General features: G+C 45.5%; 3 protein-coding genes across 7 annotated transcripts; 2 read left to right on the forward strand and 1 right to left on the reverse strand.

The window, feature by feature from the left end:
* The first annotated feature begins 13686 nt into the window (after positions 1-13686).
* On the forward strand, positions 13687-32512 carry LOC130297251 (zinc finger protein 37-like). Its single transcript, XM_056549506.1, has 3 exons — positions 13687-13809; positions 13893-14267; positions 27843-32512. The coding sequence occupies exons 1-3, from the start codon at positions 13722-13724 to the stop codon at positions 28616-28618; spliced, it is 1239 nt and encodes a 412-aa protein (XP_056405481.1). The 5' UTR covers positions 13687-13721; the 3' UTR covers positions 28619-32512.
* Positions 32513-41493: 8981 nt separating this feature from the next.
* On the forward strand, positions 41494-101708 carry LOC130296811 (zinc finger protein OZF-like). Of its 5 annotated transcripts, XM_056548790.1 has the most exons (9): positions 41494-41669; positions 44490-44568; positions 55168-55220; positions 55314-55471; positions 84261-84408; positions 84611-84790; positions 86613-86739; positions 86823-87191; positions 100541-101708. In XM_056548790.1, exons 5-9 carry the CDS (start codon positions 84331-84333, stop codon positions 101665-101667), a joined length of 1881 nt encoding a protein of 626 aa, XP_056404765.1. In that variant the 5' UTR covers positions 41494-41669; positions 44490-44568; positions 55168-55220; positions 55314-55471; positions 84261-84330; the 3' UTR covers positions 101668-101708. The 5 variants fall into 5 exon arrangements, with proteins under 5 accessions (XP_056404765.1, XP_056404776.1, XP_056404792.1 ...); XM_056548801.1 differs by lacking the exon at positions 55168-55220; XM_056548817.1 differs by lacking the exons at positions 55168-55220; positions 55314-55471.
* On the reverse strand, positions 96824-100502 carry LOC130297356 (transcription elongation factor 1 homolog). Its single transcript, XM_056549748.1, has one exon. The coding sequence runs from the start codon at positions 99757-99759 to the stop codon at positions 99508-99510; it is 252 nt and encodes an 83-aa protein (XP_056405723.1). The 5' UTR covers positions 99760-100502; the 3' UTR covers positions 96824-99507.
* Positions 101709-123580: the final 21872 nt, after the last annotated feature.

Below are 123580 nucleotides of genomic sequence, written 5' to 3' on the forward strand. Positions count from 1 at the left end.
TTCTTTCACTATTATTCTATCATTATATTGCCCTTTCATCCACCATTGTCCCAGTTCCCCTCTAATAATGCTCACTCGTATCTATTTATTCCCTCCTGCATTTATATTCATATCGATATTCTCTTTATACTTATCTCTTGATCTATATGTTGCTTATCACGTGTCACCATCACCCTTTATTCATAATCCATGTCTAAAGCACATATATTTTTCTCCATTTTATAATTTCATACACATTGTAACAAACTTCTACTGTTTTTGGATTCTGTTTCCAGGTTTTCCTTTTACAAGCATAAGACAGCTACTGAGGAAAGGAGGAGCCTCCTGAAACGTGTCTAGCAGTTTATTACAAACCTTATCCTACCAAGTGACTTTTTCCCTACAGAGTTCAACATCTACAAGTGCACTATCACTTTATGTTTGACCATCATTCAAACTCAGCGTTTTGTCAACCACCTGAGCACGCTCAGCACCATCAGGAAACAACAGACAGCACATAGTATAAACGAGGACGCCGCTTTCGAGCCCGACACGAGGACACTGCCTCTGCTCATCAAGACGCCGCTCCTGCTCTGAAGCGCTCGCTGAGCAGGGCCGTTTGCCTTCCCAGCGACTGCCCCGCACAGCTTGAGTCACCTGGAGCAGTAGGAGTAGAGGGGACAGCATACCAGTCCAGTGTCTAGCAGGAACGGGTGAGCGGGACACAGTCCCAACATCTTTCATCTTTTTGCAACAAGAACGTTAGCTGCATAGCAGCCAATACTGCATATATAGTGAACTTCTGTTAAGACTATGCCATTCTGATTATAGTTTTCTTCATCCAGCACAAAGGATCAGCGCATTTACTTATCACTATAACATATTGGTATACTTCTCTCTATAGGATTGTTTGATTTACAGGAGTGGACATATTTTTTACCACTGTTTTTCCTTATAGGAACAGACGTCATTGTGCAGATATATATCTGAAGGACTTTTGCAAAATTTTCACAATAGGGGATTGTAATACTTTCTATTATTTATTGTTTTTTACTGCCTATATACTGTATTTTTCGCCCCTATAGGACGCACCGGCGTATAAGACGCACCCAATTTATGGGTGCAAAATCTAAAAAAATAAAGATTTTGAACCCAATAGTGGTCTTCAACCTGCGGACCTCCAGATGTTGCAAAACTACAACTCCCAGCATGCCCGGACAGCCGTTGGCTGTCCGGGCATGCTGGGAGTTGTAGTTTTGCAACATATAGAGGTCCGCAGATTGAAGACCACTGCATAGGAGGTAATACTCACGTGTCCCCGCCTCTCCGGACCCGTCACCGCTGCCCTGGATGTCGCTCCATCGCTGTCGCCGTGTCCCCGTCGCTCCGGAACGTCTCTGCTGCCAGCCGGGTATCCTCGCTCTCCGTCGCCGCCATCACGTCGTTACGCACGCCAACGCACGTACGCGACGACGTGATGACGAGGAAGGAGAGCACCAGCCATACAGGGGATCCCTGAACGGAGAAGACACCGAGGAGGCAGGTAAGGTCCCTCCCGGTGTCCTGTAAGCACTAACCCGGCTATTCAGTCGGGCTGTTCGGGACCGCCGCGGTGAAATCGCGGCGGTCCCGAACAGCCCGACTGAACAGCCGGGTTAGTGTCACTTTCCCTTCAGACGCGGCGGTCAGCTTTGATCGCCTTGTCTGAAGGGTTAATACAGGGCATCACCGCGATCGGTGATGTCCTGTATTAGCCGCGGGTCCCGGCCGTTGATGGCCGCAGGGACCGCCGCGATAGGGGTGTATTCACCGTATAAGACACACCAACTTTTTCCCCCCAGTTTTGGGGAAGAAAAAGTGAGTCTTATACGGCGAAAAATACGGTACCTTTTTTACCATTTTATTGTTTTATGTAGAAGGGAATCGCAAGGGCCCTACAATATCCCTATACATTATAAATATAAATAAATTGTATATTCTACCAATCACATGTAGTAGTGGTCAGATCATTCTTTTTTCACCACTTCATATCTTTATTCACTATTCACTCTCTTTACCTCTATATCTATATTTTTAGTTTGTTTATCACTGCACTATCATCACCATTACTGCAACACCATTGTTCCGTATCACTACTCTCGTTGTGTCTTAGCATATTCCTATAGGGAGCACTGAGGACTGTTCTTTCTTCACAGTTCTAGTTTGTCCCAATTATAGAACCTTGGGTATTGCGTGCTTACAGTTAACCTCTACTCCCTATCCCATAGTCTGTCGAGCGGCATAAACTTCTGTACATAGGTATACCTCAACTATGAGAGACAGAATGAGAAAAAAATATCCATAGAATCACATTGTCTTATTTTTAAAGAATTTATTTGCAAATTATGGGGAAAAATAAGTATTTGGTCACCAACAAACAAGCAACATTTCTGGCTCTCACAGATCTGTAAGTTCTTTTTTAAGAGTCTCCTCTGTCCTCCACTCGTTGCCTGTATTAATGCCACCTGTTTGAACTTATCAGTATAAAAGTATTTATGATCACAAGAACAGTGAGCAAAAATCCCAGAGCCACATGGGGGGACCTAGTGAATGACCTGCAGAGAGCTGGGACCAAAGTAACAAAGGCTACCATCAGTAACACACTACGCTGCCAGGGACTCAAATCATGCAGCGCCAGATGTGTGCCCCTGCTTAAGCCAGTACATGTCCGGGCCCATCTGAAGTTTGCTAGAGAGCATTTGGATGATCCAGAAGAGGATTGGGAGAATGCCATATGGTCAGATGAAACCAAAGTAGAACTTTTGGTAAAAACTCAACTTGTTGTGTTTGGAGGAGAAAGAATGCTGAGTTGCATCCAAACTGTGAAGCATGTGGGGTGGAAATATCATGCTTTGGGGCTGTTTTTCAGCAAAGGGACCAGGATGACTGATCCGTGTAAAGGAAAGAATGAATGGGGCCATGTATAGTGAGATTTTGAGTGAAAACCTCCTTCCATCAGCAAGGAAATTGAAGATGAAACGTGACTGGGTCTTTCAGCATGACAATGATCCCAAACACACCGTCCGGGCAACGAAGTAGTGACTTCGTAAGAAGCATTTCAAGGTCCTGTACTGGCCTAGCCAGTCTCCAGATCTCAACCCCTTAGAAAACCTTTGGAGGGAGTTGAAAGTCCGTGTTGCCCAGCGACAGCCCCAAAACATCACTGCTCTAGAGGAGATCTGCATGGAATGGGCCAAAATACCAGCAGCAGTGTGTGAAAACCTTGTGAAGACTTACAGAAAATGTTTGACCTCTGTCATTACCAACAAAGGATATATAACAAAGTATTGAGATGAACTTTTGTTATTGACCAAATACTTATTTTCCACCATAATTTGCAAATAAATTCTTTAAAAACCAGACAGTGATATTTTTTTTTTACATTTTTTTTTTAATTACAATAGTTACAAATTCTTCATAAATTTACTCCTTTATTATCTTCACATATTGTCAGAAAATTATCAAAAAATACAAATCTGGTTTATATTCTTGTTACTTGTATCAATAATCCCTCTCCTTTCTTCCCCCTCCCAAACCTTATCCCTAAGGATTGGGGAGAAAAAGAAAACCACATTATATGAAGAAGAAAAAAAAAAGGGAAACCAAAATTAACCTCTCCCTTTTTCCTCCCCCCCATCTTTCCATCCTCCAATTTTCAACTTTCAATTTGGGTTCTGCCACATAACTCAATTTGCCTCCTTTCATTTTCACAACCTCCTCCTCCACGCAACCTTCCTTCCTGACTTTCCCATGATCTACTGATGGTGTGTATATTACACACCCTCCAGGATCAACAAGCTCGAGGAGCAACCGCTACTCCTTTTTCTTCAATCCATGACGCTCGACCGCTGCTTCTTAGGCACCACTGCCATCTTAGATTGGTGACTCATCGCTCCCATGAGTCACTGTGGGCTCTGCCGGCCTCCCAGTCCCGAGTCGGCCACTCCCCATCTCAGTAATATATTCATATATTCGCAGAGCTGAGCTGCCATGGGCTCAGCTCTGCAAACGCCTATCTCTGCGCTGCCTTCCAATCAGCGCTTACGTCCTATGCATGCACAATCCTCCCTTTAGGCAGGAGCTGGCCGGATGTCAGGAGCGGGCTTGCTGGGAGATGTCGTTTTTAGCAGAAACTTCGGGTGGCCATAAGAGGAGAACGGCTGGGCCATTTAAGATGATTGAGGGGTCGTTGAAAAGGTAATTAATGGGCTACATTGTGGCATTTTTTTTTTTTTTTTTTGGTGGTGCATCGGAGTACTCCTTTAAAGGAGGCGATTCTTCATTTATTCCTTCAACATCCTGCAACATCTGTTCCACTATGGGGGGGAGAATGGACAGAGGGAGGAGAGAAGAAGAAAAAAAAATGGGGGGGGGGGGGAGATAGTAATTTTCCCCTCCTCCCTCTTACAAATTCCCATCTTACACTTTCTGCATTTAGAGGTTCTATCTAGTTGGTTCGGACAGAGGACTTCCCCTTACAGAGCCATATTCCCCTACCACCCCCCCCCCCCCCCAACCCCATAGCAGAAGGAGGAGGAAAAAAAATAATTGAAGAAAATAAAAACCTAACTAAGATTCTCTGCTAAACATAATCTTTCTCTCTGTCATACCTTTAATCCATTTATCCCAGATTGCATGAAATTTTGACAAACATCCGTCCTTAACTGCCCATCCAAACTTAAAGTTTATCATCTTACGTACTGGAACATTAAATTCATCAATATTTGGGACTTCCTTGGACATCCATTTTCTCGCCATCTGGATACAAATTGCACTTTTCCTTTTAAAACCTTATCCATCCTTCTTCCTTCCGTTCTCCCTCCACTAAATAACCAGGTTGTCAATTTATCTCCCTCCTCCAACTCTAACCTTCTCTCTGTCATCCTTATCACCTTCAACAAGATTTCGGACAATCAAAATACTAATGGAAGAACCCCATTACTTCACTGTGGCGTATAATATAGCCTATGAGTTATAAAAAATTGTGTAATCCTATGTGAACCATTTTTAATAGTGTTTGAACTCTCTTCCCAAATTTCCCTCCATTCCTTACTTGTCCTATATCCCTGATTTTTAACATCCATCATTATTTTATACATTTTAGAAATTATTCTTTTATCCGTGCCTTACCTTTAAACCTTCATTATCAAACACTCGTGAATTCTCAATTCCTCTTTCTTATCTATTTTTTTATCTGCCCCCCTTAATTGTGCATATCTAAATAACGACATTCTATTGTTTAGGAATTTTATATTGTGCTCTCAGTTCCTCAAATGATCTGAGTTTCCCACCTTCAAAAAATTGTGCAACATATTTTAAATTGTATTTACCCCAAAATCGCCACTCCTGTTCCTCAAGTTTTTAAAATTTCATATTATTAAATAATCTGGAACAGCTAATCCTCCTGTCCTCAGTTCCTTACATAAATATCCTAGTTTCATTCTTGGCTTTTTCCTTTTCAGACCAATTCTCTTTCCATAGCTTTGATTTCTTTGAAGATTCCTTCTCCCAACCATACCGGACTATGAGTAAAAAAAAAGCAAAATCTGGGGCAGGACTATCATCTTTAACCCCTTAATGACAAAGCCCATTTTCACCTCAAGGACCAGGCCAATTTTATTTTAGCGTTTTTGTTTTTTCCTCCTCGTCTTCTAAAATCCATAACTCCTTTATATTTCCATCTACAGACCCATATAAGAGCTTGTTTTTTGCGTGACCAATTGTACTTTGTAATCAAACCTCTCATTTTACCATAAAATGTACGGCGAACCCCAAAAAAAAATTTTTTAGGGAGGTAATTTAAATGAAAACCAAAATTTTGCACATTTTGGAGGGTTTTGTTTTCACACTGTACACTTTACGGTAAAAATTACATCTGTTCTTTATTCTGTGGGTCAATACGATTAAAATGATACCCCTGGCTAGATACTTTGATATTTTTGTACAGCTTAAAAAAAAATCTAAAACTTTTTGGACAAAATCAGTAATCTAAAATCGCCCTATTTTGACCACCTATAACTTTTTCATTTTTCCGTATATAGAGCGGTATGAGGGCTCATTTTTGCGCCGCCATCTGTACTTTTTTTAGATACCACATTTGCATATATAAAACTTTTAGATCATTTTTTTATATAAAATGTGACCAAAAAAGCAGCATTTGTGGACTTTTAAAATTTTTTTACGTTTACGCCATTCACCGTACGGGATCATTAACATATTTTGATGGTTCGGACATTTACGCACGCGGCGATACCAAATATGTTTTTTTTTTTTTTTATTACGCTTTTTGGGGGTAAAATGGGTAAAATGGATAATTTTCATTTTTATTGGGGGAGGGGATTTTTCACTTTTTTTTACTTTTTATTTTTAAAATTTTCAACTTATTTTTACACTTTTTATGTCCCCATAGGGGACTATCTATAGCAATCGTTTGATTGCTAATACTGTGCAGTGCTGTGCATAGGACACAGCACTGCTCAGTATTATCGGTGATCTTCTGCTCTGGTTTGCTCGATCACAGACCAGAGCAGAAGACCCCGGGAGACGGCCGGAGCTAGGTAAGGGGACCGCCGGCTGTCATGCTGGATGATCGGATCCCTGCGGCAGCGCTGCGGGCGATCCGATCATCCAATCAAAGTGCCGCAATGCCGCAGATGCCGTGATCTGTATTTATCACGGCATCGGAGGGGTTAATGGCGGACATCCATGCGATCGCGGATGTCTGCCATTACGGGCGGGTCCCCGGCTGCTGCTAGCAGCCGGAACCTGCCGTGTATTACACGAGCACCCTTCCGATGCTCGCGGTCATACACAGGACGTAAATGTACGTTCTGGTGCGGGAAGTCCCGCCAAACCAGGACGTACATTTACGTCCGTGGTCGTTAGGGGGTTAATAAACTGATCCGATCTGCCATACTAAGTGGCAAACCTATCCAAATTTTTATTTTTGTTTTTATCTTTCTCCTAATAGGCCGCACATTTAATTCCGGATATTTATAACTTCCCTTCCAAAAGTTATCCCCAAATACTTAAATGTTTCTCCCTCTCCTATTATCTTGAGTCTTTTGTGAGATATTTGTTTATCTAATGGCAACAGAGTTTTATTCCAATTTATACTCAATCCCGATTTTTGCCCAAACTCCTCTATTTCCTCTATAATACCCTCCAACACCTGTTGCGTGTTCCGAATACCAATATGGATGAATAAAAATGTTAAGGGGGCAATAAAAGACAAAAATAAAGCATTTAAATTACTAAAACAGGACGGCAGTGAAGAAGCATTAAAAAGCTATAGAGATCAATTTAAAATCTGTAAAAAACTGATAAAAAGACCCATTGCCAAAGAGAGTAAAACTAACCCCAAAATGTTCTTTAACTATATGAATAGCAAAAAGGTCAAAAATGAAAGTGTAGGCCCTTTAAAAAATGATGAGGAAGAAATTATAAATGGGGATCAGGAAAAAGCAAATATATTAAACACATTTTTCTCCACTGTATTCACTGAGGAAAATGAAATGGCAGGTGAAATACAGCGAGATAAGGTAAACTCCCCAGTACAGGTCACCTGTCTAACCAGGAAGAAGTACAGAGCCGCCTACAAAAAATCAAAATAGACAAATCACCAGGTCCAGATGGCATTCACCCCCGTGTTCTAAAGGAATTAAGTAATGTTATAGACAGACCTCTATTTTTAATATTCAGGGACTCTATAGTGACAGGGACTGTTCCCCAGGACTGGGACATGGCAAATGTGGTGCTTATATTTAAAAAGGGGTCAAAAGGTGACCCTGGGAATTATAGACCTGTTTAACCTTGGTTGTATGTAAATTTTTTGAGGGTTTTCTAAGAGATGCTATTTTGGAGCATCTTGATAAAAATAAATGTATGACTCCATATCAGCATGGATATATGAGGGATCGGTCCTGTCAAACTAACCTGATCAGCTTTTATGAGGAGGTGAGCTCTAGACTGGACCAGGGGCAATCGCTGGATGTCATATATCTGGATTTTTCCAAAGCATTTGATATGGTGCCACATAAACGGTTGGTGCATAAAATGAGAAGTATGGGGCTGGGGGAAAATGTGTGTAAGTGGGTGAGTAACTGGGTCAGTGATAGGAAACAGAGGGTGGTTATTAATGGTACTCATTCTGATTGGGTGACTGTTACTAGTGGCGTACCACAAGGGTCAGTCTTGGGTCCTGTCCTATTTAATATATTCATTAATGACCAGGAAGAGGGGTTGAATATTAAAGTATCAATATTTGCAGATGAGACTAAACTCTGTAAAGCGGTAAACACAATAGAGGACAGTGCACTTTTACAAATGGATCTGGATAGGTTGGAGGTTTGGGCTGGGAAGTGGCAGATGAGGTTCAACACTGATAAATGTAAGGTAATGCACATGGGGAAAAAAAATCCTGGCTGGGATTATGTATTAAATGGTAGAACACTTGGGACGACTGACATGGAAAAGGACTTGGGAGCAGTGGCAGCTGCTGCCAAGGCTAATAAAATAATGGGGTGCATCAATAGGGGCATAGATGCCCATGACAAGGAAATAATTCTACCACTGTACAAACCGCTAGTCAGACCACACATAGAATACTGTGTACTGTACACCAGTGTACAAGAAAGATATAGTGGAGCTAGAGAGGGTTCAAAGACGGGCAACCAGAGTAATACAGGGAATGGGAGGACTACAGTACCCAGAAAGATTATCAGAATTAGGGTTATTAAGTTTAGAAAAAAGAAGGCTTAGGGGCAACCTAATAACTATGTATAAATATATCAGGCGACCGTACAGAGATCTCTCCCATGATCTATTTATACCCAGGACTGTATCTATAACAATGGGGCATCCTCTACGTCTAGAGTAAAGAAGGTTTCTACACCAGCACAAACGGGGGTTCTTTACTGTAAGAGCAGTGAGACTATGGACTTCTCTGCCTGAGGAGGTGGTCATGGTGAACCCTGTAAATTAGTTTAAAAAGGGTCTGGATGCATTTTTGGAGAATAATAACATCGCTGGTTATGTATACTAGATTTATAGGGACAGAAGGTTGATCCAGGGATTTATTCTAACAGCAATATTTGGAGTCGGGAAGGAATTTTTACCTCTAGTATGAGGTTTTGTTTTGCCTTCCTCTGGATCAACTAAACTCAATAGGGACTTGTTAGGGTTATAGGTTGAATTTGATGGACTCTGGTCTTTTTTCAACCGTATGAACTATGTTACTATGTATATAACAAGAGGTCATCTGCGAAGAGTGATATTCTGTCCTCTGTCCCTCGAAATCCAAGCCCCTCCACCGTTTCTATATTTTTTATTCTTATTGCCAATGGTTCAATATATAGAGGGCAAAGACGTGGAGGACAAAGGGCAGCCCTATCTAGCTCCCCTGGTTAACTGGAATCCTTCTGACTGGACCCTATTTACCATAACCGCTGCCCTGGGAGAGTCATACAAAATTCCCATCATTACAGTCCAGAGGTAAGACCACTCCACCCTGTCTTAACTGCGTCCAATGACAGGATAGAGCGCTCCCCCTCCTCCCCTTCCATCTGCAGATGTCCAAACAATCTTCTCACATTATCCGACATTGTTCTATCACTCATAAATCCACATTGGTCTTTCGATATTAACATAGGCATTACCCTCGCCAATCTCACTGCTAAGATCTTTGCCAATATCTTCATGTCTGTATTTAGCAGCGAGATTGGCCTATAAGTATCGGGTTCATGGTCATCTTTCCCAGACTTAAAAATAAGCGTTACCACTGCCTCTTTCATTAAGGTGGGGACCAATCTGGGGACAAGAACACTCCCATATTTTTTATACACTTCGAATGGTATGCCATCTGGGCCTGGGGCTTTTAGTCTGGGTGCTTCTTTTACCACTTTCCATACCTCACTTTCTAGAATCTCACCCTCCAACATCAACAGCTTCCTTTGTTAGTCTTGGTAATTCACATTCGTCAACATATCTTTGTATATCATCTTGTTCTTCTTTTAATTGTGAGGTATATAACTCTTTATAGAATTCCAGAAAAACCTTAGTAATTTCTTCCTGTTCTCTTACAATCCATGCCCCTTTATCTCGGACCGCTGCTATCAATGTTTTATCTTTTTCTTCTTTTGTAAGCTTGGCCAACCATCTTCCCGGCTTTCCCCCTTCTAAATATCTCTTCTGCTTGGAATATAACTTTTTTGGCTTTTGCTGTTATTAGCTCTTTATACCTCCCTATTGCCTCCTCCCACTCTCTTCTATCCTTTTCTAATCCTGTTTCTACAAAGTGCTGTTCTGCCTCATCTACTTCCCTTCTCATCTCTTCTAGCTTTGCTTTTTTTCCTCATCCTCACAATTTTTTCCTTACAGATGCCTCGCAGTACCGCCTTAATGGCATCCCAGACGATCCCCTCTGAGGCTGTTCCATCATTAATCTCAAAATAAGCTTGTATTTTATCACCTATTTCACTATCTTCTCCCCATACTTCTATCCAGATTGGGTCTATTCTCATATTTATTTGCTGTATCCTTTTATTTGCCATTTGAAGCATTAGCGGTGCATGATCGGATATACTCTGGGGTTCATATTTTATTTCCTCTATCCATGGCATGATCTCATATCTATATGTGATGTTTTCTTGGATTTATTGTAGCATGAATATACTCTTGAATCTGGCTTTCTCTCTCCCCAGTAGTCCACCCATCCTAATTCCTCCACAATTTTTATTAGTCCTGTTGTTCCACTAGTCAGACTGAGGCTTAATGAGACAAAAAAATCCATAAAATCACTCATAGTTGAGGCATACCTATGATGAAAATTACAGGCCTCTCTCATCTTTATAAGTGGGAGAACTTGCACAATTGGTGGCTGACTAAATACTTTTTTTTTATCCACTCTATATGGCCTATGAGTAGTAGTGTCTATGACATAGTAGTGCCTAACCCATTGACCATTATCTTGTTCTGGCCATTGCAGCGGGATGTTATCCATACATTACAGCTGCCATCATCTACTGATACCATGAACTCATCTCCTGCCACATAACTGTATGTCCTTGTATGGGAAGATAGTCCGAACTACAGTGTATAGTTACATCATGGTGCGGGAAGGGGTTAAGCTCATTACTATTATCTATCTGATCCCTAACCTGATCGTCCCTTACATCCTCCCCTCACCTCTTTACCTCCCCCCCCCCCCAAACTGGCCTTCACTGTTTATCCAGAAACTCCTCCCCCTCCACTGCTGAGACCCCTCACCCCACCAAACACCTCCCTGTATGGAGATACTGACCATGTGGTGTCCGATATCTTATCTCGTCTCTGACCTCAGTCCTAAGATCGTGTTTTTATATGGGATTTTATACTGGATCCTCTTCTTCCCTTCAGGTTCCTCCAACCCAGGATCCTCTGCTGATATCTTCTATATAAGAGAATTCTCCTAGATGACCCATCAACCATGGTGAGAGACAGGAACAGGATGATAAACCTCACCCTAGAGATGCTCTTCCGGCTTACTGGAGAGGTGAGGGATTCTGGGAGTGATGTCACGTGACCTCATTCTTATCTATGTAATAACAGATGGATATGACTGGAGAGGTGAGGGATTCTGGGAGTGATGTCACATGACCTCATTCTTATCTATGTAATAACAGATGGATATGACTGGAGAGGTGAGGGATTCTGGGAGTGATGTCACATGACATAATTCTTATCTATGTAATAAAGATGGATATGACTGGAGAGGTGAGGGATTCTGGGAATGTATGTAGTGATATTAAATGTGTCTCTTCATACACAGGATTACACAGTAGTGAAGAAGTCCTCTAGTGGGCACTGTCGGCTCCCTGTGTGTGGAGAATGGGGAAGTACCCTGAGCCCAATTCCGGGGCCTCCACCTCACTCCCTGATACGTGAGGAAATGGATGAACAGAATATCCTAGAACTGATCAACAAGATGATGGAGCTGCTGACTGGAGAGGTGACACTGCTGGGAATGCTGGGACATTATACAGTAATGGAGGGGGTCTGGTGATGACTGGAGAGGTGACACTGCTGGGAATGCTGGTACATTATACAGTAATGGAGGGGGTCTGGTGATGACTGGAGAGGTGACCCTGCTGGGAATGCTGGGACATTATACAGTAATGGAGGGGGTCTGGTGATGACTGGAGAGGTGACACTGCTGGGAATGCTGGGACATTATACAGTAATGGAGGGGGTCTGGTGATGACTGGAGAGGTGACACTGCTGGGAATGCTGGGACATTATACAGTAATGGAGGGGTCTGGTGATGACTGGAGAGGTGACACTGCTGGGAATGCTGGGACATTATACAGTAATGGAGGGGTCTGGTGATGACTGGAGAGGTGACACTGCTGGGAATGCTGGGACATTATACAGTAACACCACTGGAGGGGTCGGGGTGATGACTGGAGAGGTGACACTGCTGGGACATTATACAGTAATGGAGGTGTCTGGTGATGACTGGAGAGGTGACACTCCTGGGACATTATACAGTAACACCACTGGAGGGGTCGGGGTGATGACTGTATCATTGTGTGTCAGGTTCCTATAAGGTGTCAGGACGTGGCGGTCTATTTCTCCATGGAGGAGTGGGAGTATGTAGAAGGACACAAGGATCAGTACAAGGATCAGGTGATGATGGAGGATCAGCAGCCCCTCACACTGGGACATTATACAGTAATGGAGGGGTCTGGTGATGACTGGAGAGGTGACACTGCTGGGACATTACACAGTAATGGAGGGGTCTGGTGATGACTGGAGAGGTGACACTGCTGGGAATGCTGGGACATTATACAGTAATGGAGGGATCTGGTGATGACTGGAGAGGTGACACTGCTGGGAATGCTGGAACATTATACAGTAATGGAGGGGTCTGGGGATGACTAGAGAGGTGACAATGCTGGTACATTATACAGTAATGGAGGGGTCTGGTGATGACTGGAGAGGTGACAGTGCTGGGACATTATACAGTAATGGAGGGGTCTGGTGATGACTGGAGAGGTGACACTGCTGGGAATGCTGGGACATTATACAGTAACACCACTGGAGGGGTCGGGGTGATGACTGTATCATTGTGTGTCAGGTTCCTATAAGGTGTCAGGACGTGGCGGTCTATTTCTCCATGGAGGAGTGGGAGTATGTAGAAGAACACAAGGATCAGTACAAGGATCAGGTGATGATGGAGGATCAGCAGCCCCTCACACTGGGACATTATACAGTAATGGAGGGGTCTGGTGATGACTGGAGAGGTGACACTGCTGGGACATTATACAGTAATGGAGGGGTCTGGTGATGACTGGAGAGGTGACACTGCTGGGACATTATACAGTAATGGAGGGGTCTGGTGATGACTGGAGAGGTGACACTGCTGGGAATGCTGGGACATTATACAGTAATGGAGGGGTCTGGTGATGACTGGAGAGGTGACACTGCTGGGAATGCTGGGACATTATACAGTAATAGAGGGGTCTGGTGATGACTGGAGAGGTGACAGTGCTGGGAATGCTGGGACATTATACAGTAATGGAGGGGTCTGGTGATGACTGGAGAGGTGACAGTGCTGGGAATGCTGGGACATTATACAGTAACACCACTGGAGGGGTCGGGGTGATGACTGTATCATTGTGTGTCAGGTTCCTATAAGGTGTCAGGACGTGGCGGTCTATTTCTCCATGGAGGAGTGGGAGTATGTAGAAGGACACAAGGATCAGTACAAGGATCAGGTGATGATGGAGGATCAGCAGCCCCTCGCATCAGCAGGTAATAGACATGACTATATACACATGTCCTCTCATTATTTGTATGTAAAGAATGAATTCAGTCTCTGTATGTGTTCCCTACAGTCAGATCCAGTAACAGAACAGCACCAGAGAGGTGTGTTATATATCAAGGTAAAAATCTGAAGGACATTCCTACAGGGAAAGATCAGAGCTATATTAATGCTACAGACATAAAGAAAGAAGAGGAAACAGATGTGAGCGGTGATGAGCAGTATAAGGAGGACATTCCTACAGGGAAAGATCTGCGCTATTTGAATACTACAGGCATAAAGGAAGGAGAGGAGAAAGATGTGAGCCATGATGAGCAGTATAAGGAGGACATTCCTACAGGGAGAGATCTGAGCTATATGAATACTACAGACATAAAGGAAGAAGAGGAGACAGAAGTGAGAGGTGATGAGCAGTATAAGGAGGACATTCCTACAGGTAACCGCCCAGGTGAGTAGTCACCACTAAATGTTGAGATGAGTCACAGATTCTCAGTCACTGACTACAACAATAGTGTGTGGAATATTTAACGTTCTGTGTCCTTTCTGTATTTGACTGAATATAGGAATATACAGCAGGATATCCTAAATATGCTGGAATACAATGCATTTGGAAAGTCTTTAAATCCTTTGACTTCTTTTCACATTTGTTATGTTGAGGCAATATTCCATAATGCCAATAAGTGAAAATAGAATTTATTAAAAAGTATTTGGCAATACGTAAGTATTCATACCCTTTGCTATGATACCTGGTTTATAGCTCTGGGGCCTCCCATTTCTCTTGATCATCTCTGAGATGTTTGTACAGCTTGGTCAGAGTCACCTGTGGTAAATTCAGATGATTGGACAGGAGTTGCGAAGACACAGCCCTGTTTATAAAAAAGTAAAAAGTATTATGTAAGTTCCTACCGGGGACAGAGCTTGTGGCAGACCTAGGCAGCTGTGCCTTCTTCTTTCAGCGCCTGCTGCAGACCTGTGTTTCTGAGGAATTTTCTGTGGCAAACATCAGAAAAAGGTCTGGATTTTGACACCAGCAGATTCCATAGCTTTCGTGGAACATTTTGGTACCTTCAGTAACTACCTGAGTAGGTAGGTGACACCTGAAGGTATGTCCCTGAAGATAGTTACTCCCTGTAGGCAGTTGCAGCCCCTATAAGTAGCGGTTACTCCCTGTAGGTAGGTTCTCCTGTAGATAGTAGCCCCCTGTATATAGTAGCAGCTCCCTTTAGGTAGTTGCCACTCACTTGGGGGGGGCACGAGTTAGGTGGCTGTGAGGCTCTCTTAAGAGCGAGGAGTTAGGTGACCACCTAATTCGCCTAATGGTAGAGCCGCCTACGCTTTGCAGGGACTGTTAATCTGCTAATCTTTACAAGACTGTCTCTGCATAATCCGTTACTCTGCTAATCTACACCAACAGTCTCTGCATAATTTAGGATTTTCCTAGTTTGACGACGGAAAATATAGATTTTATAAAGACAGGAGGCGAGTATCAAAAGCATTATCCTTCTTTATTCAGCCCAATAGCAGAAAGAAATGCAATGTAATAACAAAAGAAAAAAGGGGTAGTGCTGGTCACAAAGCAACCATCTATACCCCCTTTACATTCCAACCAATCCTATTCCGACTTGCTCCATATTAACCGAATCCAGCTCCACCTCCTCCTCTTTCTTTATGCAGCTATTCCACCGGAACCAAACTGCAGTCTAGGAGAAGGCCAAAACCGTCCAAAACAGCAAACACGAATCCCACGGCAGATCCAACCAGCAACGAATTCAGGAACTTGTCCCCACTCAGGAACCACTGGAACGCGAACTATCCACTGACCTCCCACGAACAGAGAGGTCTGAAAACTGGATCAACAGATAAACTCATCCACTGGTACTTGATCGGGTGCAACGTTCAATACCCTAGAAAAGAAAACAGAACCATGACAGGGACGGGAAATAGGGAGGGTTGATGCTCATCTCCTGTCTTTATAAAATCTATATTTTCCGTCGTCAAACTAGGAAAATCCTAAATTTTATGGCAGACAGGAGGCTCGTATCAAATTTATGTTCAAAGCAAATAACAGCAATATCACACAACAAAATTACAACACTGACATAGAAACATGACTCTCTGGTCGAAAGTAAAACGAGCGAAACGTGTTTTCCGAAGACCAGTCTGCTGCCTTCATAATGTCCGACAGAGAGCCTCCCGCCTGAGCCACCTTGGTAGCCATGGCTCCTCTAGAAGAATGAGCTTTAAAGATCGAGACATCAATCCCAGCCAGGACCATCGTTTGGCGAACCCAACGTGACAAGGTTGGAGAAGACACCGGAAGGTGTGGAGCACAGAAAGATATGAGAAGTTGAGAAAAAGAGTCTGAACGTAATTGTGATGTCATAAGCTCATAGGCCTTAAGACACCACACCACACACAACTTAGGGTGTCCCGGAAAACTCGGATAGAAAACCGTTCTCAGATCGGTTTTCGTCCGACGTGAAATGGAAAAGAGCACACCCAGGGGCGTAAACTGCCTCCTCGATATATCCAATGCCCGAACATCCGACACAAACACAACAACATGGTCAGCTTAAACGATAGAAGCTTAAGAGGTAATTCTTCATTATCCTCCCAAGAAGAAAACGTACGAAAAATCAAGGAGACATCCCAAGTAGGTTGATACCTAGGTGCAGGAGGACGCTTAAAGCGAATGCCTCGCAAAAGACGGCACACCAACGGGTGTCTACCCAACGTCCCTCCCTCTATTTGGGCATGACGAGAAGAAATTGTGGACCTATAAACATTAATAGTCCGATAAGCCTTCCCGGTGTCAAAGGCCTCCGACAAAAAATTCAAGACTCCGGACACAGGGGCATGAATGGGATCCATCTTCCGTTGCCGAGCACCAATGAACCCATAATCCCCAGGCAGATCTGTAAGCCGATCTGGTACCTGGAGCCCATGCATCTAGCTGACTGTGAAATTTTGACACCAAGTTCCGGCATCCCGATATCAGCCAAGCCACCAGCCGCAATTGACCTGACAAGACTAACGGATGTGCTTCCTCCATCGGGTTCTTCAGAAGTGATGGGAAGACGGGGCAGATCCGTGGACGATCTATGGACATCCCCAGAATCTGGGGAAACCAAGATTGGGTCGGCCACCAGGGGTTGATCAGCACCAGAGTGGATGCCTGGGACTCCGCCTGCCACAAGACCTTGGGAATCACGGCAAACGGGGGAAACGCGTACAACGTTCCCGGAGGCCACGTTTGCAGAATCGCATCCGTGGCCAGCGCCTCCGGATCCGTATTTCCTTGCGAAGCAGCGTAAGCTTCTTTTCTGGAAGACTCAATATGGCCATAGGGGTATTCACCATGAAACCCAGAAATTCTATGTCTTGCGTGGGAACGAATATGGACTTCTTGTGGTTGATCAAGAACCCCAGATCTGTGAGAAGGGAACTTGTCCATTCCACGTGTAGTATCACCTGTTGAGGAGATTGAGCCATGATCAATATATCGTCGAGATATATGATAAGTCTCACTCCCCGACTTCTAAGAAGAGCCATAACCGGCCTTAGAAGTTTGGTGAAACACCACGGAGTGGACGAGAGTCCGAATGGGAGACATGTGAACTCCCACTTTTCATCGTCCCAGAGGAACTGCAGATACTGCTGGGAAGAAGCGTGAATCGGTACGGTAAGGTACGCGTCTTTTAAATCGATCTTCGCCAGCCAGTCGTCGGGAAGAAGAGAATCCCTGAGTAGATGTATGCCATCATCTTGAAGTGGCGATACGACACATACTCGTTGAGATCTCTTAGATTTATGATTGGCCTGTGGCCTCCGTCCTTTTTCTTCACCAAAAAAGGTTGCTGAGGAAACCCGGCTTGTCCATAGGCACCCGGGCGATGGCGTTTTTGTTTTGCAGGTCCGCGACCTCCTTGCAGATCAGAGCCCTGTCTGCTACTGAGAAGCAAATTTGTGTCGGCCATCTGGACTGCACTGGTGCGGACACGAAGTCTATCATGTATCCCGAGACCACCTGCAGCACCCATGGGTCTGAAGAAATTATGGACCAATGGTGGATAAAATACCTCAGTCTGCCCCCCACAGGGGTCGAACAAGAACTCTGAACAGTCCAACCCACCTGTGTTCCTGCCTCTGGAGAAACCTCTGGAACTGCCACGTGCCCTCCAGGGCCTTCCTCGAGTCGGATAAAAGGGGTTGGTGGCCACGGGTGCAGGAACCACCTGAGGTTGATGTCTGTCCTGCACATACTGAACGAAGGGTCTAGCATAGGGTTGAAAATAGGCACCCCTGCCGGAAAGTCGACCCTTTCCCCTTCCGGCCCTGCCGAAAACCTTAGCAGATTTCTTTAGCGAGGACTGAGCCTTATCTAGGCAGGAGAATAACCCTATGAACTTATTAATGTTCTTGATTAGGGAATCCCCAAACAGAAGGCCCTCAGCGGACGGGCCCAGCTCCTCAGTAGCCAGATGAGTCAGCTGAGGATCAAGACGCATCAGTATAGAGCGACGTCTTTCAGCTGACATCGCTGAATTTGCGTTGCCCAACAGGCACGTGGCCCTCAAGGCCCAGTTCCTGAGGACTCCAGCGTCCACCAATCCGCCTGTCGCCACAGCCTGTTCAGCCAAGTTCAAAATCTTGATAAGGGGTCCCAAGACGTCCAACAACTTGTCCTGCACGGACATGAAGGACCTGTCCAGACCCTTCTTCGGGTTCTTACCCGATTTAATTAAGTACTTTATAAGTATCGGGTCCAATTCAGGAGTAACTGCAACCCTGTTGGCCACCGACGGCCGAGGACATTCCGATCTTAGTTTGCTACGGTTGCCTCGATCTAAAGGCTTCCGCAGCCACGCCTCCACATATTTAGCCACCTGCGGTAGCCGGGACCATTCTCCCGACCTCTGGTGTTTGATGTCATCAGGGTCGAAAAATGGCACCCCTAGGGAGTCCAATATGGCGTGCAGATTGTCCGTAGTAGCAGAAGACCCCGAAGGGTCGCACTCCACCTAATCGCCTACCTCCCCTTCTTCGCTGGCTCCAGAAGAGGGTATCGATATTTCATAATCCGCCTCAGACTCCACCTCCGATTCGTCCCCATACAAATCGGGTTTCGTCCGCTTAGCAGAGTGGGTTGCCCGGATATCATGCTCTTCCTCCTGGGTGGAGGGTCTTAAACCCGATTTCGGGTTGGCGCCCAAATGTGAAGGGCCGTCTGTTGTGGTGTGGGAGAGGTCATTCGATCTGAACAATAGTGGCGTTTCCTGTCAGATTTGCCGGATTTCTGAGGCTCAGAAACCAGAATAGGTACGGATGCCATGGATGGCAGATCCGTGCAGGCCAATATAGCCTCCTGGTGGGATTGAGACACCGCCAGAGAAATAGACTTCATTCATAACCGCCATGGCAGACGTAAGAGCAGAATGAATGGACTGGTTCACTAGCTGATGAATCTCAGCAGCGGACATAGAGTCGGGTGTATGTGCAGGACTGGGGCCATCCCCCAAGGTCACCTCCAACTTTTTGTCAGTCATAGTGCCACTGAGATATGAAACTACAGTACGGGTCTGTAAAAGAGGAAAAAGGGGGACAGGACCATAAATAACTGTTTTACTATAATAACAGCAATACACAGTATTCACAGTAGAGTGTAGAAGGAAATGGCACTGTCCAGATGTATTAGATGAATTATGGCTGTAGTAGTACTTCCAGGAGATCGGGTAGGCAGACATATGTTGGGGGTGCAGGTTTAAACAGAAAAAGTCCAATAATAGGTGCAAGTGAAGAAGGAAAAAAACCACACTCACCCACTCTAAATGTACTGCGGACAAGGAGGTTTTTATTCAGCCGGGGGTCGAGGTCCGGGACAGGTGGACGACGTGGAGGAGAGAAATGCAACTAGTTTCGCTCACTACGGAGCTTTATCCAGCTAATATGCCACCATTGGGGGAAGAGGAAGTGGAATTCTTATACCACCCAGGGAGGCTGACGTAACATATTCAATCTAAGGTGATAGAACACACATGAGCATATGTTGCTATGTAGCGGACAAGGAACAATGAAGAAAAAGACAAAAAGTTAATAGAAAAAAAGTGGACTATTGTTAATAAGTTAGTAATTTATTGTTAATAGTTAATAAGTTAATAGAAAAAAAGTGGACTATTGGACCACTGACTCTGACTCCAGCAATTCGGATGAACACTCTAATTCTGCCAAGCCAAATTCGAAAAAAACATCACCCAAAACTAAACCACAAGCATCTGAAAATTCAGAAGAAACTGCAACCACTCTTCAAACATGCGACCCTTTAGGAAACGCACCCGAAGAGGAAGGAGAGCCAACAAATACTCAAAGCCGCAGAAAACGCAAGCAGGTCAAATGGTACCCCCAGGACTAGAAACACTCACAGTCCTTAACCTCACGAGTGAACCACTTGACGCACCAATAGAACAGGTTCTGAGTAAAGGCCTGAATTTTTGCATTCCAACCGCTTTTGATCCAGTTAGTTTTGAAATCGATCTGTACAAAAATATCAGAAAAATGAATTTATTTCGCTTTTTCAATAAAAATAAAGATGATAATCCACAAAAGAAGAATAAAACGTCTCGAGATACTAAAATTGGCAATTTGGGCTTTTTTGCACCAGACACCCCACCCAGTACAGACTGGGAAACAGTTGCACTTCTTATGAGCTTGATGGATGAGGATTCTATTCCTGAAGAAGGGGAAGAGTCTGAAAACCCCCCAAAAAATGTCTTCTCTGGAGGGGTGAAATCTTCTTTTAACCCTCCCCTACAGCATGGGAGTAGTCTAGATATATTCTCCAAACAAGTGTTAAAACAAACAAGAGCCCTGATCTATCCACAGGTTACTTCTAACCTTACAAAAGATGAAGAAAAGGCCCTAAAAATCTTGCAAAATCGCAAAGATTGGGTGATCAAAAAGGCAGATAAGGGCCAAAATGTGGTCATCATGAAAAAGGAGTATTACATAAATGAAGCCAATAGGCAGTTACAAGATACTACTACCTACTTACCTCTTACAACTGACCCGACACCAAAAATTTCCAACAAAATAAAAACATTGTTGAGAAAATACACAGAAAACGGTTTTCTGAAAAAAAAAACACAGCAGAGAAATTACTTAACCCACATCCAGTTAACCCTCGCTGGTACTTCTTACCAAAAACATATAAAAATATTGAAGCACCCCCCGGCAGCCCCATCGTGGCAGGCATTGGAGCTATAACCGAAGCACTATCACAAGATTTAGAGTGGCTTCTACATCCTTTCCTACCTAAAATACCATCCTATGTTAAGGACACTGACGACCTTCTTTTATCCCTGGAATCCTGGCAGGAATCCTATATCTTGACATCTATTGATGTTGAAGGGTTGTATACTAGAATTCCCCAGAAGATGGGAGTACAAGCGGTACAACAATTTTTAGTGGATACTGGACAAGAAGAGATTTTTGTGTCCTTTATAGGTGAAGCGCTCCATCTAATTCTTGAGAACAATTTTTACCTTTCAGAACAAATGGTACGCTCAATGCACGGGGACTGCGATGGGGACACCTGTGGCATCTTCCTTCACCACAATATTTTTGGCTATATTCGAAAAGTTATATATTCTCTGCAAAGAAAACCCATTTTCATCCTATATAGTGAAGTATTTTCGTTATGTAGATGACATTTTGATTGTTTGGAATGGAACTTCAGATCAGTTTTCAGAATTCACCAATTACATCAGCAACAATAACATGAATATGAAATTCACTAGTAAAATCAGCACCAACCAATTGGAATTTCTGGACGTACTCCTGGTGATTGAAAACAACCAACTTCAAACAAAAGGATACAGAAAACCCACGGCTTCAAAAAACCTCCCCCATCATAACAGCTTTCATCCTCACCACACAAAAACTGCATTACCATACAGCCAGTTTTTACGGTTAAGAAAAATAAATAAAACAGAAATAGATTTCGAGATACAAGCTCAAGAACTATATCAGCGTTTTTTATCTCGTGGCTACCCTGAACATGATCTAACAAAGGCATTCAAAAAAGCGAAAAAAAATTCCTAGAATCGAGTTGGTCACTAAACAATACAAAAAAAAAGTAAAAAGGATTCACATAGATTTGTTTTTTCCTTTCAGTATAACATTATGGCTGATACCATTCGTCAAGTTATTAAAAACAACTGGTTCATAATCGAAAATGATCCCTTCTTCCGTGAAATGTCCTGTGAAAAACCTTTAATTTCATTCAGACGAAGTAAAAGTCTAAGTAATATTCTTGTTCGAAGTACCTTACCTGCTGACAACAAAAACAAAGACTGTCTTTCATCTTCTACCCCTATCGGCAACTTCAAATGTGGGCATTGTTCACACTGCAAATACTTCCTAACTGAAAATAATTTTTCCCTGGGAGGCACCGAGGTGCGACTCAAAGACTTCATCAGTTGTCGCACCGATTATGTAGTATACACAGTGATATGCCCGTGTAGACGTTTCTATATCGGTTCTACTATCCGTCCTTTGAAAATCAGATTTCGTGAACATCTCCGGTCAGTTCACACTGGACATGGATGTATGCGGTTAATCGAACATGTACGGACTGCTCATGAAGGCAATGCAGAAGTTCTGAGATTCACTGGATTACAAAGAGTTAAAGAAAATCAACCGGGAATCGACAAGCACAAGACTTTGCTCCGTGCTGAAGAAAGGTGGATTATGCGCACGCGAGCCCTAGAAGGACTGGGTCTGAATGATCGTCAAGATCTTAGCATTTTTTGGTGACTTTGTTACTTTTTTCAATCAATTTTTTATTAAGTAATATAGTTTTTTCTTTTTTACTCTTATTTTTTTCGTGGCCCTCCCCCTTTTTAGTATAAAGATATGTTCTTTTTTTGTTACCTATTCCTTCCAGCTATGCCTAGATACATATATTTTTTTGCAGTTGTTAACATATAATTATACATTATTTTTTGTTCCCCCCCCCCTTTTTTTTCTTTTGTTTATGTTTTCACATATTTAGACCACCTCTCTTTCCCCCCCCCTTTTTTTTACCTTGCGGTTTTTTATGTTGCATCTTTTTTTCTATTAACCTTTTGTCTTTTTCTTCATTGTTCCTTGTCCGCTACATAGCAAGATATGCTCATGTGTGTTCTATCACCTTAGATTGCATATGTCACGTCAGCCTCCCTGGGCGGTATAAGAATTCCACTTCCTCTTCCCCCAGTGGTGGCATATTAGCTGGATAAAGCTCCGTAGTGAACAAAACTAGTTGCATTTCTCTCCTCCACCTGTCCTGGACCTCGACCCCCGGCTGAATAAAAACCTCCTTGTCCGCAGTACATTTAGAGTTGGTGAGTGCGTTTTTTTTCCTTCTACACTTGCACATAGTAATCACAGGCTTGCAGTTCAGACAGCTGCAGCACAAGCCCAACACAACAGGGGTTAATAAAAGACTGCCCCCAGAACCTGAGGAACAGCCGACACAGCTATACAGATAGACAGCTGTAAATCGGTGAACCAGCAGGGACACAGCCCTGTCAGCGCTTGGAGAAGCACAGACAGCGGCTGCTGAGACACACGCGCAGCTGTGTGGAGGTCCGGCCATAATCAGTGATACAAACACTGGGGAACGGCCGTGCTGCGCGATCTCGCTATACCCTGCGTGCTCACATGACTCAGCGGGTACGAGAAGCGTGCAGGGAGCGAGAGGGGGGGGCGGAGATGACCGGCGAAGAAGAAACGCCAATGTCACCGCAATGGCGCAGGCAAAGAACAGGTATGTTGAAGTAACTAAGTGGGAAGCCGCCCGAACACTGGCAAGGGGACGGGAAGGGGGGGAAACACGGGAGAAATACAGCGCTAGCGCCAGGGAGGGAGAAAGCATAAGATGGAAATAAACAGGAGAGATTACAGAATGAAAACAGAATCCGGTGTATGAAGTATCTACACCGGAATAACTAAAATAGGAAGACTAGAAAGATTGTAGAGTGGCAGAAGAATATAGGACACTTCTAACCGCCACAAAACCTAAGAAAATTGGAGCATATACTTATCTGATGTTGCCTCTGCTACTGAGCAGAAAGAGGAGGAGTCGGAATAGGATTGGTTCGAATGTAAAGGGGGGGGGTAGATGGTTGCTTGGTGACCAGCACTACCCCTTTTTTCTTTTGTTATTACATTACAATGCATTTCTTTCTGCTATTGGGCTGAATAAAGAAGGATAATGCTTTTGATACGAGCCTCCTGTCTGCCATAAAATCCGCTGATATGCTAATCTGTACAAGACTGTCTCTGCAGGGCCTTACATAATTTACAGTGCCTTACATCATTTACAGAGCCTCAAGTTAGCTGGGATTAAATATCCTGAAAATTAAATATGGCTCCAAAACCTAAGAAATCCAATAGCCCATCTAAAGATAAATTCACAGCATCCTTAAAGGGTAGCTCCCACCATCACTTTTTTTTTTCTGTCCCTGCCTATTACCCATCTATCCCTAACCCCCTCCCTGCCTTTAATTTTTTTTTTTACTATCCTAGAAATGCCTTTTTGTCTGGCTGGTAGTGTGCTCACTACCAGGCAGACTTCGCCAGCAGGCACCACGTCACTGATGCCTGCTGGGGCCGACACTTCCGCCCGTAGTTCACCTATACAGGGTGCCTCCAGCTGTTTCTCCACTGCAAGTCCCAGCTTGCCCTGACATCTATTGGCTGTTAGGGCATGCTGGGAGTTGTAGTGGGGAAACAACTGGAGGCACCCTGTATAGGTGAACACCGGATCTGTGATGGCCGCACATACTGCTCCCCGCCACGCAGCCCGCAACCCCCCCCCCCTGGCCCCGTCGCGCCGTTCATCTCACTCCCCCTCCCCCTTAGTTCACCCATTCAGAGTACCCCTTCCCCGCCGCGCAGCCCGCAACCCCCCCGGCTCCGCTCAACCCACTCCCCCTCCCCACCCCCCTTAGTTCACCTATTCAGTGTCCCTCCAGCTGTTTCCCCACTACAACTCCCAGCTTTCCCTGACATCTATTGGCTGTCAGGGCATGCTGGGAGTTGTAGTGGGGAAACTGGAGGCATACTGTATAGGTGAACACGCAACCCCCCCCCCCCCCCCCCCCGGCATAATCCTTTACCTTGTCCCCGGGAGCCTGCGTGCATCCACTTCCTTCAAAGCGCTCGCTCCCGCCTGTCTGATTGACAGGCGGGAGCGAGCACCGCAGCGAGCACCGCAGTGACTGAATTTCGACTCATTGCCAGGCTTAAATGAGTCAAAATTCTGTAGTGACGTCACTGCCGAATGCATTCGGCCACTAGGAGGGCGACCCCTAGTGGCCGAATTTAAAAGTGATTTTAAACTGGTTTAAAATCACTTTTTTTTATTAAAGTATATTAGAGATATGTTGTAGTACTTAAATACTACAACATATCAATTTTTAGTTTTCATGACAGTGCCCATTTAAGCATAATTCTAGGGTTCAGTCCTGCAGGACTCGAGCCCTGAATAATCGTGGTCATGCGGAAGAGGAGCATAGCAGTGTATATGATGTGACAGGGTTGCACCCCTGATGGCCAGCAGCCAGATAGAGGGGTGCAGCGCCACCTGTGTTGTACTTAAAGGGGTACTCCGGTGGAAAACTTTTTTTTTTCTTTAATAAACTGGTGCCAGAAAGTTAAAAATAATTGTAAATTACTTCTATTAAAAAATCTTTACCCTTCCTGTACTTTTTAGCAGCTGTATGCTACAGAGGAAATTCTGTTCTTTTTCAATTTTTTTGTCTTGTCCACAGTGCTCTCTGCTGACACCTGATGTCGTATCAGGAACTGTCCAGAGCAGGAGAAAATCCCCATAGCAAACCTATGCTGCTCTGGACAGTTCCTGATATGGACAGAGGTGTCAGCAGAGAGCACTGTGGACAAGACAAAAAAGAAATTAAAGAACAGAATTTCCTCAGTACAAGCCACAGGCAGCATCCTCATGAAGGGGCGCTCTGGTCAACGGCCTACTCTGCCTATGGGTAGAGCCGAAGCTTTTATAGGCAGTATAGGGATATTATTTTACCACATTTGTTAGGAATAATTAATTCATCTTTTGACAGTGGAATCCTCTCAGACTCCCAGCCAAAAATTTTTAATTTTGAAAAGAAATGAGGACCCCTGTAAAATTGGGTCATATAGACTGATTTCACTCTAAATTAGTTTATAAAGATCAGAATGGGTTTATCCAAGAACGTATTGGAAGTTATGAGGTCATTTGGAATTGGGGAGGGATTTATAGGTATGGTCAGGGACTTATATAATATAAAGGGCAAGAGCTGTGGTACAGGGGAATGCTTCCATGACAAAAATCTTTAGTTTGTACAGGGGGACAGTGCAGGGGTGTCCCCGATACCCCCTTTTTGCTCTCTCAATAACACCTTTACCAATCCAAATTATGTCTGATCCAAATATAATTGGGTTCGGAGCCCAGGGTAGGGAAGGTAAAATATCGTTGTGTATTTGTTGGATCTTAATTCTTCCTTCCCTAGGGTTCTGGATATAATCAAAGAGTTTGGCTCATACTGAGGGTTGTCCATTAACTGGGAAAAAATCTATTCTGATGCCACTAGGAGATGGGGTAGAGGATTTTAAAGAAAGAGGAGAGTTTTAAATACCTGGGGATCTAAATCTCTTTGGGGGGTTGGAGATTTTCATAAAATTAACACTTATTTCTTGGTCTCCGAATAAAAAAAAAAAGTCAAGATTTAGAAAAAATCTCCCAAATTTACAAAACGGATATTAGTCCTAATTAGAACCATTCTTCTTCCAAAGTTGGTGTTGGAGTCGCCTATTTGGTTAAATGATAAAATACTTTATAGGATTATAGCTATTTTTTTTTAAACATGACACCCTGTCCATCCACACTATCCCCAGTATGGGTTATAGCTTTACAAAGAGGGGTTACTTACTTAAAGCGTACCCGTCAGATCCAACTAAATTTTTTTATATATATATATATATATATATATATATATATATATATATATATATATATATATATCACTCAGTACCTAATTCTGACCATGTACATAATTTTATGTGTCTAGCACCTTTATTTTTTTTTTATTACACTTTTAGCTTACTAGTCTGAATTCCTCTCAAAGGAAGGGGGCGTGGCCTCACTGTTCAGGTCTCCACCCCTTTCCTCAGTATGCTGTCTGCTCACATTTCCCCTATCATTAGCAAAACTACAACTCCCAGCTTGTCCTCACTGACAGTAGCGGGACACAAGCTGACAGTGGGAGGACTTTTGTACCTGACAGTGCCCATTTAAATCCGTTGAGTATTTCCTGAGTTATGGCACTGTAATCTTCAGCTGCATTGCGCTCCAGCGCCCAATGGAGGCAGGGAGCCGTTTTACTCAGCTCTCCTCCTTAATAATTCCCCGATATTAGGAATTATTTGTCATCTCAGGTCGCCTGGTTTAAAGATTGGTGGGAAGGTGGGTTTTTTCCCATTTGGTTGGTAGGTTTGATGGGAAATTTCTTAGTATATTTGAACTTTGGTAGTCATCACAACTAGAGTGTATGGAGGAAGATGCCCAGAGTAGATTCCTGGATGGGACTAAACAAGGTGGAGGGGAAGTTTAATATGTTGGCAATTGCTCTAGTATGGTATAATAGGAACTTGGGGAAAATTAATGAATTGGGAACACATATCTTGGAGGCAGGCATTAGAAAGGTAGGGGACTTAGTTTCAGCATGATTTCAGCATGAATTCAGCGCAAAACTCATTATTCAATGTACTTGGGAGAATCTTAAATTTAAAAGTAGGAAAGGTACAATTTGTATTTATACCTGAACATCTATCCAACTGTGTTTGCAGTTCTGAGCATCAAATACACCTGACATATTCCCTGTAGAAAGGTCCTACAGGGACCTAAAATACTAACTTTATTTATATGAAAAATTCTTAAGGTTATATTTCTCAAAAATAATAAATTCTGTTTTGTACTTGACAGATGACTGTACCAGGAGATCAGAGGAGAATCTTATATCTTCATATTATGAAGCAGATGATGATATCACACAAGATACATATGAAGAACATTACATTATCCCAGATACACCCTCAGCCCTTCACAGCCAAGGTCTGTCATCTCATCCCGTTATACCAGTCCTGTTCTCTGATCCATCACCGGCTGTTAAACAAAATAAAAGCCACAGAAGGGTTGTTAGACAAAGAAAAGCTTATACAGAGAAGGAGCCATTTTCTTGTTTAGAATGTGGGAAATGTTTTACTCATAAATCAAGACTTTTTTATCATCAAAGAACTCATACAGGAGAAAAGCCATTTCCATGTCCAGAATGTGGGAAATGTTTTCGTTACAAATCAAATCTTGTTGAACATCTAAAAACTCACACAGGAGATAAGCCATTTCCATGTCCAGAATGTGGAAAATGTTTTAGTCATCAATCGAATGTTGCTAAACATCTAAAAACTCACACAGGGGAGAAGCCATTTTCCTGTCCAGATTGTGGCAATTTTTTTACTCAGAAAACATCTCTAAAGGAACATCAAAGAATTCACACAGGAGAGAAGCCATTTTCATGTTTAGAATGTGGGAAATGTTTTAATCGTAAATCAAGTCTTGTTGAACATCAAAAAACTCACACAAGGGAAATGGCATTTTCATGTTCAGAATGTGGGAAATGTTTTACTCGGAAATCAGATCTTGTTAAACATCAGAAAACTCACTTACGGCTGCTTTTAATAGCTGAGGGACACCGCATATAGCCGACATGGAACTAATTAGTTAAAAATCATAATTAAAAGATATTTAAAAAATCCCTTTTTCCATAAAAAAGTAATCATGTAAGTTCCTACCGGGGGTTGAGCTTGTGGCAGACCTGGATCTCTAAGGAATTCTCTGTGGCAAACATCAGAAAAGTGGCTGACACCAGCAGATTCCTTATCTTTCCTGTCACATTTTGGTACCTTCAGCGACCATTTTGAGCTATGGACAAGCCATGTGGCTGAGGAGAGCCTAGTAAGAGCCAGCACCATTGTGGACACCTTGCAGCTGGGCTGGATAAGGACCTGCAGTGCCTCTCTGTCTGGTCAGTGACTCTCCTGGGTATGGTCTTTTACTTTTGGCCCAGTATATTCTTATCCTCAGTGCCTTATCTCCTTTCTGAACTGTCCCCTGTACTCAGCCTGCACTGAGCTGCCTCCTCTATTCTCCCTCCCTGGACTAATCACTTGCCTCCTATCTGTGTGCCTGCTATAAGTGAGGTCTCTGGAGCCTCTGGTTTCACAGCACAAGGGGTTAAAGTGTACAGTTGAATGGCTCAGTGCCTTATCTCTTCCCTCACACTAGTTATAGCTGAACTGATTTCAGCCTGAGCTGCCTGGGGGGTCTCCTCCATACTCCAACCCCCCACCCCCCTCTGTCCCAGGGACTCCTCCATACTCACTCACACCTCTGTCCCGGGGACTCCTCCATACTCCCTCCTTCCCACCTCTATCCCGAGGACTCCTCCATACTCCCTCCCTCACACCTATGTCCCGGGGAATCCTCTATACTTCCTCCCTCACTTCTGTCCTGGGGACTCCTCCATACTTCCTCCTTCCCACCTCTGTCCCGACGACTCCTCCATACTCCCTCCTTTCCACCTCTGTCCCGAGGACTCCTCCATACTCCCTCCCTCACACCTATGTCCCGGGGACACCTCTATACTCCCTCCCTCACACCTATGTCCCGGGGACTCCTCCATACTCACTCACACCTCTGTCCCGGGGACTTCTCCATACTGCCTCCTTCACACCTCTGTACCGGGGACTCCTCCATACTCACTCCCTCCCACCTCTGTCCTGGGTACTCCTCCATACTTCCTCCCTCACACCTCTGTCCCGGGGACTCCTCCATACTCCCTCCTTCCCACCTATGTCCTGGGGACTCCTCTATACTCCCTCCCTCACCTCTGTCCTGGGGACTCCTCCATACTCCCTCCTTCCCACCTATGTCCTGGGGACTCCTCTATACTCCCTCCCTCACCTCTGTCCTGGGGACTCCTCCATACTCCCTCCCTCACTTGCTTACTATCTGAGCCTGATACAAGTGAGCTCTCTGGATTCCCAGCACATGGGGTTAGAGTGCACCATTGTATGACTACTGTATTACACCTTTTGCAGTCATCCCACCCCCCTGGCATGCTGGTGGCCAATGACCAGCGTAATAAAACTCAGATCTTCCACCTCTGTGCTACAACCCAGCTGACTCTACAACCCTGGGAGGATTCACACAGGGAAAAGCCACATCCATAACTATACCCTATAGTATCCTGGAAAAAGTGATATCCAGAGAAATGATTCTTGTTCTATATATGAAAATTCCATACTCCATTTCTGGATATCTAATTCACCTCCCTCTACCCGTCTTCTCCTTGAAAACCTTGTATTTCTTTCGTGTACGGACTGGATAGAGTTTTCACCGCTCAGGGAGAAGAGGGTTAAAAGATTCTTCCTCACCTGGACTAGATTCCCATTTCTATTTACCCCTTCGCTCATGACAGCCCCCCTGGAGAGGACCTCCGACCACAGGATCGGAAACCTCAGGATAAAATAGGACGCACCTCAGGTCAGGTCTCCTGTCCTCCGGTTCCACCTTCGAACCCTCAGACGTTCTCCCTATTAAAATCCTTATGATAAAAATGTGTTTCCTCATAGCTATAACCACAGATCGAATAGGGAAGCTCCAAGCTCTTTCAGCTTTTCCTCCTTTTACTAATATCCTGGATGATAGAGTAGTAATGAAGACTTTGCCAACCATCTTTTTGTTTAAACCCAAAAAACGATAAAGAAGCCATTAACCCCTTAAGGACCAGGCCATTTTACACCTTAAGGACCAGAGCATTATTTGCAATTCTGACCACTGTCACTTTAAACATTAATAACTCTGGAATGCTTTTACTTATCATTCTGATTCTGAGATTGTTTTTTCGTGACATTCTACTTTAACATAGTTGTAAATTTTCGTGGTACCTTGCATCCTTTCTTGGTGAAAAATCCCCAAATTTGATGAAAAAAATTAAAATTTTGCATTTTTCTAACTTTGAAGCACTATGCTTGTAAGGAAAATGGATATTCAAAATAATTATTTTTTTTGGTTCACATATACAATATGTCTACTTAATGTTTGCATCATAAAATTGATGAGGTTTTTACTTTTGGAAGACACCAGAGGTCTTCAAAGTTCAGCAGCAATTTTGAAAATTTTCACAAAATTTTCAAACTCACTATTTTTCAGTGACCAGTTCAGTTTTGAAGTGGATTTGAAGGGTCATCATCTTAGAAATACCCCACAAATGACCCCATTATAAAAACTGCACCCCCAAAGTATTCAAAATGACATTCAGTCAGCGTTTTAACCCTTTAGGCGTTTCACAGGAATAGCAGCAAAGTGAAGGAGAAAATTCCAAATCTTAATTTTTTACACTCGCATGTTCTTGTAGACCCAATTTTTGAATTTTTACAAGGGGTAAAAAGGAGAAAATTTTTACTTGTATTTGAAACCCAATTTCTCTCGAGTAAGGACATACCTCATATGTCTATTTAAATTGTTCGGCGGGCGCAGTAGAGGGCTCAGAAGGGAAGGAGCGACAAATGGCTTTTGGGGGGCATGTCACATTTAGGAAGCCCCTATGGTGCCAGAGCAGCAAAAAAAAAAACACATGGCATACCATTTTGGAAACTAGACCCCTCGGGGAACATAAGAAGAGGTAAAGTGAACCTTAATACCCCACAGGTGATTCACGACTTTTGCATATGTAAAAAAAAAAAAAAAAATTTTTTTACCTAAAATGCTTGGTTTCCCAAAAATTTTACATTTTAAAAAAAGGGTAATAGCAGAAAATACCCCCCAAAATTTGAAGCCCAATTTCTCCCGATTCAGAAAACCCCCCATATGGGGGTGAAAAGTGCTCTGTTGGCGCACTACAGGTCTCAGAAGAGAAGAAGTCACCTTTAGCTTTTTTAAAGCAAATTTTGCTCTGGGGGCATGCCGCATTTAGGAAGCCCCTATGGTGCCAGAACAGCAAAAAGAAAAACCACATGGCATACAATTTTGGAAACTAGACCCCTTAGGGAACGTAACAAGGGGTAATGTGAACCTTTATACCCCACAGGTGTTTCACGACTTTTGCATATGTAAAAAAAAAAACATTTTTTTACCTAAAATGCTTGGTTTCCCAAAACTTTTACATTTTAAAAAAAGGGTAAAAGCAGAAAATACCCCCCAAAATTTGTAACACAATTTCTCCCTAGTACGGCGATACCCCATATGTGACCCTTAACTGTTGCCTTGAAATACGACAGGGCTCCAAAGTGAGAGCGCCATGCGCATTTGAGGCATAAATTAGGGACTTACATAGGGGCATTCTACGCCAGTGATTCCCAAACAGGGTGCCTCCAGCTGTTGTAAAACTCCCAGCATGCCTGGACTGTCAGTGGCTATCTGGCAATACTGGGAGTAGTTGTTTTGCAACAGCTGGAGGCTCTGTTTTGGAAACATTGGCGTACCAGACGTTTGTCATTTTTATTGGGGAGGGGGGCTGTGTAGGGGTATGTGTATATGTAGTGTTTTTTACTTTTTATTTTATTGTGTGTTAGTGTAGTGTTTTTAGGGTACAGTCGCACAGTAGTTTCTCACTGGCAGTTTGAGCTGCGGCAGAAAATTTGCCGCAGCTCAAACTTGCAGCCGGATACTTACTGTAAACCTCCGCCCATGTGAGTGTACCCTGTACATTCACATTGGGGGGGGGGGGGGGGAAAAGAAACATCCAGCTGCAAAACTACAACTCCCAGCATGTACAGTCTATCAGTGCATGCTGGGAGTTGTAGTTTTGCAACAGCTGGAGGCACACTGGTTGTGAAACACAGAGTTTGGTAACAAACTCAGTGTTTTGCAACCAGTGTCCCTTCAGCTGTTGCAAAAGCTACAACCCCCAGCATGTACAGACAGTGGAAGGGCATGCTGGGACTTGTAGTTATGCAACAGCTGGAGGCATACTACTTTGGCTGGGGATTGTAGTTATGCAACAGCTGGAGACACACTGGTTTGCTACTTAACTCAGTGTTTCACAACCAGTGTGCCTTCAGCTGTTGCAAAACTACAACTCTCAGCAGTCACCGACAGCCAACGGGCATGCTGGGAGTTGTAGTTATGCAACCAGCAGATGCAGAACTACAACTCCCAGCATGTACTTTAGCTGATTGTGCAAGCTGGGAGTTGTAGTTATACAACAGCTGAAGGTACACTTTTCCATAGAAAAAATGTGCCTCCAGCTGTTGCAAAACTATGTCCCAGCATGCCCATAAGGGAATGCTGGGAGTTGTGGTGGTCTGTCTCCTGCTGTTGCATAACTACAGCTCCCACTATGCCCTTTTTGCATGCTGGGAGCTGTTGCTAAGCAACAGCAGGAGGCTGTCACTCGCCCAACTGCTGATCCACGCTGCAGGTCAGTCCCTCGCCGCCGCCGCTCGTGGGGCCCCGATCCCAACAGGGACGCCAGCTGCCGGGGTCCTCTTCCCTCACCCGATTACGTCCTCCGGAAGAGGGGTGGATCGGGTTGCGGGAGTGACACCCGCAGCAGGTGCCCTGATTGGTCGGCCAGTAAACCGGCCGACAAATCAGGGAGATCGTGAGGTGGCAGCAGTGCCACCTCACCCCTGCTGGCTATGGCTGTTCGGGGCCGTCAGAGACCCCTGGAGACCCGTCACTGGAGACCCGATTGACCCGGAATCGCCGAAGATCGCTGGGCTGAATTGTCCAGCGATCTGCGGCCATCGCCAACATGGGGGGGGTCATCATGACCCCCCTGGGCGATATGCCGCGACGCCTGCTGATCGATATCAGCAGGCATCGGGCATCGGCTCCCCTCCACCTAGCGGCGGGGGGCCGGGAATGGGCAGGACGTACTCCTACGTCCTCGGTCCTTAAGGACTCTGAAACGGGGGCGTGGGAGTACGTCCATTGTCCTTAAGGGGTTAAAGGACCAAGCCCATTTTGACCTTAAAGGGGTTATCCAGGAAAAAAAACCTTTTTTTTTTATATATCAACTGGCTCCAGAAAGTTAAACAGATTTGTAAATTACTTCTATTAAAAAATCTGAATCCTTTCAATACTTATGAGCTTCTAAAGTTAAGGTTGTTCTTTTCTGTCTAAGTGCTCTCTGATGACACGTGTCTCAGGAACCGCCCAGTTTAGAAGAGGTTTGCTATGGGGATTTGCTTCTAAACTGGGCGGTTCCCGAGACACGTGTCATCAGAGAGGACTTAGACAGAAAAGAACAACCTTAACTTCAGAAGCTCATAAGTACTAAAAGGATTAAGATTTTTTAATAGAAGTAATTTACAAATCTGTTTAACTTTCTGGTTTTTCCTGGATAGCCCCTTTAAGGACCAGGCCAATTTTATTTTTGCATTTTCGTTTTTTCCTCCTCGTCTTCTAAAAATCGTAACTCTTTTATATTTTCATCCACAGACTAGTATGAGGGCTTGTTTTTTGCGTGACCAGTTGTCCTGCATAATGAAATCACTAATTTTACTATAAAATGTATGGCACAACTATAAAAATACTATTTGTGTGGGGAAATTAAAAAAGAAAACCGCAATTTTGCAAATTCTGGAAGGTTTCATTTTCACGCCGTACAATTTACAGTAAAAATGACATGTGTTCTTTATTCTGTGGGTCAATATGATTAAAATGATACCCATGGTTACATACTTTTCTATTATTGTTGCACTTAAAAAAAAATCGCAAATTAGTATGTTTAAAATCCTTCTATTTTGACTACCTATAACTTTCATTTTTCCGTATATGCGGCGGTATGAGGGCTCAGTTTTTTGCGCCATGATCTGTACTTTTTATTGATACCACATTTGTGGTTATAAAACGTTAATTAAATTTTTTTTAAATAAAATGTGACAAAAAAGTAGCAATTTAGCGTTTTTTTTATTTTTACGTTCACGCCGTTCACCGTACAGGATCAATAACATTATATTTTAATAGTTCGGACATTTATGCACGTGGTGATACTAAATATGTATTTTATGGGGGTAAAATGGGAAAAAAGGACATTTTCCATTTTTATTGGGGGAGGGGATTTTTCTAATTTTTTTTTTCCTTTTTTTATATTCATTTTTACACTTTAATAGTCATCATAGGGGACTATCTATAGCAATCGTTTGATTGCTAATACTGTTCAGTGCCATGTATAGGACATAGCACTTATCAGTAATCTTCTGCTCTGGTCTGCTCGATCTCAGACCAGAGCAGAAGACCCCAGGAGACGGCCGGAGCAAGGTGAGGGGACCTCCGGCCGCCATGCTGGATGATCAGATCGCCGCCGCAGATGCCGAAGTACCGCACTGCTGCAGATGCCGTGATCTGTATTGATCACGGCATCTGAGGGGTTAATGGCGGACATCCACGCCTTTGCGGGTATCCTCCATTACCAGCGGGTCCCTGGCTGCTGATAGCTTCCGGGACCTGCCGCGCATGAGGCGTGCACCCGCCCAGTGCTCGCAGTCATGGCGCCGCGTAAATGTACGTCATGGTGCGTTAAGTACCACGTCATCCTGACGTACATTTACGTCCATTGTCGTTAAGGGGTTAATACCCTTGATGTCAGACGTTGCCTTTTACAATAGCTGGACTCTACCAAGGAGTTTCGCCTGTGAGAAAATAATCTTATACAGTTTTCAGGTCTGAACAAGGGTAGAACTGTTCCAAAACAGTTTATTAGTAAATGAATTAAAGCTTCCATCTCTATGACCTATGTCTGTAAGAATCAGACTCCTCCATTGTACTTTTCCGCTCACTCGACTAGAGCAGTAACAGCATCATGGGCAGAGAAAGAGGAAGCTTCCCAAATTTATAAGGCCTCCACATGGTCTTCTTGCGATACCTTCGTAAGACATTACAGATGACAATTAAATCCCACTTCAGACATGTCTTTTGGTCGCAAAGTTTAGCAGGCTTTAGTCCCGCCCTAACTTAGCCCCTTAAGGACTCAGGGTTTTTCCGTTTTTGCATTTTCATTTTTTTCCTCATCACTTTCTAAAAATCATAACACTTTCACCAATTGTTCTTTGCAGGGACATTAGTCATTTTACCAAAATATCCACGGCGAAACGGCGAAAAAATTCATTGTGCGACAAAATTGAAGAAAAAAATGCCATTTTCTAACTTTTGGTGGCAGTGCATTTTTCGGTAAAAATTACACCTTATCTTTAATCTGTAGGTCCATACGGTTAAAATGATTCCCTACTTATTTAGGTTTGATTTTGTATTACTTCTAAAAAAAATTCATAACTACATGCAGGAAAATTTATAAGTTTAAAAATGTCATCTTCTGACGCCTGTCACTTTATTTTTCCGCCTACTGGACGGTATGAGGGCTCATTTTTAGCAGCGTGATCTGAAGTTTTTATCGGTACCATTTTTATATTGATTGGACTTTTTGATCGCCTTTTATTAATTTTTCATGATATAAAAAGTGACCAAAAATACGCTATTTTGGACTTTGGAATTTATTTGCGCGTACGCCATTGACCATACAGTTTAATTAACAATATATTTTTATAGTTCTGACATTTCCACACGCGGCGATACCACATATGTTTATTTTTATTCACACAGTTTTTTTTTCTAAATGGGAACCTTTTAGGGGGGGGGGTGTGATTCTTACTTTTATTAGGGAAGGGGTTAAATGATCTTTAACTTTTTTTTCACACTTTTTTTTTGCAGTGTTATAGCCCCCCATCCAGTGGCTATTAAACTGCACACACTGATCTGCTACACGGATCATTGCCATGCAAGATCGGTGTTATCGGCGGTCAATTGCTCAAGCCTGGGTTTCAGGCTTTGAGCAATCAATCGTCGATCGGACGTGACAGAGGCAGGTAAGGGGACCTCCGCTCGCGTTCTAGCTGATCGGGACATCACGATTTTACTGTGATGGTCCCGATCAGCCCGACTGAGCTGTTGGGAAGCTTTCACTTTCATTTTAGACGCAGCCATTGACTTTGAACGCTGTGTCTAAAGGGTTAATAGAGTGCGGCACAACGGTCTGTGCCGCACGCTATTAGCCCAGGATGCCGGCTTTCATTAGCCACCGGGACCTATCCGGTGCGTTATATACCGGGACCAGGGCGTACAGGTACGCCCTGCGTACTTAAGAGGTTAAAGGGGTATTCTGGCCCTATGCATCTTATCCCCTATCCAAAATATAGGGGATAAGATGTCTGAATGCAGGGGTCCCACCACTGGGACCTCCCCGATCTTGGTGCAGCCCCTGGCATTGTGTGCTGGGCACTGTATCCGAGACGTGACGGCCACGCCCACTCCATTCATGCAATAAATTATTCATGTTATGGCTCCCTGTCGGAGTACGTTCCTATGAACTGAGGTGTGGAGAGGTGCGTCCTATTTTTATATCCTCAGGTTTCCTCTCCAGGGGAGCTGTCATAAGCCACTGCAAAACAGATTATCTGTAAGTAATCCACCTTTCCTGCACATATTATATAATAAGTTGAGGAATGCTTTGGGCTCACTACGTGGTGCTTGGAGCAATCCATAGGCTGGGGAGATCCACTAGGCTCTGACTGACAGCACTTACCCCTTATCTTCATGGTGTACTACTAGGTTCATGCTTCTCCTGGTGACCACCCCATCCTCCACCCTTCCCTGATTTATCCCCTTTAATCTGAGTTCACCTTTTTTTTATGTATATTTTTTTTTTTTTTTTTTATAGGAATGGAATAAATTGGAAAAAAATTAAAATACCAAATGTCAGATTTGTGGTTATTTTGGTCCCATCACATCCCACAAAAAATTTAATATGTGAATTAAAAAAATCTGTTGTATGGATCAAAATAGTTTTTTTTTCTTTGAAAAAATGTTTAACATTTTTTTAACGTAGTAACAAAAAAACAAAACAAAAAAAAAATATTATATATATATATATATATATATATATATATATATATATATATATATAGGGGAATATGCAAAGCAGCTCATTACACAACCTTTTCAGGTAGTGTTCCCTGGTATCAGCTTAGCTCCTGTTAAGGAATATAAAAAGCTGAATGGGATATATGCCAAGCCAGACTATATCCCGTTCATCTTTTTATATTCCTTAACAGGAGCTAAGCTGATACCAGGGAACACTACCTGAAAAGGTTGTGTAATGAGCTGCTTTGCATATTCCCCTACCCAGAATGCCTGCGGAGTGCTAAATGGCCTAACCTGAATCTCCGTTACACCTGAAGAGGTGTCCTCTCCCTGAGGAAAGTACTGACCCCCTATATATATATATATATATATATATATATACACACATACATACATACATATATATACAGTCCCAAAATAATGCAGCACTACTTATCTAGTCCAGCAAACAATGGTGGTGCCAGCGCCCAAAAAAAAGGACTCGATCAAAGTCCTCCATAGACAGAAACCAAAAACAGGCGCAGCACTCCAAAAAACAGTGTGATTTAATATCTCATGTCAGCATTACATGAGATATTGCTGACATGAGATATTAAATCACACTGTTTTTTGGAGTGCTGCGCCTGTTTTTGGTTTCTATATATATATACACACACACACACACATACATAGATACAAACTGTGTATTGCTGTAATCGTACTGACCTGAAGAACAGGAATAACATACCGTATTTATCGGGGTATACCACGCACCGGCCTATAACACGCACCCTCATTTTACCAAGGATATTTGGGTAAAAAAAGTTTTTTACCCAAATATCCATGATAAAATGAGGGTGCGTGTGTGCACGTGTATACCCCGATATACCCCCAGGAAAGGCAGGGGGAGAGAGGCCGTCGCTGCCCGCTTCTCTCCCCCTGCCTTTCCTGGGGTCTAGAGCGCTGCTGTCGGCCCTTTTCACCCCCTGGTTATCGGCGCCGCTGCCCGTTCTGTCCCCCTGACTATCGGTGCCGGCGCCGATAGCCAGGGGGAGAGAAGGGGCAGCGGCACCCATTGCCGGCGCCGCTGCCTCCCCCCATCCCCGGTGGCATAATTACCTGAGTCGGGTCCGCGCTGCTCCAGGCCTCAATCGTGCGTCCCCAGCGTCGTTGCTATGCACGGCGCGGCGCTCTGACATCATGCGCCGCGCCGTTCAGCGCATAGCAACGACGCCGGGGACGCACGACGGAGGCCTGGAGCAGTGTGGACCCGACTCAGGTAATTATGCCACCGGGGATGGGGGGAGGCAACGGGGCAGTGGCGCCGGCAATGGGTGCCGCTGCCCCTTCTCTCCCCCTGGCTGTCGGCGCCGCTTCTCTCTCCCTGGCTATCGGCGCCAGCACCGATAGTCAGGGGGACAGAACGGGCAGCGGCGCCGATAACCAGGGGGTGAAAAGGGCCGACAGCAGCGCTCTAGACCCAAGGAAAGGCAGGGGGAGAGAAGCGGGCAGCGACGGCCTCTCTCTCCCTGCCTTTCCTGGGGGTGTATCGGCGTATAACACGCACACAGACTTTAGGCTAAAAATTTTAGCCTAAAAAGTGCGTGTTATACGCCGATAAATACGGTAATTTTAACCCCCACGGTAAATGGCAAATAAGTGTCAGAAAAAAAGTAGATTTTTGGACTTACCGTAAAATCTCTCTCGGAGCTTCTATTGGGGGACACAGGACCATGGGTATATACTGCTTGCCGCTAGGAGGCTGACACTAGGCAAAAAAACTAAAGAAAGTTGGCTCCTCCTGGGAGGATATACCCGCCTCCTGACTCTAAGCAACTCAGTTTAGTCCCAAAGCAGATGGAAAACCGATCAAGAGAGAACAGTCGGAACACCGAAGTGGAAGTGACCGACAAATAGGTCCAAACCGCCCGGACCATGTTCAGCTTGTGAAGCTAACGCTCCCGAGGATGAAAAGGTGATGGGCAAAACGAAGGCAATGCGATCTCCTCGTTCAAGTGAAAAGAAGTCACAACCTTGGGCAGAAAAGAAGGCACCGGCCGAAGAATTACCTTGTCTTGGTGGATCACCAGGAAAGGGGAATGTCTCTTGCCAATTCCGACACCCGGCGAATGGACGTGATTGCAAAAAGGAAGGCCACCTTCCAAGTAAGGAAACGAAGGGAGACCTGACCCAGAGGCTCAAATGGAGCGCCCTGAAGGGCATCTAAAACAAGGTTAAGGTCCCAAGGCCCAGTAGGGGACGAGAACGGAGGGACCTTGTGAGCCACACCCTGCAAAGAAAAGTGTGAACATGAAGGTCGGATGCAAGAGGGTGTTGGAAAAGGACAGAATGTTCCAAAATCTGCCCCTTGATGGAACTGAGGGCATGGAGGCACAAAATGGGTCTGGTCACAGGCAGTTCTGAAGTAAAAAATATGCTGCAGATCCGTTACGTGTGACCCTACCCTAAAGAGGCTGAAGGGGGAGGGGAATGAGCAACTCTCTTACTCTTATGCTTACTCTTACCTGGTCTCTCCTCCTGCTGCTTCTCTGAATGACCCGAATCCAATGGCAGCTCAGCTGTTTTGTCCCTTTCCTGTCTGGGTGGAAGGACAGATAACCCGAGTGAAAGGGCCTGCCACATCGCCTTCCTGGCTGGGTAGCTGAAGGCAGTGCCGCAGCCATGCTTCACTCTCAGATCCTTCAGCACAGCTTATCAGCTCACTAAGCAATTCCTCTATTAGGGTGCATTCACACCACGTTTGTGCAATACAGTTCCTGTATCAAGTTTTTGATGAAAAACAGATTCCTCAAAACCTGACTAAACTGTATAAAAACGTGTGTACAAATTTCAACCTGTATACAGTTAAAAACGTATACGGTTTGAAAAATGATGTCCGGTTGCATCCGTTTTGTAAGAAAAAAACGTATACGTTTTTAACTTTTCACTCAATTTTGAATAAAGTTCCACTTGTTTGATTTAAATTCCAAGCAAAAAAACTGTGCAAAGTCAAAAACCGTATGGTGAAAACCGGATGGAATACGGTTCTGTACGGTTCCCATTGACTCCCAGGTTTAAAAAAAAAAAAAAAAAAGGGAAACTATTTAATACAGTTTTTCACCCGGACCAAAAAATGTGGTAGGCTACGGTTTTGGGTACGGGAGAAAAAAACTGACAAAACCGTACAGGATGCAGAATGGACACAACCGGATGCATCTTTTGGCATACGTTTTTCAATGGAGAGTCAATGCATACAGTGCAATACGGTTCCTTATGGTTTTCACATTGAAAACGTATATGGGAACTGTATTGCAAAAACGTGGTGTGAATGCACCCTTAGGCCGGACGGCAGGCAGGCAGGCCAGCTAGCAGATCATAGATAATGCCCATGGCAACAAGGTCCTGTGTCAGCAAGATGAAGTGAAGATCACAGAGAGGACGCACTGACAGAAGAAAACCGCATGAAGAGACCCTCACAGACAGAGATCACTCAGAACAAGATCTTGGCTTCCTCAGTCTCCACACCCTGCTGCCTGACTGACAGCAGAACCTCTCCTGAGGCACAATATATAGACCACTGGATTCCCGCTCTAACTGTTTATCCAATAAGCACACACCACTGGATCTTCTGCCCGGCAACAGAACCTCTGCCTGATGAATCTGCCCAGCAACACTAGGGTCAGACCACCTGTGAACAGAAAAAAGGAGGGGGAGAAGACTGGACCAAACCAATACATGTTAAAGACAACCATGCCCAAAATAAGGGAGGAGGGTCCAATTCCTTGTGTCCCCCCTATTATAAGGGGGCCCCTGTCATACACGCAGGTCATGTGAGGACTCATTTTGAAGGTATTGTGATGATTTATCAAAACCTATGCAAAGGAAAAGTTGCCCATAGCAACCAGATTGCTTCTTTCATTTTGCAGAGGCCTTGCTATGGGCAACTTTTCCTCTGGACATGTTTTGATTTTTGAATAGTTGTTAGATATGGTATTATTAGAGGGGCAGCCCCCTTGAGTCCTCCCATCTATAAACAAGATTACTCTGGTCCTTTTTGGCTGGAGATGGTGTTATATTGTGTAGTACAGCTGTGTCATTGACCCCCGACCATAACAATTCCCACCTATATAGCGGTTCTTAGACTTGGGGTCTCCACATACTTCTGGATCAAAAGAGAACAAATTCCTTAGAGATGATGATACTGAATTAAACCAATGCATTATAGACATTTCATCCATTATATGTGACACCGATCAGCTAAGAAGAAGGTCGGAGGGTCCATACCTGTCTCCGAGTCATCGGATCAGCGCTCTGAGAATACAGGCAGGATATATAAGCAGAGTGCAGATAACGCTCCGCAGCACCCACCCCCCTCCCCAGCTACACCGACACCCCCCATCTGTGCCCGACCGGCCGCCCATCCGTTAGCATCCCACCCCCTCCCCCCTGCGCTGTGTGCGCGGTGCGCCCGTCCGTCAGAAACCCCCCCCTTTCACCTGCACTGTGCGCCCGTCCGTCATCACACCCCCCCCCCTCACCTTCACCAGCACTGTGCCCAGCCTCCGCTCCCACGTCTGCGCCGCGCAGGAGGACATCAGTTACGTCACTCGCAGAGTGCCCGGTGAGAAGGAGCGCTGCGCTGGATGGGTGAGTGTGTGTGTCTTTCTCTCTGTCTGTCTCTATCTATGTTTGTGTGTGTGAGACTCTGTGTGTGTGTATGTGACTCTGTGTGTGTGTGACTGTGTGTGTTTGTGTGACTCTCTGAGTGTGTGTGTGACTCTGTGTGTGTGTTTGTGCGACTGTGTTTGTGTGACTGTGTGTGTGTGACTGTGTGACTCTGTGTGTGTCTGTGAGTGTGTGTCTCTCTGACTGTGTGTGTGTTTGTGTGTGTGTCTCTCTTTGTTGTATGTGTTTTTTTTGTGTGTGTGTGTGGGGGGGGGGGGGGGGCGGTTGAACCAGCAATCTATTGTGGGGAGACTTTGACCGATTGTGGGGAACCTGCAAGGAAACTACTAAAAAATGTGCGGAGTCTATGCTTCCTAATGTGGGGAGTCTATGCTACCTAATGTGGGGAATCTGTGCTACCAAATGTGGGGAGTCTATGCTACCTTATGTGGGGAGTCTATTCTACCTAACGTGGGGAATCTGTGCTACCAAATGTGGGGAGTCTATGCTACCTTATGTGGGGAATCTATGCTACCTAATGTGGGGAAACTGCTACCTAATGTGGGGAAATTGCTACTTAATGTGGGGAATCTGTGCTACCTAATGTGGGGAAATTGCTACCTAATGTGGGGTAACTGGTACCTACCTAATGTGGGGGAACTGGTACCAAATGTGGGGAATCTATGCTGCCTAATGTGGGGAAAAGATGCTACCTAATGTGGGGAAACTGCTACCTACCTAATGTGAGGGAACTGCTGCCTACCTAATGCTCCCCCCCCCTGGCAGTAGCACCCTCATCATCCACCAGCAACACCCCCCCCCCCCCAGCAGCACCACCATCAGCAGATCCTGATGGTGGATTATGGCGGTGCTCCTGCCAGGAGGACGATCCTGCCGATGGATGATGGGGGTGATACTGCCAGGGGGGGATGGCCAGTAGCACCCTCATCATCCTCCAGCAACACCCCCCCCCCAGTAGTAGCACCCCCATCATCCACTAGCAACACCACCAATACCCCCCTCCCGTGGTAATAGCATCAGCTAACGGATGTTGAGGGGTGTTACTGCGTTTGTGGTATTATATTCAGAGGGTGCACTGTATGGCAACGTTATATTCAGAGGGCGCAGTTTGTGGTAGTATAATATTCAGAGGGCGCAGTTTGTGGTAGTATAATATTCAGAGGGCACAGTTTGTGGTAGTATTATATTCAGAGGGCGCAGTTTGTGGTAGTATTATATTCAGAGGGCGCAGTTTGTGGTAGTATTATTAGAGATGAGCGAACTTACAGTAAATTCGATTCATCACGAACTTCTCGGCTCGGCAGTTGATGACTTTTCCTGCATAAATTAGTTCAGCCTTTAGGTGCTCCGGTGGGCTAAAAAAGGTGAATACATTCCTAGGAAGGAGTCTCCTAGGACTGTATCCACCTTTTCCAGCCCACGGGAGCACCTGAAAGCTGAACTAATTTATGCAGAAAAGACATCAACTGCCGAGCCGAGAAGTTTGTGACGAGTTGAATTTACTGTAGTTTGTTCATCTCTAAGTATTATATTCAGAGGGCGCAGTGGGTGGTAGTATTATATTCAGAGGGTACAGTATGTGGCGGTATTATATTCAGGGGTACAGTATGTGGCGGTATTATATTCAGGGGTACAGTATGTGGCAGATTTATATTCAGAGGGTACAGTATGTGGAAGATTTATATTCAGAGGGCGCAGTTTGTGGTAGTATTATATTCAGAGGGCGCAGTTTGTGGTAGTATTATATTCAGAGGGTACAGTATGTGGTAGTATTATATTCAGTGGGTACAGTGTGTGGCGGTATTATATTCAGGGGTACAGTATGTGTTGGTATTATATTCAGAATGTACAGTGTGTGGTAGTATTATATTCAGTGGGTATGGTATATGGAAGGTTCATAATCAAAGAGTATAGTGTATAGTAGTATTATATTTAGAGGATACAATGTCTGTCAGGTTTATAATAATACTTGTTTTCATATAGAGGATGAAAATGCGCTGACATAGTGAGGAGACGTCTGGGCGTCACATTCTGCAGAGAGAAGATTTAGCTGGACCAGGCGGTATGTACCATCTGAATTAGATAAGGGAAGACTATAGAGAAGATGTCACCTGTAGTCACTGATATCATTGTACATTCTCCTCTCTATAGAGAAGACGTCACCTGTAGTCACTGATATCATTGTGTATTCTCCTCACTATAGAGTAGACGTCACCTGTAATCACTGATATCATTGTTTATTCTCCTCACTATAGAGAAGACATCACCTGTAGTCACTGATATCATTGTACATTCTCCTCACTATAGAGAAGACGTCACCTGTAGTCACTGATATCATTGTTTATTCTCCTCACTATAGAGAAGACATCACCTGTAGTCACTGATATCATTGTGTATTCTCCTCACTATAGAGATGTCACCTGTAGTCACTGATATCATTGTGTATTCTCCTCACTATAGAAAAGACGTCACCTGTAATCACTGATATCATTCTGTATCCTCCTCACTATAGAGAAGACGTCACCTGTAGTCACTGATATCATTGTGTATTCTCCTCACTATAGAGATGTCACCTGTAGTCACTGATATCATTGTACATTCTCCTCTCTATGTCCTATCAGAGCTGTAGTCGCTTGTCAGTTCTACAGTTATGGTGAGAAACTACAACTCCCAGCATAACCTCACCACTGCTCAAAGGAGTACTCTACTGGAAAACATTTTTTTTTTATCAACTGGTGCTACAAAGTTAAACAGATTTGTAAATTACTTCTATTTAAAAATCTTAATCCTTCCAGTACTTATTAGCTGCTGTATAAGTGATTCACAGGAAGTTATTTTCTTTTTTAATTTATTTTCTGTCTGACCACAGTGCTCTGTGCTGACACCTCTGTCCATGTCAAGAACTGTCCATAGTAGGAGCAAATCCCCATAGCAAACCTATCCGGCTCTGTACAGTTCCTGACATGGACAGAGGTGTCAGCAAAGAGCACATCCTGTGGTTTCAGTGTGTGCAGCTGTCGGGTGTGGCTCCATTTGCTCTCCAGACTTCCAGGCAGAGAAGCAGGTTTTTACATCGGGCTTTCCCAGGAGCGTGGCAGGCTCCTTGGGAGGGCTTTCCTGCATGGAGCCTCGGGCTTCAACCTCTCATTCCCGGCTGGCGAGAGGGGGGAAGAAAGTGTCTACAGCCGGATTCAAGGTCGGGGTGAGACGTTCCAGCAGGGCCCGCAGAAATGTGGAGCCCACTCCCCTGACCGGATCAGAGGGACACAAGGCATCAGCAAAGACCAGCGTTCCTTCTGTTACCCCGGAACCCCAGCAATGGGGGGCACGGGGACCAAGGGAGTCATTGGCGACATATGGCTCAAGGATACAAGCAAAGATGGCGGAGTACGAAGAGCTGGGCAGGAAGCTGAGGAGTCTGAGAGAGGACCTGAGATTTGCCCGCTACCAGGCTGACCAGGGTCCTACAGGTAAGAGGCAGAAGTTCACTGCCCAGGTGCGGGCTCTGAAGATAGAGGTGGCGGAGGTGGAGGAGGCCAAAAGAAAAATCTCTGAGGGAGCAGGATTCCTAAAAGAAAAACTGGTTAATGAGGAGAGATTCAAGGAAAGGAAGTATGGTGCATGCTGCCCTCAGGAGAGCAGTGAGGAGGAGGAGGAAGGAGGGGAGGAAGATGGCGGAGAGTCGGCTGTGGGAAGTGAAATGGATGCCACCCCTAGTGTGTGTGAGCCCCAGCCCCCCCAAGATAGCTACCCTGAGCCCGCCCAGGTGGCGCTACCCTCCAGTGATGGGGAGACGGAGGAGAGCGGTGAGGAGGAGCTGGCCAGTGGGGGTTTGCTGCAAGCCATTATACAGCAGGAGTCCCCTACCCGTATGGAGGATTTTACCTTTGGTGAGGATCTCGGTAAAGATGATCTAGTAAAGAAAAGGAAGAAAAGGCAGAAGGTTCAGGAGACTGTGACTTATGTGTTTCGTCCTTTCCAGCAGTCCGGGCCAGCTGTAAAGTTGGTTCAGACTGCTGGGCCCCCCAAACTGCCAGTCCCCGTTTCTGTGGTGAAGCAGGGCCAGAAAGGGGGGTACAGCATGGCGTCCAAGACGGCAGAGGACGCTATAGAGCCAGCAAGTCCTATTGGGCTTAAGGTGAGCAGCCCTGGTGCTGCGGGAGCGCCCCAGGGTGGTGGGGGGCGTGTCCAGGCACCAGGGGCAAGCTATGCTACTGTTACGCCTAGCGCTCCGGGTCCCCGCTCCTCCCCGGAGCGCTCACGGCGTCTTTCTCCCTGCAGCTCCCCGGTCAGTCCCGCTGACCGGGAGCGCTGCACTGTCATGGCCGTTGGGGATGCGATTCGCACAGCGGGACGCGCCCGCTCGCGAATCGCATCCCAGGTCACTTACCCGTTCCCGTCCCCTGCTGTCATGTGCTGGCGCGCGCGGCTCCGCTCTCTAGGGCGCGCGCGCGCCAGCTCCCTGAGACTTAAAGGGCCAGTGCACCAATGATTGGTGCCTGGCCCAATTAGCTTAATTGGCTTCCACCTGGTCCCTGACTATATCTAACTTCCTCCCATGCACTCCCTTGCCGGATCTTGTTGCCCTTGTGCCTAGTGAAAGCGTTTTGTGTGTCTAAAGCCTGTGTACCAGAACTTCTGCTATCCACCCTGACTACGAACCTTGCCGCCTGCCCCCGACCTTCTGCTACGTCCGACCTTGCTTCTGTCTACTCCCTTGTACCTCGCCTATCATCAGCAGTCAGAGAGGTGAGCCGTTGCTAGTGGATACGACCTGGTCACTACCGCCGCAGCAAGACCATCCCGCTTTGCGGCGGGCTCTGGTGAAAACCAGTAGTGACTTAGAACCGGTCCACTAGCGCGGTCCTCGCCAATCCCTCTCTGGCACAGAGGATCCACTACCTGCCAGCCGGCATCGTGACAGCTACTGTTTGCTCTGGGAGCGGTTCCCCAGGTGTTGCTGGCACTGAGGGGCACTTCCCTGTGAGGGGGGGGAGTGTCCAGATAAGTGATATGTCTGTGTGCTTGGGGGGCGGTCCCCCGAGTGCCGTGGACATTACCGGCGCTGCAGGGCACTCCTCTGTGAGGGGGGGGGAGTGTCCGGGCATCGGGAGTGGAAAACGGTCGGTCTGTGTGTGCTGTGGGTGCTGCGGGGCACTCTCCTGTGAGGGGGGAGAGTGTCCAAGTGCCAGTGCCAGCCTCAGAGCCCGTGCAGTCGGGAAGACATGGTGATGGCGTTGTGGGAGGAGCTGGGGTGCGCTCGGAGGGGCAGCCCCAGGCTCAGGCAGTAACATCGCCCATAGAGGAGGAGCCATCCGAGTCGACCCCAGCAACAGCAAAGCCAGCAAAAAAGACTCTGTTAAAACCGGCAGTACTACAAGTCCCAGCCAGCCCAGGATATGTTAGGCACGACGCGAGTGTAGGGGGTGAGGATGATGGGTGTGGTAGTGTTGTGAATGAGAAGAGTGCATGTGGGAGTGTTAGTGGAGTGAATAATGGTGGGAGTAGTGGTGGTATGAATACAAAGTCTGGTATGGATGATGAGAATTGTGGTGTGAATGTTGGTGGGTGTAGTGGTGTGAATGGTGGTCCTGGGTCTGAGTCTGGGTCTGGTTCGGCTGCCCCCCCGGTAGTGACTGCTCCTAGGAGCTATGCTCATGTCGCTGCCGGGGGGTCCCCCTCTCCATCCGGCCCCGGGGGTCACTTGCAGCAGCGCCTCCTGGAGGCTCTACGTAGGGGCGACAGGTCAATCGAGGTAGAGGGAAGGGGTGAGGTCGACCTGTCTTTCTGGATAGAGAGGCACGGTTTGGGGGCATTCCGAGAGCAGAATGGGGAGGTGGTCTGGTCCTTCCCGACACCCGGGCAGGACAATAACCGTAGGAACGTGGTCCGTCTGATTTAGAGGGGCAAGGATGTGTGCCCGCCTCGCGCTAAAGTGGTTGAGCTCCTCCTCCAGATGGAATTCAGGGCGAGTGACATCTTTGCCCTGATTCACCCCTATGGTTCGTCCGAATTTGACGTCAGTTTTGTTCGACCAGAGGGTCTCGAACTCTTCTGGTCGAACTACGAAGTGGCGAAGAATGAGCCCGGCTGGCAGGATTTTGCTGTAAAGGCTATTTCCCGTCAGAACTCAGTCAAGAAAGTGACCGTTTTGACTCGTAACGAGTCACTCTCCTGCTATGACATCATGACCTGGCTGGGACGGTATGGGGATGTGACGGACATGCCCAAAAAAAATCTAGATGAGCACGGGATCTGGTCTGGGGCCTGGACGTTTTCCGTCAAACTCAAGCGTTCAGGTAGTACAGTTGCCCACATTCCGTCAGCTGCCTTCCTTGGACGTGACAGAATCCAGGTCTTTTACCAGGGGCAGCCTAAGGTCTGTCACAGGTGCGGTAGCCCCACCCATTTTAGTGCAGCCTGTACTGTACAGGTTTGTGCTTTGTGTGGTGGGGTGGGTCATCTGGCTGCATCCTGCAGACAGATCCGGTGCCACCTGTGTGGTGTCCTCGGGCACCCTTTCAGCCGTTGTCCAAGCGCCTTCGCCCGTGCTGGGGCCGCTCCGGCCAGGGAGAGCTGTGAAGTTGCCCCGGCTGGGGAGGGTACGAGCAGGGATGGGGGCATAACAGGGCTAGTGACGAGGAAAAAGGGCCCCGCCAAACTAAGGCGGGAGGAAAATCGTAGGAGGAGTAGGGAGCTGGAGAGTGCCCAGGTGACTGGGGTAGCTCCGGCCCCTGCTCCTGAAGCTGGCCCTGTAACCACTGAAGCCCTGGGGGAGAATGTGCTGGATGAGGAGATCAGGAGGCTGCGCAGAGAGGAAGGCAAAATGGCCGACCCTTCTGATTCCTCCCACTATGAAAGTGTGGATGAGGAGAGTGGGGAAAGGCCAAAAAAGAAAGACAAGGGCAAAAGGAAAGGGAGAAAGAAGAGGTCGGAGCCCTCTGTTAAGCCTTGTACTACGGACCAGGTCCAAAACGGAAGCCTGACTGCCCCCCCTCTGATTGACCTGTCAGACCGGTACCTCGTCCTCGATACCATCTCCACCCCCTCCTTGGAGGGGGAAGGTGAGGGCGGGGTGCCTAGTATGAGAGAGCCTCTGGGGGGAACTGGGCCCTGTCCTGCGGAGGCATCTTCCTCGGAGGGCAAGGCTAGACTGGGGCCGGATGGAGACGGGGACTACATGGACCAATCAGAATCTAAGAAAAGGTCCAAAAGTGGTCCTGCCCTTTCCTCTTCTTCAGGGGATGAGGGGGCGAAAAAGAAGGGGAAGCAGAAGTAAAGGTGTGGCCATCTAACTCAATCACCCATGATGGCGGCACTCACCCCACTGACGCTGGCATCTATTAATTGTGCCAGTATAAAGTCTGATACGGCTAGATTCGCAGCCTTCGATTTTCTTGGCCGTGTTGAAGCCGATATTTTCTTTTTACAGGAGACCAGGTTGTCAGATCTAGCCTCTCTGGTGAAAGCCAGAAGAGAGTGGAGGCGCGGGCCCTCCCACTGGTCTCTTGCGGCTGAGCCGTATAGTGGGGTGGCGGTCCTTTTTACCGCTCCGGTTGAATGCAGACGGGTTATTGAGTTAGAAATGGGGAGGTGCCTGATCTTAGATGTCCTCATGAAGGGACAAGAGCTCCGGCTCATAAACATCTATGCCCCACAAACTAAGCTGGGCCGTAAAAATCTTTTTATGAGGATTAAGCCCTTCCTTTTTACAAGCCGGCAGGTGATCTTTGGAGGGGACTTCAATAATGTCACGAGGTCCCAAGATAGGAGAGGCTCCAATGGTCCGCTGGATTGCAATAGTGTGGTCCTTAATAATATAGTTAGGGAAGCTCGCCTAGAGGACGCCCACATCCGGAGCCCCTCAGGCCACGCGGGTTTCACCTATCATCAAGGTAGTCGCAGGTCTAGGATAGATAGGTTTTATTTGAAGGAGGAAGCCGTCTCTTCCGCATTGTCCGTGGTTGAGGTGGAGTTCTCTGATCACTGTATGATTTTGTTTTCCTTGAATGTTTCAGAGACCCCCCGGATGGGTAAAGGTTATTGGAAGCTGAATTCGTCCCTCCTGGAGGAAGCAGAGATAAGACAGTCCTTTGAGGATTTTCTTCAGAGTCAGGTACCTTTACTGGGCCTTTGTAGTAGTAAGTCAGAGTGGTGGGAGATATTCAAGAAGCGGGTTGCGGGGTTCTTCCGCCAGCTCTCGAGCCTCAGGTCCCTGAACAGGTATCGCTTGTATCAGGGTCTGAGGAGGAAACTCGAGCTCCTTGTCTCGACTGGAGGTAGTCGGGAGGATATCTCCAGAGTGAAGTCCTTGCTGATGAGGTGTCAGTACGATAGGCACGCATCTTTGGTTTTTGAGAGGGATTTCGGGAAGTACCGCTCGCCCGACCCTTACAGGAACTGCAAGATGTCAGTGAGTAGTAAAGTAGTCTCAGGACTGGTTGATAGTACGGGATCCCTGAATCGGTCCAGATCAGGGATCCTGGAGGTCGTCAGATCTTTCTACTTGCACCTCTTGGGGAGGAAGGATCTAGATCGAGACAGGATGTCGGCTTTCCTGGCTGAAACCATTCCTGAGCCAGGGGTAGACCCCTCTCTTGATGTTTTGGCAGAAGATATCAGGGAAGAGGAAGTGAGACTGGCGATTGAGGGGCTCGCCCCCAAGAAGTCGCCAGGTCCGGATGGCTTAACATCCGAGTGGTATAAGACCTTTAAGGAGTCTTTAGCTCCCCTCTTGACCAAGGTATTCAATGAGTGTCTCTCCTCGGGCACTCTGCCGAAGTCAATGAGGAGGTCGGCCCTGATTCTTCTCTCAAAAGGTAAAGATCCCAGCCGTATTGAGAATTGGAGGCCCATAGCTCTTCTCAATATGGACAGGAAGCTTCTGGCCAAGATACTGTTTAATCGGCTGGTGAAGTTTGCACCCCGGCTCCTTTCGGGGGCTCAGCACTGCTCTGTTCCAGGCCGAAGCACCTTAAGTGCTGTCCTCAGTGTCAGGGAGGCAGTGGAGCGGAGTAGTGCGGGTCTCTGGAAGGGGTACTTACTGTCCTTGGATCAGGCCAAAGCATTTGATCGGGTGAACCACGAGTACCTCTGGTCCGTCCTCCTGAGGTATGGCTTACCGAGTACTTTCGTGAATTGGCTTAAAATCTTGTATGCCGGGGCAGAGAGTTTCCCACTGGTGAACGGGTGGTCTGGCCGCTCTTTTGAGGTGGGGTCCGGAGTCCGTCAGGGTTGTCCTTTGAGCCCGCTTTTATACGTGTTCGCGATTGATCCCTTCGTCCGGAGGGTGGATCGTGGGCCGTTGGCGGGAGTCGGGATGAGTCTGGTGGAGCTGGATGTCACCCAGAGAGTGGTGGCGTACGCTGATGATGTCACTATTTTCGTCTCCTCGAGGGAGGAGGTCGATGTGGTGATGTCAGAGGTGGAGCGCTACTCGGAGGCATCCGGGTCCAAGATCAACCGAGAAAAGTGTGAAAGTCTCTGGCTGGGAGGGGGGGATCCCACGTTTGATCTCCCGCACACCCTCCCAGGGCCCCAAGACTCAGCAAAAATTCTGGGCATCACATTCGGCCAGGATGATTATTCCACCAAAACTGGGACGGTAAGCTCCATGATGCCACTCAGAGGGTGAACCAGTGGAAGGGTTGGTCTATGACCCTCAGGGAAAGGGTGCACCTGATCAAATCATACCTGCTCCCCTTGTTTATCTATCTGGGCAGTGTATGTATCTTGCCAGATGCTTACTACACTAGGGTCTACAGCCTTTTTTTCCAACTGTTATGGGGGAACAGGTTGAACCTAGTCAAGAGGGAGGTTACGTACCGTACGAGGAGACTAGGGGGTTTATCTATGGTAAACCCTGTGGTGTTCTTAACCAACACCTTCTTGAAAGCTAACATCTCGAACCTCTGGAAAGAGAGGGCTTCTCCGTGGGTACTCTCCTGCAGGGAATGGTTTCGGCCTTTCTTCCAGGAATGGGAGAGAGGAGGGCAAGTGAAGGACCTCCGTACACCACATGGATATCTTCCGGCTTACGCTACCCCGACTCTGAAGGCGATACGTCGGTGGGGTCTGGGAGTGTGGGAGATCAGGACCCAGTCAAGGCAGTTCCTTGACAAACGGGTTCTGTTGACCCACTTCCAGAAGCCTCTGGCGCTCAGGGACTGCCCAGGTCGGGATCTGAGGGTGGGGTTGTATCTTTTAAACTTGAAAAGGATCCCCCAGAAGTTTTGGGACTTGGCCTGGCGCTGCTTTCAGGGGAAGCTAGGTGTAAGGGATAACCTGAAGTACAGGAACTCTGATGACCGGGGGTGTCCCCGAGAAGAGTGCGGGGACACGCTGGAAAGCATGGACCACTTCCTGCTTCATTGTCCCTTTAACGTAGGGGTCTACAACCGGGTGGGCGCTTCCATCGGCTGGAGTCAACTTGTCGGCCTTACCTATCCGGAGTGGGCTTATGGGGCATTCAGGACCCTCGGTGGCAGAGATCGGGGCACTTTATTTTTAGTTAGCTTAGTGGTTAAGTATCACACGTGGAATGCACGGTGTTTAGTGTCCACCCAGCAGAAAGTCCTCTCCGAGGTGGAGGTCTGTAGGAACATCACCGGTGACCTTGGGAAGATCAGGTCTTTGGAGTATGGCAGTCTTGGTACCAGTAGGGCTTCTCTCCTATGGAGAGGGTTTTCTTTTCATGTGCCCTAGGTACTAGACCTTTTTGGTAGAGTACCTTTATTTTGGTTAGGGACAGGCATACAGGGATAGAGATAGGGTGATAGTAGGGTCAGTTTTAATGAAGGGATAGAATTAGGGAGAATAGTAGGGGGAGTTAGGGAAAGAGTTAAAATTTCTTCAGTGTATCAGATCTGCCATCCTTCTCCTTGGTGGTGGGCTGTTGCATGTGCACCATAGCTTTTTGTTTTGTTTACAGCTGATATGGTATGAAGGGCTTACAGGCACTGAACTTGGGCCTAAATTGGGTTGTGGTCTTGTATATAAGGTTGTATTTAGTTGGTTGGTTGGAGTGCTAGGTGGGGAGGGGGTATTTGTGTTTATTTTTTTTTATTTTTATTTTTTTTTTAAAAATTTTTTCTCCTTAGGGGATCTGGCATGGACTGGACTTAAGAACTGTACGAACGGTTATGGACTGACCCATGTACAGGAGGGGTGGTGTGGGAGAGGGCACAGTTTTAGTGTAGGATTTATTTTAGGGTTTTTGTAGGTATTTTTGTGAGGCACATTTATTATATTTGTATGTTTACTGTGCTATGTATATTGTTTTATATTATTTATTTGTTGGTATATTGTGTTATGTATTTTGTTTTATATTGTTGCATTAGCCATAAGAAAAGGGCAGTCGGACCAGTTGTAGTTATGTATTATTATTATTATTATTATATGTAGGTGTTTTTGTCTGTGTATATATAACTTATTTAAAAAACGTATTTAAAAAAAAAAAAAAAAATTCTTTTTTTTTTTTTCCTTTTTTTTAATGAATTTATTATTATAATAATTTTTATTTTTATTTTTTTTTTTTTTTTTTTGATAAGCCAAGTTGTGCTGTTGTTATGTTCATTCTCAATATGTGTGTGTTTGTTAGTTTTGGAGATAATGCGTGTGTTATGTTTTCTGTTGCTTGATTTATTTATTTATTTTCCCAAGTATGGATGATTTTGAGTTATAGCCAGGTGGTGCTGAATTTTATGTTGGTTTATTAATTTCATTTAATTAGCCAAGTTGAGCTAATTTAATTGTTTAATTTTTTTTTTTTTTTTTTTTATTTATATATATATATATATATATATATTATTATTATTTTTTTTTTTATGTTATGTGTGTGAGTGTGAATTTCATAGTTTGCTTTGGTGTATACGTATAGTATAGTTGTAGTTTGGTATATTTTAGAATTTATTAAAGCTGGGCTGGCCGGTTAGGCAGGGTTTTATTTTATTTTACATTTCTGTTGTAGCTGGTTAAGCTTGTTTTGTGTTTTTGTTTTTTGGAATTGTTTTGTATTTTTATAATAAAAAAGAGTGTCAGCAAATAGCACTGTGGTCAGACTGGAAAGAACCACACAACTTCCTGTGGAGCATACACCAGTTTATAAGTACTGTAAGTATTAAGATTTTAAATAGAAGTAATTTAAAAATCTGTTTAACTTTCTGGCACCAGTTGATATAAAAGTAAATGTTTTCCAGTGGAGTACCCCTTTAAGTAATTCTGGGAGCTGTATATTTAAATGGTGAAAACTTTTTTAACACTTTCCTATTCTGTGGCAACTGGTATATCTGATTATTATACTGGAATTTCTCACAATGCGCTACAACAGTGGTGTCTGTCACAACAGGCTAAAAACTTACTGGGGGGAGGGGGTAGGTATGGGGGTGACACCATTTTCTACCGCACCGGGTGACACCAACCCTAGCAACGCCACTGCTCTGCTGCAGACATATATAACACACACATACACAGCTCTGCACCACGCACATCACACACACACAGCTCTGCTGCATACACATAACTTCAGCTCATCCAGCAGCGATCACAACCAGCACAGCAGAGTCCTGCATACACTGAGCAGATGAGCCTAGAGCAGCAGCCCCTGATCATGTGACTCCTCCTCCTCCATGTGACTGATCACATGACGGTGACATCATCGCAGGTCCTGTAACAACAAGGAAACCGCACGGGTGCTCTACAGATCTTCTGGTGGAGGTATGTGTGTGTGTATATATATCTATATATCTATATATATATATATATTATTTATTTTAATATGCAAAGCAGCTCCTCACTTCCCCTTCTCAGGTCGCATTCCCTGAAGCTTTAGCTCCAGTTCAATCTCACAAACTGATCGGGATTTTATGACAGAATTCTCCCCAGAAGGAAGAGGACTCATCTGCAGACATCACTGTTCGGGGTGATCGCCCCTCGTTACTACAGAGCAGAGTGTTCTGGTTTATCTGGTGAGAGGCCTGGAGACTATGTATATGTGTGTGGTTTGTTCCCCTCTTACTGGTTATTGTGGTTCTGGTTAGGGCTGGGCAGTATATACTGGTTCATACCGAATACCGAATTTTTTGGGCTGCACGATATGAATTTTCCCCCATACCGCAATACCGGTTGGGCCCCTCCCCCACGGGAATGTATTATCAGCCTAGCGCTGCGCTGTCCCCACATCGGGGAACTAATCCTATGTGACCCGCCAGCACTGTTCTGCTCTCCCCCCCCCAATTAATGATCAGCCCAGCGGGGCACTACTCATAGATGTCACCTTGAAGCATTGCCCTCCTCCTCTTTGTTGGGGGCCGCCGGCGATGGAACTCTATACTGTACGCCAGTGGTCTCCAACCTGCAGACCTCCAGATGTTGCAAAACTGTGACAGTGATAGGCTGAGCCGGCCAGAGCTCCTTACATGACAGTGGGCTCAGCCTATCACTGGCCGGGGGGGGTGGGGGGACATCGCTGCGGCCGGTGATAGGCTGACGGCTGTCCGACGTTCCAGTCCCCAGTGTGTGGCCGACGTAGGTGAGTTACAGTTTCTTTTCTTTATCTTTTGCAGCCCGGGCATAGGGATACAGCGTACAGCAGTGGTCTCCAACCTGCGGACCTCCAGCTGTTGCAAAACTACAACTCCCAGCATGCCCGGACAGCCGTTGGCTGTCCGGGCATGCTGGGAGTTGTGGTTTTGCAACAGCTGGAGGTCTGCAGGTTGGAGACCACTGGCGTACAGTATAGAGTTCCATCGCCGGCGGCCCCCAACAAAGAGGAGGAGGGCAGTGCTTGCGGGTGACATATGTGAGTAGTGCTTCGCTGGGCTGATCATTAATTGGGGGGGAGCAGAACAGTGCAGGCAGGTCACATGATGGGGGGGTGTTGCCGAACACCGCGCGCTGGTCACATGATTGGGGCAGGCAGCAGGGTGGGGGGGTTGAAAATACTGTTATATACCGTGGAACCGCTGTAGGTTAAAAAAAAATACCGTGATACACATATTTGGTCATACCGTCCAGCCCTAGTTCTGGTCTCCGTAGTTACTGGTTATTGTGGTTCTGGTCTCTGTAGTTACTGGTTATTGTGGTTCCGCTCTCTGTAGTTACTGGTTATTGTGGTTTCGGTTTCTGTAGTTACTGGTTATTGTGGTTCCGCCCTCTGTAGTTACTGGTTATTGTGGTTCCGGTCTCTGTAGTTACTGGTTATTGTGGTTCTGGTCTCTGTAGTTACTGGTTATTGTGGTTCCGCTCTCTGTAGTTACTGGTTATTGTGGTTCCGCTCTCTGTAGTTACTGGTTGTGGTTCCGGTCTCTGTAGTTACTGGTTATTGCGGTTACGCTCTCTGTAGTTACTGGTTATTGTGGTTTCGGTTTCTGTAGTTACTGGTTATTGTGGTTCCGCTCTCTGTAGTTACTGGTTATTGTGGTTCCGGTCTCTGTAGTTACTGGTTATTGTGGTTTCAGTTTCTGTAGTTACTGGTTATTGTGGTTTCGGTTTCTGTAGTTACTGGTTATTGTGGTTCCGGTCTCTGTAGTTACTGGTTATTGTGGTTCTGGTCTCTGTAGTTACTGGTTATTGTGGTTCCGCTCTCTGTAGTTACTGGTTATTGTGGTTTCGGTTTCTGTAGTTACTGGTTATTGCGGTTACGCTCTCTGTAGTTACTGGTTATTGTGGTTTCGGTTTCTGTAGTTACTGGTTATTGTGGTTCCGCTCTCTGTAGTTACTGGTTATTGTGGTTCCGCTCTCTGTAGTTACTGGTTATTGTGGTTCTGGTCTCTGTAGTTACTGGTTATTGTGGTTCCGGTCTCTGTAGTTACTGGTTATTGTGGTTCCGATCTCTGTAGTTACTGGTTATTGTGGTTCCGCTCTCTGTAGTTACTGGTTATTGTGGTTCCGGTCTCTGTAGTTACTGGTTATTGTGGTTTCGGTTTCTGTAGTTACTGGTTATTGTGGTTCCGCTCTCTGTAGTTACTGGTTATTGTGGTTCCTGTAGTTACTGGTTATTGTGGTTCTGGTCTCTGTAGTTACTGGTTATTGTGGTTCCTGTAGTTTCTGGTTATTGTGGTTCTGGTCTCTGTAGTTACTGGTTATTGTGGTTCCGCTCTCTGTAGTTACTGGTTATTGTGGTTCTGATCTCTGTAGTTACTGGTTATTGTGGTTCCGGTCTCTGTAGTTACCGGTTATTGTGGTTCCGGTCTCTGTAGTTACTGGTTATTGTGGTTCCGGTCTCTGTAGTTACTGGTTATTGTGGTTCCGGTCTCTGTAGTTACTGGTTATTGTGGTTCCGGTCTCTGTAGTTACTGGTTATTGTGGTTCCGGTCTCTGTAGTTACTGGTTATTGTGGTTCTGGTCTCTGTAGTTACTGGTTATTGTGGTTCCGGTCTCTGTAGTTACTGGTTATTGTGGTTCTGGTCTCTGTAGTTACTGGTTATTGTGGTTCTGGTCTCTGTAGTTACTGGTTATTGTGGTTCCGGTCTCTGTAGTTACTGGTTATTGTGGTTCCGCTCTCTGTAGTTACTGGTTATTGTCCGACGTTCCAGTCCCCAGTGTGTGGCCGACGTAGGTGAGTTACAGTTTCTTTTCTTTATCTTTTGCAGCCCGGGCATAGGGATACAGCGTACAGCAGTGGTCTCCAACCTGCGGACCTCCAGCTGTTGCAAAACTACAACTCCCAGCATGCCCGGACAGCCGTTGGCTGTCCGGGCATGCTGGGAGTTGTGGTTTTGCAACAGCTGGAGGTCTGCAGGTTGGAGACCACTGGCGTACAGTATAGAGTTCCATCGCCGGCGGCCCCCAACAAAGAGGAGGAGGGCAGTGCTTGCGGGTGACATATGTGAGTAGTGCTTCGCTGGGCTGATCATTAATTGGGGGGGAGCAGAACAGTGCAGGCAGGTCACATGATGGGGGGGGTGTTGCCGAACACCGCGCGCTGGTCACATGATTGGGGCAGGCAGCAGGGTGGGGGGGTTGAAAATACTGTTATATACCGTGGAACCGCTGTAGGTTAAAAAAAAATACCGTGATACACATATTTGGTCATACCGTCCAGCCCTAGTTCTGGTCTCTGTAGTTACTGGTTATTGTGGTTCTGGTCTCTGTAGTTACTGGTTATTGTGGTTCCGCTCTCTGTAGTTACTGGTTATTGTGGTTTCGGTTTCTGTAGTTACTGGTTATTGTGGTTCCGCCCTCTGTAGTTACTGGTTATTGTGGTTCCGCTCTCTGTAGTTACTGGTTATTGTGGTTCCGCTCTCTGTAGTTACTGGTTATTGTGGTTCCGGTCTCTGTAGTTACTGGTTATTGTGGTTCTGGTCTCTGTAGTTACTGGTTATTGTGGTTCCGCTCTCTGTAGTTACTGGTTATTGTGGTTCCGCTCTCTGTAGTTACTGGTTGTGGTTCCGGTCTCTGTAGTTACTGGTTATTGCGGTTACGCTCTCTGTAGTTACTGGTTATTGTGGTTTCGGTTTCTGTAGTTACTGGTTATTGTGGTTCCGCTCTCTGTAGTTACTGGTTATTGTGGTTCCGGTCTCTGTAGTTACTGGTTATTGTGGTTCTGGTCTCTGTAGTTACTGGTTATTGTGGTTCCGCTCTCTGTAGTTACTGGTTATTGTGGTTTCGGTTTCTGTAGTTACTGGTTATTGCGGTTACGCTCTCTGTAGTTACTGGTTATTGTGGTTTCGGTTTCTGTAGTTACTGGTTATTGTGGTTCCGCTCTCTGTAGTTACTGGTTATTGTGGTTCCGCTCTCTGTAGTTACTGGTTATTGTGGTTCTGGTCTCTGTAGTTACTGGTTATTGTGGTTCCGGTCTCTGTAGTTACTGGTTATTGTGGTTCCGATCTCTGTAGTTACTGGTTATTGTGGTTCCGCTCTCTGTAGTTACTGGTTATTGTGGTTCCGGTCTCTGTAGTTACTGGTTATTGTGGTTTCGGTTTCTGTAGTTACTGGTTATTGTGGTTCCGCTCTCTGTAGTTACTGGTTATTGTGGTTCCTGTAGTTACTGGTTATTGTGGTTCTGGTCTCTGTAGTTACTGGTTATTGTGGTTCCTGTAGTTTCTGGTTATTGTGGTTCTGGTCTCTGTAGTTACTGGTTATTGTGGTTCCGCTCTCTGTAGTTACTGGTTATTGTGGTTCTGATCTCTGTAGTTACTGGTTATTGTGGTTCCGGTCTCTGTAGTTACCGGTTATTGTGGTTCCGGTCTCTGTAGTTACTGGTTATTGTGGTTCCGGTCTCTGTAGTTACTGGTTATTGTGGTTCCGGTCTCTGTAGTTACTGGTTATTGTGGTTCCGGTCTCTGTAGTTACTGGTTATTGTGGTTCCGGTCTCTGTAGTTACTGGTTATTGTGGTTCTGGTCTCTGTAGTTACTGGTTATTGTGGTTCCGGTCTCTGTAGTTACTGGTTATTGTGGTTCTGGTCTCTGTAGTTACTGGTTATTGTGGTTCTGGTCTCTGTAGTTACTGGTTATTGTGGTTCCGGTCTCTGTAGTTACTGGTTATTGTGGTTCCGCTCTCTGTAGTTACTGGTTATTGTGGTTCTGGTCTCTGTAGTTACTGGTTATTGTGGTTCCGGTCTCTGTAGTTACTGGTTATTGTGGGTCTGGTCTCTATAGTTACTGGTTATTGTGGTTCTGGTCTCTGTAGTTACTGGTTATTGTGGTTCCGCTCTCTGTAGTTACTGGTTATTGTGGTTCTGGTCTCTGTAGTTACTGGTTATTGTGGTTCCGCTCTCTGTAGTTACTGGTTATTGTGGTTCCGCTCTCTGTAGTTACTGGTTATTGTGGTTCCGGTCTCTGTAGTTACTGGTTATTGTGGTTCTGGTCTCTGTAGTTACTGGTTTTTGTGGTTCCGGTCTCTGTAGTTACTGGTTATTGTGGTTCTGGTCTCTGTAGTTACTGGTTATTGTGGTTCTGCTCTCTGTAGTTACTGGTTATTGTGGTTCTGCTCTCTGTAGTTACTGGTTATTGTGGTTCCGCTCTCTGTAGTTACTGGTTATTGTGGTTCCGCTCTCTGTAGTTACTGGTTATTGTGGTTCTGCTCTCTGTAGTTACTGGTTATTGTGGTTCTGGTCTCTGTAGTTACTGGTTATTGTGGTTCCGCTCTCTGTAGTTACTGGTTATTGTGGTTCCGCTCTCTGTAGTTACTGGTTATTGTGGTTCCGGTCTCTGTAGTTACTGGTTATTATGGTTCCGGTCTCTGTAGTTACTGGTTATTGTGGTTCTGCTATCTGTAGTTACTGGTTATTGTGGTTCTGCTCTCTGTAGTTACTGGTTATTGTGGTTCCGCTCTCTGTAGTTACTGGTTATTGTGGTTCCGCTCTCTGTAGTTACTGGTTATTGTGGTTCCGCTCTCTGTAGTTACTGGTTATTGTGGTTCTGGTCTCTGTAGTTACTGGTTATTGTGGTTCCGCTCTCTGTAGTTACTGGTTATTGTGGTTCCGCTCTCTGTAGTTACTGGTTATTGTGGTTCCGCTCCCTGTAGTTACTGGTTATTGTGGTTCCGCTCTCTGTAGTTACTGGTTATTGTGGTTCCGCTCTCTGTAGTTACTGGTTATTGTGGTTCCGGTCTCTGTAGTTACTGGTTTTTGTGGTTCCGGTCTCTGTAGTTACTGTTTTTTGTGGTTCTGCTCTCTGTAGTTACTGGTTATTGTGGTTCCGCTCTCTGTAGTTACTGGTTATTGTGGTTCTGCTCTCTGTAGTTACTGGTTATTGTGGTTCTGCTCTCTGTAGTTACTGGTTATTGTGGTTCCGGTCTCTGTAGTTACTGGTTATTGTGGTTCCGGTCTCTGTAGTTACTGGTTATTGTGGTTCCGGTCTCTGTAGTTACTGGTTATTGTGGTTCCGGTCTCTGTAGTTACTGGTTATTGTGGTTCCGGTCTCTGTAGTTACTGGTTATTGTGGTTCCAGTCTCTGTAGTTACTGGTTATTGTGGGTCCGGTCTCTGTAGTTACTGGTTATTGTGGGTCCGGTCTCTGTAGTTACTGGTTATCGTGGTTCTGGTCTCTGTAGTTACTGGTTATTGTGGTTCCGGTCTCTGTAGTTACTGGTTATTGTATTTCCGGTCTCTGTAGTTACTGGTTATTGTATTTCCGGTCTCTGTAGTTACTGGTTATTGTATTTCCGGTCTCTGTAGTTACTGGTTATTGTGGTTCCGCTCTATGTAGTTACTGGTTATTGTGGAAAAAAACATTCTTATAAATAAAATCCTTATATTATGTTTTAAGATGTATGTAAATGTATCCATGAAATGTTTTGTGATTGTTATTTATGGCATATATTTGTAATTCTGCCTATGATCTGTGTGGTGCCCATTTTTATATGTTTATGTGTATATATGTATATATAAAAACAAGCAAAAAGAAAAATAGCCAGCACAACTACCTAGTACACGGGTGCACGCTGCTGTGGCAATTACAGAGAATACAAAAAAAAAAAAGGTTGCAGCACACTTGGTCAAAAAATGGAGGCTCTTAGCGCACTTTTTGATCAAAACGTGTCCTCCCATCGACCACGCGGAGGTGGCCTCATTTCGGATGGGACCCTAATCATTTATATGTATTTTTTTGTGTGTGTGCGCGCTCAGGGCTCAAAACTTGATAAATTACCTGAAACATCTTACACAACACATAGGGGGAGATTTATCAAAACCTATGGAAAGGAAAAGTTGCCCATAGCAACCAATCAGATTGCTTCTTTCATGTTTAACAAGGCCTCTGCAAAATGAAAGAAGCGATCTGATTGGTTGCTATGGGCAACTTTTCCTCTGGACAGGTTTTGATAAATCTTCCCCATAAATACCATATACACATAACAAATGGTTTGAGGTGTACCATGACAACGAACGGGGGCACGCCTGTAGGGGGCATACCCTTTGGTAGAAAGTAAAGAGGTTGGGTGGGTTATGCAAATGCAACACATGCCCCCACATTGTGGTCATTATATAGGCCCACCCCCTCCACAAATAAGGCCCTGCGGGCTTTAACATTTGTGCTCAGGGCTTAAAACGTGTGAACTTACCTGAAACATCTTACACAACACATAAGTACCATATACACATAACAAGCGTTTTTTTGAGGTGTGCCATGACCGCGAATGGGGGCACGCCTGTAGAGGGCGAAAAGCAAGACAAGTAGGTATGAACATTTATTTTATACCAACATTATATAGCCAAGGCTTTGAACACTTGTGACATTGCACAATTCTAAACGAATGCCCAGAAAGAGAGGCAGGATTATGACCCAGGGTTTTTGCTACACTCCAAATATCTTGATAAACTTACTGGTTGTTAAAGCAGCATTGTTGGGGGGGGGGGGCGTGGCTTAGCGCGGCATGTGAGCAGACGCGCGGTCTGGAGCTCCCCTGAGCATCCTTCATTTATCCTGGACATCTGGCCAGAATTCAGCTTTTGTAATATCGCCTACCTGTGGGGGAAGGTGCCTGGAGCATTTGGATACCGGTATGGCTGGGCGGAGACGCAATAGGAAGACACAGGGAGCGACGGAAGATAGGGAGGCTGAGAGACGGGGAGTTGGCGCCATCTTGCGCAGAGGTGTCGGGAGTTGCGGAGAGGCTGCAGCGCTTCGCACGTGTCACTGAACCACCGATGCGGGCTCCCGTGGATGACTGGAGCGAAGAGGAGCAGGATGGGACTGACTGGCTGGCCGGGGTCTACTCTGCAGCTGCGGACCCCTCCACTGTGCTGAGCGGCCTGAACGGCATGCTTCCTCAGGTCATTTTACATTTAACTCTCTCTCATCTGAAGTGCCATATGCCTACCAAGGGGACTCCTCTAACATCGCTTCTCTACCCCCTGATGACGCTGCTGAGCCTCTGTGTTATCTCCTCCACTGAGACTCTCCCTTCTGTAGCTGCACAGCTCTCTGCAAATGTTGTCCCCTTCAGTGCTGGTGTGGTGCCTGCAACATTAAAGGGGTACTCCGGCGCTAAGCCTGTCACGCCCCCTCCCATAGGCTTGCATTGAGGGGGCGGAGCCGTGACGTCACAATACTCCGACCCCCTGATCGACAGTCATCAGATCCGGAGCGAACATGCTCCGGGAACTGATGGTAACAGGGTGCTGCGTGAAAGATCACGGGGGTCCCCAGCGGCGGGACCCCCGCGATCAGGCATCTTATCCCCTATCCTTTTGGATAGGGGATAAGATGTCTTAGCGCTGGAGTACCCCTTTAAGCACCCCGTCATCTATATCTGCTCCTGCTGAGGCCACTTTGAAAAGAGACTTTGATGCCTTTATTTGCTGTTGAGCACGCCCACAGGGTGCCCACTCGTCCCCACCCGTCTGGAGCCTCACCTCGAGCTGTCCTCATGCGCATTTTGCACTATAAAGATAGAGATATCATTCTCCGTAAAGCCAGGGACATGGACTCGCTCACTATCAATGGCAGCCGTATCTCTATTTTCCCAGATTTTTCGGCTGAAGTTCAGAAGAAGAGAGCTGAATATACGGATGTTAAGTGACGCCTGCGTGCACTAAATGTGATGTACTCTATGCTATATATATATATACCCTGCACGCCTCCGTGTAGCTGCTCTAGGAACTACTCATATGTTTGACTTCTCTGTGGCGGCTGCGGAATGGCTGGATATACATGAGGCGCCATGTATTGATGTTGGTCCTGCCTGGGACTTCCTGTGCCTTTATGCATATTTAGGCCATATAGTTTTGAATGTTCCTCTGTACCTATGCTGTGCCTTTATTGATACTTATATGACTGGTTCTCTGGGTACTTGTCTATGTTGCCAGATGTCCTCATTTCTGTTTTATTCTCAGTTGCTCGGATTAGAGCACGGCGTGTTGGTGAAGTATCTTCTATCTATATGTCACCTGCTCACTCTACCTGGGCTATTTGTTTGCCCCTTGTGTTGCAAGTTGCGACTGTTTGGTTTTTGTTGTTTGTCTGGGGTGTCCTTGTTGTTCAGTGTCCTTTCTTCTGCTCATTGCAGTGCTCTGTCTTTTATGTTTCTTCCCAGTTTCATGTGTTTGTGGCTCCTGCGTCCTCCCCCTTACACTGTCACTTCTGCTTTTTTAATTGTCTTATGGCTACTGATTTGCATGTGGTGGCGTGGAACATAAGGGGCCTCAATGATCCCACCAAGCGTCTTGCTGTTTTTCAGGTGCTCAAACCCCATCAACCTGCTGTTTTGTGCCTATCTGAGACATAAGTGACAAAACAAAACATGTGCTGAATAAACCATGGTTTGGTCATACCTTCCACGCCACTATTAATAAGTGTGCTCATTAATAGAAGCATTTTATTTTCATGTGTTTCTCTAGTCTTATTGATCCGGAGGGTAGATTTGTTAGCCTTTATGGCACTTTTAACCGTACCTTGTGTGTGCTGGTTGCTCTCTATATTCCCCCCCCCCCCCCCCCCCCAGTGGTGCCTTGCGCGGGGTGGTGTCTTTTCTATCCTCTCTGTCTGACTCACCGCTCCTGGTGGTCGGGGATTTCAGTAATTTATTACACCCGATGCTTGATAGGTTTAATAACAGAGGGCCTTCTGGGACTCCTGGATCTACGGGTCTAGCTAGATTTGAAGCGGGGTGGGCAGATTTATGGAGAAGACGTAATCCTACTAAGATGCAATACTCCTGCTATTCTAGTTCTCATGGTACGCTCTCACGTATTGATCTCGCTCTGGGCAATTAGCTAATCTTCCCCCCCGGTTATGTCGGTGGAGTACCTCCCCCATAGTCTTTCTGATCATTCCCCTGTATTTCTGCATCTTGCTTTCAATTCTCATCCTAGATTGCGGGGTTCTCTGTAGGGCGTACGTTTAAGTCTGATGTGGAAGTCTTTCTCGAGATCAATGCGGGGACGGCTTCGGTGGGTACCTTATAGGATTCATTGAAGGTGTATGTAGGGGGCATTTTATCAAGGATATTACCACCTGTAAATCTAAGAATAGGGCGATTCAAACCTCCTTGCAGCAACAAGTGCTCCTGGCGGAACAACAGTTTCTCAATGACCCTTCTGGTCTGAATAGAGATAGTTGGCAATCTTTGCAGACTCTGTTAGACTCACATTTGTTGCAGATGGCAGATAACAAGCGCAGCACTATTTTGAGAGTGGCGAGAGTACGGGTCGACTGCTGGCTCGTACTATTAGAGCTCAGCAGGGGTCCACCTCTATGCCTTGCCTCTGTGATAGTGCCGGGACTGTTGTCCAGGATGATGTGGACATTTTGAATGTCCTGGTCTACTTTTATGAGGAGACATATTCCTCTAAACTGACATATGATCTTGATGCTATTGACCAGTTTGTTTCTGTCATTTCGCTCCCGACCCAATCGCCGACCCAGAGGGATCTTTTAAATGAGCCTGTTACTCTTGAAGAATTATAGAGTGCATTGGGGGCCTTGCCTTCTGAGAAGTTACCAGGTGTTGATGGACTCCCCAATGAGTATCTTAAATAATAACAGGATATTTTGTTGCCCCGGTTGCTGGGGGTTTTGCAGTCTGTAGCGGAAGGGCAGGGCTTGCCTGGGTCTATGTTAGAGGCAATTATAGTATTGTTATTGAATCGCGGTAAAGACCTGCTTTCAGCGGGCTCCTACAGACCAATATCTCTGCTGTGCTCCAATGTCAAGTTAATAGCAAAGGTCTTGGCCAACCGTCTCTTAACCCCTTAAGGACTCAGGGTTTTTCTGTTTTTGCACTTTCGTTTTTTTCCTCCTTACCTTTTAAAAATCATAACTCTTTCAATTTTCCACCTAAAAATCCATATTATGGCTTATTTTTTGCGTCGCCAATTCTACTTTGCAGTGACATTAGTCATTTTACCCAAAAATGCACGGCGAAAAGGAAATAAAATCATTGTGCGACAAAATCGAAGAAAAAATGCCATTTTGTAACTTTTGGGGGCTTCCGTTTCTACGCAGTGCATATTTCGGTAAAAATTACACCTTATCATTATTCTGTAGGTCCATTCGGTTAAATTGATACCCTACTTATATAGGTTTGATTTTGTCGCACTTCTGGAAAAAATAACTACATGCAGGAAAATTTCTACATATAAAAATGTCATCTTCTGACCCCTATAACTTTTTTTATTTTTCCACGTTCTGGGCGGTATGAGGACTCATTTTTTGGGCCGTGATCTGAAGTTTTTATCGTTATGATATTTGTTTTGATCGGACTTTTTGATCACTTTTTATTCATTTTTTAATGGTATAAAAAGTGACCAAAAATGCGCTTTTTTTGACTTTGGAATTTTTTTGCGCGTACGCCATTGACCGTACGGTTTAATTAATGATATATTTTTATAGTTCGGACATTTACGCACGCGGCGATACCACATATGTTTATTTTTTTTTTTTTTACACTGTTTTATTTTTTTTATGGGAAAAGGGGGGTGATTCAAACTTTTATTAGGGAAGGGGTTAAATGACCTTTATTAACACTTATTTTTGAATTTTCTTTTGCAGTGTTATAGGTCCCATAGGGACCTATAACACTGCACACACTGATCTCTTATACTGATCATTGTTATCCCATAGGGACCTATAACACTGCACACACTGATCTTTTACACAGATCACAGGCGTGTATTAACACAGTTAATCGGCGTTAACATCAGTGTTATCGGCGCTTGACTGCTCCTGCCTGGATCTCAGGCACGGAGCAGTCATTCGCTGATCGGACACCGAGGAGGCAGGTAAGGGCCCTCCCGGTGTCCTGTCAGTTGTTCGGGATGCAGCGTTTTCACCGCGGCGGTCCCGAACAGCCCGACTGAGCAGCCGGGTCACTTTCACTTTCGCTTTAGAAGCGGCAGTCAGCTTTGACCGCCGCTTCTAAAGGGTTAATACCGCACATCGCCACGATCGGCGATGTGTGGTATTAGCCGCGCGTCCCGGCCGTTGATGAGCGCCGGGACCGACGTGATATGATGCGGGATCGCGGCGCAATCCCGCTTCATATCGCGGGTGCCAGCGCAGGACGTAAATATACGTTCTGCGTCGTTAAGGGTCATTACTACTTTGGTGCATGGGGATCAGACAGGGTTTATGCCCAGGAAATCGACGGTCGATAATATCAGGAGGCTCTTTCTGAATCTCCAGCTGAAGTCGGAGGATGTTTGTAGGGCTGTGCTTTCACTCAACGTTGCCAAAGCTTTTGACAGCGTTGAGTGGAACTTCCTGTGGAGTGTTATGCGCCACATGGGATTTAGGCCTAAGTTTTTGATGTGGGTACAATTGTATGCTGCCCCACGTGATAGAATTTGGGCTAACGGACTGCTTTCTCACTCTTTTCCCCTGGGTCGTGGTACACGCCAGGGGTGCCCCCTGTCCCCATTTCGATTTGCCATAGCAATAGAGCCTCTGGCGTTACTAATTAGGGCATTTACGGAATTTAAAGGCTTCCGTTATGGGGACATGGAAGAACGTATTGCCCTTTATGCAGAGGGCATGCTTCTCTTTCTAGGAGATGTAAGGCATTCCTTGCCCCCTTTGATGGCCCTTATAGAATTATATGGTAGTTACTCCGGCCCAACTATCAATTCGGACAAATCCACAATCCTTCCTCTTGACCCCTCCCTTCTATATCGGTTATTGCTAGAGTTGGCCTTCCCTTAGCTGCAGAATTTTAACATCTGGGAGTGTATGTTACTGCCCTCCCCTCAGAATACGTTGCTCTCAATCTTGTTCCGCTGTAGTTACTTGGCATAAACTTTCTAGCTGTTAAGCCGAGCGCTCCGGGTCCCCGCTCCTCCCCGGAGCGCTCGCAGCATCCTCTCATTCGCAGCGCCCCGGTCAGACCTGCTGACCGGGTGCGCTGCAATATCACTCCCAGCCGGGATGCGATGCGGAAGGCGCCCGCTCGCGATGCGCATCCCGGCTCCCGTACCTGACCTGTTCCCCGTCTGTCTTGTCCCGGCGCGCGGCCCCGCTCCTTAGGGCGCGCGCGCGCCGGGTCTCTGCAATTTAAAGGGCCACTGCACCACTGATTGGCGCAGCAGGCTTAATCAGTATGTTCACCTGTGCACTCCCTACTTATACCTCACTTCCCCTGCACTCCCTCGCCGGATCTTGTTGCCATTGTGCCAGTGAAAGTGTTTCCTTGTATGTTCCTAGCCTGTGTTCCAGACCTCCTGCCGTTGCCCCTGACTACGATCCTTGCTGCCTGCCCTGACCTTCTGCTACGTCCGACCTTGCTCTTGTCTACTCCCTTGTACCGCGCTTATCTTCAGCAGTCAGAGAGGTTGAGCCGTTGCTGGTGGATACGACCTGGTTGCTAGCGCCGCTGCAAGACCATCCCGCTTTGCGGCGGGCTCTGGTGAATACCAGTAGCAACTTAGAACCGGTCCACCAACACGGTCCACGCCAATCCCTCTCTGGCACAGAGGATCCACCTCCAGCCATCCGAATCGTGACACTAGCTCTCCATGATCAGTAGATCTAACATTAAAATGATTCTTCTTAAGGGGTGGATGAAATTTAGGACTCTTATGCAGTATTCTGTTTTTGTTACATATTCTTCCCTTTGCATAATCCTGGGATTTATTTTTATTTTTTTACTTTTTTGGGGGTTGTATGTATGTTTTTTGTTTTATACAAAAATTGTTTAATAAAACTTTCTGATAAAAAAAAAAGCAGCATTGTTAAAGGGAAGCAGCAGTGCATTACAAGGCCATGGCAATGAGTAAGGTATTGAAAATGTGTACAGGACACCACTGATAATCTGTTTGGAAATACCTTACCTGTACTTCTGCACTAGAAGTCTAACACAAACACATTGTTCTTTAAGGCTAATTGAAACTTGGTCAGGGATGTGGACTTGAGGTTGGCACTGGAGAACTCCCCTGGCCTTAAGAACCCATAGAAGGCTAAAGATATTGCTGCTTTGATTACTAAGCCATCCAAAGGGAGAGTTGGCTAATACATCGGACATATTTCTAAACAACTCCCCTGAAACTGGCAACCGAGATGGGAGTTTTCTGACTGTCTTATTTCGAATGCCTTTCAGTATGGCCCTGACTGGATGAGCGGTGAACAATGATGGTCTGCTCAGTAACTGCATAGACAAATTATGCTACACCCCCGCTAGGTATATTTTAATGGTACTATGGGATCATTTCTAATTATAATGGCAAAAAGCAACAAAGCACACTAGGAGTTCAATTTGATCAGAATCAGCTGCCTTGTGTGTCTTGACAAAATTTTGATAGCTATTCCATCCTACATCATAGGCCCTCTTAGTGTTAGTGGCCAGAGAATTTCTGATGAGGCCATCTGCCAGTTTTTTGTACAATACTAGTCCATCATTAGAGCCCGGACTGAGGGAACTGGCATGCCCACCCGATCTGCTTCTGGTATGGTCTGAAAGAAAATGTAAGAATTCAGCTCCAATGTTCCTAGACCCCTGAATGTGTGCTGCCATGAAATGAAACTTATGACTAAGAGCAACCCAACCCAACCTTCTCAAAAATGTTCTAACCAGTTCCGACTTTGACCAGCCTCCACCATGGCTTGGTTGTCAGATATAAACATTACAGTTTGATTTACCAAAGTATGACAACATACCACAGCAGTTGCCACTACCGGGAAAATCTCAAATGCAGCCGAAGATTGACTGACTGAAGCCAGGCATACTCTTAACCTGGTCTGGCCATGCGTATGCTAACCATTGGTCATTACAAATTGCTGCGAAACCTATGATGGCTGAAGCATTGGAGAATACTTTTGGAGAGGAATGGGATACTGACGATAGAAAAAATGAAATGCCATTCCAGTTAGAGAGAAAAATCAGCCACATTGCTAAATCTGCCCTTGCAGCTGCACCTAGGGAAACTACACTATTCTGATTGGGTGCTGAGGACATTACCTCCAGTAACCTTGAAATAAACGACCATCCCTGTGATATAATCCTCATAGCAAAGGCTAACATCCCTAAAAGACTCTGCAACTGGGCCTTGTTCCTTAACTGCGATCTATTAAAAAACAAGAAATGGTCTCTCTGATCCGAACAAGTTTGTCTTCTGGTGACCTCCATCTTCTCTGAATCTAAAACTATGCCTAGAAAAGTCAACACATGGGAAGGGCCTTCTATCTTGGTAGGGGAGACCAGGACTGCTAACTTCTGGAACAAAGTGAGTAAATCTGTGAGTTGGTGAGGGATTGACTGCGGACCATCTGATAACAAAAAACCATCTAAATAATGAAGGACATGTTGGCATCCCACTATGTTCTCTAAGATCCATTGAAGGGCTATGGCCAATTGATCAAACAACCATGGGCTGCTTTTCGGCCAGAAAATGTAAATTTGACCGTAAAATGGAACAACTCTTTCCACTTAACCCTGTACCATTGCCACAGCTCTCCTTTCACAGGCAACAATTTAAAAGCAGCAGCGATGTCTCTTTGATAACCAGGCCCCTTGACCCAGCTCAGCAATGATCTGTATTGCCTCATCAATTGACACATATTTCATGCTAAACTCCTCTGACGGGATTAGTGAATTCAGGCTGGGAACAACAGAGGAATAAAGCGCTGACAAATCGTACATCGATCTCTTCTTTTCATTGAACTTGCTGGACACTATACCTACTATACCTATGGGGCTGACTCTCCAACAGGAGAAGGGTGAAGAAACAAATTGACTGATCATGAAACCTTGGTCCACCTCATTTTTTATTAACATAGACACTGTGCCCGAGTCATTGCCAGCAGACAGGAGACTTCTACATTCATGCGTGCTCTGTGGCAGAGCTACCAGGCCGGTATTAAAGCCAGTGGTGAAACCTTCCACAAGCCACCTGACCCACATAGGCTCAGGATGAGTGCACAACAGGCACCCTAGGACATTGACATCCACCACGCCTAGTCAGGACTGAGCATTCTTTTGTGTGCAGGCTTACCGTGGATGAACTCTGTAACAATTAAAGCAAATGTGCAGCAGTCTGCACTGCGGGAAGGTACAAGTGGATAAATTAAAGTTATTGCAGATCTGATTGCGGCTTAGGAACCTGACTGGCCTGCCCAGCTTATCCACCGAGCTGACTGCTCTCTGGCCTGAAGTACCCGCAACTGCTGGACCTCTGGCACCAACTACATCCTCCTTTGCTAATTGACACCAAGCAGTGCAATGAGAAATCGACTGGCAGTATGTGCAAGCCGGTGCTCTCAACCCGGCAAAATGCCTGCAGAATAGTTCAGTGTCAATTCTTGCCCAGTTAGTTTCCTTGTTGTGCTGAATCAAAGCTGACACTGCTTTGAATGAAAGAGTCTTGTGATAGTCATAGAATGTTGAGCCGCCATACTTTCTGCTCAAATCTGCAACATTAAATAGGTATGTGTCCAACTCCGGGTGTCTGTCTGGCCTGACAGAACACACCACGTCCCAGTACATGCTGAATGCCAGAGATGCTCCGCTTCCTACAGAGTCTGACATACTTGCTCTTAAACCTCACAGCCACCTCCCTGCAAGTAACTGTTTTAGTATCAGAAAGGTCATGGGATGCTATCAGTAAAGCTGCTAAATTAATATCCTTACCCTCTATAATGTCCATCTGTATACTGGAAGACACATAGAAAGCAGGTGCCATGCTTAGATTCTCCAAGACCATATCTGTAATAGGGGCACTTGATGTGGATGCTACTGGCACCGAGGGTGGGCTTGCAACCTTCTGGACTGATGGCACCGGGACTACCGCAGGCACAGACGGGACCACCTGGGGGTTACCCCTGTCATTTTCTAAACACCCAAGTCTGTTCTGAAAACCAGCTGTAGAAGACAGCATGGAGCTCATCATCTGGTGAAGCTGCCCAAACTGAGAGCTGTCTCTAGTCCCAGGTTCTGAAACCCCACTGGGGTCTGCAGAAGGTTGCTTCATCAGCAGATTGTACAGCTCAGCCTTCCTAGCTGTTGCCCAAAAAGGCACTCCCCTTCTGTGCAACTCCTCCATGATTCTAGGAATGGTCCATACTCGATATGAAGGGACACTGCTTCTCTCCGAAGCCCTAGATGGAGCCTCCGGAAGGTCTCCTCGATATCAGAAGCATTATATATGCTGACCAACGACAACCTGTCCGGTTCAATAACGGGTGCCGGTGGACAAACAAAAACATCATGAATCAATAAACAACAACCATCTCTAAGAACTTGTGTAACATACATTCTCAACATTTTTTTATTTTATTTTTTTTTTTTAAACACACCTGCAATTGACTTCCAAACCTCAAAAGCAACGTCCACAAGAGCTATTCCCTGAAACAACAATTAACAATTATCACTAAAAGTGGGCCATAAAAAATGAAGTGTTATAATACGAGCAACTGAAAGTAGCAAGAGATTTAAGCTGAAATGACTGAAATGAAAAGTGTAATTCTGTGACCGAAAGCTTAAAGAATGTGATGGTTGCGCAAGACCAGTATATATTTATAGGCCGAAGACTCCCTATATGAAGGCTTAGGCCCCAAGAAGTCCTGTACATTTAATTTGCATAAAAGTATTAAAGGGTAACTCTCATTAAAACAAATGTTTGCTATTGCACTCCTTATGGTAAATAAAAAATATTTCTAATATACTTTGTTAAAAAAAATTAAAAAAAAGAAGTTTTCTATGTTTTTATTTGTACTTAAAAAAGCTCAAGAACACATTTTCCCCCATCTCATACACATACTTAGGACTGAGGTCCATACACAGAAAGTGCAGCCTGGAGTGCTGAGGGGGGCGTGTCCAGCCTCATCCAATCAAAGCTTCTCTCACACTTAACTGCCATATGCTGTTTGTTGGACACCCCCCCCCCCTCAGCACTCCAGGCTGCTCTTCCTGTGTTTGGACTTCGGTCCTAAGTCTGTGTATAAGATGGGGGAAAATGTGCTCTTGAGCTTTTTTAACCACAAATAAAACATAAAAAACTTCATTTTTTTAACAAAGTATATTAGAAATATTTTCTATTTACCATAAGGAGTGCAATAGCAAAAATTAGTTTTAAAGGGGTACTCACGTGGAAAACTTTTTTTTTTAAATCAACTGGTGCCAGAAAGTTAAATAGATTTGTAAATCACTTCCATTAAAAAATCTTAATCCTTCCAGTACTTTTTAGGGGCTGTATACTAAAGAGAAATCCAAAAAAGAAATGCATTTCCTCTGATGTCATGACCACAGTGCTCTCTGCTGACTTCTGCTGTCCATTTTAGGAACTGTCAGAGCAGCATATGTTTGCTATGGGGATTTTCTTCTGCTCTGGACTGTTCCTAAAATGGACAGCAGAGGTCAGCAGAGAGCACTGTGGTCATGACATCAGAGAAAATGCATTTCTTTTTTGGATTTCTCTTTATTATACAGCCCCTAAAAAGTACTGGAAGGATTAAGATTCTTTAATGGAAGTGATTTACAAATCTGTTTAACTTTCTGGCACCAGTTTATTTATTAAAAAAATTTTCACGGGAGTACCCCTTTAATGTGAGTTACCATTTAAAGGGGTATTCCAGGAAAAAACTTTTTTTTATATATCAACTGGCTCCGGATAGTTAAACAGATTTGTAAATTACTTCTATTAAAAAATCTTAATCCTTCCAATAGTTTTAGCTTCTGAAGTTGAGTTGCTGTTTTCTGTCTAACTGCTTTCTGATGACTCACGTCCCGGGAGCTGTTCAGTTCCTATGGGGATATTCTCCCATCATGCACAGCTCCCGGGATGTGACATCATCATTGAGCAGTTAGACAGAAAACTTCAGAAGCTAATAACTATTGGAAGGATTAAGATTTTTTAATAGAAGTAATTTACAAATCTGTTTAACTTTCTGGAGCCAGTTGATATATATAAAAAAAGTTTTTGCCTGGAATACCCCTTTAAGCAAATAATTGATATGGAATCGGAAAATCCTGAGAAGAAATCTTTTTTTCCTAAACTCCTTAAAAGGAAGTACCCCTTTGAGGAGTCAGTAACAAAGTCATGGGATAGAGCCCCGTTAATTGATGCCCCGGTGGCTAAATTGAAATCTGCCTTGCCTTTTGAGGATCTATGAACTTTGTCTTATCCAATGGACAAAAAAGCTGAGTTCTTTAACAAAAAAAACCTGGGAGGCGGCCACAGCTTCTGTCAGAACTGCTACATGTGACGCTCGCTCCCTGAGAGTCTGGGTTTCACAATTACAATCCCATCCTGTTAACCAGACCCCTAGAGAAGAGATCTTAGAATCCTTACCATAATTTACAAGGCGGTCGATTTTTTTTTGGCAGACTCCTTCTGTAGATTCTGTAAGATTGGGTGTCAGAGCAGCCCCCTTGTCTAATTCTTCTAGGAGAGCCACATGGCTTAGGCAGTGGAAGGGTGATGTGGGTTCAAAAAGGCAAACTATGTTCCATCCCTTGCATTGGAGATCGCTTTTTTGGTCCCGTCTTAGTACGAAATACTTGAGAAGGCTTCTGATAGGAAGAAAGGATTTCCCAAAGAAACAATCCAGAAAGCCTAATCAGAAGTTTCAGGACAATAGAAAATTTTAAGTCTCTAGTAAAGGAGTAAAGATAGAGGTTCCTCTTCAATCCCAACAAAGAGTCTAGTTCCAAAGATCCCAAACTATGATGGCTTTCTCCCAGTAGGGAAGGGTTCTGTCCAGGTTTGTGGGGGCCTTGGAGAAAATTTCTTCCAGCCCCTGGGTTCTATCCACCCTGAGATGGGGTCTCCTTCTGGAGTTTCGGTCTTTTCCTGTGGACAGATTCTTTCCCACTGGGATAGTGAAAGATTCCCTGAAACAAAAGTCCATGATAACAGAAATAAAATCTCTTTTGTTCAAAAAAGGAGGAGGGGAAGGGTTACTATCCCCCCCCCCCCCCCCCTTCTTAGTAAAAAAACCCAAAACGGTTCTTTCAGCGTTATAATCTGAAAAAGTTAAACAACTTTCTCTCATACAAAAAATTCAGGGTGGAGTCCCTAAAATTCACAATCCCTCTGCTATTTCCAAATTTCATGACGCCCTCTGCAGCCTACTACCATATTCCCATCCACAACTCTCATCAAAAGTTTCTAAGAGTGGCGGTGTTTATGGAGATAGCATGGGTCCATTTACAGTACCAAGCCCTTCCCTTTGGGGTCTCTAAAGCCCCACGGGTATTCACCAAAGTGATGGCGGAGGTGGCAGCTTTCATAAGAACCCAAAACATCCTGTTAGTTCCATATCTGGATGATTTACTGATTGTATCAGACTCCTCAGAAACCCTTCATTTACACATTCAAGTAGTTTGCTCCATACTGAAATGTCTAGGGTGGTATCTAAATCTAAAAAAGTCAAACTTAACCCCTTCCAGGCAGTGCGTTTTCTTAGGTATCCTGGATTCAATGTCTCAGCTTTGTCTCCTGCCCTGGGCCGGTGCAAGGATTTCTGCCAACACAAGCGAAACTCCATTTTGGCGCCCCCCCCAAGTCGACCCCCCACCCCCCGGCCACCAGAACTCCCACACGCGAGTACAGATAATGTAGCAGATGTTACCTGCAGTCCTATGTAACGCCACAGATAACACAGTGATAACTCTCTAAGTACAGATAATGTAGTAATGTGACCTGCAGTCCTATGTAACGCCACAGATAACACAGTGATAACTCTCTGACTACAGATAATGTAGTAATGTGATGTAGTAATGTGACCTGCAGTCCTATGTAACACCACAGATAACACATTGATAACTCTCTGACTACAGATAATGTAGTAGATGTGTCCTGCAGTCCTATGTAACACCACAGATAACACAGTGATAACTCTCTGAGTACAGATAATGTAGTAAATGTCACCTGCAGTCCTATGTAACACTGCAGATAACACAGTGATAACTCTGTAACAACCCTCAGCGTCCCCCCCCTTATCAATCATACATATACAACCCCTCCCCCTCCTCAGACTCCTCACCCTCGCCCCCCAACCTTCCGATAGCTTCCCCCCCTGCACCCCATCTTTGTATTTTTCCTCTTCCTTTTCCTGCAGATACCACAAATCCCTGGAAATAATTGAGAACGCCATTGTAATGGCGAAACATGTAGGGGCTGGCAATACGGTGTAATTGTTTTAATGATTTTGGGATTTGTGGTATCTGCAGGACCTATACAATTCACAAGTGAGGGGTGAACTCCCACTATTATTTCATATTACTATAACCTATCTGGCATCAGTTTTAACTCACTTATTTCTGGGTATTTATTTTAATAGTCACCAATAAAAGTAAATTTTTAGGGGTTATTCATTAGTGGTGTTTGTCCCCATGTGTGTGCGTGGGGTGGGGTGTCAGTGTGTGTGTGTGTGTGTGGGGGGGTCAGTTTGTGTGTCTGACACACACACACTGACACCCCCCACACACACACACTGACCACCCCCACACTGACCCCCCACCCACACACTGCCCCCCCCCCACACACACACACTGGCACACACAGACACACACAGACTCACACACACACACACTGACCACCCCCCACCCCACACACACACTGGCACACACACTGCGCCACAACACCCCCCCCCCCCCCCCCCCCCACACACACACACACACACATAGACACATGCCAACACTTACCTGGCATAGGCTTCGCTTCTCCTCTCCGGCGGTGGCCCACGAGTCCTCTCTGACGGCGTCCTCCATCGCGGGTCTGCGGAGTGACGTCACTAGCACGATGTCTCTCAGCAGGCCCGGGCTGCCGCCGCAACTGTGGGGAGGTAATGGAGCGCTATTGGAGCGGGCGCATCAGATGGGGAGGGGGGAGTGTTACAGTGGTGCTACGGGACAGGAGCGGGAACATTGGACGACAGGGGGTTTGGGGGTGCTACGGGATAGGGGCGGGTGGCAGCTGAAGGAGGGGGGGGGTGCTTTTGGACACATGGCACGAATAACAGCGGGCGGCACAACAAAGCATTAATAAAAAAAATAAAAAAACTTTATTTTTCCGAGTAGAAGTTCTTTTCCGGTCTCTTATGCACCTTCAGGGAAGCAATGTCAGTACTAGGTCTCATGACTTCTTGTATTGTAGCAGTGAAATGAGCTCAGTACAGATCCAGGATGTTACAGACAGATATTCTTCAATAGTGGGATGGCAATCCCTCATCACTAAACCAAAAATGTTCCCTTTTGTCAAAAGCAAGGGTTTCCTTGATATGGTGGATGAACCCCCAGCAACCTATCTCAAGGGATACCTTGATCTCCCTCGTCGGTAGTGAGTGTAACTACAGTTGTCAGTCCTTGCAGTTTGGGTGCCTCCTGCGGCCAGCATCTCCTTCAAGGCAGATGTCTCCTCAGATGCATCAATCTACATCATATTACAAAGAGCTCTATGCAGTGTTCCAGGCAATATCTTTGCTTATTCCTCAAATCCAAGGGAAGGATGTGCTGATATATTCAGACAACACCACCGCTGTAGCTTACTTAATCACTTAAGGACTCAGGGTGTACCTGTACACCCTGGGTCCACTCCCTTACTATAGTGGCCCCACGTTATAGCGGGTTGGACCCGGGCGGGACCCTTGGCTGATAGATCTTGGCATAGATCGCCGTGCCCTGCGCTATTAACCCTTTAGACACAGCGTTCAAAGTTGATCGCAGCGTCTAAAGTGAAAGTAAACTAATGCTGGTTAGCTCAGTTGGCTGTTCAGGACTGCCACGGCGAAATCGCGGTGTCCCAAACATCTGGGAAACACAAGGAGGGTCCTTACGTGCCTCCTGCGTCGCCAATCGCTGAATGACTGCTCAGTGCCTGAGATCCAGGCACGAGCAGTCAAGCGGCAGAATCCTCGATCAATGTTATCCTATAAGATATCATTGATCAATGTAAAAGATCAGTTAGTGCAGTATTATAGCCACTAGAGGGGGCTTTATCACTGCAAAAAAAAGTGAAAGAAAAAGTTAATAAAGGTTGTTTAACCCCCTTCCCTAATAAAAGTTTGAATCACCCCCCTTTTCTCATTAAAAAAAAGTGTAAATAAAAATAAACATATGTGGTATCGCTGCGTGCGGAAATGTCCGAATTATAAAAAATATATTGTTAATTAAACCGCACGGTCAATGGCGTACGTGCAAAAAAAATTCAAAGTCCAAAATAGCGTATTTTTGGTCACTTTTTATACTATGAAAAAATGAATAAAAAGCGATCAAAAAGTCAGATCAATACAAAATTGGTACCGCTTAAAACCTCAGATCACAGCGCAAAAAAATGAGCCCTCATACCGCCCCATACACACAAAAATAAAAAAGTTATAGGGGTCAGAAGATGACCATTTTAAACGTATTAATTTTCGTGCATGTGGTTATGATTTCTCCAGAAGTACGACAAAATCAATCCTGTACAAGTAGGGTATCATTTTAATCGTATGGACCTACAGAATAAAGAAAACATGTAATTTTTACCGAAAAATGTACTGCGTAGAAACGGAAGCTCAATGATTTTTTTTTTTTCCGTTTCAGCATAGATTTTTGGTTAAAATGACTGATGTCATTACAAAGTAGATGGCGCAAAAAATAAACCATCATTTGGATTTTTAGGTCCAAAATTGAAAGAATTATGATTTTTTAAAGGTAAGGAGGAAAAAAACAAAAAACCCTGAAAACCCTGGCATCTCTCTCTGCGATTCACCTGAAAGGGGAAGACAAGAAGGTGGCAGACTTTCTGAGCAGAGTTCATCTTCTTTAGTCCGAATGGTGTCTAAACAAGGAGATATTTGCAATGATAGAGGAAAGGTTTGGAAAATTCTCTATAGATCTCTTTGCTTCCAGAAACAGGAAGATTCAGAGGTTCTATTCTCTCAACCCACTGGATTATCCAACAGCAGTAGATGCTTTCTCTCAGGACTGGGGAAAAGAAAGAGGGTACGCTTTCCCACCTCTTCGCCTTATCCCTTGGGTCTTGAAAAAGATAAGACAGGACAGAGCCTTAGTTCTTGCAGACAGTGAGGATCTACTGTACCAGGGACCAGTTCATCATCCTCAGTCGGCTCATCTTCATCTAACAGCCTGGATGCGGAGAGGTCAATTTTAAAAGCTAGAGGCCTATCTGACCAAGTAATATACACCTTACTTGCAGTTAGGAATGACGTAACATCCGCCATATACCTAAGAACATGGAGAGCCTTCTTAAGAGTAGTGGGACCTGCAGTCGATCCATTGGGAGATCCTAATATCACTCAAATTCTTCATTTCCTCCAGTTAGGCCTGGATAAGGAGCTAAGTCCTAGTACCCTTGAAGTACAAATGTCAGCACTTAGTTCCTTTTTTAACTGCAAGTTAACAGATAATATCTTAGTTAAACATTTTATTTTTCTGGAAGATTAAATCCTCTATAAAAACTTACCGTTCCCCCTTGGGACCTGAATCTGGTGTTAGATGCCTTATCAGGACCACCATTTGAACCTCTGGATTCTATTTCAATCAAGTTGCTCACCCTCAAAACATACTTTTTTTTAAAAAACACTATAGGTTGCAATTAAATCCTGTTTCTGATCTTTCCTTTGGACATAAACTCTTTCAGGCGGTAGTCCCAAGCTGATTGGTTACTATCTGGTCTCCAGGGGTGCTGTCATGAGCGATTAGGTAAAGCTAGATCACTTACTGGGTAATCTGTTTTTCATTAGCTCATGACAACACCTCTCATTTATCCCGCCCTAAAAAAAATTTAATTCTTTATGTTGCTTAATGAATTTAGAGAATGAAAACAATTTTCTATGATTATTGTCTCCTTTTGGAGTACTTTTACTTTGAACTGAGGTATGGAGAGGCGTGTCCCTTTTTATGTTTCCTGTTCTGCGGTGGGAGGTCCTCTCCAGGGGTGCTGTCATGAGCTAATAAAAACAGATTACCTGGTAAGTAATCTATCTTTCTAAAGAGCACTATGAATGTATCAAAACTTATGAGATATTGCTCTGAAGACGTGTCAGTAACAATATGATGCAAGTAACTTCCACCTGAAGACGTGTCAGGTATGATGGGCAAGTCACCTTATGCTACTATATAAACGATATTGCTCTGAAGATGAGTCAGTAACAATATGATGCAAGTAAATTCCACCTGAATGTGAGTCAGGTATGATGGGCAAGTTACGTGAGCTACCAAGCATGAGTGATAATGCACTGAAAGAATGTCAGAAAAGATATGAGTAACTGATGCCTGGAAATGAAAAAATGGAATGCATGTTCTAAATGAGATTTCTGCACAGAGGAGAAAGTGACCTTGTGATGTTGCTCTGAAAATGTAACAGCAATAATTAAAGGTAACCAATCATCAGATTTTACCCTATACAACACTTGGCAAAGCGTTATATAGGGTAAAATCTTTATTTTCACCATTCCCGGGGGATGCTCCTGCCCCCAGGGATGGTGAAGATATGAAGTTATAAACTAGTCTCCGCCGCCGTAAGTAGTCCCCTGGGCGGGGAGCTCCTCTTACCTACTCCCGTTCTTCTGCAGGCAGTGACGCCCCCTCCGCTTGATTGATGGGCTGCGTCATTGTTCCGCTCACTGAACTGACGGAGCAGAGCGATGACGCAGCCCATCAATCAAGCGGAGGGGGCATCACTGCCAGCCGAAGAATGGGAATAGGTGAGAAGAGCTCCCCGCCCAGGGGACTACTTACGGCGGCGACGGAGACTAGTTTATAACTTCATATCTTCACCATCCTTGGGGGCAGGAGCATCCCCCGGGAATGGTAAAAATAAAGATTTTACCCTATATAACGCTTTGCCAAGCGTTATATAGGGTAAAATCTGATGATTGGTTCCCTTTAATGCAAGGACCATGTGGGTAGGTTTATATGCGTGTATACGTCATGCATTTATTTTTTTGTTTAAAAAAATAATAATAATAATTTTTAAAAAAGTGTGTTTGTATATACCGTATTTATCGGCGTATAACACGCACTTTTTAGGCAAAATTTTTTAGCCTAAAGTCTATGTGCGTGTTATACGCCGATACACCCCCAGGAAAGGCAGGGGGAGAGAGGCCGTCGCTGCCCGCTTCTCTCCCCCTGCCTTTCCTGGGGTCTAGAGCCCTGCTGCCGGCCCTTCTGTCCCCCTGGCTATCGGCGCCGCTGCCCGTTCTGTCCCCCTGACTATCGGTACCGGCGCCCCATTGCCGGCGCCGATAGCCAGGGGGAGAGAAGCGGCGCTGACAGCCAGGGGGATAGAAGGGGCAGCGGGGCACCCATTGCCGGCGCCGCTGCCCCGTTGCCTCCCCCCATCCCCGGTGGCATAATTACCTGGGTCGGGTCCGCGCTGCTGCAGGCCTCCGGCGTGTGTCCCCTGCGTCGTTGCTATGCACGGCGCGGCGCACTGACGTCATGCGCTGCGCCGTGCAGCGCATAGCAACGACGAAGGGGACGCACGCCGGAGGCCTGCAGCAGCGCGGACCCGACCCAGGTAATTATGCCACCGGGGATGGGGGGAGGCAACGGGGCAGCGGCGCCGGCAACGGGTGCCGCTGCCCCTTCTCTCCCCCTGGCTGTCGGCGCCGCTTCTCTCCCCTTGGCTATCGGTGCCGGCAATGGGTCGCCGGTACCGATAGTCAGGGGGACAGAACGGGCAGCGGCGCCGATAGCCAGGGGGGAGAGAAGGGCCGGCAGCAGGGCTCTAGACCCCAGGAAAGGCAGGGGGAGAGAAGCGGGCAGCGACGGCCTCTCTCCCCCTGCCTTTCCTGGGGATGTATCGGGGTATACACGCGCACACACGCACCCTCATTTTACCATGGATATTTGGGTAAAAAACTTTTTTTTACCCAAATATCCTTGGTAAAATGAGGGTGCGTGTTATAGGCCGGTGCGTGGTATACCCCGATAAATACGGTATATAACAAAAAAGGGGGTTGCAGCAGCACTGGAGGCTTTTAGCGCACTTTTTGATTAAAACGTGTCCCCCCATTTCAGATGGGACCCTAACTCTTTTCACTCACTCCTGCTGGGCATACAGCCTCTGATTGGGTGACATGCTTTATCCACTATCTATTTAAAAAAACCTCCTGTGAAACAGGGAGGGGTGCACGGCTACAGAGGGGTCCACTACCCGTGTATTAGGTAGTTGTGCTGGCTATTTTTCTTTTTGGTTTTGCTGTGCAATTTCCAGCATGTCACCCAATCAGAGGCTGTATGCCCAGCAGAGGTGAGTTAAATGAGTGTTAGGGTCCCATCCGAAATGAGGCCACCTCTGCGTGGTGGATGGGGGACACGTTTTGATCAAAAAGTGCGCTAAGAGCCTAAATTTTTTGACCAAGAATGCTGCTGCATCCTTGTTTTGTGTATACTTTGTATTTGCCACAGCAGCGTGCACGCGTGTATTAGGTAGTTGTGCTGGCTATTTTTCTTTTTGTTTTTGAGATATATATATATATGTGTGTGTGTATATCATTTTTTTTTTTTTTTAATTAACACAGCTGTATCTGAAAAACACTGACTGTGAATAGTCCCAGTATACTCTGAATCACACGAATCCAAGCTACAGAAAACAATAACAAACGGCCATAAGATGCGGGAACTAAAGCAACTAGCTCTGCACACAAACCTTACATGTGAGACGATGTGTCCTGTCCTGTGACCCCCTTGAAAGGAACCGCTGGATGATGGGGCTAGCTTGGGTCTTAAGAGGAACCCCACCTTAAAAGACCCCAATTGTACTGGCCTGCATATAATTATTGTGCATGCTATATACTAAACATTTATTGTAGCTGCAAGAAAACCAGTCGTTGACCCCACCAATTGCCGTCCCAGAAGCACTGTCTGTGCCCCCGCCTAAGCGCCGAGCCTGTACCATGGCAACGGGTCCCGCGGCCACAGAGCCTGCACTGTGTAGACTTTCCCTCTCCCAGCGTATGTGTCGGGGAAAGGGAAAATCTCAGCCGCGACACACATCGGGCAGAAACATCCACCCACAACACGCTGATGACCTGCGTCACCGGCGTGCAGCCGTACCACCTGACCCATGCGCAGAGTGAAAGGGTAACGTGCGCCCAAAAGGAGCAATGCGCCCAGAGCCTCAGCACTGCTGCAAGCGTGCAGGCAGACCATGGCGAAGTTGAAAAGGGGCAGGCCCTGAGTCAAAGACCACAAACCGTGAGTAGCGGATTGTAACCCTGAAGCACCAATGGTGTTTGGAACTGCAAACCCCAAAGCCAGCAGATGGCTAACCACCGATAACCGCACAGCACCCACGAGAAGCCACGGCAGGCAAATAAAAAGTTGCGGCAGGCATAAAATAACCACGCTGTTACCTCGTTTTAACGAGGTAAGAGCACTCACCTATCCGAAAACTCCTCTCCCTCCGAACGTATGAGCTCACAGCAGTGCTTCTGGTACCAGAGAACACTGCAAATGTGACACATGCTTTGAGGAAGGGGATTGTTGTATATTATATAGGCCTACGCCCCTCACACAAATATATATATATATATATATATATATATATAATATGGCCTAGGAGTAGTAGTGTGACCTTTATCTTGTTCCTGACCATTGCAGTGGGATTTTATCCGTACATTACAGCCGCCATCGTCTCCTGATACCATGGACACATCTCCTGCCATATTACTCTATGTCCTCGTATGGGAAGATAGTCCGAACTACAGCGTATAGTTACATCATGGTGCGTGAAGGGGTTAAGAACTTCACTATCTGATCACATCATCTATCTGATCCCCAACCTGACTGTCCCTTATATCCTCCCCGCCCAAACTGGCCTTCACTGTTTACCCAGAAACTCCTCTCCCTCCACAGCTGAGACCCCTTCCTAGACTGTATGGAGTCCTAAGTTGTGTTTATATGGGATTTTACTCTGGATCCTCTTCTTCCCTTCAGGTTCCTCCAACCCAGGATCCTCTGCTGATATCTTCTATATAAGAGAATTCTCCTGGATGATCCATCAACCATGGAGAGAGACAGGAACAAGATGGCCAACAGGATCATAAACCTCACCCTACAGATACTCTTCCGGCTTACTGGAGAGGTGAGGGATTCTGGGAGTGATGTCACATGACCTCATTCTTATCTATGTAATTACAGATGGATATGACTGGAGAGGTGAGGGATTCTGGGAGTGATGTCACATGACCTCATTCTTATCTATGTAATAACAGATGGATATGACTGGAGAGGTGAGGGATTCTGGGAATGTATGTAGTGATAATAATGTGTCTCTCCATACACAGGATTACACAGTAGTGAAGAAGTCCTCTAGTGGGCGCTGTCGGGTCCCTGTGTGTGAAGAATGGGGAGGAACCCTGAGCCCAATCCCGGGGCCCCCACCTCACTCCCTGATACATGAGGAAATGGATGAACAGAAGATCCTAGAACTGATCAACAAGATGATGGAGCTGCTGACTGGAGAGGTGACACTGCTGGGAATGCTGGGACATTATACAGTAATGGAGGGGTCTGATGATGACTGGAGAGGTGACACTGCTGGGACATTATACAGTAATGGAGGGGTCTGGTGATGACTGGAGAGGTGACACTGCTGGGAATGCTGGAACATTATACACTAATGGAGGGGTCTGATGATGACTGGAGAGGTGACACTGCTGGGAATGCTGGGACATTATACAGTAATGGAGGGGTCTGGTGATGACTGGAGAGGTGACACTGCTGGGACATTATACAGTAATGGAGGGGTCTGGTGATGACTGGAGAGGTGACACTGCTGGGAATGCTTGGACATTATACAGTAATGGAGGGGTCTGGTGATGACTGGAGAGGTGACACTGCTGGGAATGACGGGACATTATACAGTAATGGAGGGGTCTGGTGATGACTGGAGAGGTGACACTGCTGGGAATGCTGGGACATTATACAGTAATGGAGGGGTCTGGTGATGTCTGGAGAGGGGACACTGCTGGGACATTATACAGTAATGGAGGGGTCTGGTGATGACTGGAGAGGTGACACTGCTGGGACATTATACAGTAATGGAGGGGTCTGGTATTGACTGGAGAGGTGACCATGCTGGGACATTATACAGTAATGGAGGGGTCTGGTGATGACTGGAGAGGTGACACTGCTGGGAATGCTGGGACATTATACAGTAATGGAGGGGTCTGGTGATGACTGGAGAGGTGACACTGCTGGGAATGCTGGGACATTATACAGTAATGGAGGGGTCTGGTGATGACTGGAGAGGTGACACTGCTGGGAATGCTGGGACATTATACAGTAATGGAGGGGTCTGGTGATGACTGGAGAGGTGACACTGCTGGGAATGACGGGACATTATACAGTAATGGAGGGGTCTGGTGATGACTGGAGAGGTGACACTACTGGGAATGCTGGGACATTATACAGTAATGGAGGGGTCTGGTGATGTCTGGAGAGGGGACACTGCTGGGAATGCTGGGACATTATACAGTAATGGAGGGGTCTGGTGATGACTGGAGAGGTGACACTGCTGGGAATGCTGGGACATTATACAGTAATGGAGGGGTCTGGTGATGTCTGGAGAGGTGACACTGCTGGGAATGCTGGGACATTATACAGTAATGGAGGGGTCTGGTGATGACTGGAGAGGTGACACTGCTGGGAATGCTGGGACATTATACAGTAATGGAGGGGTCTGGTGATGTATGGAGAGGTGACACTGCTGGGAATGCTGGGACATTATACAGTAATAGAGGGGTCTGGTGATGTATGGAGAGGTGACACTGCTGGGAATGCTGGGACATTATACAGTAATGGAGGGGTCTGGTGATGACTGGAGAGGTGACACTGCTGGGAATTGCTGGGACATTATACAGTAATGGAGGGGTCTGGTATTGACTGGAGAGGTGACACTGCTGGGAATGCTGGGACATTATACAGTAATGGAGGGGTCTGGTGATGACTGGAGAGGTGACACTGCTGGGAATTGCTCGGACATTATACAGTAATGGAGGGGTCTGGTGATGACTGGAGAGGTGACACTGCTGGGAATGCTGGGACATTATACAGTAATGGAGGGGTCTGGTGATGACTGGAGAGGTGACACTGCTGGGACATTATACAGTAATGGAGGGGTCTGGTGATGACTGGAGAGGTGACACTGCTGGGAATGCTGGGACATTATACAGTAATGGAGGGGTCTGGTGATGACTGGAGAGGTGACACTGCTGGGAATGCTGGGACATTATACAGTAACACCACTGGAGGGGTCGGGGTGATGACTGTATCATTGTGTGTCAGTTCCCTGTAAGGTGTCAGGATGTGGCGGTCTATTTCTCCATGGAGGAGTGGGAGTATGTAGAAGGACACAAGGATCAGTACAAGGATCAGGTGATGATGGAGGATCAGCAGCCCATTACATCACCAGGTAATAGACATGACTATATACACACGTCCTCTCATTATTTGTATGTAAAGAATGAATTCGGTCTCTGTATGTGTTCCCTACAGTCAGATCCAGTAAGAGAACAGCACCGGAGAAGTGTGTTAAATATCAAGTTAAAATTCTGGAGGACATTCCTACAGGGAAAGATCTGACCTATATTAATGCTACAGACATAAAGGAAGAAGAGGAGACAGATGTGAGCGGTGATGAGCAGCATAAGGAGGACATTCCTACAGGGAAAGATCTGAGCTATATTAATGCTACAGACATAAAGGAAGAAGAGACAGATGTGAGCGGTGAGGAGCAGTATGAGGACATTCCTACAGGGAAACATCTGAGCTATATTTATTCTACATACATAAAGGAAGAAGAAGAAACAGATGTGAGCAGTGATGAGCAGTATAAGGAGGACATTCCTACAGGTAACCGCCCAGGTGAGTAGTCACCACTAAATGCTGAGATGAGTCACAGATTCTCAGTCACTGACTTCAACAATTATGTGTGGAATATTTTAAGGTTTATGTCCTGTCTGTATTATTTTGACTGAATAGAGGAATATATAGCAGAATATTCTAAATATGGTGGAATACAATGCATTCAGAAAGTCTTCAAACCCTTTGACTTCTTTTCATATTTTGTTAGGCTGAGGCCCATTGTTGTGCAATATTCCATAATTCCAATAAGTAAAAATCGAATTTTAGAAATGTTGACTAATTTATTAAAAAGTATTTGGCAATACATAAGAATTCATAATTCAGACCCTTTGCTATGACATAATATTTAGCCCTGGCTTCTCCCATTTCTCTTGATCATCTCTGTGATGTTTCTCGGAGTCACCTGTGGTAAATTCAGATGATTGGACATGAGTTGCGAAGACACAGCCCTGTTTATAAAAAAATCTGACAATGTATATTAGAGCAAAACCTGAACCATGAAGTTGAAAGAGCTGCCTGTAGAGCTCAGAGACAGGATTGTGAGGAGGCACAGATCTGGAGAAGGGGTCAAAAGAGTCTCTGCTGCAATTAAAGTTCCCAAGAGCTCAGTGGCCTCCATAATTCTTACATGGAAGAGGTGACCAACAACCCAATGGTCATTCTGGCTGAGGTCCAAAGATCCTGTGTGCAGATGGAAGAAACTTTCAGAAGGTCCAGAAACCATCGCTGCAGCCTCCACAACCTGGGCTTCATGGCAGAAAGGAGTCTCCTCAGTAATAACACATGGAAGATGCTTGGAGATTACAGAAAAGCATCTAAAGGATCAAAGGAGGAACAAGATTCTCTGGTCTGATGAAGCATCATGTCTGGAGGAAACCAGGCACTGCCCATCACCTGCCCAATACCATCCCTACAGTGACATATGGTGAGGGCAGCATCATGGCTGGAGGAAACCGGGCACTGACCATCACCTGCCTAATACCATCCCTACAGTGAGCATGGTGGGGGCAGAATCATGTCCGGAGGAAACCAGGCACTGCCCATTACCTGCCCAATACCATCCCTACAGTGAAGCATGGTGGGGGCAGCATCATGTCTGGAGTAAATCAGGTACTGCCCATCACCTACCCAATACCATACCTACAGTGATCATGGTGGGGGCAGCATCATGTCTGAAGGAAAACAGGCACTGCCCATCACCTGCCCAATACCATCCCTACAGTGATCATGGTGGGGGCAGCATCATGTCTGGAGGAAACCAGATACTGCCCATCACCTGCCCAATACCATCCCTACCGTGATCATGGTGGGGGCAGCATCATGTCTGAAGGAAAACAGGCACTGCCCATCACCTGCCCAATACCATCCCTACAGTGATCATGGTGGGGGCAGCATTATGTATGGAGGAAACCAGGCACTGCCCATCCCCTGCCCAATACCATCCCTACAGTTAAGCATGGTGGGGGCAGCATCAAGCTGTGGGGACAGGGAGACTGGTCAGGGTTGAGGGAAAGCTGAATGAGATATTCTTAAATAAAAACCTGATCCAGAGCTCTGGGCCTCAGACTGGGGTGATCATTCACCATCCAACACGACAATGCCCCTAAGCACACAGCCAAGACAACACAGGAGTTGTTTAGGGACAACTCTATGAATGTCCTTGAGTGGCCCAACTAGAGCCCGAACCCAATGGGACATCTCTGGAGAGACCTGAAAATGGCTTCACCGACGGTCCCCATCCAACCCGACAGAGCTGAGAGGATCTGCAGAGAATTTCTCTTTGTTTTAGCACAAGAAACAACAGAGAAAAATTTGAAAAGTGAAAGGGTCTGAAGACTTTCCAAATGCATTGTATGCTGTAAACTATTAAAAATATTTTCAAATGAATATTTGGTTATTTTTCTCTTATGTATTTTTCTGCTATTCAGCCAAAATGCACATTAAATATAGATGAACATGTGACCCGGTTGTAGGTGATAGCACATAATATGCATTTATAATATGGATGTGAGGGGGCGTGGCCTGGGTCACACATTGCTGTGCTCCCGCTAGCCCAGCTCTAATTACCCTGACTACTCTATCCTGATTGGGCCTCAACTTGCTTTTCTGGTCCGGAGCGGGGGCGAAGACTCTGCTGGTGCCTCCGGTGCCTTTGCTGGGCGCAGGTGCAGGCTGAGTATGGAGCAACAGGACCGGAGCTGTGATGGCCCTGCCGGGGGACGAGGCCTCCATGGAGCTGCTGGCCAGGCAAAGGAGAGCTCCTGGGGACATCTGTGGAGGCAGCTTGAACGTTCGTGAATGGGGGGTGGGGGGGGGGGGGGGGGCGGGGCATCAGTGGAGGCCATCTATATTGGAAACAACAAAAAGACTGTCCGGCATTGTGGGGCCTTCGTTGCCTTGGTTACTCCCGCGCCCGGGAAGTGTCGGCCCTTTGGCAGTGTACGGCTGCTGCTGGAGATTCAGCGTTAACCCCTGCTGTTCCTGCTGAGCCCTTCAGAGCTGCCTTTTCACTTCCCTGCTGAGGACCTCTAGCCCTGGAGACTGTGTGGTGGTGTGGTCCCCTCCATCTCCTGGTGTTCAGATTGTGAGGCCTGTGTCCCTATCCTTGGTCCTATACTGCAGGGCATTGTGTCCTCCCCCCCACTCTGCTTTGAGTGATTAAGTGCTGCTGCTGGACTCTGGCTGTATTGGACTGTGTGCTGCTACACTCTTCTGGCTTCTTCTGGGCCCTCTGACACTCTTTCTGCCAGGCTTCTTCTATAGTGAGGGTCTGTCTGTGCCGTGTGGGACCCTGAGTTCAACCCTGCTAAGTTTGAGGTATTGGCTTGCTGGAATTTATGGTGCTTACACTGTTGATGAATATGGGTGATCGGAGAGGCTGCAATAAGAAGTCTAAGCATGCGGCTGAGGCCACTACACAATCTACGGAAAATGAGGTATCCTCTAATGAGGGTCCTCCACCTGCCAGTGACCATGCTAGATGTGACTCTTCTGCTCCTACCCTGCTGGTCTCTAAAGTTTCGGCACATGCCGCTAAAGCTCTCAGCCAGTTTACAAGGCCCCCAGAGATTGTGGATGGATTATCTCCTGCACCTTCTCCTCCCATGGTTTCTGGCTCTCCTTGCTCTGAGAGATGTTGTTCACCCCATCATTCTTCTTGTCCTGCTGACTCTGTGGATCAGAAGTTAATGCAGCTACTGGCAGCCTTTACATCTTGCCAAACCATGATGGTTTCCAAAGTGGATAAATTAAGACTGTACTGGATAGAGCTGATGATCTTGAGAATAGACTTAGGCGAAACAACATCCGCCTGGTGGGCCTTCCTGAGAAGGCGGAAGGCTTGGATCCTGGGGCCTTTCTGGAAACTTGGCTTAAGGAAATATTACCTCCTGATACCTTCTCACCTTACTTTACAATTGAGAGGGCACATCTGGTTACTTCTACTCCGTAATTTTTCTTGGGAGGAGGGGGTTCTCTGCAATGTCATGCTTCTACTGCTGACAGTTTTCCAGGTATTGATAATGGGGTCACTTAAGATTGTGAGTTGGAATGTTAGAGGCCTTAACTGCAAGTTTAAAAGGGCTTTATGTCTGGATTTTTTTTTTTTTTAAAGCCCCCACACCTGATTTGCTTACAAGAAACTTATCTAACTGGTCAGAAAATTCTTGCCCTTAAAAGGGCATGGATAGCAAGGAGCTACCATTCTACTTATTCTTCCTCTGCCTCCCCCTGGTCATTGATCAAGTGGCTTGCTACCATTTTGGAAGGTTTGTGATTGTTCTGTGTTCATTACATGCCTTCAGTTTTCTTTTGGTGTTTGTGTATGTCCCCTCTCCGTTTCATGTTGATGTGACTGTGTTACATCCAAATTAATGACCTTTCCCTCTCAGCCTGTTCCCCTTTTATAGGTGACTTTAATGCGGTCCCAGATCCGAGTGTCGATCGTACCAGTGCAGTGGATTCTGGTTCTCTTGGACTCAATACCAGGAGTGCAACGCTGTCCCCTACTGAGGTTTGGCGCTGGAAACATGGGTCTGACCCATTATTCTCCTACTATTCAGTGGTACATAAATCATTCTCCAGGATTGATTTGGCATACGCCTCATCTGATCTTCTACCTCTGCTAAGAGATATTGTGTACTCCGCTAGGGGGATCTCTGACCACTCAGCTCTTATACTGTCCTTTGGTTTAGGTCCTCGCCACTCCTCCAAAGTCTGGCGGATGTATCCTGGCTGGCTGCAGGAGGAGGTGGTGATGGCATCCTTTCTTGAAGCCCACAATTGTTTCTGGGAACACAATAGGTCCCACCCTGACAAGTTAGTGCAATGGGATGGGTACAAGGCGAATGTTCAGGTCGGTTTATTTGTTTGGGTGAAGGCGTTGCAGGTTGAGATTGGGGTTTTGGAAGCAAAGGTGGTGAAGGACCCTTCCCCTGATGCTGAACATAAATGGTTGAATGCCCAAAGAGCTCTCTTGATCCTTTTAGTAGGAAAAGATTCAAAAGAGGATGATGGACAGGGAGGCGGCATTATTCGAATTTGGGGACAAAAATGGTAGGCTACTGGCGTATTTAGCTAGAGAGAGTAGGCCTGTGATCTCTATATCCTGTATTATGGGGGCTACTGGGAAACTAGAGACCCTATCACTGTTAATAATGTGTTTAGGGACTTTTATAGTAGTCTCTATACCTCTCAATTGCCAGCTGTTCCGGACGGCTTAGTGTCATTTTTGAGGGGTTTGCCTTGACTTCGGCTCAGGCAGGCGATTTGGATGCCCCTTTTTCTGATGAAGAGGTCTCTCTGGCTATTCCTTCCTTACAAATGGGAAAGACCCCGGGATTAGATGGAATGATTGGGGACTGGTACAGGGCGAATGAGGAGCGGCCCTGTTTTGAAGAATCTTTTCAGTGTGGCCTTGTAGACTGGGAGGCTCCCTGATTCCATGAGGGAGGCCCTTATTGTGGTTCTTGCCTAGCCAGGAAAGGATCTGATTTTACCGGATTCATGCAGACCTATTTTCCTCCTTAATGTAGATATCAAACTTCTGGAAAAAATATTAGCTAATCGATTACGAAAGGTCATAAGCGCTGTCATTTATCCTGACCAGACAGGCTTTATGTCATTGAGAGCTATGGACATTAATGTCCAGCGGTTACATCTTAACAAAGCTGCAGCGGAGGGGGATGCCTCTGGGGGATATGTAGTTTGCCTGGATGTATATAAAGCTTTTGATTCTGTGGAATGGATATATCTTCGGGATGTCCTGGGGGTCCTTGGGTTTGGTCCACAGTTCTGGGCGTGGGTGCGGTTGCTATATGATAGCCCTAGGGCCAGAGTACGAACAAATCTGGAGGTCTCTGAGTCCTTTCCGCTGGGTAGGGGTACGAGACAGGGCTGTCCCCTGTCTCCCTTGTTGTTTGCCCTGGCAGTTGAACCCCTGGCGGCGGCCATCCAAGCATATTCATGGGGTACGTAGAGGTTCCTTGGAGGACAAAGTATCCATGTATGCAGATGACACACTGGTTTATTTAGCTCATTTGGTTGCAGGGCCTCAGGGGTTGCAAACAGTTACTCAATTTAGATATTTGGGAGTGAAGGTTTCTGCTTGTGTGAGGGATTATGTACAGCTGAATTTGGATCCAGTTATGTCGTCTGTGACGGTCAAATTGCAAGGCTGGTCCTCTTTGCACCTTTCCCTAGCTGGTAGGATTAATATCTTTAAAATGATAGATTTACCTAAGTTTTTATATTTTTTCCATATTTCTCCTGTGATTCTCCCTAAGAGGTATTTTGTAAAGCTGAGTGGCGCTTTGAGATCCTTCTATTGGAAAGACAAACTGCCGCGATTGGGTCAGGCGAAGTTCCAGGCAATGGGGTTGCTTAACGGCTCCTAACATGCATAATTACTTTTTAGCTTCTTAATTGGTGTGTGCTGCCTGATGGATCGACCTGGATCTGGTAAATGCATCTATTGCTTTAGCGGGTGCTCTCCATGGGTTTGTATGAAACATTGACTAATAACCTGTATAGATACACTTCTATTTCAAGGTTGTTGACCCCTATTAGAACTGTGGCCGAGATGTGGTCGGTGGTCTCCAGACGCTTTCTGTTGCCAGTAATGTCTCCTCGAGCACCTCTGTGGGGGAACCCTCACTTTGAGCACCTGCAGGAGTCGGCAGCCGGCTTCTGATGTGATCATGGAGTCAAGTTGTTTGGGGAATTCCCTTTTTTTCCCTCTTTCCTAGAACTCCCATCCAGACAGAATCTTGTCATGTAAGTCAGAGTCTTGCAAAAGGGACCCCCATTTAGTGAAGATTTCATGTTTAGAAACATTTGCTGGCCCGCTCTATCCTCAAAAGAGGAGGCAGACACCTTCGACAAATGGTCTCCAAGGGACCTGCAGAAGGAGAGGAGCAGGAACCCTTGGAAGAAGTGAGAGGTCGGTAGAGAGAAGGCAGACAGCACTTCTTGCATTGTAGACCACCTCTTGTCTTCCACTTGCATAAATTGTTTGGCTACATTAATCCCCTTGAGGCACCAGAGATCAAACAACCTGTTTTCGTGGCCCTGAGGGTATTCTGGATGACCCTAAGATCAAGATGCCCGGACAGCAGAAAGGCAAGCCCAAAAGCCCTTCGGATCGCTTTCCAAGACGAAATAGGGAACTAGGGAACATTTTATATGGGGGGGGCACAGGCTGAGAGCACGAAGACAGGACAATAGCTTCCAGGGGAAGACCAGCTATGTCTCCAGGGAGAAGATAGAGCGGAAGCTGGAGCTGTGGAGCCAATTATAGCCACGGATATTAGGGAAGCCCACACCGCCATCAGCTCTGCAAAGCATCAATTTCTGTAATGCTATCTGTGGACGTTTCCCGGCCTATATAAAGCATGAGAAAACAATTCAGGGCCACTATGTCTTTGTGTTTAATGAGAAGGGGGTAGAGTCTGGAGTTGGTAGAGGAGTCTTGGGAAGCTTATCATCTTAATTGGGTGACATTTCCCCAAAAAATAGTGAGATAAGTGGAACCAATGTTGCAATTCATCCACAATACGTTTAACTAAAGGTGGGTAATTCGGAATGTATAAGGAGGAGGGCAATTTCCCAATCTTTATTCCTAGATAAGTGATATGTGGTTTAATTATATTGCTTGGTATACTTATAGAGCTCCAGAAAGAAGAAGGCATTGTCAGAACTAGGGGTAGAACCTTACTTTTTAGTTGATTTTTGTATCCCGAAAAGGATCCAAAATGTGCAAGGGTGAACATCAATGAAGCACAATGTAAGCCAAGGTCTTCCATAAAAATCTGAATGTCAACAGCGAAAAGGGCCGGTTTGACCACTTGTTACTGTATCACAATCCCCTGAAATAATAAGTTGCGAGCTAGGGTCAGGTGAAATCATAGGGAATATGGGGCACCCCTGTCTTGTCCCCCTGTAAAGGTGAAACGGGACAGAATGGTCCAGGTATGGACCTGCCCCAGGTGCGAGGAGTAAAGATAATGGGGGAAATTTATCAAAAGTTGCCCATAGAAACAAATCAGATCACATCTTTCATTTAGCAACGGCCTTGTTAAAAATTTAAGAAGAAATCTTATTGGTTGCAATGGGCAACTGGACACCTTCTCCTCTACACGGGTTTTGATAAATCTCCCCCAATATCTCTTATTTCTAAGTCTCTTATTCAATGTATCGGGGAGAATCTTAAATTTAAAAGTATAATTGGATGGGAACGAGATATTCTGCTTGGTCTCGTATCTATCGGAATCTAAAGTTCAGCTCTTATAATAATTATCATTATACTCAGTTTTGTATCATCCATAGAATCTATAATAGTTCTAAGATAAAAAATAAAAAAAAAACGCTCAGATTCCATTTACCTTCGGTGTGCGGAGGGGGCGACCTTATCACGTATGGTGGGAATGCGCTATGTCGGGTAATAACTAATTTATCGATTATGGTCAACAAAAATATAAAAAATATTACGACCGTTATGAATTGCCAAAAATATACAAACTAGGCAATTCACCATATCTGGGCCCGACTATTTTCCCAGATATGAGTTCTATGAAGTAGTGATAGCAGTAACTTTTGCAATATAATAAAATAACGCAGTTATTATAAAAGTGATTTTCAGGTTTATCGGTTACAATTAATTAACATAAAAGAGGTAATATAAACAGATCATGATATAAATTAAATTTTATAAAGAAATCAATGACATAAGGTCAGATATAAATCAATGATAAAGTAGTAATGTTATTTAATATTAAACTTAATCACAGAAGTAGTTTAGTTCAGATATCAGTATATTACTTTGCATAGAGATCATCAGATTACATGACATTGTATGGCCATTTTACATGTATAAAATGGAAGTAAACCCCACACAGTTCTAACCACAACTATCTCTGGTAGAATATGGTACTAAATATATAATTTATAGTATACTACTAATTAGGAAGACTTAAATTGTTTCCTCGTGTGAATAATTATATCATGGGGTCGAGCAGAGAAAGATCCAATATTTGAATGCAATGATCCCGATAAGACGTGCCCCGTTCATCTGCAGTAGAAGGGGGTGTGGCTTATGAACTACTATTACCATCACAATATGGAGAATAAATATCAAGCCAGGTCTGCTCATCTACATGATATAATTCCATCCACATTAAAAGGGAGGTAACTTAATCAAATAAGAAACCTGTGTATCTTACCGAGAGTATGCATAGTTGTAGTTCTGGATAAAGGAAAGATGGCTGCCTGAGAAAACGCATGTAGTCATAACCGGTTATCAGAGAAGAAAATGACTATTATGGGACAAAGCTATCCCCCTGGCTCTTCATGGCTCCGCCCCTTCAAGTAGCCTCTAGGAACTTCAGTGATGTGGATCTGTGATCCTCTTTTATGAGATTTTGCAGTGCCTCCTTTCTTTCTTCCTTACACCTGCTTTTAGCTTGTTTCCTATCTTAAGGGTCCACCCAAACAAATAAAATGTCGTCCAATGATGACTGGTGGGTGTTAACTATGTAGATGAGAGTCTAGTTACATGACATCACAGAGAATTTGCCACCGTGATCCCGAACAGCCCCCTGAGCTAACCGGCAGCAGTTTAGTTTCACTTTAGACGCCGTGTCAAAAGGGTTAATAGCGCACAGCACCGCGCACTATAAGCCACGCGTCCCGGCCGGGCCCGACCCGCTATGACCGCTCCGTTACAGAAAGGATTATTGTACCTTTTATCACCTGTATACACATCATCCAAGACAAGACAATGCCATTGATACTTCTCAGGCATCTCAAATAGATGGCCAGAGATATACATAAATAGAATGCAATTACAACCCACTGTTAAACACACACACCGGTATCCAGGTGTACAGAGCAGACCCCCCCCCCCCATTTGAGACAATGAATTTCACTCTCAAAGACTTTTGTTTGATGATGTGCAAACATCATGGGTATTGTCTTGTCAATCCACTTTGTTTCCTTGAAACATTCCATTCTCTCAAAGTGTTTTTCTCAAACGTCATGACTTGGTAAAATTTCATTAAATAGAATCATTTTGAGTCAAGATGGACTCTTTGCCATGTTGTATCTTTTTTTTCCCCACACTTCATAATTGTTTTATAAAAAAAATCACTAATATCAAAATGATAACAGATCACAGTTCTGTGCTTACATACATCACATGAATTATCTACAAAATAAAATTTTAATAAGTCAATTTCTAGTCCAGAAACATGTAAAGTGCAAGTCTAGCATTGGCCTCCCACCTGTTCTGCAGAGAGATGCAGCTCACGGGGCATAGGCAACCATAGCCCCGCTCATCAGAAAAGGGCACGTGCACAGAACCTGACAGCCGACGCACATTATCTCACCATCTGTACCATCCAGCATGAGCTGTGTTCGTCCACACTGATTTTTGCAGAACAAACGCTGGATATACACTTAAACACTTTAGCTCAGGATTGATAAGGTATATATACAATAGAAAAAGGTATACAGTAAAGCCAGGCCTTGTCTTATGCCTCTTTGGGTATCCAGATCCTGTGTTTGCTCCTTCATAAGAAGTGGGGAGGGGCAAAGCCCAATTCAATGGTCGTCCCCTCTTACATTACTAACCTACCATCAATATCACGCACATTGTTTTGTACATTATTGTATGAGCATTTTGTGGTAGAAGTTACTACACATCACATGACATCTCACATGATCCTTAAACCGGTTAAAGGAGCCAGGTCAGAGTTTACCCTACCAAGGGTCAAGGAAGGTCTAGTCTAGGTTGTGCTAGTCTAATGGTGATCACCAATATTTTGTTGCAAAACTACAGCTCTGGGAGCACAGAAACTTCCCATGGAGCAGAAGGGCTTGATGAGAGTTGTAGTGTAGAGTTGATGAAGTCTTGATGAGAGTTGTAGTTTTGCAACAGCTGGAAAGTCACAGGTTCGGGAACACAGTCAGGCTATGTTCACACAGTGAACAGACATTCTGCAGACAGCCCACTGGGAGTTCCCTATGGACACAGCAGTCAGTGCACGGCCAGTGCACGCTGTGTAATGAGAGTAGTTTGTCAGCGTACTCAGCAGTCCAGAGCAAACCACCAGCGGACGCGCAGTTCAGCACGGACCCTGCCAGCGTAATGAACGTAGCGGGAGAAGTCGACTCACAGTGACATGTAAGCTGGAGACTCGCAGTAAAATGTATTACTGCTAGTGTATGCTATCACGCCAGCAAAGTCTGCAGCCAACCAAGGACCGCCGACAACGCCGCGCACACTAGCCCCATGCTAACCGCAGAGCCTGCAGCAAACCACACATGCACTCGTGCTTTACTATGGACTCCCAGCAAACTCCACCTTACCGGCACTAGGCCACTCAGAAATGTGCCATCTCCATAAACCGCACTGCACCTCCGAGCAGACTACGCAGAATTGTTGTTCCGCGTCAGATGTTTCTGCCGTGCACACGGTCCAGCAAAATGCCATTGAAAACAACAGGACTCTGCTGCAACGGAATTTGGCAGCAGATTTTTTTTTTCCGCCATATGAACACAGCCTTAGGCTGTATACACACCCGCACTCTAATTTCAAATTTTCTGGTCCGTCATGGAAGCAGAAAAACAGAATTCAAACTGTAACCACAAAGCAGCTCAATGGACCATCAGGTTCTGTCATAGTGTCCGCAACTTAACCATTTTCCCTCATTAAATCAAGTGATTGAATCTGCAGTGTGAACAAAGCCTCCATCCTAGAACGTCATATTTTGATTACCTTAGACAGCGTTTCCAACCAGGGCGCCTCCAGCTGTTGTAAAACCACAACTTCCAGAATGCCCGGACAGCCTAAGGCTGACTAGACATGTCAGGAGCTGCAGCCCTGCAAAGCCGGAGACACACTGCCTGGAAAACGCCGGACACAGAAATAGGTCCTATAATGCAATATGCTCTGGTTTATGCCAAGGGAGGCGCGGTGTGAATGCTACGACTAGAGATGAATGAAGTTACAGAAATTTGATTAGTTATGGACCTCATGGCTCGGTGGTTGTTAACTTTAGCCTGCATAAATTAGTTCAGCTTTCAGGTGCTCAATTGGGCTGGAAAAGGTTGATACAGTCCTAGGAGTCTCCCTCAGTATGCTGTCTGCTCATATCTCCCCTAGCATTAGCAAAAGTACAACTCCCAGCTTGTCCTCACTGACAGTAGTGGTACACAAGCTGACAGTGGAAGGATTTTTCCTCCAGCTGGGAGCCCTGCGCTCACAGCTGTCAATCAAGGAAGTGTGTCCATGACGTAGGTGATGATGCATGGACACAGCAGGACTAGTATGGGTTCAAGCAGGCAGGGGAGGTAGTTATTTGACTGGCTTTTTCAGTATGAAATGCTGAAAATTTTCTAATGAAAGCAATTGCAAAACCTATTGGTTATACGTGCTTTACAACAAATCAAAAGTTTTTGTATCTGACAGTGCCCATTTAATGTGGTGCCAACATTGCTAGCATTTTCTATAGAGTATAGCTCTGGTTGTGATTGAAGAGGTAAGTAGATAAATAACAGAACAATAATCACTAAGGGGAAAAAAATTAAGGAATTAAACCTAAAGCACCCTTTAAATCCCCTGGTCTAATATGGTCTTTATGGATCAGCTGTTAGCAGCCAAGGTTGTGTCCTTATTTCATAGGCAATGCCTCGAGGTCCCAATCCTGATGCCACCAGGGGGCCATCTGAACATGTCCTCAGGAAGTCAGGTGAGAAATACAGGTCAATACAACAGAGGGCATCTGGTACAGATTGGTAAGATGGCCCTCCTGGCTCGACACTACTGGTTGACAGCTTCACAAGCGCCGATCCAGTCACTATAAACATCCACTGGTTCTGACAGATATGTTATGGGGGTCTGGAACTCCTCAAGACACATGGTGCAGGAGATGATCCCCTTGTTCTGGGCTCTGTCCATCTTTACATTGCAGGATTTCTCGTGGTTACAGAATGGACAGGTGAACTGGGTTTCTAGATTTCCCGTCATCGTCTTCTTAGGTGGAGGCTTTCTCTTTGACTTTCTGTGTTCCATTTTCTACAGCTCCTCTTTCTGGCTGGATACTTCGTGTTTCCTCATCTCACGCAGAGCAATGAGTTTAACAGGAAATTCCTTCCCCCGTCCGATGCTTGCCTACGCTTTTTCCTGCCATGTTGCATTTTTTATACAGTATATCTTTCATATTACAACTTCTGATTTTATCGGTGCCGATATAGCCCAACAGGTAGTACAACTTTCAACTTTTTTGGGAAGAAATTTTTCAGAGAGTTCAACAAATGGTCGCAAAGAAGATGGCTTTTTCCCCTCAACTAGCAATATGGGGAGATGATGATGTAATAATGGTATTAAAACAAATGAAACATACAATGATCGGGTCCTTCTTCTATGCCAGATTGTGGATAGCCAAGGAGTGGCTGGTGAAAGAGATCCCTTGCATCGAGGGTTGGTTTTCATTTTGTTTTCTCTTTTTTTTTTTTTTTTTGTAGGGGGGAGAGGTGGTTGGGATGGGAAATAAGAAAGAATTATATTTTAAAAATGTTTGTATTGTAAAAAATTAAATGTATTAATAAAGGAAGAAGTTTGGTAATCACCATCAGTTCCAGGATAGGTATAATTTATTTTTATAACCAAACATCTATCCAACTGTGTCTGCAGATCTGAGCATCAAATATACCCGACAGATTCCCTGTAGAAAGGTCCTAATTCTGATAGTGCCTTATAAAGATGCACATAAAAGACTAACTATATATGCAAAATTCTTAAGGTTATATTTCTAAGAAAAAAAAATAATAAAAAGGATTCTTATTCTTGGCAGATGACTGTACCAGGAGATCAGAGGAGAATCTTATATCTTCATATTATAAAGCAGATGATGATATCACACAAGATACATATGAAGAACATTCCATTATCCCAGATACACCCTCAGCCCTTCACAGCCAAGATCTGTCAACTGATCCTGTTATAGCCTTCATGTCTTCTGATCCATCACAGACTGGTAAACAGAATAAAAGCTACAGAAGGGTTGTTGGATATCAAAAAGCTAAGACCGTAGAGAAGCCATTTTTATGCTCAGAATGTGGAAAATGTTTTACGCAAAAATCCCATCTTGTTACACATGAAATAATTCACACAGGGGTAAAGCCATTTTTATGCCCAGAATGTGGGAAATGTTTTTCTCGAAAATCACATCTTCTTGAACATCAAAACACTCACACAGGGGAGAAACCATTTTCATGTCCAGAATGTGGAAAATGTTTTTATTATAAATCAAGACTATTTGAACATCAAAGAACTCACACAGTAGAGAAGCCATTTTTATGCTCAGAATGTGGAAAATGTTTTAAGCAAAAATCACATCTTGTTAAACATCAAAGAATTCATACAGGGGTAAAGCCATTTTCATGCCCAGAATGTGGGAAATGTTTTTCTCGAAAATCATATCTTTTTGAACATCAAAACACTCACACAGGGGAGAAGCCATTTTCATGTCCAGAATGTGGGAAATGTTTTGCTCAGAAATCAATTCTTGTTAAACATCAAAGAATTCACACAGGGGAGAAACCATTTTCCTGTCCAGAATGTGGGAAATGTTTTATTCAAAAATCTAATCTTGTTAAACATCAAAAAATTCACACAGGAGAGAAGCCATTTTCCTGCTCAGAATGTGGGAAATGTTTTATTCAAAAATCTAATTTTGTTAAACATCAACGAACTCACACAGGGGAGAAGCCTTTTTCATGTCCTGCATGTGGGAAATGTTTTAATCATAAATCAAATCTTGTTGAACATCAAAGAACTCACACAGGAGAGAAGCCATTTTCATGTTCAGAATGTGGGAAATGTTTTACTCAGAAACCATATCTTGTTAAACATCAAAAAACTCACACAAAAAGCTATTTTCTTGTACAATCTGTCCTTTTAGGACAAAGTAATGTCTAATTACACATTAAAGAATTCACAAATAAACGTAATCTGTTTTATTATGTCCTGTAAGTATGACGGTTGTATGGGGTGGGCTCAACATTGACCCCTTTCCATACTTGGAGGCTCCTGGCTGTTAATTGCTGAGGGGTGTAACACGTTTCAGTAGACTGGAACACTGATGATAGTGGATCCGCTGGACCTGTGTGGTAGATGACTCGGACTGTACCAGGGAGCGGAGTCTAAGGTGCCGCTGGTTTTCACCAGAGCCCACCGCAAAGCGGGAAGGGCTTGCTACGGCAGGCGGCACCCAGGTCGCTACCCCTGGGGGGCTCGACCACACAGGCGGCTGAGGAGATTCGCGGCACAGGTGGGATAAGGCAACTCGTGGTCTGGATAGCAGGAGGTCAGGGCATGCGGCACAGTAGCATAGTCAGGAACGTAGCAAATGGTCAGTAGGCAGGTGGCAAAGGAAGCAAGCTCGGGTCACGGAGCAAGGGTATGATACACGGCAAGGCAATACAAAGGAATGCTTTCTCTAATGCTCTAGGGCAACAAAGATCTGGCAGGGAAGTGTGGGAGGTGGAGGAATTTATCAGTGAGCCACAGGTGTTACTTCACTAATGGGCACACTGGCCCTTTAAATCTTAAAGCATCGGCACGCGTGTGCCCTAGGGGATGGGGACATGCGCACCAGAGCAGAGGGGCAGGAGAAGAACAAGGTGAGTGACAGGCTGGGATTCGCATGTGGGTTCGTCCCACAATGCGAATCTCAGCCCCGCCGGCAGCAGCAGGTAATGGGATCATGCGCTCACGGCCAACATGTGCGGCCGGAGCACATAACAGTACAACGCCCCCCCCCCCCCTTTGGTCTGCCCCTCCTTTTTTACGATTCAGAAAACTCCTGATAAGGTCACGGCCCAGGATATTCTTTAGGACTGTAACTCTCCCAGTCGACCAGAAAAAATTGTTTACCTCTCACGGTTTTAGTGTCAAGAATCTCTTTAACTCTGTAGATGTCAGAAGAGCCGGAGACAGGTGTGGGGACAAGACTATTTTGAGAAAACCGGTTTATGACAAGAGGCTTGAGGAGAGAGACGTGGAAAGAATTGAGATCACATAAAGTAGCAGGTAGGTAGAAGTTTGTAGGAGACCGGATACATTTTTTGTAGAATCTAGAAGGGACCAAGGTAGCGATGACCAAGCTTGTAACAGGGTATCTTGAACCGGATGTATTTGGATGAAAGCCACACCATGTCACCAGGAGAGAAGGACGGAGGAGGTCTTCTACTCTTATCAGCTTGTACCTTCATGCGTGAAGAAGCCTGGGATAATGACTTTCGGGTCTGTTGCCAGATGGTGGAGAAGTCACGGACAAGCTCATAAACAGTCTGCACAGCGGAGGAAACTGGGAGAGGAACGGGGATGGAGTCCGTAGACAACAAAAAAGGGAGATTACCTTGTGAACTCAGAATCCTTATGATTATATAAGAATTCAGCCCAGGGGAGAAGGGTGACCCAATCGTCTTGGCGAGCTGAAACAAAATGGCGAAGATAAGTCTCAAGAATTTGATTAACCCTCTCCACCTGACCTTTGGACTGAGGGTGGTAAGCCGAGGAGAAGTCCAGATTTATGTCCAGACGGTTACAAATGGCTTGCCAGAACTTAGAGACAAAATGCACACCACAATCCGAAGCGATATGCTGAGGAAGACCATGCAGACGAAAGACATGCAACAAGAAGTACTTCGCCAGCTGTGGGGAAGAAGGAAGACCTGGTAGAGGAATGAAATGAGCCATCTTGGAAAACCGATCTACGACGACCCAAATGACAGTATTATTGTGAGATGGTGGCAAATCGGTGATGAAATCCATAGTGATATGGGACCAGGGAGTCTCCGGAATGAGTAAAGGCTGTAAGAGTCCTGCAGATCTCTGTTGAGGAGTTTTGTCACGGGCACAAGTTTCACAGGAATGACCAAAATCAGAAACCTCACGTTCAAGATGGGGCCACCAGTAGTGCCGGGAGATTAGAAGTAGAGTCTTGCATATACCAGGATGACCTGCTATCAAGGAAGAATGACCCCATTTCAGTAACTTGCGTCTCAATCTGGCGGGCACAAAGGATTTTCCCGGAGGAACTTGCTGAATTTTAGCAGGAGCGGCAGGAATCAAACGGTCAGGAGGAATAATATGCCTAGGCGTGGAGTCCAAACCAATGACCTTAGAGGACCTGGAAAGAGCATAAGCCCTGATCTTCTTATCTGCCGGATGGAAGTGGATGAAGAAGTTGAACCTAGAAAAGAACAGTGACCACCTTGCCTGGTGGGGGTTCAAACGCTGAGCAGACTGAAAGTATAGAAGATTCTTATGGTCAGAGTAGATGCTGACCGGATGAGAAGAACCTTCCAATAAATGTCGCCGTTCCTCCAAAGCTAACTTGATAGCGAGGGGTTCACGATCTCCAATGGAGTAATTTCTCTCAGCAGGAGAGAAAGTCTTGGAGAAGAACCCACAAGTTACAGTCTTGCCCTTGGCGTTTTTCTGAGTAAGAATGGCACCCACTCCAAAAGAGGAGTCATCAACCTCCAAAGCAAAGGGCCTCTCCAGATCTGGTCTTGTAAGCACAGGAGCAGAGGCAAACACATACTTTTAACGGGAGAAGGCCTCTTCAGCCTCTTGAGGCCAAGATTTAGGATTCAAAGTCTTCTTAGTGAGAGCCACGATTGGAGCAATCAAGGACAAAAAATTTGGGATTCATTGTTGATAATAGTTAGCGAATCTTAGAAAGCGTTGAATAGCATGTAGGCTCGAAGGATGAGGCCAATCCAATACTGCAGACAATTTATCTGGATCCATCTGCAGGCCCCGATGAGAGACAATGTAGCCAAGAAACGGAAGACTAGACTTCTCGAACAGGCATTTCTCCAGTTTGACATAGAGATGATTCTTCCGTAGTCGCTGATGAACCAGACGAACATGAGTACGATGTTCCCCTAAGTTGGAAGAGAAGATCAGGATGTCATTGAGGTATACAACAACACAGGTGTAGAGAAGATCACGGAAGATATCATTGACAAACTCTAGAAAAATGGCTGGAGCATTGCAGAGACCAAATTACGAGATACTCAAAATGTCCGTCACGAGTATTGAAGGCCGTTTTCCATTCATCTCCCTTGCCGATACGAATGAGGTTATACGCACCGCGTAAGTCCAGCTTGGAGAAGACCTTGGCACCACGTAGACGGTCAAAAAGTTCTTAGATAAGAGGTAGTGGGTAACTGTTCTTCACCGTGATTTTGTGAAGTCCCCTATAGTCAATACATGGACAGAGTGAGCCATCCTTCTTCCCTACAAAGAAGAAACCAGCTCCAGCAGGAGAAGAGGACTTAAGCATAAATCCCTTTTTGGAGATTCTCCTGGATATACTCAGCCATAGCTTTGATCTCAGGAACCGATATAGGGTATATCCTTCCATGAGGAGGAGTGGTACCAGGCAGAAGATCTATAGGGCAGTTGTAAGGACGATGTGGAGGCAGAGACTCGGCCTGTTTCTTGCAGAATATGTCCAAGAAATCTTAGTAAGGTGGCGGCAGGCCAGGTAAAGGATGAAAACAAGAAACAACTTTAGACTGAACTGGTTGGAGGCAAAGATTTTGACAGAATTGTGCCCAGCGAATTAATTCTCCAGTCTGCCAATCCAGTTGCGGAGAATGGCGTTGCAGCCAAGGAAGGCCAAGAAGAATCTCTGAAGTATAGTGTGGCAGAACATATAATTCAATGTTTTCTAAATGCAATACTCCCACTTGCATGACAAGAGATTCTGTACGGAAATGAACCATACAGTCCAGATTTTGTCCATTAACAGAGGAGATGAACAAGGGCTTGGCAAGCCTAGTAAGGGGAAGATGATACTTGTAGACCAAAGAAGCATCAATAAAGTCACCTGCTGATCCAGAATCCAAAAATGCTGTAGCGCTCAAGGAAGACTTGGCTGAAGTGAAGACTTGTACAGAAATAGTTAAGCGTGGAGAGGTAGTATTCACACCCAGGGACGCCTCTCCAACGTACCCTAGGTGCGGGTGTTTCCCGGACGCTGTGGGCGAACTGTACAGTGTTTGAGGAAGTGCTCTGGGCTAGCACAATACAAGCACAAATTCTCACTGCCTCGTCAAGACCTCTCCTGTTGCATAAGGCAAGAATGATCAACTTGCATAGCCTCTTCGGCAAGAGGCGCAGGAAACTAAAGAGGTGGATGTTTAAACACATGTGCCAGGCGAGGATATCTCTGTGTTCGGGCAGGTTCCTTCTCTCAGTTCCTCCTGTCTCTCAGCAAAACGAACATCAATGCGTGTGGCCAAGTGAATAAGTTCAGTCAAATAAGATGGAGGATCAGGTGCTGTGAGGGCATCTTTAATCCTGCTTGACAATCCTTTTTTGAATGTGGCACACAAGGCCTCATCATTCCATGCAAGTTCTGAGGCTAGAGTGTAGGATTGAACCACATAGTCACCAACGGAAGAATTCCCTCGACAGAGGTTCAGCAAAGTCATCTCAGCAGATGAGGCACGTATGGGTTCCTCAAAGCCATTGCGAAATTCTCCCAAAAAAGCTGACAAATTGGAGTATACCGGATCACCACGGTCCCAAAGGGGTGTAGTGCAGGCCAGGGTTTTTCCGGACAGTAGATTAATGACAAAGCCCACCTTCGTACGTTCCGTTGGAAACTGTTCAGACATGAGCTCCCAAGTGCATGGAGAACTGTGTAACGAAGTCTCTGCATAACTTGAAATCACCATCATATTTAGAAGGTAAAGGCAGACAAAGCTGGGAGCCAGAAGACACTGCAGGAACTGGTGTTGGGAGTGGGCCAGGTTCCGGTGCCTGCTGCTGTTGTTGCTGCAAGGCCAATAGCTGTTGCATCATAGCTGACAGTTGGGTAAGTTGCTGCGCCTGTTGTGCCAATTGCTGTGACTGACTTACCACAATGGAGGGCAGATCCACAACTTCAGGCAGGGGTACCTCAGCGGGATTCCTAGCCAGATTTTACTGTAACACGTTTCAGTAGACTGGAACACTGATGATAGTGGATCCACTGGACCTGTGTGGTAGATGACTCGGACCGTACCAGGGAGCGAAGTCTGAGGTGCACCCAGGTCGCTACCCCTGGCACGGCTCGACCACACAGGCAGCTGAGGAGATTCTCGGCACAGGTGGGATAAGGCAACTTATGGTCTGGATAGCAGGCGGTCAGGGATGGCAGCACAGTAGCGTAGTCGGGAACGTAGCATATGGTTAGTACACAGGCACCAAAAGAGCAAGGTCAGGTCACAGAGCAAGGGTATGATACACAGCAAGGCAATACAAAGGAATGCTTACTCTAGGGCTCTAGGGCAACAAAGATCTGGCAGGAAAGTGTGGGAGGTGGAGGAATTGAGCCACAGGTGTTACTTTACTAATGGGCGCACTGGTCCTTTAAATCTTAAAGCTCCAGCGTGTGCGCACCCTAGGGGATGGGACACGTGCCAGAGAAGAACTAGCATGCGGGCGCTTCCCACGATATGAATCCCACTCATGGCCAATCTGTGTTGCCGGAGAGCATATCGCAACAAGAGGCACCGCAAATAGCTGACATGGAACGAATATTTCAAAATCGTAATTAAAATATACAAAAAATCCCTTTTTCCCATTAAAAGTAATCATGCAAGTTCCTACCGGGGGTGGAGCTTGTGGCAGACCTAGGCAGTTGTGCCTTCTCTTAGCGCCTGTGACAGATTTTTTGTTTCTGAGGAATTCTCTGTGGCAAACATCAGAAAAGCGGCTGGATTTTGACACCAGCAGATTCCTTTCCTTTTCTGGCACATTTTGGTATTTTCAGCCACCATTTAGAGCCATGAAAAAGCCATGTGGCTGAGGAGCAGGGCCAGCGTCTCGCCTATAGGCAAGGTAGGCAGCCGCCCTCTTGATGGGAGCGCCGCTCCGTCTGCTGCTGGTAGGCTGGAAGAAGAGTGCTCCTCACCCAGGTGGACAGTCCTGCTTCCTGATAAATTATGCAGCAGTCCTTCCCCTAAACAGGAGTACAGTGCTAACAATCCTCCAACTCAAACCCCCCCTTCCCCATCCACCCTCCAGATAACACGTGCAGGGCCGCACAGTGCTGACATTACTCTCCAGCCCCATCACAGAGAAGCAACCACTGCATATAAAGTGCACACCTCTAGATTTACAATTATGGTAAAACAAATGTATTCCGTATCAAAAAACGACATATACAAATGGTCACAAAGACAAAATCATTAAAAATGCTCACTTAGAGCCACAACACTACCTCGGAGCAGGGCCATGAACCCCCACTCCCGAGGTATGACCCCGTCCTGCTATATGATGGTAAATCATACACAATGCTCCCAATTGCTGTGCTGTAATAATGTTAAACAATATGTGTAATAAAGATTATGGATGCTATTCAAGTTGCTGATGGATTCAGCAATATATACAAATGGCAAATATATGTAAGGCTAAAATATGAATAACATTATCATAGAGAACACAATATCAAATTACACATAATCTAGCCAAGAATTGAAAATAAACGTGAGCATCCCATAATACAAGCATAGCAAACCAAGCAGGAACCAGTGATACAGATGATAGAGCAGGAACGGGGCCACAGGAACTCTGTGTGGTCCCGTTCTTGCTCCATCATCTGTATCGCTGGCTCCATTGGGGGCGGAAAATAAGGGTTTTGCCTAGGGCAGCAAAAATCCTTGCAGCAGCCCTGCTTAGGAGAGCCTCTTCTGGGTGCCGTCTCTTACTTTTGGCCCAGTATATTCTGATCCTCAGTGCTTTATCTCCTCTCTGAGCTGTCCCCTGTGCTCACCCTGCCCTGAGCTGCCTCCTCCATTCTCCCTCCCTCACACCTCTGTCCAGGGGACTCCTCAATACTCCCTCCCACCTCTGTCCTGGGGACTCCTCCATACTGCCTCCCTCACACCTCTGTCCAGGGGACTCCTGCATACTCCTTCCTGGGGACTCCTCTATACTCCCTCCCTTACACCTCTGTCCTGGGGACTCCTCTATACTCCCTCCCACCTCTGTCCTGGGGACTGCTCCATACTCCCTCCCACCTCTGTCCTGGGGACTCTCTATACTCCCTCCCACCTCTGTCCTGGGGACTGCTCCATACTCCCTCCCACCTCTGTCCTGGGGACTCCTCCATACTCCCTCCCTCACACCTCTGTCCAGGGGACTCCTGCATACTCCCTCCCTTACACCTCTGTCCTGGGGACTCCTATACTCCCTCCCTCACACCTCTGTCCTTTGGACTTCTCTATACTCCCTCCCTCACACCTCTGTCCTTTGGACTTCTCTATACTCCCTCCCTCCCACCTCTGTCCTTTGGACTTCTCTATACTCCCTCCCTCACACCTCTGTCCCGGGGACTCCTCCATACTCCCTTCCTCACACCTCTGTCCTTTGAACTCCTCCATACTCCCTCCCTCACACCTCTGTCCTGGGGACTCCTTCATGCTCCCTCCTTCATACCTCTATCCTGGGGACCCCTCTATACTCCCTCCCTTACAACTTTATCCTGGGGACCCCTCTATACTCCCTCCCTTACACCTCTGTCCTTTGGACTTCTCTATACTCCCTCCCTTACACCTCTGTCCAGGGGACTCCTCCATACTCCCTCCCACCTCTGTCCTGGGGACTCCTCCATACTCCCTCCCTCCCTCACACCTCTGTCCAGGGGACTCCTCCATACACCCTTCCTCACACTTCTGTCCTGGGGACTCCTCCATACTCCCTCCCTCACACCTCTATCCTGGGGACCCCTCTATACTCCCTCCCTTACACCTCTGTACTGGGGACTCCTCCATACTCCTTCCCTCACAGCTCTTTCCTAGGGACTCCTCCATACTCCCTCCCTTACACCTCTATCCTGGGGACCCCTCTATACTTCCTCCCTTACACCTCTGTCCTGGGGACTCCTCCATACTCCTTCCCTCACACCTCTGTACTGGGGACTCCTCCATACTCCCCCCCCCCCCCTCATACCTCTGTCCCGCAGACTCCTCCATACTCCCTCCCTCACACCTCTATCCTGGGGACCCCTCTATACTCCCTCCCTTACACCTCTGTACTGGGGACTCCTCCATACTCCCTCCCTCACACCTCTGTCCTTTGGACTTCTCTATACTCCCTCCCTCACACCTCTGTCCCGGGGACTCCTCCATACTCCCTTCCTCACACCTCTGTCCTTTGGACTCCTCCATACTCCCTCCCTCACACCTCTGTCCTGGGGACTCCTTCATGCTCCCTCCTTCATACCTCTATCCTGGGGACCCCTCTATACTCCCTCCCTTACAACTTTATCCTGGGGACCCCTCTATACTCCCTCCCTTACACCTCTGTCCTTTGGACTTCTCTATACTCCCTCCCTTACACCTCTGTCCAGGGGACTCCTCCATACTCCCTCCCACCTCTGTCCTGGGGACTCCTCCATACTCCCTCCCTCACACCTCTGTCCAGGGGACTCCTCCATACACCCTTCCTCACACTTCTGTCCTGGGGACTCCTCCATACTCCCTCCCTCACACCTCTATCCTGGGGACCCCTCTATACTCCCTCCCTTACACCTCTGTACTGGGGACTCCTCCATACTCCTTCCCTCACAGCTCTTTCCTAGGGACTCCTCCATACTCCCTCCCTTACACCTCTATCCTGGGGACCCCTCTATACTTCCTCCCTTACACCTCTGTCCTGGGGACTCCTCCATACTCCTTCCCTCACACCTCTGTACTGGGGACTCCTCCATACTCCCCCCCCCCCCCTCATACCTCTGTCCCGCAGACTCCTCCATACTCCCTCCCTCACACCTCTATCCTGGGGACCCCTCTATACTCCCTCCCTTACACCTCTGTACTGGGGACTCCTCCATACTCCTTCCCTCACAGCTCTGTCCTAGGGACTTCTCCATACTCCCTCCCTTACACCTCTGTCCCAGGGACTCCTCCATACTCCCTCCCTCACACCTCTGTCCTAAGGACTTGAGCCTAGTAAAAGCCAGCGCCATTGTGGACACCCTGCTGCTGGGCTGGATAAGGACCTGCAGTGCCTCTCTGTCTGCTTAGTGACTCTCCTGGGTGCCGTCTCTTACTTTTGGCCCAGTATATTCTGATTCTCACTGCCTCAGTGCCTTATCTCCTCTCTGAGCTGTCCCCTGTACTCACCCTGCACTGAGCTGCCTCCTCCATACTCCCTCCCTCATACCTCTGTCCAGGGGACTCCTCTATACTCCCTCCCTCACACCTCTGTCCTGGGGACTCCTCCTCCATACTCCCTACCTCACACCTCTGTCCAGGGGACTCCTCCATACTCCCTCCCTCACACCTCTATCCTGGGGACCCCGCCATACTCCCTCCCTCAAACCTTTGTCCCAGGGACTCCTCCATACTTCTTCCCTCACACCTCTGTCCTGGGGACTCCTCCATACCCCTCCCCCTCATACCTCTGTCCCACAGGCTCCTCCATACTCCCTCCCTCACACCTCTGTCCTGGGGACTCCTCCATACTCCCTCCCTCACACCTCTGTCCTGGGGACTCCTCCATACTCCCTCCCTCACACCTCTGTCCTAGGGCCTCCTCCATACTCCCTCCCTTACACCTCTGTCCTGAGGACTCCTCCATACTCCCTCCCTGACACCTCTGTCGTGGGGACTCCTCTACACTCCCTCCCTTACACCTCTGTCCCTGAAGCTCAGATAAACTATTACAATTAAATCCCACTTCAGACATGTCTTTTGGTCTCAAGGTTTTGTAGGCTATAGTCCCGCCCAAACATAACTTCTAGTCTAGTCTCCAGGGGTGCTGTCATGAGCGAAGGGTTAAAGATGGATTACTTACCTGTAATTTGGTTTTCAGTAGCTCATGACAGCACTCCTCACTTAATCCCCCCCCCCTTAAAAAGAAAAAAAAATTATAAAAAATATATATAAAGAATAAATTACCCATCTTAGGGCTCCCTGTCGGAGTACTTTCCTTTGAACTGAGGTGTTTCCTATTTTTCTATCCTCGGGTTTTCCTTTCCTACAGTACCAAATGCCAGATTTGTGGTTATTTTGGTTCCATCACATCCCACAAAAATAAATTATAAAATGTGATTAAAAAATGAAACGCTTTATGGGTCGGAATAGTATTTTTGTTCTTTTCCGAAAATGTTTAAAATTTTTTTGAAAATAGTAATAAAAAAAATAATAAACATATACAAACTGTGTATTGCTGTAATCGTACTGACCTGAAGGAGATATTGTTATTTTAAGCCCCACGGTAAATTGCAAATAAATAATCGTCTCAAATAGAAGAATGTTCCTGTTTTTGCTGGATATGTTATGATAAAATGCAGAGAATCATTATAAAGTACAATTGACACTGAGGACAGAAAAGATAAAAACTATCGAGATGCACACCCAAAAATCACAATGACAGGAGTATTAGGGATCGACCGATATTGATTTTTTAGAGCCAATACCGATAACCTGTGAACTTTCAGGCCGATAGCCGATAACTTATACAGATATTCTGTGCATTTAAATTTTTTGGGAAAAAAATAATTCTACACAAATCTGCTGTATATGTGCGCGTACGCCATTAACTGTGCGGTTTAATTAACAATATATTTTTATAATTTGGACATTTGCGCACACGGAAATACCCCATATGTTTTTTTTTATTTACACAGTTTTTTTTTAATGGGAAGGGGTTAAATGACCTTTATTAACTTTTTTTTCCGTTTTTTTTGCAGTGTTATAGCTCCCATAGGAGACTATAACACTGCACACACTGATCTTTTACACTGATCACTGCAAAGCCATAGCTTTGCATTGATCAGTGTTATAGGCGGTCGATTGCTCAAGCCTGTATCTCAGGCTTGGAGCAATCAAACGCCGATCGGACCTGACTGAGACAGGATCTTATCGTGATGGTCCCGATCAGCCTGACTGTGCTGCTGGGAAGCTTTCACTTTCATTTTAGACGCGGCGATCAACTTTGATCGCCGCGTCTAAAGGATTAATAGCGCGCGGCACAACGATCGGTGCCGCACGCTATTAGCCCAGGGTCCCGGGGGTCCCGAGACTTCAAGACAGAGTGGGGGCGCACGTGCTGGACGCATTATCGGCAAGGTTAGATACTTGTGAATATCTGCCGATAATATCGGCCAATCATATAGTCGGTCGATCCCTAATGAGTATAAAATAAATACATTTATTGTACAATAAATGCAAGGGAACAAGACATTTAAAAACACTTAAAAAGCTCATTTGAGCCCATCTACAACCTGAGAGAAATATACAATTCCCCCTCAGGGATCCCAGGGATGGTGACAAATATACAATATGGTGATGTTGCTGTCTGTGCTACGTCATACCTTATGCCAAAATACTCCTGTATATAACGAGCAATAATATATGACAATTACACACAGGCATATACACAGAGGACCCTGTCTAGTATGATGGTCTGTGTGCACACAGAAATGTGACTGAGAGCAGATTTACCAAAAGAGAAAAACAGCATCATGATATGAGAACAGAGCGGCAGTGATAGTACAAGATGGTGGACGTGTGCAATACCAGACAGGGACCTAGCCGCCAACAACCATGTGAAGAGACCCCATGCATTCTGTCAGTACAAATGTTCTATAATGGTCAAATCCCCTTGCTTAAAGGGGTACTCCGATGGAAAAAAAATATTTTAAAATCCACTGGTGCCAGAAAGTTATGCAGATTTGTAAATTACTTCATTATAAAAACCTTAATCCTTCCAATACTTATCAGCTGCTGTATGATCCAGAGGAAGTTGTGTAGTTCTTTCCAATCTGACCACAGTGCTCTCAGCCGCCACCTCTGTCTGTCTCAGGAACTGTCCAGAGCAGGATAGGTTTACTATGGGGATTTGCTTCTACTTTGGACAGTTCCTGACATGGACAGAGGTGGCAGCAGAGAGCACTGTTGTAGGGTGTGGTAGCGACTTGGGCCCAAATTTATCAAACTGTGTGAGAGAAAAAAGAGAGAGATGTTTCCAAATCCCTACGCTCACACAGTTTGATAAATCTAGGCCTTTATGTTTCTCTGCAGGTAGGATCAGCTTCTGCTTCCTGGAGTGGGATAAAGGAAAACCAGGGGAATGCTTAGATTCCGCTCCCAAGTTTTGCCCAAAGACAAACCGTTAAGTGGCACAGGGGGCCCACACCCGTTGGGGCAATACAGTAGGCTTTCCTTGGTATTCCAATCCCTTGGTTAAAGCGGTTCTCCACCATAAGGTGATTTTAGTACGTTCCTGGCAGGCAGTAATGGACATGCTTAGGAAGGATCTGCGCTTGTCTTGGGGCTAAATAGCTATGTTGTGAGATTACCATAATACTGTGACTAGGTTTTTATGAACTGATATTTCCTTTTTGCGTTTTCTTTTTTGCCTACAAATCCCATTATTCCATTTTCCTCCCTCCCACACATCAGCCACTGCACCCATTGAAACCTAAATGAGCTGCATCCATTCAAAAGACCTGTGGTTTTCAATCATGGTGCCTACAGCTGTTGCATTAGTTGCAGATTGATCTCTCTCCCACCAAGCGATCCCTCCACCCATTGAAGCAGACAGGCTCCCTATCATCAACTGACTAGTGATGTCAGGTCTCGGCCGCATTGCAACCTGGGAAAAATCTGAGACATCAGTCATTTTGTATGGTGTTAAAAATTAATATTGGGGCAAAAATCACAGAAGAATTGTGAGAAAATCGTCACACACAGGTACATACATTATATTATGAACTAAACTAACTTTACAGCCCCTGTAGTATAGTCAAATAAAAAAAAAAATTCCTAGAATACCCCTTTAAAGACTCTTATCTAGGTGGGGTCCAAAGACTCAGCATCAAAGTTCGTAGACATTCATATGGAACGCCATGAAATGCATGACATGGACTGAGACAATATGGTGAGCAGTCCAGAAATCCATGAGAGGGTGCACATGTATAGATCCAAATTCCTGTACACCGCTGTAGGAAGAAGACAAAAAATCCCAGAGTGACAGTGAATGTGCACATGTAAGGGTGCGGACATCACCAAAAGTGTGAGAATGCCATAGGATGACAAGTGTGAAAAAAAGGGGGGGAGGGGACAGGGAAAACTAACTGGGTGCACACAGGAATAATACCTGAGAGAGTACAACTTACCTCTATGTTCCCCCAGCAACATGTAATCATGTGCTTAAATGATACCTGAACCAATAGGAAATATGTATATCTGTGCTATATACATAAAAAAAAATAAATCATATATATATATATATATATATATATATATATATATATATATATATAAACAAAGTTAAAAAAAATATACATAGTGTAGTGTAGGAGGGGGCCAGACGAGGAATACTGAGGAGGCAGGGGAGCTCAGCTGGCTCCCCGCCTCCACTTCGCAGAGCTGCACAATACAATTAGAAGATTGTGAATTCAGGTAGAAAACAGACATGGTGCACATCTACAATCTTGTATAATGATCAATTAGAAGATTGTTCATCTAACTGTCATGTATGGGCAGGGAAGGAGTGCAACACTATTCTCGCCCACTCCCCCTTTCCCTGCCTACTCGCCCTAGGCAGCAGATCGACAGCCACGTTGCCAAGTGGCAAAAACAGGAAAAGGGTCAGAGAGCGGAGCCAATCGGTCAGATATGCCAGAAATACAATATACATGCTAGATAGGAGTTGAAGCTCTTTCGCAGGCAAGCTCTGAAGGACTAATGCAGGCTTAAATAAGGAGCTACTCAGGTGAAAAGCCAACAAGGTAATTTGGCCTAGCCCAGACAGCTGGGTGTAACCCAGCAACCAAAACAAACAAAAGAAACCTCGGAGCTAGAAAAATTTAACCCTGCGGGTTCTGACAGAACCAGACATCCCACGAACTCTGCCAATATCTCATTGATTCACAAAAGTGACCCCTCATTGTATTGTATTGCTGTTCACCTGCAATTTAACCCCCCTTTACGCTCCCAAAACAACACTGACCCCACCATGCTTCACACCCCCCAAAACATCAGTGACCCCACCATGCTTCACCCCCCCCAAAACATCAGTGACCCCACCATGCTTCACCCCCCCCAAAAACATCAGTGTCTCCACAATGCTTCACACCCCCAAATATCAGTGACCCCCACCATGCTTCACCCTCCCCAAACATCAGTGACCCCCCCATCGTGCTTCACCTCCCCCCCAAAAAACATCAGTGACCCCACCATGCTACATAGTGGGTACAGGATTCCTTTCCTATAGACCTTGTTGTCCTCTCTCCACACTCGGCCCTTATTCAGCTTTATTTTGCTCTGGTCCCTCCACATTACAATGTGTCAGGAGCTGTGAGATGTCCTGGTGTTGTAAGACATATTTTAGTGGGGAGTTCTTGTGACATTGGCGCAGTAAAGGTTCTTTCTGGTAGCTCCACCATGCTGCTCATGTGTCTACATGAACCGCAGCTTCATATTCCAGAGCCGCCTGTATCGCTCCTTTCTTTGTATTCTGAACAATTCCATGGGGTCTGGTAGAAAATGGCGTCCAGCATCGAAAATGAGATCTTGTCCCCATGTAAGCACACTTCATTGTTCGAGGCATGACATTTTATACCTGCCACGGGCAGCTGACACCTCTAGATCGGCCTTTGGGCTGAACAGATTGGAGGAGTAGGACGGGCTGAACAGTCATCCCCCTCTAAATCATAAATACCGAGGCCCAGTTAATAGGAAAATGTCTCCGTCTCCCACCCCAGACCAGGCACTCACATCATTTTTTAATATTTGGGTTCAGGGATCCATTCACGCTGTTGTGCGGTGATAACTCTATTATTAATTATGGTCATAAAAATTATTAACAATGAAAAATTAAAAATTATGAAAATTATTAAAAATAAAAAAATTATGACCTAGTGAATTGTAGATAAAGTCAATCAATACAATTCACATTTGAGTCTGACTATTTCCTCAGATATCAACAAGTTCTTTTTATGACGGGATGACATTAACGCTTATGGATGTCGTTTTGCAATATACAATAATACAAAGGTATTATAAAGTATGCAGATTTATTGGTTATAAGATTCTAAATATAAATGAGTAATAAACACAATGATATATGCAAATAAATATCAATTAGATATTAGTAAAAAGTACAAGCTTGTTAATTGACTACATTTCGTAGAACAATACATGTGAGTAGTAAGTAACTTGTTACAATAAAGAAAAGCTACTAGATTAGAATATCATATAAGAAAAAGGTTACATATCACTCTATTCAGAGGAACCTCATGATATTAAGATGGGCAATATCTAATCATTAGACATCAATATGGAATGCAATACACTCTGCCCTCTTCTAACCAACTACAAATCACATGATTCCAAGAATGGGGAAATCCATCTAAGATATGAATATGGAAGAATTATGATATACTCCCCCCCCCCCCCCCCCCCATTCTGGACTATTTTCTATACATGGCTTTGGTAAGACATTAAGACAATTAACAGAGATATAGGATCTTGCTCTATATTTTAGGAGGAAGAACTTGAAACAAGTTTCCTTTGTGGGAAATATACTTATAACACCTAGTTTGTTGAGTAGGAATTCTATCAATATCTATAAGCAATTATTTAATGCTTTGATAGATTATGAGTCTTGAAGTAACACAATATCCTAAAACTATAATCTCAATATCGAGATGATTAATTATTTTATTAATTTATTCGCCAATCTAAATGAAATAATCCCAACCACATTATCCCAATAAGTCTTAATTAAATGGAATACCATTTTTATGTCTCTTACCAAAACTTTGTTTGAACCTTACTTCTGCTCTGAGGAACACTGAACGGTCCATCTCATCGTCAGGGACAGCCATTGGGTCGGTACCGTTTGATCAGTCCAACTGGCAGGGATCTCACATGGCTTTCATGGCTTCCATCTTGTGGATCTCTTTCCTTTGTCTTTGTGTTCTCTAGAGTACAGCCCTCAGCACAGAGAGTCTCCCGTCTCCAGTTCCCAGTTAGAGCAGTTCAGCCCAGTCCCCAGCAGTTCAGAACCCCTAACATCTGGTTTACCAGACTTTTTAATTAGTTAGACACACCCCCCTAAATTGGAATTCCCCAATGAATGTAGGTTGGGCGTGTACATATGGTAATGATTATGACATCACTATACTACCCAGAATGCCTTTCCTGTCAGTGTAATGTCAACTCCCCATACACTAGGGGGTGCTATTGCATAAGCAATTAGCATCATTACCATTAAGGGTTAACTGTCAATAATTGGTCTTAAACCCAAATTCCACACTTGAAATATGGAGCACTAGATTATAAATTCAGGGATGACTTTTGACATCTATAAGTAATTAAACCCTGGGTTCTCATAGACATAGAGTCACCCCTAGACATTTAAATTTATTGAAGAGATAAGAGTCATAGAGGTCTCCAACACAGATGTGTGAATGTCAATGTTTGTCTAGTCTTGGTAATTGATTGTTCGTTACAATAACATTCACTGGCCCTATACAAAGATTCATTTTCAAAGTCTATCTAAACATTGAGCAATGCTCCTATGAGAATCATATATAAGATAATAGATGCATACTGATGTCCTTTACAGTACTAACAGTATATGACAATATCACATGTCCAACTGATTACTATATATATATATATATATATATATATATTTTTATGATTCGGCTGGCTGGAGGTGGATTCTCTGTGTCAGAGAGGGTTTGGCGTGGACCGTACCGGTGGACCGGTTCTAAGTTGCTACTGGTATTCACCAGAGCCCGCCGCAACCAGGTCGTATCCACCGGTAACGGCTCAACCTCTCTTACTGCTGAGACAAGCGCGGTACAAAAGGACAAGGCAAGAGCAAGGTCGGACGTAGCAGAAGGTCAGGGCAGGCAGCAAGGGTCATAGTCAGGGGCAACAGCAGAAGGTCTAGAACACAGGCTTGGGACATACACAAAACGCATTCTCTGGCACAAGGCAACAAGATCCGGCAAAGCAGTGAAGGGGAAGTGAGGTTATATGAGCAGGGAGCAGGTGGAGGCTAATTAGACTGATTGGGCCAGGCACCAATCATTGGTGCACTGGCCCTTTAAATCTTAGAGAGCTGGAACGTGACAGCCGGGGACGGGGACAGGTAAGTGGCTTGGGATTCGATTCCCGAGCGGGCGCGTCACGCTATGCGAATCGCATCCCCGTCGTGAATGTCAGTGCAGCGGGTCTGACCGGGGGGCTGCAGAGAGGAGAATGCCGCGAGCGCACCGGGGAGGAGCAGGGACCCGGAGCGCTCGGCGTAGCATATATATATAAAGAACTAATGTTCATTCGGATAAAACATAGTTATTTATCTCAACCCCCCTTCTCTAACACAGATGTGTGAATGTCTACAGAATGTAAATGGTCCTCCTTATCAGTTTTATCAAAACAGCCATAAATAACTATGTAGACATCTAAGTATTCTACTCCCAGACTGGCATTTGAATAGGAGAACTTAGAATTATTGTGCTCTTATTTAGAACATACACAAAATGGCTAACATCATTCTATTATGCTATGAAACATATTAAAACATAGTGATTCATTTTTGGGGTGTAATTAGCATGACAACGCAGGTCATGTGAGGACAAATTTTGAAGGTAACGTGATGATTTATTAAAACCTATGGAAAGGAAAAGTTGCCCAGTTGCCCATAGTAACTAATCAAATCGCTTCTTTCATTTTGCAGAGGCCTTGTTAAAAAAAAAGTGATCTGATTGGTTGCTATGGGCACCTGGGCAACTTTTACTTTCCATAGGTTTTGATAAATCTCCCCCATTGTGAATAGTTGTTAGATATGGTATTAAGTCCTTCCATCTGTAAATAGGATTAGGCTGCATTCACATTACGGTTTCAGCCTACGGCTGCTGGATCCAGATGGGGAGGGGTAACCGGGCACTCCCGTACCCCAGCCAGACGGGCGCTAAAATCCATTCACTTTATTGAGCCCACCGGAGTCAAACAGTGACTCAGGTTGGCTGATTTCTGTCCCGTATCCGGTTTTGTGACCGGACCTAAAACTGTAGTATACTATGGTTTTGTGTCCGGTCACAAAACCGGATACGGAGCAGAAATGAGCCGACATGGGTCACTGTTTGACTCAGTTCAGCTCATTAAAATGAATGGATTTCAGTGCCATCCGGCTGGGGGTACAGGAGCGCCTGGTTATCCCCTCCACCAGCCGTAGGCTGCAACCGTAATGTGAATGCAGCCTTACTCTGGTACCTTTTTGGCTGGAGATGGTGTTACAGTCATGGCTGTAAATGTTGGCACCCCTGAAATTTTTCTAGAAAATTAAGTGTTTCTCACAGAAAAGGATTGCAGTAACACATGTTTTGCTATACATATGTTTATTCCCTTTGTGTGTATTGGAACTAAATCAAAAAAGGGAGGAAAAAAAGCAAATTGGACATAATGTCACCAAACTCCAAAAATGGGCTGGACAAAATTATTGCCACCCTTTCAAAATTGTGAATAAATAAGATTATTTCAAGCATGTGATGCACCTTTAAACTCATCTGGGGCAAGTAACAGGTGTGGGCAATATAGAAAAGCACACCTGAAAGCAGATAAAAAAGAGAGAAGTTCACTTTTGCATTGTGTGTCCAAAATTGTGGAGAAATATCAACAATCTTAAGGTTACAAGTCCATCTCCAGAGATCTAGATTTGTCTTTGTCCACAGTGCGCAACATTAATCGAGAAGTTTGCAACCCATGGCACTGTAGCTAATCTCCCTGGGCGTGGACGGAAGACAAAAGTTGATGAAAGGTGTCAATGCAGGATAGTCCGGATGGTGGATAAGCAGCCCCAAACAAGTTCCAAAGACATTCAAGCTGTCCTGCAGGCTAAGGGAGCATCAGTGTCAGCGCGAACTATCCATCGACATTTAAATGAAATGAAACACTATGGCAGGAGACCCAGGAGGACCCTACTATGGAGGAGACCCAGGAGGACCCCACTATGGCAGGAGACCCAGGAGGACCCCACTGCTGACACAGAGACATAAAAAAGCAAGACTTCATTTTGCCAAAATGAACTTGAGTAAGCCAAAATCCTTCTGGGAAAACGTCTTGTGGACAGATGAGACCAAGATAGAGCTTTTTGGTAAAGCACATCATTCTACTGTTTACCGAAAACAGAATGAGGCCTACAAAGAAAAGAACACAGTACCTACAGTGAAATATGGGGGAGGTCAGTGATGTTTTGGTGTTGTTTTGCTGCCTCTGGCACTGGGTGCCTTGAATGTGTACAAGGCATCATGAAATCTAAGGCTTACCAACGGATTTTGGGTCGCACTGTACACCCAGTGTCAGAAAGCTGGGTTTGCCTCCGAGATCTTGGGTCTTCCAGCAGGACAATGACCCCAAACATACATCAAAAAGCCCCAGAAATAGATGGCAACAAAGCGCTGGAGAGTTCTGAAGTGGCAGCAATGAGTCCAGATCTAAATCCCATTGATCACCTGTGGAGCGATCTTATAATTGCTTTTGGGAAAAGGTGCCTTCCAATAAGATCTTCGGGTCATTTTGCACCTATCTCATTATTCGAAACAGGATTGGATCTTCCACCCCTGTGACCCACTGGGCTTTGCAGTTTCGTTCCCTCCAAGGCTTCGTCTATACCCCTTAAGGGGTGATAAGCGCTGATTATTTGCTATAAGGTGAGCGGCCAACCGAAAGACTGGTGCCCCTCCCCCATCCCTGGTGTTTTGGATAATACACGAGGCGCGGTCCCTCTTTTTTTCTCTTTCTTTTTAGATATTCCAATAAGAGAGACCTGGAGCAGTTTGCAAAGGAAGAGTGGTCCAACATTCCGGCTGAGAGGTGTAAGAAGCTTATTGATGGTTATAGGAAGCGATGGATTTCAGCTATTTCTTCCAAAGGGTGTGCAACCAAATATTAAGTTAAGGGTGCCAATTATTTTGTCCAGACCATTTTTGGAGTTTGGTGACATTATGTCCAATTAGCTTTTTTCCCTCCCTTTTTTGGTTTAGTTCCAATACATACAAAGGGAATAAACATGTGTATAGCAAAACATGTGTTACTGCAATCCTTTTCTGTGAGAAACACTTCATTTTCTAGAAAAACTTCAGGGGTGCCTACATTTACGGCCATGACTGTATATTGTATAGTACAGCTGTGTCATCCACCCCCGACCATACCAATTCCCACCTATATAGCGGTTCTTAGACTTGGGGTCTCCACATACTTCTGGATCAAAAGGGATGGAATGCATTAGAGATGCTGATACTGAATTACACCAATGCAATATAGACATTTCATCCATTATATGTGACACCGATCAGGTAAGAAGAAGGTCGGAGGGTCCATACCTGTCTCCGAGTCATCGGATCAGCGCTCTGAGAATACAGGCAGGATATATAAGCAGAGTGCAGATGACACTGATCAATGCTGGGGAGTGAATAGTGACTAAAACAATACACATACTGCATACACATAACTTCACATACACATACAGCTCAGCTACATGTACATTACACATATACAGCTCTACTGTGTACACATACAGCTCAGCTACATGTACATTACACATATACAGCTCTACTGTGTACACAGACAGCTCAGCTACATGTACATTACACATATACAGCTCTACTGTGTACACATACAGCTCAGCTACATGCACATTACACATATACAGCTCTACTGTGTACACATACAGCTCAGCTACATGTACATTACACATATACAGCTCTACTGTGTACACATACAGCTCAGCTACATGTACATTACACATATACAGCTCTACTGTGTACACATACAGCTCAGCTACATGTACATTACACATATACAGCTCTACTGTGTACACATACAGCTCAGCTACATGTACATTACACATATACAGCTCTACTGTGTACACATACAGCTCAGCTACATGTACATTACACATATACAGCTCTACTGTGTACACATACAGCTCAGCTACATGTACATTACACATATACAGCTCTACTGTGTACACATACAGCTCAGCTACATGTACATTACACATATACAGCTCTACTGTGTACACATACAGCTCAGCTACATGCACATTACACATATACAGCTCTACTGTGTACACATACAGCTCAGCTACATGTACATTACACATATACAGCTCTACTGTGTACACATACAGCTCAGCTACATGTACATTACACATATACAGCACTACTGTGTACACATACAGCTCAGCTACATGCACATTACACATATACAGCTCTACTGTGTACACATACAGCTCAGCTACATGTACATTACACATATACAGCTCTACTGTGTACACATACAGCTCAGCTACATGTACATTACACATATACAGCTCTACTGTGTACACATACAGCTCAGCTACATGTACATTACACACAGCTCTACTGTGTACACATACAGCTCAGCTACATGTACATTACACATATACAGCTCTACTGTGTACACATACAGCTCAGCTACATGTACATTACACATATACAGCTCTACTGTGTACACATACAGCTCAGCTACATGCACATTACACATATACAGCTCTACTGTGTACACATACAGCTCAGCTACATGCACATTACACATATACAGCTCTACTGTGTACACATACAGCTCAGCTACATGCACATTACACACATACAGCTCTACTGTGTACACATACAGCTCAGCTACATGTACATTACACATATACAGCACTACTGTGTACACATACAGCTCAGCTACATGTACATTACACATATACAGCTCAGCTACATGCACATTACACATATACAGCTCAGCTACATGCACATTACACATATACAGCTCTACTGTGTACACAT

The sequence above is a fragment of the Hyla sarda genome, chromosome 1 (assembly GCF_029499605.1).
Source record: "Hyla sarda isolate aHylSar1 chromosome 1, aHylSar1.hap1, whole genome shotgun sequence".
NCBI lineage: Eukaryota > Metazoa > Chordata > Amphibia > Anura > Hylidae > Hyla > Hyla sarda.

Bases quoted from the DNA above. Each gene is read 5' to 3' on its own strand.
- LOC130297356 (XM_056549748.1), bottom strand. From the start codon at position 99,759: ATGGAACACAGAAAGTCAAAGAGAAAGCCTCCACCTAAGAAGACGATG.
- LOC130296811 (XM_056548790.1), top strand. From the start codon at position 84,331: ATGGAGAGAGACAGGAACAAGATGGCCAACAGGATCATAAACCTCACC. The intron at 84,409-84,610 runs GTGAGGGATTCT...CTCCATACACAG, and splicing joins TCTTCCGGCTTACTGGAGAG to GATTACACAGTAGTGAAGAA. The intron at 84,791-86,612 runs GTGACACTGCTG...ATTGTGTGTCAG, and splicing joins TGGAGCTGCTGACTGGAGAG to TTCCCTGTAAGGTGTCAGGA.
- LOC130297251 (XM_056549506.1), top strand. From the start codon at position 13,722: ATGGAGGAGTGGGAGTATGTAGAAGGACACAAGGATCAGTACAAGGAT. The intron at 13,810-13,892 runs GTAATAGACATG...TGTTCCCTACAG, and splicing joins GCAGCCCCTCGCATCAGCAG to TCAGATCCAGTAACAGAACA. The intron at 14,268-27,842 runs GTGAGTAGTCAC...TGTACTTGACAG, and splicing joins TCCTACAGGTAACCGCCCAG to ATGACTGTACCAGGAGATCA.